At 42.4% G+C, this 143,615-nt stretch overlaps 6 protein-coding genes and 4 long non-coding RNA genes across 19 annotated transcripts; 5 read left to right on the plus strand and 5 right to left on the minus strand.

Moving 5' to 3' along the window:
- Positions 1-1,519: 1,519 nt before the first annotated feature.
- Positions 1,520-6,669, minus strand: LOC148405440 (uncharacterized). Of its 3 annotated transcripts, none has more exons than XR_015864096.1 (12): positions 6,561-6,669; positions 6,421-6,493; positions 6,023-6,287; positions 4,823-5,933; positions 4,611-4,706; positions 4,468-4,525; positions 4,269-4,390; positions 3,730-4,152; positions 3,430-3,617; positions 3,142-3,358; positions 2,978-3,076; positions 1,520-2,319 (listed from the first exon to the last, which is right to left on the minus strand). It is a non-coding gene; the product is annotated as an uncharacterized LOC148405440 (long non-coding RNA). The 3 variants fall into 3 exon arrangements; XR_015864097.1 differs by having other exon boundaries at positions 3,430-3,490; positions 3,564-3,617; positions 4,611-5,933; XR_015864095.1 differs by having other exon boundaries at positions 4,611-5,933.
- A 2,614-nt stretch (positions 6,670-9,283) lies between these two features.
- chst11 (carbohydrate (chondroitin 4) sulfotransferase 11) lies at positions 9,284-44,891 on the minus strand. 6 transcript variants are annotated; one of them, XM_088406954.1, is made up of 5 exons: positions 42,097-42,323; positions 19,381-19,466; positions 12,053-12,282; positions 11,792-11,929; positions 9,284-11,733 (listed from the first exon to the last, which is right to left on the minus strand). In XM_088406954.1, the coding sequence occupies exons 1-5, from the start codon at positions 42,171-42,173 to the stop codon at positions 11,305-11,307; spliced, it is 960 nt and encodes a 319-aa protein (XP_088263080.1). In that variant the 5' UTR covers positions 42,174-42,323; the 3' UTR covers positions 9,284-11,304. The 6 variants fall into 6 exon arrangements, with proteins under 6 accessions (XP_088263080.1, XP_088263079.1, XP_088263078.1 ...); XM_088406953.1 differs by lacking the exon at positions 42,097-42,323 and adding an exon at positions 44,765-44,891 and having other exon boundaries at positions 9,284-11,929; XM_088406952.1 differs by having other exon boundaries at positions 9,284-11,929; positions 42,112-42,342.
- LOC148405442 (uncharacterized) lies at positions 34,097-37,932 on the plus strand. Its single transcript, XR_015864288.1, has 4 exons — positions 34,097-34,299; positions 34,485-34,582; positions 35,601-35,802; positions 35,989-37,932. It is a non-coding gene; the product is annotated as an uncharacterized LOC148405442 (long non-coding RNA).
- A 747-nt stretch (positions 44,892-45,638) lies between the features above and the next one.
- LOC148405443 (nuclear transcription factor Y subunit beta-like) lies at positions 45,639-48,797 on the plus strand. Of its 2 annotated transcripts, none has more exons than XM_088406180.1 (7): positions 45,639-45,695; positions 46,637-46,727; positions 46,996-47,126; positions 47,203-47,400; positions 47,680-47,758; positions 47,831-47,910; positions 48,170-48,797. In XM_088406180.1, the coding sequence occupies exons 2-7, from the start codon at positions 46,637-46,639 to the stop codon at positions 48,200-48,202; spliced, it is 612 nt and encodes a 203-aa protein (XP_088262306.1). In that variant the 5' UTR covers positions 45,639-45,695; the 3' UTR covers positions 48,203-48,797. The 2 variants fall into 2 exon arrangements, with proteins under 2 accessions (XP_088262306.1, XP_088262305.1); XM_088406179.1 differs by lacking the exon at positions 45,639-45,695 and adding an exon at positions 45,704-45,969.
- Positions 48,192-50,646, minus strand: LOC148405444 (histidine ammonia-lyase-like). The gene is made up of 10 exons (XM_088407054.1): positions 50,573-50,646; positions 50,481-50,505; positions 50,337-50,411; positions 49,936-50,001; positions 49,702-49,867; positions 49,492-49,626; positions 49,326-49,434; positions 48,942-49,011; positions 48,777-48,871; positions 48,192-48,322 (listed from the first exon to the last, which is right to left on the minus strand). The coding sequence occupies exons 1-9, from the start codon at positions 50,644-50,646 to the stop codon at positions 48,815-48,817; spliced, it is 777 nt and encodes a 258-aa protein (XP_088263180.1). The 3' UTR covers positions 48,192-48,322; positions 48,777-48,814.
- A 115-nt stretch (positions 50,647-50,761) lies between these two features.
- Positions 50,762-58,266, minus strand: LOC148405445 (uncharacterized). The gene is made up of 4 exons (XR_015864149.1): positions 57,012-58,266; positions 56,881-56,939; positions 54,312-54,412; positions 50,762-50,886 (listed from the first exon to the last, which is right to left on the minus strand). It is a non-coding gene; the product is annotated as an uncharacterized LOC148405445 (long non-coding RNA).
- LOC148405446 (uncharacterized) lies at positions 55,198-63,847 on the plus strand. The gene is made up of 8 exons (XM_088406177.1): positions 55,198-55,592; positions 60,149-60,724; positions 60,801-60,991; positions 61,068-61,091; positions 61,225-61,357; positions 61,699-61,742; positions 61,834-61,953; positions 62,482-63,847. Exons 1-8 carry the CDS (start codon positions 55,550-55,552, stop codon positions 62,677-62,679), a joined length of 1,329 nt encoding a protein of 442 aa, XP_088262303.1. The 5' UTR covers positions 55,198-55,549; the 3' UTR covers positions 62,680-63,847.
- A 41-nt stretch (positions 63,848-63,888) lies between these two features.
- On the minus strand, positions 63,889-73,045 carry mkln1 (muskelin 1, intracellular mediator containing kelch motifs). Of its 2 annotated transcripts, none has more exons than XM_088406176.1 (18): positions 72,952-73,045; positions 72,161-72,230; positions 71,919-72,061; positions 71,612-71,700; positions 71,417-71,526; positions 70,846-71,038; positions 70,694-70,771; positions 70,358-70,423; positions 69,762-69,874; positions 69,463-69,675; positions 69,150-69,371; positions 68,946-69,075; positions 67,812-67,959; positions 67,237-67,351; positions 66,833-66,972; positions 66,379-66,481; positions 66,230-66,284; positions 63,889-66,023 (listed from the first exon to the last, which is right to left on the minus strand). In XM_088406176.1, the coding sequence occupies exons 1-18, from the start codon at positions 73,029-73,031 to the stop codon at positions 65,902-65,904; spliced, it is 2,190 nt and encodes a 729-aa protein (XP_088262302.1). In that variant the 5' UTR covers positions 73,032-73,045; the 3' UTR covers positions 63,889-65,901. The 2 variants fall into 2 exon arrangements, with proteins under 2 accessions (XP_088262302.1, XP_088262301.1); XM_088406175.1 differs by having other exon boundaries at positions 70,655-70,771.
- A 2,056-nt stretch (positions 73,046-75,101) lies between these two features.
- LOC148405448 (uncharacterized) lies at positions 75,102-101,034 on the plus strand. The gene is made up of 4 exons (XR_015864279.1): positions 75,102-75,371; positions 98,233-98,508; positions 98,586-98,652; positions 98,754-101,034. It is a non-coding gene; the product is annotated as an uncharacterized LOC148405448 (long non-coding RNA).
- Positions 101,035-108,928: 7,894 nt separating this feature from the next.
- net1 (neuroepithelial cell transforming 1) lies at positions 108,929-115,252 on the plus strand. Its single transcript, XM_088406802.1, has 9 exons — positions 108,929-109,216; positions 111,253-111,360; positions 111,447-111,611; positions 112,021-112,083; positions 112,281-112,454; positions 112,536-112,793; positions 112,869-113,039; positions 113,588-113,774; positions 113,865-115,252. Exons 1-9 carry the CDS (start codon positions 109,124-109,126, stop codon positions 114,281-114,283), a joined length of 1,638 nt encoding a protein of 545 aa, XP_088262928.1. The 5' UTR covers positions 108,929-109,123; the 3' UTR covers positions 114,284-115,252.
- The last annotated feature ends 28,363 nt before the right edge of the window (positions 115,253-143,615 follow it).

The following is a 143,615-nucleotide window of genomic DNA, read 5'->3' on the forward strand; positions in this document are numbered from 1 at the left end:
AATTCACATAACAACAGCAACATTTTGCACAACTTTTACGGAACTAAAAAAAGTTTTGCGTTTATTCGACATCGGTTTTAAAGAACAAGAGGATGGGACGGGGATGAGGCAGCCAGCTCCTCGCCGGTCGAGGGGACTCCGCCGCCGACTCGAACACCTGAGGCCCAGGGTTCGAGGGCCACCACGAAATGTACTAACTTTGATTGTGTGCACCTAACCCTAACCGTTGAATGTATATCTGTCATGCACTAATAACCCTTGTAAACACGCACTGATATCAACCTCTAAGCAATGTACTAATCCGAAGTATTCCCCCCTCCTAACACTATTTAAATCACTTTAACACAAACAATACGTTTTGAGTTAATTTTCTGCTGTTAGCCATGATGTAACGGCATATAAAGCTACAAATAATAATCGAATTATGGCAATGGTGAACTGATCATTCTTAAATGCATCATTTGTAAAGGACACTACAGCATTCAAGGTGAGCAAATTTGAGCGGGGGCGCAGCCGCGTTTAAAACGTCGATGACGGATGCATCAAGGAGAGCGGGCGGGGTTACCTGCTAAGGAAGGACTTCTTTGCTTTGGAAGCTGTGTAGCGCTCCTGCCAGCTGGCCGAGTGTTAAGTCCGTGCATGCGCGCACCTTACAGCAGGAGTTGGAATCCAGCCATTACAAAAGCTAACAGTGCACAAGACACTTTATCACACTTTACCATCAAGATTTAAAATTCCAGCTTCAGCGTTTTGCATGTCTACTCATCCGAAGCGTTTATTTAAGAACAAATCTAATGGGTTAGTTAAGTCATTTGCTTGGAGGAAAATTGCCGTGTATGATAAAGCCTTACATTTACTTAAAGGGACGCTGTATGAGATTTTTCATTATGGACAGCCGGAAGTGCTGCAAGTACCATTGTGGTAGCTTGAACAGACATGGCAGACTATCATTTCAAAACTGGACGAACGTTTATGTTTAAAACACACTTTTTGTCGTTATAAACACATTTTTAAATGTCCAATTATTTAATTTCATTCTTAATGAAAAACGCCTTAAATCTTGCAGCGTCTCTTTAATTGGGGGGGGGGCATTATAAGCGCCTAGTTGAATTATTTGCATGCACGCCCACGTATCTGTGTACATTGAATTCAATTATACGTTTAACATAAAATATTTCAAAGTTCTATCGTCATACAACCAAATGTCACGTTACGTAAAAAATGTTTTCAAGTGCGGCTCGAGATGAGTTCGTATCGGAAAGGTGCGGCTGTGCACGAACATAGACGTCAGACTCTGCGACAGAATTATGCATGCTAGACACTTGATATTCAAGCTGAAGATGAGCCAAAAGGATGACCTGAGAAAGAACCAGTTGGTGAAAACTTTCACAGTCTTATAGTTGCTTTCTGTATTTCACATTTTAAGATTAAAAAAAAAAGGCACTTGGTTATTTGGCTGGTTGTCACTCACCTGCCAAACTGACGCTGTCACCAAGTGGCACAATCCAAATGGCCCAAATTCAGACAACTAACGTTTTATTTCATCGGATAAATGTTGACATTTTAACAGACTGTATGTATGCTAACTTTGCTAATCATAGAACCCAAAGGCATAAAAACATATGCAGAAGGAAGACTTTTGCTTTTGTTTGTTGACCGCGGCGCGTTGGCGGACTGGTGCAGCTGATGATGAAGAGGCAGCCCGGGCTAACCGCGATGATGATGATGAAGAGGCAGCCAGGCTGACCGCGATGATGATGATGATGAAGAGGCGGGCCAGGCTGACTGCAACGCACAGCTGTCGTCTGCAGGCACAAGAAGCTCCACTCCCACTTTGGTCCCCCATTAACTGCCAAAAAAAACAAAAATAAAACCGAAGAAATATTAGTAATAGCACTCAGTCGATTTGCGTTAGTACGCAAGCGCGTGGTTCAATTCCCCTCAGTAGCCCTCAACCAATCCAGTGCCTCTGCAAGTCAAAACCAGACACAAAGGCCTTTTGTGCTGATCGCCGACCATCTCTTTCCCACACTTCAAACAACCAAATGCAGCTCCAAATCCCGACACCATCTAAAACAACTCGCTGGCCAGCCAAAAAAAACGGACGCGCGTCCAAGCCGCAACTACCAACACAACCGCCATCACCTATCCGACAACATGACAAGCAACAAGTTCCCCTCACTTCAAGGTACCGCACAAAGCTCACTACCGCCCTCTTGCGTTCGCCAACTGCAGGTGCCCCTCGGACGGATGATACTTAGCCGTGTGCCGCTTGATTCTTCAGTTGCAGAAATGCTCCTTCGTCGGCCTGCATGCGACCTGAAAAACAAATGTGCCTGTGTCGCTTATAAATTGCTTTGGTTTTATCACTCCATCAAAAAAACATTAAAATAGGGGTCTGAAAAGCTAAGTTTTGGCTGAGCTCATACTAAATAAACTGCGCGATTTATTCTTTGAAGCTATGTAAATTGTGTGATTTATTCCTTGAAACAATAAATGTACGGCGATGTGTAATCTTACATTTCAAAATAGGAAACATGAGGAGTCGCTAAGTGACTTTCTATATGTTGGCATCTCAGCGCATGTTTAGTTTTTATTTCATGCTACTAACACCTTTACCTGTAGATAAGTATTTCTTTGCATAAACGGCGCGTTCTCCTAGTAAGTTTTGAACAAAAGGTATTTACATTATCGTCTGCTAAAAAGCAATGAAACCCAATGCGTTTTTGTTGCTTATTCCCGTTATATTGTACTGCCAACCCAAAACCGAGGGAGGTAGCTAACAGTTTTGTAAACGGTTACTCAGCTAAAAGTTCTGATTTAAAACATAGTATAAAGCGTGTGAACATTTTGCACAGGTTTGGCTTCTGGATGATGGAATATGAAATATCTGCTGCATTTGTGGCTTGAAAATTGAATCGTACAGAAGCTGCTTCTTTGGTTTTAGCATGATACATTTGTATTTTTCTTTTTGTACCCCGCTCTGGTTGCATCACGTGCCAGGAAACAAGTGAAGAAAGGTTGATCTGGAAGCATCTTCAGTCAATGGGCCTGCGCGTCCGCTTCAGACTGCGCCCTGCGGGTGGGTGGGGGACAAGTCATTTGGAACCGCTTGCACGCATTTGCCGTGCATTGGATTACCTTTGGCCGTTCGGTCTTATTTCGGCGCAGCTCTTCTTGCGGCCTGCAAAACAAGCAAGCGCAAGGCACACTCACTTTTGGCAGCGAATGATTTGAAGGCGCGTTTGTACTTAGGACACAGTTAGGCCTCTTATCCTGTCCCAGCTCCGCATATTGTTGGAGGGCCCCCGTCTCGCTCGTACAGTCATCTCCTGGCTCCTCCCACTACTGTGACGCACTGGGGAAGAAGAAACAAAACCGATAAATGAACGGTGAAAGAACGTGGCGACGCGACTGACGGCTGAAGACCTTTGGTTTCTCAAGTGGACTCGGGGCCGACGGACAGAGACGTCAACGTCGAGTCCTTCACCTTGGGAAAGAGTGAGACAAAACAAACATCAAACAGCAGCCCGATTTGCAGACAGACCTCAGACGGATGATACTCAGTTTACGGGCCGCTTCAGTCTTCACTTATGGACCAGCTGCTTCCGTTGTCCCTTCCAAAGACAAAATGCAACAAAAAGAGATTTGAATTTAAACAGAAAGAGTGACGTTCAGAAATGAAAAGCGCAATAACTTCAATAACTTTCGTTTTAAAGCGCAACTTACTGGATTGCCGCATGTTTTGTGGCCTTCATCCAGCTTCTCTTTTCATCTGGCTCCTTTTAACCTAAAGAAGTACACACTCCCTGCTACGAAAATCAAGCGCATTTCTGTCAGCCACCGTAAGGTTGACAGCACCACTCCAAGAATTCTGCAGAAGAGACCTTAAGAGAGCAAAGACGGAGCGGCCGGCCCCCTTGCAGGACCGGCAGGCTATAGAGGACAGAATTTTGCAACGGGTTACGAGAAAACAAGACGAGTCTCCAGGAAGCGCTTCCTCCCTGGCACCTGCACAACCCTGTCAACGCAAAATCGTCCCGAAACAAAGCGCGTGGGCTCACGTGGCGCCGCAAGCGGGTGGATGAAGCCTCGCTTGATTGGAGCGCCGACTTTGGTGCCGACTCTCGCCCGTCCTCTCGTCTCTCTCCGCTGAAACGCACAAAACTTTGAGTCGACACCAAAAGCAACTCAAACGGAGCAGATAGCACAAACAGCCGCCGTTTAATTAACGCGCACCCAGTGAGTTAGTGACAGAGTAAACATACACTGATATACTTGTGAGGACATCCATTGACGAATGCATTTCCTAGCTACCAATTCTTATAGCATTGTGAAGGTTAGCTGAGGTGTCTTGTCCCAATTGGCTCCTTCCTACAACTCACTCCATCTAGACAAAACAATATATGAATACATATAAATATATATATAGCCATCCCATGCATATCATATGAGGTGTTTGATTACCTCAGCGGCATGCAGCACCATTGATGGTTGTGCGTATGACATGAAGGCTTCTGGGGAGCTAGGGCAAATGATACATTCAAATGAGCTTTCTTTATTTGGGAGAAGCAACAAAATTGCTTAGAAAAAGCACAAATGTCACATACAAGCTATTTAAATCATCACAGAGTCTGCAGCCTTCAATGGTCCACAGAAGTTGCCCACATTCAAAGTTCTTGCTGGTATGTGGAAGGCATTTATTTCTACAGGAAAAAAAGAACAAAAACAATTAGCATAAAATAAGTGAAATATCCTCGAAAATATTCAGATATAAATGATCAAGTATGCAAGATTGGACATGTTATTTTAGACAACTTACCTCAAATTGAAAAGTCCATTTTGCATTCCAAAAATGGCGGCGTAGCACAAATTGATCCTGCTGCGAAGAAATTATAGGCGACGTCCGACACGAGAAAATGATCACAACATTTTTGGCACTGCGGGTCTGTCATGTACCGAACGACATGGGTCAAAATAGTCTCTTGCCAAAAACGGAGCAGAGGTTTGATGCAAATGAGGCAATACAGGGGTTAGTCAAAATCATGAAGTTTGGTAATTGAATTATATGGTAATAGGATGGACAGTCATGGACATTCCTCCATTTTGACCATCTTTAAGACCAGATACGCACATGAAAAAACCCAGAATAAAACACTCAACCTAAAATAAAATGCATTGCAAAATTCAACAGAATCAAATATTTCATCAAAGAGCCCTCACAGTTCAATTCCCATTTGAAAGCCTTCAGGACTGTTTAGTCAGCAAAGATTTAAAAAAAAAAAAAAAAAAAAGAAAGAAAGAAAAAAAAATGGTGGCCACCATTTAAAAAACAAAAAAAACAAAAGGAAAAATAACATATGCATGATATTTTAGAAATTGTGAAGTGCTCAAACCTTCCAACGTGGCCGTGCAAAAATCCTGCAACAAGCAAAACGTCATCAATACACTTGCGAGAAAGAACAAGAAGGGCAAAGAGAAATGTGCACACTTAACTGAGTAAAGGTCGGTCGCCATCTTGCCGCACCTGTGGACTGCAAATGGACGAGCAATCCGGTACACCTGGCTAGGTGGACCGCGCTTTGAACCCTAACGCCACTCGATGACCGTGCAAAAACCTCATTTATTTGTGTGCAAAGAATGTAAAGTTCCCCCATAGTAAACAAGCAAAAACACTCAAGTACAATATTCAACAAAGTTGCATGTGAAAACCTTTCAAAAAAAAGGCACACAACACAATGTTCAACAGAACCGAATAAAATCCGTAACCATTCAATTCCCAAGCATAAAGCCATTTGAAAGCTAAACAAAGATCGAATACTGCATTTTCGACACGGTTGAATAAAAACGGATACAAACGTGATCCAAATTACGACAACGTGGAAGACTTGTGCCGTGTTGTGCTCAAACCTTCCAAGACGGCTGTGAAAATCCTGCAAACAAACAAACATTTCTTGCAGGAAACGACAAGACGGACGACTAGACGGAAAACAACGTTAACAAACATTTGCGTGCTGCTTACCATGCGACCGGCCGCCATTTTTTCCGCATGTGACCACAGCCGTCTACTTGCTTGTTTGATACTTCCTTGCACATTAGAGCGTGGAAAGTATTTAAGACGAATCTGCCCCAAAAGCAACATAAAGCAATACGGAAATCAATGCAACAACCGAAACATTCAAGTGCAACAAAAAAAAGGCATTTAAAAAAAAAAGGAATTAAATGCTTCCCTGATGTGTCCTATCAATCCGATTACACAAACCGTCCTTCAATGCTGTGTCGAAACCCTGCAACAAGCCACAACACAGAAAGTTATTAGAGGATAAAACATTTATGAAATTACAAAGATTTTCCAACCAACCGAGCGTGCGTGCGTGCTGGCTTGACTGAGAAAACAAACGTGAGCAACAATTAGCACACCTGTGGAAAGCCAATTCACGATTCCCAACGTGCACGCCAGTCTGCAATCATCTCCGATATCGCGAGATGAAACCTAAACAAGCACACAAGTGTTGGTGAATTGCACACATTGAGACACAAAAAGAGCACTTTGCATTTACCCTTGGAAGCAAATAAGATCGCTCGGCGTCCATTTGCCGCAAGCCAGCAATTCAAAAACAGCCCACTTCCTGGTTTGGGTACTTCTTTCGCGCCAAAGTCATCTTCCGCTTCAATTTTTTTCTTCTTTAAAAAGCGCTTCTATTACGCATATTTTTCCTTTAAAATGTTTAAAAATAGATGGAAAATCACACTATGAGTTTTTTTTATGCGAGTCTCACTTACGTCTACTAAATAAAGTTAGGTGCCTGCTGTGTAGCATTATCGCCACAAGAGGGCAGACCTGCACATTGAAACCAATTGATGGCCGTTTTCGTGCTTAAAAGAAGGAAACTCGTTATTATTATTTGGCATTGTATTGTTTTCTGTTATATTTAAAACAAAAAAAAGGGAAAAGATGGAAACTCATGTTGATGGCATTTCTTCATGAATTCATTTGGCTCGACCACTTTTATCATCAGTCCACATGTAAAGTTATTATGGTATAATATTATTACGGCGTTACTTGCTTGTTGTGTTACGTGCACGGGTGATTTCTATGCCCTTTTAATAAATAAGCAAGCAAATAAATAAATACAAATATAAACTTCGAACTGGTATAATGCAATCGCGGTCACAATTGAACCATTCGCATAGTCATAACCAAAACTACGTTGTTTGAGAGTTGCCTGCTTTGTATCATTATCGCCACAAGAGGGCAGACATTACATTGAAACCAATTGAACGACCGTTAAGGAGTCCGTTTTCGTACTCATATGACGCAAACTCATGTTGGGGGTATTTCCTCATCAACTCACGTGGCTCAACTGCTTTTATCATTAGTCCACATGTAAAAGTTGTTATTATGGTATGGTATTATTATGGCGGTGTATTTTATGTTTAGTAGGTCAAAAAAATACACGTATATTGTACTATGTTTAACTTTTATTTGGACTAGACTGGGACCAAATTGTAAAATTTACTCTCAAAATTTGTCTTCACGTGCAGGGAGAAGTAATGAAGGATTTTTGATGACAACCAAAAACAAATTTGATATCTTGCTTTGTCACAGCGTTATTTCTTACTAATCTTACATGCTTCCCGTTTTGAGTTTTCCGTTAGGTTCTGCCATTTTTTAAAATTAATTCACTTGCCGTTTCCTGATTACTCCCAATGTCCTAGATATTTCTTCCAATCGTGATTTAAACATTGAGAAATTCCGCGCGTAAAAGCGACATAGATTTTTTTCACTCAAAATAAGCTGAGGACGAAACTATACTGACCGAGGTGAAAGGGGTCCCTTCCAGGTCCAAACACAGGTACCGGCTACTTTTGACGCCGAGGATGGCCACGCGCTCCCTGGTGTCCGCCTTGAGCATGATGACGCCTGCAGCGCAAACAGCTAACATCAAGAAAAAAAACGCTGAGGAGAGAAATAAGACCGCGTGAGACCTACTGTATGGGTTCCTGCTGGCGCTCCTCCGCACGCTTCCGTCCAGCTTGATCTCCAGGTAGAAGTTACTATTAGTTAGTATTTTTAACCGGTATCGGAAGCCTTAGCCATTACTCGATATGCAAAATTGAGGCTCATTATAAGCTGTATGCAATGTACTAATCCAACTTTCCTCCCCTTCCAAGCTAACACAATAACATTTTGCACAACTTTTACTGAAATAAGTTTTGCGTTTACGGAAATAAAATAGGTTTTGCGTTTATTCGACATGATTTTAAAGTAGGAGGACGGGAATTTGGTGTAAATAAATGTACGTAATATATTGTCATTTAAAAAAAAGGCGAATCAAAACTAGGCTCGGCGTTTCTAACGTTTGGATTAAACGTACTGAGTGAAGGTGAAAGTGGTTTCGATTCCAATACTTTCACCCACGCAACTTCTACGAGGTCGCCTGGACTGCGACAACGTCACTGTCCACCTTCTGGTGGCGCCTGTCGCCGCCTTGTGGCCAAAAATGGTTAGTACCTTCGATCCCTGTTTGTTTGTTTGTTTGTTTGTTTGTGTGTAGTTTCCCTGCAGGAAACAACAACATAGTACCTCATGTTTTGGGCATGCCGTAACTAATTTGTACCCGCTGTGCCAAGAAGAATCCTGCAAAAAGATGAATAGCAACAAACGACAAACATCTGCCTGTGTACTCACTGTTCACGCGTCCAGCCTCCATCTTGCCTCACCTGCACTGCACAAAAGCACACCTGTCGACCCACAAGGCGTTTTCTTTTTCTTCCTCAATTTAGTGGCAGACTGCAAGCCAAGTTCATGTACACACCGCCCTCTGCTGTATAAGTGTGCAGTACTCGTCCCCATTTGTTACCCTTCAAAAATTAAAACACCCAGAATGTCAGACACGCTGTCACGGTTCGTCTACTTTTTTGTAGAAAGTAAATACTGAAAATGTACCCTATATGACTGAGTTTGAAGACGTCTACGATGTTAATGAAATACAATTTGATCTTTTTTTTTTTATCGAGGCCCAGCTCCGCTTCATTCTTTTTTTCCTGTAAAACTGAAAAACACAATTTAGAGCAGCCATATTTAGAGCAACGCTGTCGCCATCTTGTGGTGAGTATGAGAAATGCGGTAGGGAACCGCTTCATCCAATCCCCCATAACACATTCGTGACGTTGTTAAAAGTCAATCACACAATAAAAATGTATCGTAGGATTAAAAATCAAAGTAGTACTACTTTTAAAAGCAGGTAAAGATGGTGTGTTGTAAGGCAAAAGACACCCAATTTGTCCTTATTTTATTGAAAACAGCACTAACAAACCACAATATCGAAACAATATGTTTCACAACGATCCAACCACAATCCATTTGTTTCTCATGGTTTGTCCCCTGCTTTGAACGGCCAACAAGGAAAATGATCTCGATCGATCTCATTCAGGTGTCAAACAGGTTCCTGGGATGCTTTCACGGCCCCGAGCAAGGGAACCCCACTGAGATCCAAATACTGTACACTTGAGAACAATACCAACTTTTCACTTTGAACTCAAATCTATTTTCGGAATATGTGACTTGTTTCAGCGCTACGATACGAAAATCTGTGCATAAATAGCAAAATAAAAGCATAAATATTGTATAAAACCTCACCTTCAACTGCTCTCTTGAAAGAAAAACATTCTTCCGGTATTTTGGAGATTTCAGCAAACCTGCAAAAGCTGGATGTAATTCAGTCTAACAATAGACATCGTTGGGGGCAAAGGAAAAAAAGATTTGCTGGGTTTTTAACGTAGACGGGATAAAAGGAGGTGGGGGGTAAAAAAAAAGGAGGAGGGGAAGGGGGTCTATACAGTCAGACCTTAAAGCTACATGGAGCTGTTTGAAGGCTTTCTATTTACATTTTTTCTCATCATCATTGTTACGCCGGGCATTCGTTTCCTGCAAATACAATCATAAGACTTAGCCATACAGCAGCATGCCATGATCTACTCATAAATTAACATAAAAAAAGCAACTTGATCATTTTCTTGAATGCACATTTCATGTTTGAGAGGGGATGCTCAAATTGTCACAAATGTGAACAGTGTAGCAGCTTTCCTTTCCACAGCCACACTTGGAATAAATAATCTCATAAAACTGAAGTCAAAAGTATTACAAGAAGCAAAAAAAATAGAATACTATGTAAAAACATCTTTTTCAAAGAAAAGAAGGTTGGCCTGATACTGAAAAGTTAGACAAGATATGTCAATCACATGAAAAAATGGCACACCTTAATACTTGAGTAAAGTCTGACTTTACTTTAAAGTAAGGAGGTGGGCGATGATGAAAAGATAAATAAATCATGAGGAAAACTCGAACTATTTCATGGAAAGAAAATATTACACTAATATGTCTGCTGTTTTGCACCAATTATTTTCCCCCCAAAAATGTACCGCACTGACAAAAAAAACACGAGATGTCCTAAAATTATAATATTGCATCAGTTTACTTTTTACAAAACATATTTGTCCGAACAGAAAATGAAAGATAAATAAATAAATCACGGGGAAAAGTAGACATGAAAAGTTGTACTTTTATAAAAAAAAATACTGTTTGCATGTCCTGTTGCCGTGTAGCACTGCGGTGCGCCAATAAGTCAATTAGACTAACCTCCATTCAAAATGTCTAAAAAAAAATGGACGTCCAAAACCATTAAATGGACACCCCCCTCGATATCACAGAGCGTGACGTCCTTGACGTCGCTCGGCAGCGTTAATCACATTCACGTGAGTGGGAGACGCGATACGAGCGGGGGGCTTCTGGACGTCGCCTGAAGGAAAAAAACGGGAGCAACTAAAGACTTCGTGAGAGCTCAATCCAAGAAGAAGAAACTTAAATAGCGAATGATATCAAAGCGGTTTAAATATTTGCCGCCGTCTCGCAGCGACCCCTCCAACGACATTTAAACGGCAAGGCCGAAAGTCCGGCCCCCTTGAGCTCCAGTGTCTCGAAAACTCGTTCCTTTCCAAAGCGTTAGCTCGCTCACTGCCGTCGACGGCTGGAGACGTCACTTTTGACCCGACGCCCTGACAAAGATTTCGGGTGTCCCCCAGCACCCGGTCACTTCCGGGCGTCCTCGGAGGACGTCTTTCAAGAAACGGGGCCACTTTGAGATGCAGCTGAGAGTTTGAAACCCGCCAGGAGCATTTCCGGGCCCTTTCGTCCCGAAGACCCGCTTCAGCAGCGCCGCGTCCAAAGTTTGACATCCCGGCGCGCAAACGGGCGCCGCGCCCGACTCACCCGGGAGTCCGAGCGCCCCGGCCGGGCCGGGCCTAGTCCAGCCGGAGGTAGGCGGGCGTGGAGTAGTTGAACATGAGGAAGTCCAGCTTGTACAGCTGGTAGAGCTGGAGCTGCTGCGGCGTGCTGATGTTGCTGAAGAACTGCGCCGTCATGGCGTCGGTGGTGCGGGTGGACTTGGCGTAGCTGGGGAAGCGCAGGAAGCGGGCCACGCCGGCCAGCCGCAGGACGTGCTTGGCGTCCTCCTCCAGGGTCTCGTACTTGCCCACCAGGTCGTAGCGGATGTGGCAGGGGTGGCACAGCTGGTAGACCGTCTGCCAGTGCTCGTTGAGCGGGCCGTCGCGGCGGGTGGCCGGGTCGGCCAGGTACTCGGCGAACTCCTTGAAGGTGACGTCGGCGCCGTTGGCCAGGGCGTCCCGCGTGGCGTTCTTGCGGTAACGCCGCACGATGCGCGTGCCGAAGCGCTTGTGGAAGGACGAGTTGTACTTGAGGGTGAACTTGTTGCGGTAGGCCGACACCAACCTCTCGAAGGGCTCGCGGACAAACAGGAACTTCAGGTAGTTCTTCAGACGGTGGTTGATCTCGCCGATGCTGTATTGGTTCAGCGTCTTCAGGTTGGACGGGACGTGGGCTTCGTTGGACGGGATTTCCATCGGGTCGCTGTCAAAGACAAAGGTCCGGAGACGGGAGCGAACCGTGAACGCGACGCCACTTTTTTTTGAGGGTTTGGACGAGGAAGCCCGAGGCGGCCGCCAGCCGGAGCGGATGGCGTTCTGCACCCACCTGTATTTCCCTCGACCCGTCAGCACCATCATGACGCGCTTCCAGTTGGTACAGGCCACTTTGGGGACGTAGCAGTAGATGAGCTCGTGGTCCTCGTCCACCACCAGGTGCTTGAGGTCTCCGGGCGTGAGGACCCGCCGCTTGCGGCTGGAGGCGCCGTAGACCCGGCACGCGTCCGCCACCTGGTCCCTTCGGGTCTGGTGGAGGACGGCCGCCGCCGACATCTCGGGCTGGTCAAGGAAAGGAGATCGGCGCTTTGATTATTTGATCTCCGGGTAGAAATTCCCTCGGAGGGCGGGGAACCCTGGAAGAATTTAGATGAACCGCAAAGCTGTCTGAGTGTTTCCGACCAACAAGCGCTGCCTTTGAGCGCGCTTACCACGACCCGCAGCTGCTTCCACGACGACCTGAAATAACTGCAAGCCGGGGGACCGCCGTCCACGGCACATGAAAAGCGTGTGTGTTTGTATGACGGGCGCTGCCCCCCCCGACCCATTTCTTAAATTCCGATGACAGCATAAAAGGGAGCTTGACTCAGTGATTTTGTTCCACCCAGTATAGGGGAACTGGGATACAACATGTGTGCTCCCCCGTCCGTCCTCTCACCACCAGAATAGGCCCGTGAAACTAAAGAGTATTGAACAAAAACAGCAGTTTTTATCGTCTTCAGAGCGAGAGCAAACAAACAAAATAACAAACTTCTTCTAAATCCCTAACTAGCTAGCCAAACAAAAAGGAAAAGAATGACAAATGGCTCAACTATCTACCTAACGCCATCTTGTATGAGAATTGGCAACATGTTTTGGCACTCATCAGGTTCTTTTCCTCTGTTAATTCAATTAGCTAGCTGCGCTAATTTGCATGGTGTTTGCTAATTAATGAGTCAGGTGCAAAGCACAGATTGGGCCTAATTTATGCACACTATACAAGGAAATTTCCTGCCTTTAACCCCTAGGGAAAATTTGGATCCAACTTGGGCTTTTAGACGTTTATGAGGTGGGATATTAAAGGGAACACACACAAAAAAAATACACCAGGAGGCAAAAATATTGCATAGATTGTCAAAACATGTCTACTTTGAATATGCCGTCCCTTCAAAATGGGAGGTCGAGATCTACACCCTGCAGTTGTCATTAAAAATTGTAAATACTGTCCACTTTTGACATATTGAAAACCTGATGTTTTATCATGCATTCGCCCCAATTGTTGCATTTAACCTTCCAATTTGCAAACAGGGTGCAATAGAATTTCTTGTGCTGAGACACTAAGACCACCAGGGGGCGCTGGTGGACAACATATGACATTTGCAAGCCTTTCAATGACTGTTGAGTGGCTTAGCCTGGATTCCAATAATGCAAAGTTCTTGGTATGCATTGCGGAATTGTAGTTGACAAAATGTACACAACATATATTTTTAACGTGTACATTGTTCTGACCCTTTACATGTCAGCCCAAGATGGGGGAAAATAAGAAGCTCTGCCGCACGTTTCTTGGGCCCTGAAATCTCTCAAAATCTGACTTAAACGGTTACATTTTCCTTCCCTGTCACATCACATCAAACGAGCGTGTTAAAAGCTTTTTTGCCAGGTGTGCGGGCTGATCTGGTTTTTCTTCCTATTCACGCCAGTGCAGATGCATCAAAGGGTGCAGATGAAAATCTTCCTTTTCTTCTCTGTCTTCACACAGACACACGCAGCTATAATTCACAAAAAAGGAGCAGCGAGCGCAGGGCCCTCGGTCCTGGAAGGAGGGGAGACAGTGTAATTAACAAAGGGGTGGGGGTGGGGGTGGGGGGTTCTCCCCGTCAGCAGGAGAGCGCGCGAATTATCTCCGCGAGCGCGGCGGCCGTGAGAGCGTGACGGGTCGATGGAGTGGCAGAGAAAGCTTTGATGGAGGGCGCTGACCTTCGGCCATGTCAAGTTGTTCCCATGAGGGAGCGGGAAACAATTAGGAAGCGATTGGCTTGCCAGTTCGGCAACAGCTGGCAAAATGTCATAAAACAATACAGCCGTGGAGGAAGTTAACGGCATCCCATAATACCATTTCATCTCCTATTGCTCTCGGAGGGGCGTCGAACCTGCCGCGGGTTTCCCCCGGCGCAGTTTGATGGGATCAAACTCTTGTAGACTATTGATTTAGATGTTGTGGGGACTTTTGTTCTCTCTGGGCTAAATGAAAGGACTTTTCAAATGGGGAGGTGGGGGTGTTTAAAATGTTCTCTCACTATGTTCAACAATTGCATGCGTGTATCGTATTTTTGGACTAAAAGCCACAGCAGAGTATCAGACAAATATTGAACAGAAAATCTATTTTTGTCATGCATAGCCCACACTGGACTATAAACCACAACATGTAACATCAGATATTTGCGCAGAAAGAAGGTACATGGAAGGGTAACAATGTATTTTCAACACAACACTCGGATTTTTAGAATATTGCACCAACTCTACAGTAACACACCCGATGCATTTACGAGTGGAGCGTGCCCCCTGGTGGCAAGTAAAACAGCAGTTCAAACTCAAAATTAATACTTCTATAGCATCTTTGTCTGTATCCCTTTGTATGTGGGGATATTGCGCCCCTGGTGGCTATAAAAAAACTGCAGATATGCTGCACTGTATATTATACTATATATACTTTATTTATACACGGGGAGAAATATGAGTTTGTGTGTTTGTTTCAGTAAATTGAATGTGGGTCTGGAAAATACAGCCCATAACAAATAGGGGTTCGCTATTGATTTATTGTGTGCACATGGGCATGGCATAGGCCAAAATCCAAAGTGAATGATAAAGGAGTGAAGTGAGCATAGCTCCATATGTCCCATTTTTTAATTTCCTCGCTACAGCACATTTATTGCCCCCGAGCAGTGTTGTGAATGTGAAATAAGCGTGGAGCGGATGCGTGGTGATAACCTGAAAAAGCTCCTGCATCTGCAGATTATGAGCAAGATGGAAACGAAGGAAGGCTTTACCTGGAGCAACATGAGAAGATTTGGATGTGGCAGATCGCTTGATCAAATGTTTTAGCCCCCCCCCCCCCCATTACTGATTAACACACCCATTGCATTAATTATAAGCTGTCGTAAAAGGTGAGGCCGCTCATATATTTCCATTTTCCTCCTCACTAAACTGTGTCCCTCAATGAAGCGAGTGCATCTTTATTTTGGAGCGTATCCAATCTCATTTGCCTTGAGCTGCACACGCGCTCCCAGCACCCCGCCTGATGGGTGGGTGGGAGCGTCGCTGATGGATTCAGCCGACGTTTTAATTGTTTTCCCCAAAGACTTTTGTCTCTTGTGTCAAGTTGAGACTTAAATGGCCCAAAATAGCTTCGACGGCAGCTGTGCGTAGCGCTTGCTTATCGTGTTTTCTCGTCGATTTTTTTTTCTATTTTGCGCCGGGCTGATTTTACTATCAACTTCTTCTATCGTTCCTGGGGGGGCTTCGCTGCGGTTCGTAACATCAGGCGAGAGGAGAAAGCAATTCGTAAATGCTTCGGTACAGCAATTCATCCGCGCTGTTAGCGAAATGCAGAAGTTGGCCACCGGGTTAAAAAACAAAACTGGCGGATTGGGGTCATTTATCTTTGCTGTAAAACGTAAATAAGACATAAAGTGCTGTGGAGGTTCCGCCTGCACCGGTGCAGAACATGGCTGAGCACAAATTTGAACTTTGGCTTATGAATCAGATGGAGACAACTCCACAGTCCAAAAAGAGTTGCATCAAAAAATAATCCAATAATGGGTTAAAAAAGGACAACGCGACAAGTTGAGTAAAACAACAACAACAAAAAGCGAGGGCCCAACACATCTTTGAAGAATGAACAATAAAATAACCACATTTTGGGTCAATATCTTTATGACCCAAAAAGGGACAAATTTCTTTCAAGTTTTGGGTTATAAAAGCAACGTTTTTACTGTATGCTTGGATCCAGGCACATTTCTCCTTCCCATATGGGCCAAATGTCCTTAGCTAGCTCACATCTGGACCGGAACCCCCCCGAAGAACGCCTTTATTTACCTTCATTTTCTTTTTCCCCGCCGATGTCCCATTTCATATTCATGAGGCTCAAAGACAAACACGAGACGTCTCCCGAGCCGCTCGGCTTTGAGTGGCGTCGGGCCGGGAACGCACGCGCCTTCCGTAAATGAGCGCCGTGCGGAATTGTCAAACGCTGTCGCTCTCCAAATGGACTTGCTTCAAATTCAAAGCCGGCAACGTGCTGACTTGCCAAATCCTCACAATTCTATGTCTTTATTCTTAAAGATTATAATTTATATGTACAAATAATATGCACACACACACACACACACACACACATATATATATATATCCTTCAGTAAGCAAGCTAGCAGTAGCAGTCACTAAATGATTATTTCTTGTCTGTAATCATTAGTTATTAAATACATAATAATAAAGAAATATTCCTTAAAATAAGGTGAAAAAGCAAAAATACGCAAACCGGTAACATCGCAGTGAAAAGGGGGAAAAAAAGCGAGATGAAAGTCGCGTGCGAACATCTGCGGATGGTACGCGGTGTATAGACGAGAGTCTTAGAAAACGGAGGATGTAATTACAGCAGGAGTATCAAAGTTTGGCTTGAATTCGGAGCGGGGCTCGGTTACCTCTCGGGAGGGGAGGCCAAGCGGGAGGAATGAAAGACTTCCTTGCTTTTGTCGCATGCTAGCTTGAGGATTTTGGAAGGTTTTCCTTTCCTGCTATTCGGGACTTTTGGTTTCGGTCACATCAATGAAAATGAAATGTTGAGTCAGAATGTATTTTACCCTTTGAATAGCGGTCCCCAAGCTTTTTTTTTTTTTTTTTCACATGAAGCAATATTAGAGGCTGAATTGCTACCTTCTGCTGAAATGTCCCATTCTTCAATTACTTTTTTCTGTTAGGATTTATTCAGTCAATACTTGTAGGATAACATTATGATTTGATATCTCGTGCTTGAAGGGAGCTGAATTTTCTCAAGTAAAAGCATCTGACTCGTTCTTTTGGAAAAAGCGGCGGCCGCCTTAGCCTGGAGCCATCCATTCTCCGCCATGCTAAGCCGCACATCATTTTGTCCGAGCCACGTCGCCATCTCTGAATCAACATTTAATTGCGCCCGCTCGGCTCAGTAATAACAGCGTCCGCGTGTTTCCCTGAGCTGGATGACATTTTTTCTCCCCTGTTGCGAGAAAAGTGGGCTCACTGGGGAGAAATAACACCACGCTTAACATAATATCGGATAACCTTTGAAGCCAAGCGATTCCGAGCATCTAAAGCAATTCCGATTTGAATTATGATCAATGAAACGCGTTGGCCCGGGGATCATTTAGCCTTATTGTAATGTAAAATGGAAAAATGGCCTCCTAGCCTCAATATAATCATGTAATAACTTTACATTCAATTATCAGCGTCAGGGTGACTTTCTCAGCAAACTGGCTTAAAAGAATCGCTGCCGCCTTCTGCATTCATTATCACCGGACTGAGACTTAGTCAGATTTATGTAGTGTAGGGCTGCAAATAACGATTAAGTATATAATTGATTCATATGTCAATGGAATGCTGAAAACATGTTTTGAATTCCATCCCTTCACTCCAAAATCGAACTTACTAACATAGTGAAGCAAATGCACTAACGTTTTATACTGTATATATTATATTTTTGGTACATTATAGGATTTGCTGATATGATTGGTCTGTAACGTCAGAAAAAAAGACAAAAATGTTGAAGATTTTCCAAAATAAAAGCATAAGTTCATACCATACAACGACAGGTCTATCGCACGAAAGAAATCTAATACAAACTGCTAAACACAGATGAAAATTCTACAATTTTTGCCAATTTTAGATGCATAAAGTTTTACGAATATATAAAAAACTATCAATTTTATTCTTGATTCGTTGTCGATAAATTGTGGCACCTCTAATCGTAATGAACAAAATAGAAACAACTGTTCCATAAAAACAAACAAAAACAATTATTTCTTAACCTCAAATCAATAAAATCTAAAATAAAATAAGAAGCCTGGCCCTAGAAGCACAAAACTTCCCCCATCCTTGCAGTAGATGAAATATTTGTATACTCTCCTAATTGCACTACTTAATTCCCCTAATAAAGTCCGCCTCTACATCAAATCTTTATCTTTCCCTTAACCCTCTGCGCTCGGGGAAAAATGTTCTCCCTCTGGCATCCTCTAAGTCAAAGTGATGCTCACAAAGCCGTATGAGCGCGCGCGCGCGGACACAAACATCCCTCTCTCCTGACCTCAAGCGCCCGGCTCAAATTGACTCTGGCCGCAGCCAAATCCCCTTCCTGTGCACACACGGAAGCATATCAATGGGACTCCACATGGGCCAAGGCGTGTGGAAAAAACCCCGCGCTGAAAATAAAGCCGAGGCGGGCGCCCCTGGTCCCGTCTCCGTCCCCGCCCCGTCACAATACCGCACCGTTTTGATAAATGACCGGCGAAGGGGGGGGAGAAAACAGAACAATAGAAAATGTGAGCTATTCTGGAGAGCGCCGCGTGATGGTGACGCCACGAGGAAAACGGATCCGATCCATCATTGCGATAGCATCACCTTGGGCTCTCTGCCCGTCAGACGCTGCGGCGAACAAGTGAGCGCTCGCACAAAATGTCAGCCATAATAAACAATGTCAACGGAGTTCTTTCAAACCGTCGCAATCAAAAGGAATCGATCAACTCTACAGGCGTTTTTTTTAAAGAACAGCGAAGAGAGGGGAAAAAAATCAATGACGACTACACCGCTTAGGGCCGCAAATAACGCTAATTATCGTGATCGATTCACGTCAATCAACTGACAGATTAAAAACCAATTTCTCACTGGCATCCCTTTATTGAAAATAAAAAGGGCAAAACTGTTGTTCAGTGTTTTTCAAAATAAAAGCAGGTGTGCGCAGATGTATTTTTTTTGATTCAACGAAAAGATGATTACTCTGATAATATTTGCGTGCGTGTCTACAAACAAACTTGACTTGACATATTAATTATCTTACGTTCAAAGTGGGGGGAAGATGTTTGAACAGCTTTTGGATACTGTGGCAACATATTTTGTATAGTGTGCTCATTGCTTTTTTTGTTTTTTTTTCACTGGATTCACCGGTTATTTTCATGCTAGCCATTAGCCATATATGCTATTCAGAGAGGCATCTACCTGTGAAATCCATTCATGAATTTAACTAACGGAAAGCCGGGGGCCTTGTAGGGTCACCTGACAGATGGCCAAGGGTGGCGAGAACAAACGAGAGCGGACCAAGGTCAAGGGAGACAGACAAACGTCGGAAACATGAGGTGAGAGCGGAAGTGTTGCTACCTGGGAGGGGTTGTAGAGCTCCTGAAGGGCGTTGCGGGAGCCTTTCCCGCAGCAGCCTTCCGCCACAAAAGGGTTCCTGCGCATGACTGCAAAGCATATGGGAGACACCAAATCAGATTCCGGGACTTTGCAACGCCAGGGGACACAATAGTACACTCCTGGGGACAATCAAATCCGATTTTAGTCTATTCACTTGTCTAAACGTACTTTTCTGAATAACTATTGCTATTTTCGCCAGAAACTTGAAGTCCCGATTTGCATTTGGCGGACCACATCAAATGAGGTGGCGGGCCGGATCTGGGCCCCAGACCTTCAGTTTGACACCTGTGAAATAGATAGATAGACAGCTGGATGGATGAATGGATGGATGGATAGATAGATCTAACAGCCTGTTAATACTCTAGATAGATAGATAGATAGATAGATAGATAGATAGATAGATAGATAGATAGATAGATAGATAGATAGATAGATAGATAGATAGATAGATAGATAGATAGATAGATAACCCTCTCTGATGGAAAAACATCAATGGCTGATGCAGAAGGAAAAAATAATCCATTAATGAGCCTCCAAAGATTTTTTTTTAGACAGTGCTCATGTTCATGGATGAGCATATGTTGCTCCCATCAAGACACCTGCATAATAAATGATGCGCATTCACATTTCTGGACGCGTTTCCATCAGTAGATCGCCATCGGTTAAGCTGACTCGCTTCGCGTTTCTGTCGGAGACCTCAGCTTGGAACTTTTTCCTTTGGCTTGCGGGAGGATGAAGGAAACGTCACTCATGGGGAACCCGCAAGTTTGATTATAGGGTTGAACTAAATATCAGGGCCAACGTTTACGGCTCAATTTTCTTTCGATCGCAAGTGTGCCAATGGCGTGAAAATCCAACGCCGCGTTTCTCTGTAATTCCAGCCCGACCCAAACCGTGCGGCCTCGTCGTAAATAATGTGAACAAATAATGTCACGCTCTGAACCGTAACCTATTTGATATGTCGGCTGGCGTCGAAAAGCAATTAAAGCAAGTAGGACATGATTCAAATTCATACGCGCATCTGCTGCGTCACACACTCGAGGATTCTATATTTGCTCTCTCCACGCACCTGCTGGTGCGCTCGACTGTCAATTTACAAATTTGTGGACCGCAAACATGCAAATGTGTCTTGTGCCTCGGCGCCCACTCGCGATTGGCACGCGTCGCCTGCCAAAGTCCGCCTATTTTTCCTGTGGTGATTCAAGCTTAAAAAGCTTGTGAGTTTTCGAGATGAATTTCGGAGGTGAGGATGATTGTGACTCCGCGCGGAGCCGACCTCCATTTGTCCAAACCCCAGGGAACGGACTGAATTGCCTGAAGGTGTCACCTCCGAGCGCCGCGCGGCGCCGTCGCGACGTTTGCGCATGCAGAACACATGCAAACTTGTCCACGCCGGCATGCTAAATTACCAACGAGCCGGAGGTAGAAGCATGCATAATGAGTATTGGTGTCGCGAGATGACCGAAAATGCTAAAAGTCATTTTTTAAATGCATGTTTTTGGAGTGCCCTGAGAGAACCCGCACGGGCTCGGGGAGAACATGCAAACCACACAGCTATGGCGGAGCCAGCTGGATTGAACTCTGGTCCCTGAACTGTGACACGGACGTGCTAAGCATTTAAATAATTCAATTAATTAAATAACTCCCTAATTGGTTACCAAATTAATCAAGAAATAAAATTGTCTAATTCGTGAAAAATTCTACTTCCCCACAGGAAATACTCTCAGATTTCTGTGAAAACAGAATCATCCATATGATTAAAAACAATGATGTTAAAAAGAATTGTGAGTTGAAGCCCTGGACGAATTCCTGCAATGATGCGCCGTAATAATCCAATAAAAGTTGACATTCAAGCATCCAAGGTGTGCAATTACATGGCTATAGAGGCAAAATATCTATTTTCGTCAACTGAAAGTGTTATTTTCAACCAATATGCCAGTCAATGCCAATTCCTGGGTGGGCTTGCGTTCCTCCTGTAAATGCCCCATGGGAGGGGGGGGGGGGGGGCTCATCTTTGTAATCCCTTTGTTCTCAAAACAAGCGTAGCAAACCCTGCTTGCACACAAACATGAGTGTGCATAAACATGGCTGGCAAACAAACAATTCAAATATGTTGAGGCTCAGCAGGCGCCGCCAGGTACACGCACACTCAACCACGGATTGCACGCAAACAGAAGAAAATGTGGCGCTGCCTAATCTGCCCTTTATATTGCACTTGCTACTGATTTGGCATCTATTTAATAGTAACCAAAAAATAGGGTAACCATGGAAACCGGATCACTTGGCTCGCTGTGCTTAAACCTGCACCTGCTCATGAAATTTTCAAAAAAAAAAAAAAAAATGCCCATCACATGACTCTATCTACCACTTTTCCTGCCATCTTTCCCCTGAAGTTGCTCGAAAACATTTCCCCTTTCAATTTATTAGAGCTTTTCAAAAAGTTGGGTGGCGTCCAGCAACGTCCGTGTCCTCGTAAAAATGAATGCTGCGTCCCACAGAACTGCTCTTCTGCTGAGGGGCACGGCACCCGCCAAGGTCAGTGGTGGGCAGGCGTCACCATAAAACCTTAACTGCCCGTGTGTCTTGGCTTTAAGGAGAAAGGACAAAGAAATGGCAGCCCGTCATGAGCGCCGTCTATCAGTAACAACGACGGCAAAATGCCATAAATGAAGGAAATCTATGACGCAACATTCATCTAGGCATGGGGCCCAGAAAGAAGCAGAACTGTCCAAACAAGAGAAATAGAACATTTTGGTTTTGCTATTATTTGAATTCAAACTTTTTCTCCAAATTTTGTTACTATTTTCAGTCAATCTCAGTCAATCAATCTAAAAAACCTTGCTTGCTAAAAGTGTGCGGCTGCATCCTATCACAGTCAAATTTTAGAAGGGACGACAGGATGTCTACATCTTTTGACAATCCATCTACTATTTTAGCCTCCTAATGTTTTTTTTCGTATGCTTTTCCTTTGATATCACACATCAAAAAGCCCGAGTTGGCTCAAAATTCCCCGCTGGGGTTAAACTACCGGTATGTTCATTAACTAATGATGCTGAAACCTAAATGTATTGAATCAGGGCAATTAGCTCTTATGCTTGGGGGGGGGACCATGCTCAGTCAGGACCGGGCAATCACGCGCAACATCTGCCGCCATCTATCAGCGGAGGATTATGGGCCTCTGGAGGGAGATTAATTTGTGACTAATCTTACCTAGAGAGTGGGACAGGGCGGAGAGCCACTTCGCGCTGTGCCACACGCACATCAATGTGATGATTGAGACTAAACGCTGGCAGCCGCTGCCACTTTAAGCCCGTCGCCTAGAAATAGCAAAATATGTTGGCATAACATAACTCGCATTGAAGACAACCGGTGAATTTTAGCAGCACGGGTCTAATCCCCCTAATGATGATAAGGAGATGAGCAATTTGGGCCTCAGCGCTAATCACCTGTTCACAAGCCGCCGTGTAGTCCAACTGTTTTCGATCAGATCACTTCCATCGCAGATTCCATGGAATAATTGCCAATCAGTTAACGTATCCCACAGGTTAAGTCAGAGCTAGCGCCACTCTCAACAAGTAAGCGCAAGCAGGCGTGTTACTGCTGTCATAGAAGACAAAAGAAAATATTTACTAAAAAAGATGAACGCCACAGGCCGCTTGTGGCGCAGTGAATAGCATGTCCCCCTCCCAGTTCAAATCCACCTGTGTGGCCGGTAACCAGTTGAGGGTGTCCCCCGCCTAATGCCCGAAGGCCGCTGAGATAGGCGCCTGTGACCCTTGTAAGGATAACTTCGAAAATTGTTGATTACTTTGATGATTGATTCATTGTCAATGTATGTTGTATACTTCTTCTTAATAATATCAGACCATCTATATCAGGATTCAAATTTTAAAGGCTGAAAAAAAAAATAGAAGAGCAACTCAAGGGGCATTTTGGGGCATTCAAAATTATGTCCCATAACTGCTTTTCTTATTTCTCTATGGTGGGTTTAAAATGCCCCAAAAAAGTGCATTAAAGTTATTCCTGCAACTATGGAAAAAGACTCACTTGAAGGAAAAAAAAGTAAATTTCTTGAGGGGTTTTAAATTTGAGTATTTAAAAAAAAAAAAAAAAAAAAGGTAATTTCCTAGGGTGGATTTGTAGAAAACTGTCACGCAAGTATAAAAAGCTCCCCACTGGAAAACATGAACAATAAAAGCTGACTTTGATTTTGTTGTTTCGAAGCGTATTTCCCCCCCCCAAAAAAAGCCTGGCGGCGTTACCAGTACATCTTGTGGCACAAGTGGTTGACTGGACCAAACTGGATATTTCGGGCTTGTTAAACACGTCAGGCGTGCCAGCTGAGCTGCTCCGAAAAAGAGGCGTGCGGAGATCAAGTCGAGCGTGTGAGCGGGGAGGCCAGTTGGAGTCCATCAAACGGCCTCTGTCCATCGCCGCCTGGAGCTTTCTTTCATTTAACATTAGAGGGACTTCATTATTGTTATTGCACTTGTTCCGTGTGGCAATTTGAAATAGATGAACTGGGCAAAGGCATCTATGAATGGTTTTCCGAATGGAAATACTCATTGAGGATCTTGAACAGATGTCGGAGGTGACCCCGTCCTCCGAAAATGAGGGCCACCTGCCCTAAAACTAGTCTGGATAGAAAGCGTTGAAGTGAGTAAGCACATCCAGCATCTGTTCTTTTCATCTTGCACACTTGGAAAAAAAAAAAACCCTCTGTCTAGTCTCGAACGTGACATCACCGCCAAGTTTTCCCAGGACTCCGAAGACATAGCTGCCCACTCGCTGCCTGACTCGCTGAATCACAGCCAATAGTCAGCCTTACAGGACCGCAGATGCTTGGAAAACTTGGGACACGCGGTAGACGCATCGACCAGCGTACAATTGCCCTCTTTTTACACTTTCAGAGAAGGATACATTTACTAATGACCTCAGGATTATAAAATACACATAGCAATCATTATCCCAGTGTATAATTTGTATAATTAGTCGTAAAATTCCTACTTCGAACGCGGTTCTTGTATTTCGTGAATTTTACCACCAAAAGGCCCAACTAAATACAAATATGAACAGACTTGCAAAAAAATATTTGGAAAAGTTTGACGAGAAACTTTTTCATTGATTGAATTTCGAGAAGGAACAAGAATTTTGATGGATTACAGAAAGTGCGCCCTATGGGCGGCTTACGTTCCGCCACTCTGCTGGAGTACTTCCACTCACACAAATATGCCTTTGTGGCGAACGGGGGAGCGGTCGAAAGGCGGTCAAGCGTGAGTCGATTCAGTCAGAAGGTGCTCAAGCGTGGAAGAGTCACATGAGACAAGGCGGCTGGCTGCTGGGAGCGGAGCAGACGGCGCAAAAAAAAAAAAAACGAGACTGCGTGATGCAGACACTGCAGGGGGTCATGAGAGCCAAGGGTGAATCCAAACGAGGTAGTGCCCCCATTGAACTCACTCGAGCATTTTCAGTCATACATACACATTGCGTGTCTCGCTGAAGAATGAAGTGAAGAATGGAGAAGAAGAAGCGCTATCCGATCCCCGTGGCTTGACTGAGCCGACAAGTCAAGCTGTCGCGGGAGAAGGGTGTGCCGAGTGAAGTAACACTTAATTCAACTCAAAGGGAAAATCATTGGAGTTCTCCCCGGTCCTCCGCGCTGGTACTTGGGGGTCCTTATGCATAAAACATCTAACGCGAGATAAAAAAAAAAAAAAAAAAAAATGCTCTCGGTTGCAGAGAGATTGTGAGTAATTCATGAGTTCTAAGCCCAGAGATTCCTTTAAGGAAGGACGGGCTAAAAGGACTCGTTGCTGGCGTGCAAGTCAAAAGTACGTTCGCCAAATATACAAAATGGCTTCTGTTGAAAGCAACACAGCCCCAAAACATGTATCGTTCTTCAATTTTACCGATGAAAATCAGACTTCCTCTCTGTAAAGGCTTCGTTACGGTAATTATTGTAAGTAAGAATACAGCCGATATAAAAATGCACGCCTGTGCGTCAAAACGTATGTGGAACAAAAAAAAATCGAAGTTTTGAGTTAGCATTTAGAGGACGCACCTATACTATTGAACTTCATTTTGGGGAAAAAAGTGTGCATTTGTTTGGGGAATTACAGTGATCAAAGTTGTATGAGTCCATTAATCGACTTGATGGTTGCTGTATCTCTGAACATGACCATGAAAACAAGTCACAGAAAACTTTATCGGCCTACTTTCTCGGTTTTCTTCAGCCATGAAGTTTTATAGCTAATCCATAGCCTTTGTTGTGTGATTTATACCATTGCTGCCGGTGCTGGATTTAAAAAAAAGAAGAAAATGGGGAAAGCCGATAATCCTGAGAGAGAGTACTATAGATTTTTTTGTGTGTGTTGTTTACCTAAGGGGTCGATGCCCGTCCAATTTTTCTATCAACTCAGACTGGTCCCACCTGATAGTTAACCTGGTGAGTTTATATTTTCTGTGCGCTTTATATTTGGCCCCAACGGCGATAAAAGATCAAATTGTCGATTGTTGGTATGTCATAAGCATCAAGTTAAAAGCCTACAAGCTAAATATGGTAAAGAGGCGATCCAGCTCAGTGATACTATAACTGAAATGATGAAACACCAGTTCAAACAAAGCATAACGGTATAAAAGGAACAGAGGCTAATCCGAGTAAGAAATAGACGAACGGATGCAGACAATAACAATTCATTTATCAAGACGATTAAAGCACATCATCACCTTGAAGTAATCCCTTTAGCTCCTTCTAAACAAGGTCACCTTCGCTTGACCAAGTCATTCTTCACTCAAAGCATTAACCGATCGACATTAACGTTAGAGCCCGAGGGATGATTGAAACACTGCTCCCGCTGATAGATGCTCCGCAGAGCTTGGAAGCCATCAAATCCTTAAACCTGCAGTAAAAAGAGGTCAAGACCACCTTATTGTGAATTAATAACTACATCACAGTGTCCTTGCTTTGAGGCACAGCGTGCATCAAAGTAGTTTGAGGCTATGCCCAAGAAAAGACTCATGAGTCACGCCGTTGTTGGGAAGCTTATTCCAGGGTGAAACCACAATTTCTCACATTTTGCTTGAAAAATGGGATAAATGCTTCTCAAATGGATACATAAAAGTACTTCTGGGGGTAAGTGAGATATTACAACGGTTTCTGCGGGTATCAGAAAATAATTCTACCCCTGACTTGAGTGCTTACATTGGCTCTCCGATGATGTAAATAGTCTTGTGTCATTTTAGCGTCAACATAGTTTCACAATCATCTTTGTCCTAGACCCAGCACAAAAATGCAGCGTTTCTATTTGCAGAATGTCAACATGCACGGTCCTGTTTGTGGCAAAAACCTCCTGATTGTCCCTGTAATTGTCCTCTAAAATTACTCACGCTTGCATTTATAGAAATAGGAGCCACGGTTTCATTTTGCTGACAAACTCATCACCATCGTATGAATCTATTGTGCTAATCTGGGAGTGTTCTAAAAAGTCTGGGTGCGGGTGAGCGGAATCAAACATAAAGCATTTTATGACGTGCCTCTCTGTGAGCCTGACCTTTGAGCCCCAATTGGGGTTTTACTGTCACTAATTAGACACAGTGATTGGAGGATAATTAAAAAAGCATGCTGCTTAATACCCAGACGGGTGCAGACTCCCCCTCATAATCACCGCTACATTTTCCGACACAAAGCTTTGTAATAACCCGAATGCATTGCAATAACTTAATGAGGGAGCGTTGTCCTACCCCCACCGCCCACCCCCCCGATTCCCCATACATAACAACAAGGCTTTGGTAACGACACAGGCAGACTTTTCTCTCCAGAGATAATCGTAATTCACGACTTAATGAAGGACTTACATGCGGAATTTGGATTTTTTTTTCATTTTTAAAAAAGACATTTGTTTATCTATTATTATCAATGACTCTCATGAATAAAATCTACCAGGCGGGGGTTGTCTATTTCTTTTTTAAGTTTCAGGGCTACATTTGAAACCAGGGGTATCCAAACTTTTTCACCCAAGGACCACATACAGAGAAATGAAGGATGCAAGGGCCACCCTGGATTGAACACATCAAAATCAGTCAATCAATCAAATGCATAATTTTTTTAAATGCTGCAATGATTTTGCATTTTAAATTGCTGCCTGAAAAGCTTTTTATAAGTCAGTGCGTCTCAATTCTTTTTTGCAAAGCCCCTTACCAGGAAAGAGAAAAACCTTCGCGCCCTAATTTGAAGCAGTTGTGCAGTTTTTGTATCATGGGATGGAAATTAAACCAGCTTTGTTTTAACCCATTTATCAAATCATTGACAAAACAATCAACATTAATCTTAACCTTAATTAATCTGCAGAGTAGCGCACCTTTCAAAGGTCTGCTGAGATGGTCTACACAGAAAAATGGTTGGATGAATGTATTTTGTGAGCTTGCTGGAGACAGTCATTTTTATATTACAGAACCCTCATTAAACTGTAGCTAAACTGCACCACTCAGCAACTTATATGACCAACCATCGCCAAAATAGTTTATGCTCAAGAGCTGAGTAAACATTAACTCACAGCGCTTTTACGGCGCATCCTGCGGAGACGTGAATTGTCTCATCTAGACCTCCGACGGTGCACTGGGGCGGCCTCTGAACCCAGTGAAAACTATTCGCTATGAAGGAGAATAACGTATGTATAATAGGAGAGTCAGCATGTTTGAATTTGCGTTGCCAAGCATAACTGTCTAATAGAAAAGTTTGAAGATTTCTGCAAACAAGTTTTCCCCTTTATTGAAAATGCCGCGTCTGACGTTTGCGCTGTTGGCAAGTCGCGAGCACTTTAGGGATGATATCACACAGGAAGCACTTTGCATGACAAATTAAACATCCTAAAAAGGTGTCGCTCTCTGCACTCATCACCAACGCATCAGCACCATTTCAAGGCCAACAAGTGACTTGCATTCATATCCGAAGTAGAAGTACAACCGTATAGGAATAATGCCTTGACACAATAAGATTTAAAATCATTAGGGTTGACGGCGCTCAGTCAACGTCATGGCCTCATCCCCGCGCTGTTGACACAACGCCTTCATCTACGTCAGTGGGTGCGTGTGCCTACAGTGAGCCTTTCAAGACCAGTGGGGGAGTCACCCAGAGAGAGTGGAGTGGATTGGAGTGGAAAGCCAGAGTCAGCAGAAAAAGGCAGAGTGTAAAATATCTGATGACATTCTGACAAAGCAGGAGTGTGTTCGTATGTTTGTCAGAAGCATTATTTGAGACACTCTCTCACACTTGCCGTGTCACCTGAATATACCTTTTCACCTTGATTTTGTTCATATTTTGTTTGCGCGGCATCCGCGTTTCTATACCGCACAAAGTCACGATGGTATTGTAAGAGTGGAGCCATTTAAAGTGCAGCAGATGCGATGCAGTTGTGTTTGCGGGGTCCAAACGAAGACAAGTTGGGAGAAGGAAGCCCCCAATTGGTCTGCAGATCACAATTGTTGCACATGTTCCGAAGCAATCCATCTTATGTGACAGCAAGCAAACTGCATATGATCATAAAGTGCAAACACAGGCGGACTGCTGTTGACAGAAGCGTCCTTTCTATAGGATGCAGAATGAAAAAAACTTGACTAACCTGACAAGTTGACAAGTACATTTTTCTAAATTGCATGAGGTGTGTATTGTGTAGCCAATATCCCAGCCCCCGATGGGGCGCGGCCCCTGCATGTGATAAAAGGGCTTTGATGTTGGGAGGAGGAGTTCAGACAAACCTCCAGGGGCATGGCTGGCCTCGGGGACTAAATTTAGAGGTGGAGGGAAAAAAAAAAGCAAAATGGCTTGGCAATCTAGAAGCGAAAAACAGGGTGGTGAAAGGAGAAAAGATTGATTTAGGTAAACCACAAAGGCAGAGTCCACAGAGACCCGGCAGAGAATAAAATAAAAAAACGGTTAGGGTATATTTTACCTCCACAGTCAAGCTTTCAGATGTGTCTCTGAGGATCACTACAGCGAGGCTTTGAATTACTGCGCTACTGATTTAATCTTTCAATCTTTTACTTTAATGGATTACGTGCCAACGCGGCCAATTTTCACACTTCATCCAAAGTTGTTTCACTTTTTTTTTGTTGTTATCACGAAATGACATTTTGAACAGCCACGGTCCACGATACCGATCATACTGACAGAGTAGAGTTTTTATTTCACTTTGACATGTATTTCTTTGGAATGAGGGAGGAGAAAAACATTCATCGGCAAAGCTCCAATGGAGTTTCAAACTTTGATCCCCTGCGGGGGAAATTGCCTAACTACTATACAGCACCATCTAAATGACAACAAAACAAAACCTGGTCAACCTCGATTTGAGAAATTATCCTCAGGTGGGGGTTGGCCACTTTCACAGATCTGTACGTCAATGCGGTTGACGCGAAAAGGAACGCCATTGATTTTCCAGAAAAACATGCTCAGCGGCAGAAAGAAAAGGAGGGATTCAAAGATCCGCAAGCCCTTGGATGCGATCGAAGGGTCAAGCGGGCATCGGTCCGTTGCAAAGCACGAGGTAAATGGAAACGGCATCAGCTCTGCGACGGCGAGCGGCGGAATGAGCCGGCTGCTCAGGGGCAGCCGGGCCAAACACGCACTTAACTTTGTTCTACCCTCTTTGAAATTGACGCGGGTTATAAAACCGAAATTTTTGGATATTCTCTTTCAAGTCCTGGTTTGTGCTCTGCAGCATAATTAAAAGGCATTCTTTGAGGACAATAAAAAAAAAAAAAAACAAGTGTATAGTTTGTGGAAAGAGAAATAGAATCTTCAAATATCGCAAATGAAAGTTTCCAGCTTTAAATACTCCATTAAGCTTATCCAGAAAATAAAGAATCTAGGCGTGACAAATATTTGCTCTGTATTGCATCTGTTGCTCTAATAACGGTCTCATAATAATGTTAGCGGGAGCTTTGTGAGCTTGTAAGTGACTGTGTGATCACAGGCCGTTTTGTTTGAATCAAATGGAGAAATGTCGCATAAACAAACCCCAACTAATGCAAAATGCATGAGCTCCTCGGGCGGCAACAAAGTTCTTATTTTAGCGCTAAAAATCAGCAGATTACATCCCAAATAATCTCTGGATGCAAGCCACTTGCAAGATGAATAGCCAAAAGTCAAGTTAGCAAGTTGGGGGGGGTTCATTTTCAACTTTTCTATATTTTCTAACCAACACATGATGAGACCTATGCAACAAGCAGGGAAAAGAACGCAAGAGTGCTTTATATATAGTCTACGGTAATAACTCATGCATGAATGAGACTCTTCTGTATGGCTAATGTATAATGACACATACTCATAACGGGGGTTAAAACCGGAGCATATAGTTTGGGCTTGTAAAATTAGCACGTGCACTCATGGAAAGTAGTGGTGCATGCAGCTGGGATTGTGGTATGGGATGGGGTGTGTCACTTTCAAGAACAATTGTGCTTTTCGCGGTCATCAAGTTGTGGCAGCGTCCTATAACGTCTTTCTTCCGCAATTAATCGAATCGTGCTATTTTAAGATTTCCACAATTAAATATATGCATATCATTGATGCGATCTTCATAAATTTATGAAACACGGGTATATAAATATGCATGGTTTTGGAGTGTGGGAGGAAGCCGGAGTGCCCACAGAGAACCCACACGGGCTAGGGGAGAACATGCAAACTCCACTAAAGAAGGCCGGAGCCAGCGGAAATTGAACGTCTGTTCGTTAACGGTATGACACAGAAAGGCAATTGTTTTAATAAGTCGTTTATCGGGCAGCGTTCCCTCATATGCGCCCGAGTACCCGCCGTGTACTCCATTATTCCCAATGGAGGCCAGCAGTGGTTTGCGTTTCACATTTCAGGAAAGCAATTATAAAGCCAATAGAAGCAAGCCATTACCTTTTTTTAACTTTGCATTGCTTTTGCCCCTTTCATTATCCTTGGAATTACCTCGCCGCTTTGTAAAGCGATCAGCGCTTTGCTTTCTCAGCATGCGGCAGCTAAAGACGAACTCGACGGGTATGATGCAAGGACGGGATAATACCGTAGAAGGAAGACTGTGAAAATAGTCGCGTCGACCCTTGAGTCACCCCGCAAAGCAGAATATTTTGGCTTTTTTTTTTTGGGCGGCTAAGACAAAGCAGAATTTGGAGGAGATACTACTTTTTTACTCCCTATATCATACGTGGACGTATGGGCTTTCTACACAAATCAGACGGGTCCAACACAAGCGTGAACAAGATTTACATCACCGTTTTCTCCCTGTCTAGTCGTCTCTCATTGGGACACCTTTAATGCTGCCTGCTGCAGCTCAACGTTTATGCACTGTTAAATTATAGTGCATCTGTGTTTTTTCCAGCGCTGCAAGTCCTCCGAAAATAGACAGCGGTGGAAATTATAGGTCTTGAGTGCCCGCGAGTTAGTGTTTGCGCGCGAGCTTGTAGACGTGAAGAAACGCAGCACGGGGGCTTCTGGAGCTGCCTTTTGTCCTCCGGTCAGCTGACCAAGGCTACTTGGCAGGAGAACGTGAGGAAATCGATCCGAGACGGCAAACATGTGTCCGCGTCATCACAATTTAGACCTCAAATCAGAGGTGCGGACATGCTTGATTGTGGCGTAAACAGCAAGATTAAAAAAAAAAAGGATCGATGACAGCAAGGTGGAGAGAATAAAAATCTCCATCCATCTGCTTTTGACGGTGTTTGTCCTCATTAGGTTCATGGTTGAGCTGGAACCTATCCCGGCTCAGTCCGGGCAAGACGCCAAGTACTGTGCACTGGAGTGGTTGCCAGTCAAAGAGGAAGATACTCCCACAAATTTATTTAAGTAGACATGCATTCGTGACTCACATTCAGTTGAAGGTGGGGACCTGATAATGCTATGGAAAATTTCCAGGTAGATGTAAAAGGTCCCTAAACCTTTAAGATTCAATTATAGAATACGAACCAGTTGCAGTATTATGGCGCAACAGTAGTTGAACAACAATTGTTTCTTCTGTGTTGCGGCAAAGGGAATAGAAGCTGTACTGCTTTGCATAAAGCTGTCCGGCTCCGCTAGAGGACATACAACAATGACGGAAGACTAATCAGTGGGCCGAAATGAAACATGTGCAACAAGGCCCCCTGAGCCAATGTTCAGCAGGTAATCAGCGGTGCCAATTGAAGCCTTGTAAAGAAGTAAGTGGGTCATCAGCCGCTTCAAACTGATAGCACGGGGTTGTCACTCGCGCTGAGGCTACGCTCCATTTCTCCCACATTAGAAGTAACGCTCCTTTTGAGCATTCCGAATGTGTTTAATGCGGAAAAAATTGTGCAGGGAAGAGCTTTGCGCACCAGCGCCACGAACCGAATCTGACTGCACTGAGGGACAGTGGTAGTTTCATGACGTGAAATCAGTTTTGCACAATAGCTATGTTAAAGCACTGTGGGGAGACTTTTTGACTCCGGATTGAAGAATTATCAAGCTGTAGCAAACCTATCCCCGCAAGACACGCTGATTTCTGTGTGAACTATTGACGAGATGAGTCTTCACATACTTGGCCATTTTCAAAAAGACACAAGGGATCGTCTTGACCAAAATTCCATTGATTGCTGTCCAATTGATACACGCCGTCCTTCCTCACAAAATGTAATATGAACAGCGGCCAGAGGAGGCACCAAAAGAACAAAGATCAAGCCAAACAAAGCACAAATAAAAAATGAGGAAGTGAGGCGCAATTTCACACTGTAGTCGGAAGCTATTGATTATTTCGGGCTGCCACTTACTTTTTTGTAATCAATGAATTGGATTAATTCCATGCAATGCAAGTTTTCTGCTCTCATGGAGGAATAAAAGAGTCCTGCAATTTTGACCATTTGGATGACTTAAGGTCTCTAAACAATTCTCTAAACACTTATTGATTCGGAGACAGATGACTCCTTCCACCTCGGTCAATTTAATCGATGATGGCCTTTGATAGCTACGATGGCAAAATTTCTGCGGAATGCACTATAGGTCTCAAGATGACGCCCGCACTGAAACAGGAGTTTAAAACATCCACAAATGAAATTCTAAAAAAACAGTGAATCAATTCATTGATTTTCACTCAGGTCTGTTGTTACAAACGTGGACACACCCCAGCCGGGCAGGACGTCTGCTCCCTTTGTAGTCCTTACTCCCATCGCCATGGCAACCCCATCCAGCGGGCAAAATGAGCTGCAAACAGCCCAAGGGGGAGGAGGACCGCGTTGAAGCTTTGAGCATTCACGCCCTCCTCCCTCCTTTTTCCCCGACTTCCATAATTCTCTCTTTGCTTCCACCTTATAAATATTTCCCAAAGCAGGTGAGCATCCTGCAAGTGCGGTGTATAAAAATGTAAGCGCGCAAGGGGAAGACAGATGGGATGGAGAATGACGGATGAGCCCCTCTTGGGGCCTGCCTGACCGAGGCGCCGATGCTCAGAAATGAGCGATTACAGGAAAGATGTAATATCCGCTTCGAGACATATGTACATCAGAAAGGCGCTTCCCGCGCTATAGACATCACTTGGACAAACAGCCTGAAGTGCACGCAGCCTGAAAAAGCTCTATCTGCGCGGCACATGGTGGGAGGACCGCGATTGTTTCCGTCACATTCATCTGTCTATAGTCAAAAGAGGAAAGGCACTATAGAAAGCAAACAATGTCCTCGTCATAGCTCAAAGGCAAAATGCGTTCCTGGCACAGAGGAGGCGACAGGCGGCATTAATAGTTTCAAACAGATTAGACCGACAGTCGAAATCAGTCGGTCGGTTCAATTATTGAGGATGTGCTGCGGTATATTACATTTGCCACGTGTATAAAAACGGCAGAATGGCAGCGGGTCATCAGGGGAGAAGATAAATCAACCCTCTCCACCCTGTTCAGGTTTTTTTTCTTCGCTGCTATTCCGACATCCGTCGATTAATTAATCTATCCATCCATTTTCTAGAGCCTCGCCACCGAGCTGCTCCGATCAATTAATTTAAGAATTTAAAGCAAGCTTTGAATTGCTTCTTTGCAAAAGCTATCTGTCACATTTCCGTGTTCCTAATGATTTGTCCTGTCTGCAGGGGGAGTTTTTGGTTGTTACTTTGTCTTTGCGAGTGCTGGCTTTCCGCCATCGTTGTTTTGGCGTCATCTTTCTACTGGCTCTGTTTCCCTTCACACGGTTGGTACCGATTGTTTTACATAAATGTTTGCAACGTCAGTTGTTTTTCACGTGTTGCGTGCCCCTTTTGTAATAAATTACTTTTGGACTAATTTTGCTGGCATTCAGTCTGTCTGGGGTCCACTCATTCTGTACTTCCAGGTTACCGTCTTAACACAAAAGTGTGAAATTAAACAAAGTTGACATCAAAACGTGCCTGTAAACAAACTGTTTTGAATTTTACAAACGCAATGATAGAGCATGAGAATAGCGACGCAGTTTTTTAGGGGGGGCGGAAACATGTCAGAAACATAGAAATTTTGTACAGAGATGTGTCTGTGAGCTTTAAAAGCAAAGACAAGTAATTTTGTTCAATATAAATAGATCCACTTGATTAGGGCGTTATAGTAAAGCACTGTGTTAGTGTGTACCCACTGCTTGCTGAGTCAGTCATAAGAGTTTGCCTGCTCGTCTCTTGCCAACACGTCCGCTCTGACCCCTTTTGGAGGACGCCGAAGCGTCCGACTGCGGCGCCGACTCAGCAAGCGGGATGATGACGGCAGCCGCTCATTCGCCGGACAACCGCGCTGGAAACGCGGTCGGAAAAAGAAACCTCTGGACAGATGGACGTGACGGGAACGTTACGTGCATAGAAAAAGGAAGCGTTTGAGCTTGAGGACAGGAATTTCCAACACATGTAAATGGCGCAATAAAATGTGATTTGTCACATTATGAAAGACATAAAGTGGGAAATATCACATCGCCTCCGCTAGTATGTGAAATATGCGACCAGGTCAGACACAGACGTTGAATACCAAAGCCTGGTGGCATTTATCAGAGCTTAAAAAGTATCCAAGGGTCTATTAGTTCTTAGTGGGAAAAGTCCACATTTATAAAAGTTGAAGAGGAAAGTCTGCTAGTCTGTTCCGCCTCCCAGTAGCTAGCTACTGTCTTTTGAATGTTTCTCGGGCAGACGTTTAATGAGACGTGGCCTGGCGCTCGTCGTCTTAATTAAAGTCATGATTCACTTCTCTTCCAGCGCGCTGTCGACTACATCTGGCGGCTGAGGACTGGCGCTGTCAACACGCAGCGGCAGTGCGACCGCCGCGTCTCAGGTGATGGCCGTTCAATTCGGTCCTTTTTACGGAAAACGTTGATGGGAATCCGAACTGTATGACCTCGTCCCCGACATACTGAGCAGTCGTGCACACTTCAACACTATCCTGCTCACTCCTCCAGAGGTAAACACTAAGTGGCTAAAAATAGCCCTGCCCCCCCTGCCTGATTGTTATTAATGCCCTAATGTGGCTAATGGACAACACTCGCAACCCTTTACTTACTTTGCGGGGGCGAGGACCGAACAAGTGAATCGATACTTATCGACGGAAACTTTGTGATTACAATCTCATCTCCCACTCCTCCCGCAGCTGCCGCCGAGATTGCGCAACTGAAGTCCTTCGCTTGTTGCAACCCTGTGACTGTGTGCCAGTGCTTTGCATAGCCCCCTCCCAGGAAAGAGAGAACCTTTCGCTCCTCCACCACTCACCACTCACTTATAGATTATCTATAAAAGTTAGTATAGATACCTTATCTGCAATATAAATGTAATAATGCCCTGACAGGAACAGTAAAGCTTTTTCAAATTAAGAGCAAATTAACTGGAGCATAAAGTAACCTATTGCTAAATTTAATGCCCTGACAGGAGCAGAAAAGACTTCTTTTCAAACTAAGAGCAAATTAATTGGAACATGAAGCGATCTATTTTGTGTTGTTGTGCCTCCTTTGCAGAATGTAGTATGCCGTTAAGTATTGTACATTATCAGTGACGCAATTCTCCAGCAGAACTAACGCGTGACGTGAGGCGACCAATCTTCTGGACTAGCGAATAAAATCGATCAAAATGTCGCAATGAAATGCTTAAAGTCAGCCTCGTGATTAGATGGAGTTAAAAGGCGGACATATTTGATCGTTAAGCATTTGATGGGAACAATTGAAGCAGCAAATTGGAGAGCATTACTTGTCTCTGTAGGAGGGAAGAAATATTTCACCTTAATTTAACAACTGGGTCTTTTAGTATCAGTCTTAATGACAACGCATCTTGGGAGCTCATTAGTTGTCGCTTGTCACACTAGCCCGGTGTAAAAAATAGCTAATGAGCGCTGTTAGTTTTCTGCAGTGTTTGCAGGAGACGCGCCCGGGCTGTCTTTTACTTTGGCGTGTAGAAAAAGACACACAAACGCATCATTTATCGGACTTCAAGGCGAGACGGTCGCAAGCGGGTGTGAGCGGAGAAAGCAAGGTAAGCGCAAACGCCAACCACGAGGACTTAACGACCGCTTGCGAGAAAACCTAGGCCGAATAAAATCAAGCAGAAAAATTGCCCTGACGCATACAGAACGTTTAGAATGAAGCTTTTTAGATGAGGGGTGTCAAACATACGGCCCGCGGGCGGCGACTGGGTTTAATCTGGCCCGCCAGATGATTTTGTCAAGTATTTGTGAATTTTTTTCATCAATGAAAAACTTGTTTTATGATCGTGATGTTGAATATTTTAGTTATTTCAACATGCTATGGAGCAAACCAGCTATTGAATCTTTTAAAAATCATTTTCATTTTCTGCACTGTCAGTTTGAGAAAATGTCCTGTTTTGGGGTAATGGAATGCAAATGAAAACTTTGATTAAAAAATAATAATAACAAAAAATCACTGAAGGACTGATGAATAATTAATATACTCATTAGTAGCTACCCGACTGGACAGCAAATGAAGAACCGGCAAAAGCAATTGAGATGCAGTCCGGCTTCTTCGCTATTTTGGAAAATGTGCACGAAAGAAGCTAATCTGCAATTTTACGAGGAATTTGGGGGCAGACGCCGAGGAGCGGACTACACATTGCTGACTGGGCAAGTTGCCATCAATAATGTCACCGCTTGTGATGTACTGAGGACCACCCGCCATTCCGTCCCAAAAAACAACCATCTGCTATGTAATGCCTGAACTGCACAAGATGTCAAATTTGTCCTTTTAAAATGTAGTGCAAATATGGCGTGGTTGTCCCTATACTAACACCTTTGACCTTGTTTGAACTCCAACAGATAGTTACAATAATATTCAATGGTGTGTAATTTACACTTAAATGAACTTAATTTGATAACAGCAGACAAAACATGAAAAGTCCCATTTATAAAGGAGGAGCACATCACTAATGTGCTTGCTGGAGCCTTGATAATCTGCATGGATTAGTCATGAATGGAGATGCTGGGAAACTGACGGATTCATCACTCCTCTACCGCGCCGCGATCTTAGATGTGGGATTTAGCGGCACAGCCGGGTAGGAAAACAGAAAGAGGATCGCCCAAACAGAACTTCCAAGACGGGACAAGACGGTCAAAATGAAATTGTCACTGTACGCAAGTTTTTCGATTGATGCATAATAAAAGTAAGACAATAAAGGAATAAAAATTGTAGGTTTACAGGGGTACCATCAATTATTTTCAGTGTCCTTTCATGTTGTTTAGAGTCTGTTTGTCCGTCTTTTTTAGCCTTTTATGTCATTAAATTTTAGTTGCTTGCTGGACAGTTAATTGCGATGACTGTCATATGGTGTTTGACGATACCGACCCAGGCCGACCCTATCTGTCAAGTTACAGCTGACGATGCGGCAACAGGGCAACGAGGGTGAGGAATTTCGAGTTCCCCGGAGAGATTCCACGGGCGGACCCTTTCTTTCTTTCCCAAGGCACGCTCATTATTCGTCTTCGGCCATGCCGCTTTTGTCTCTAAAAGCTCTGAGGATTGTTAAACGCCAGCGCGCATGTGGCATGGCGGCGTAAACTAGAAGAGATCTGCAGCCTCAGCACGTGCACGCAAACTTCAAATGATCCCAGAGGCATTTCACCGGAGAAAACAAGCGGCGCTCACCAAGCCCTCAAAAAATAAGAAAGCCAGAGCTGTCAGACTTTTGTCACGGTCACTGTGGGCAACCTTGTGATTCAACTCAACTCTTGAGACAAGTTGCAGGTCCACGCTCCGATCAAAGCAGCCATTTGGAGACCCCACAGGACAATTGACGCGCTCCGTTCCGGGAGCATTATTCCACTCGGAGCCTATTAGCGTTATCAGCAAATGAAGATCTTGTCTTCGCTGCGGATATTTGCCGACAGGCCTCCTGCTACCTGAGACGCGTGACTCACGCCGCGAAGAATCTTTAATGAATGTTTTTTATTCCGAAAGAGATCAGATAAAATGTGAGGGTGGAATTGTGCTACTGTGGCATGGAAATGACAGTGGCCTCCCCGATCAGTTTGCCAAAGGGTTTATGAATGGAAGAAAGGTATCAACAGGTAAATGTATGTTCACATTTTAGGGCCATTTCTGACAATTCTTGTGAAAACATTTTAAAGGTTTTGTTTTTCTACTAAAAGCCACATGCCAACTTTTTAACAAAACTCAAAGACGACGGTTTGGTTTTAATCTGGTGGAAATTCGAACAAGAAAGCGCTGAAGAAGACTAAGGATTACATCCACTCTGGTACAAAATCCTCACCATTTATTGTACGTACCACAATAGATTTAAAAGCAAGAATCAGATCTTTTTTCCGTCTAATTACAACTAGTACGCTGCCGGCTCAGGTTTGTAAATTTACAAAGCTATCAATACGTTGGGCTTTGTAACAAAAGCCCTGCAACAAAATATAGACTTATATTAGAATAATTATGTGCATCCACGTCTTTAGAATTGCTGCTTCCAACAACAAATCATCTCGGGTTAAAAAGGTGTAGTTGGACTTATCTAGCGCTGGGGCAACCACATGATGACAACCTCATCAGTGTGTGATGAAAGTGCTGTACCTCTAAGAAAGGCCGCCACCGTGTCTAGTCCTTGTCACTTTCAACAAGAGGTCGCAACCCCGAATGATTCTTAGTAAAGAGGCCAGAGTTTACACTGGGAGGCCAGACGGCACTACCAGCGGCTCTCTTAAACATGCCTCAACCATGGCGACGCTGGCCCGGGAACGTTATCTGACAAACAACAATGGCGGCGTGTCTCTGTGTGGGAGTATTTCAAGTATCCCCTTGTGCTGCGGCGACATTGGAAAAGAATGTAAAGCAACCTTGCAAGGAAACTGACAACACAAACGTACGCAGTCCAGTTAGTCAACACGCTGGAAACAGGCGACAAACTTCAAGTGGGCATCGCGGAAATTACTTTGTCATCGCTGAAGTACAAACAATTGAGTCTTTTAAGGGCCTGCACGGGTAGTAAGTGCAAAATTAAAGAACTTATTTTGTTTAAAGGGGATAACAGGAAAGACTCGAGTCCCACGTTAGACATCATTTCCCCTGTTACTAGATATTTAAAAAAAACTATATACAGTCTCACATCAAGTAAGCGATGCTTACAAGACATCAGTTACTACATTAATCGATTAGAATTTTTCGAATCGAATTACTTAGAGACCTATTTAGAGAAATAAAATAAACACGTCTGCTTTTACTTTGGAAAACGATCAAATGTTCTTGCCGATTTTCTGAAAATATTACAGGTCACACTAGCAGCTGAACCATGTGAAATTTTGTCTTTACATTGTAGGGATTGAATCCCACAAATTTCATGCAATTTTCCAAAAGCCTTGGTTGTCATAGAAGCAAAAGGCATACAGTGAGTGTCTACACCGAAACCCACAACCAAACTACTAGAGGGTAACAAGTGTCCTGTAATCTTTTTCCTGTTTATTTTGATGGAAGAATGTTCTAGAGATTTTATTAAAGACACCTGGAGACGGTTTAAAAAAAAGCCATATGTTTTCATTAAATCCTAGATATCCTTCTTCCAACTGCTCCTCTTTGGTCAACGCATCCTGAAATGCACAAGCCTGTCATTAAGCTAAAACTCAACAACCTCAATGCACGTGGGAGTGCAGCATGATGCAACGCCCATGTAGAACCTGAGAGAAAGCGTGTATATATATATATATATATATATATATATATATATATATATATATATATATATATATATATATATATATATATATATATATATACACACGAATAAAATTTATCAACTGGACTGACAAACAAGCAATTTCTTGAGGGAAAGGCAGCGTGCATTAGCAAAATTCAATCGTATTGATATGGCGCCAAGGCACAACAAGCATTAGCTCAAAGCACTTTTGATATGGATCAGATCCAGCGCCACACTGCTCACATATTAAACACGAGCGGCAGAACACCACATGAGCCAGCGCTTCGGGAAGGGGGAAAAACTCCCTTCTATGGAAGAAAATCGCAGGCAGTGTGAGGCGGCCATTTGATTACATTTCTTTGAATGACTTCAGGGAAAGTAATTCTGTCAGACAACTTCATTCATTCTACAGTAGGGCAACTGCTTTCAACTGCTTTTGGATGACAGGATGACATGAAAGAACTGTTCTGCTTATAATTCTATACTTCTTGTTCTCATTGGTATAATTTTAAAAGACTAAGAAAACCAGACATGGGTTGAAATGCAAATTGAAGGAAGAGCTTCTACGATTAAAAAAAAAAAAAAACAGCCATGTTCTGTGGGCATAATTAAAAAGAAATCAAATAACTACGAAGCTACATGATAAAATGAAAATGCCATTGACGAGCTTCCAAAACTATCCTCAGTGCCTTTGTACCATAGTTATAACCGTCTAAGCGACAAATATTCAAACACAAACGATGCAGCTACAGAGACGTAATAATCGCGGGTATATATTCTTTATCCTCTGCAGGAAATGAGTAGCCGTGTGTGTTCCATTGTGAAAGCTAGGTACAGGATTTCTGTGTTGGACTGCCCCCTGGTGGCCAAGGTGCATATATGAGCTTGAATTCATGATGCTACTTCTTTAAATTCTGTCCGGAGAGAACCCACGCGGGCCCAGGGAGAACATGCAAACTCCACACAGGAAGGCCAGTTGGATTTGAACTTGGGTCCCTGAACTGTGAGCCGGACGTGCTAACCACTGCTCCGCCTAAAATACTGTTGTTTTTTTGTTTTGTTTTTTTTAGGGAGGGGGTGCTGGGTTGGAAGAATACAATTTACACTCAAGTCAATTGGGGAAAGATGAGCTGAGATGCGGTGTTTTCAATGACGAACATGGACAATTACACTCGCAAGTCAAGACACCGCTGTAATTCATAAGCTAAAGAGAAGCCGCTTTTGTTCCGCATGGATATGATTCACGGTGCGTTCACGGACATGGACAGCGCATGATTTCCAGCGTGGGTCCCCTGTCAAGCCGCGCACACCACCGGTGGGGGTCGGCATTTGAGTTTGCTCCCGTTTACGCATCCCTTCAAGGAATTGGGAGTTCTGGATTATTTTATTTATTTTTTCTCCACAATGCCATCGCTTCTACCGGCGAAGTCGCGCCGGCATATCTTAAAAAAAACGAATCAATATTGAGTCGGATCGATTGCAGCACAGCTCTCCAGGAGAGTGGTGCCTGCATCAAGTCGGATCGATGATGCGGCTAGTAGGAAGAAGCGACAAGAAGGGGTCCTACCTGGTTGGAACATACTTTGGAAATAAAAGATGACCAGAAGAAAGGATCCCAAACAAGTGGCCAGTACCATCCGGCATATCCTGCTCATCCTCATGAGTTCGCTTAAAGTCTGTTTCATGGCCAAGGAGTTCGAGAAGGGGGAGACGGGGTGAAGGTTCCGCTCACTCGAACCTTCCCGATGTGCCTCTGGCGGTACTGATGAGATGAGGAGTCAGGAGGAGCGTCCGCCGAGCCGCGCCGGTCATTGAGCTCAAGGCATCCTACACGGAACGTACCATTGCCGGGCGGCTTGCGGGGGGGAGGAGGAGCTGTTTGCTGGGCGTGAACCCCCGTCGATGAGGAAATGAGCGCGTCCAGATGTGCGCGTCTCTCTTTCCCGACTTGAGGTTTGGCCATTTAGGTTCAGATTTGCTCAAACGAGGTTTTTAGGTGTTGGACTGAGGTGTTTTTATCATTTCTACGCTTTCTTGCTTTACTAAATGGAACACAAAGTCTCTAATCGATTGCAATGGCAACATATTTCTGTATCAAAGCTAGTAAATAATAAAGTTGAGCTTTTGCAATCTATTTCGGCTAGTTTTGTTGCAGTAACCTCAATAATAAATCAACAAACTCTGGTCCTTTACTCCTGGTTTCAAAACCACTAAGGCATCCTTTTTTTAAAACTAAAGTCCATTTTTTACAAAACAGCCCGTGACAAAAATGAATTGGACGCCCCTGATCCAATCTATCAAAATAACAATGACTTGCTTTCCTTTGGGTGACGTTATGACCTTTTTGACTGCGAAAAAGGAATCGAGCCCAGCTTCGCAAAAATCTGCAAGTGGAGCTCACCCACCAGTTAGTAATTGCCTTCATTACACAAACTATAGCTGCAAATTCCCCATACTAGATAAAGACGTGACAAAATGAAGATCTCCCCTCGTCTCTATGAAAACGCCAGAACAAATTGCGGGGGCAAAATTATTATTTTAGGAAGGTGAAGAAAAAATGCGAGTGGACATGCTGAGACAGTTATTCCGATTCCGGCCATGTTTTACTCTAGGCCGTCTGGCATTGCTGCTCATTGTGGCAGGAAAAGCACCAGTGACAGAAATAGCGAGATGCAGACAATGGCAACCCACACATATTTTTCTTCTCTTTTTCGTCTACTATGTTGTTATAGGTCTAAATACCCTCCGCTTTAACTTTATTCCCGTGGCCACGCGTAACAACAGTGCCACCAAGCGGTGGCAAGTGATGAAGACTACATCTGCAAGTACTCAATGTGCACGTTAGAATCAGATTATCCTTCAGCAGCATTCTCAGGCAAAATAGAAGGGAGAGAAAACAAACAGGAAATGTGGTACAAAAGAATATGGGCACAAGCCAGTGTGATCATGGGAAATGCCACAAATGACATTGGCCCTATATTGAAAAAGGGCAACAAAAGTTTGAGATTGAGAGGAACCTCAGTCTCATTCTAGCAGAATTAAAATGAGGCCTTTATGTGTGCGGCCCACCAATGTTACAGACGTATGTACGAGCATTGCTGAAATGCCGACGGGAAAACATTCAGGATCGGTCCTTACAGAAGTATACTATATGCACTCAAGGTGGAGCGGAAATAGGACACAAGTGGAAAAGCAAACAGCGCCTAAGGAATGCTGACTGACGTAAAGAGCAGATGGGTATCTATTAAAAGGAAGAATTTTATGGATGGATATCATTTCTCTTTCAAAAGCACTGTTTGGTTCATTATAACTCCCATACTCCCAGGGGTTTGTTGTGTGTTAAGGGCCTGAGCCGAGTCTAGCTTTTAAATGTCAAGATGAGTGAGATTTTGAATTTGAATAGGACACGCTTGCAAACAGGTCTTCAGCACACGTTCAAAAAGTTGTAAAAGAGCAGTTACCAGGGATGGAGATATCCTCCCCGGTGAAGGTTTAAAAAACAACAACAACGGATACAAGCACTATTAGTCACAGCATGGCTGCTTGTCACATAAAGACATCCGTAGACAGTCAAGGTCACCACTGAACAGCACACGTGTTACGGCACCTATTAGCGGTTACCACGGCAACCGTGATGGATGAGGCCGACCTCAGCACTTTCCCCTACAGTACGTTCGCCTCGGGTCAATGAGGTGCGCAATGCGACCAAAATGTCCTGGCCTGCCTTCGAATAGTCCGAATTAAAGTTGGTTTTTATACATTTTGGCGTCACTCAATAAAAGATCCAGTAAGCTCTGTCATAACCTTCAGCGAATGCCTTATTAATTACATTTTCAAAGAGGTCCTAACCCTTCTAACGTCACGTGGGATGGGCAGCCACACAGGTACTTTTGAGTGAGGTTTTTTTTTTTTTTAAATAAATCTTGAATAATTCAGCACCCAGACTGAGAAACTCATTTGAATCCACCGCTCTGACATTGACCTCTACGTTCTCCACACTTCCTCAAGGACTGACAACCCTCGGGACCTTAGACTGAGTGCACTATGAATGCTGGTGCAATATTTGCTGACGATGACTCTGGATTTATGGCCCCATGACACATGATTATAAAACATTTAATTCTGTAATTATGTTTCCTGACAGAGCCCTAGTAGACACTTCATCTATTTGCAATTAAGTAAACACAACAGCGGGTCAGTTCCACAGCACAGTGAAATAATCAGAAGATCCTTACCTTGCCCATACTTGTTGAGAGAATCCTCGTGGTTATATGGCATTACTCAACCTGTCCTTCCACAGCAGGCCCCAAGTCAGATATTCAGGTTGCACAAAATTGCAAGATGGCGGAGGGGTCACGTAGCTGTCAAGCAAGATGGAAAAGTCAATTTGGACGGCAACGGAAAGGCCAAGGTTTTGTTGTGTCATGATGGATCTGTATGTTGAGATTTACGGCACAGGTGGGTGAATCGGTTATCTGCTCGGTTAGTTTCCATCTGTTCAGGGTCAGATGTGCAATACCGCTTAGACCGGTGGTTCCCAAACTGGGACCCTGGCTCCAAAAAGTTTGAGGAGCCCTGGCTTAGACAGGTTAGCCACCGTGATAATAACGTTTCATCTAATTGCAAGTAAATGAGATGTTTGAGCGTTTTAGTATGGTTCTCTCTTGTGGTATAAGAGTAGAGGTGCAAGGAAGATGAACTTCAGAAGAATGGCATCGTTATCAAGTGTTACAACTACCGTAGGTTCTATCACTGAGATGAGGAAGACAACCCACCCTGCCCGTTGCTGGTTAAATTGCGACCGTGGGAGGGTGAAGACCAGCGGTTGGTGCGTTCACAAACAGACGGAAATTGTGAAGTCAACATAAACGTCGGGGAAATATCAAACAGCAAAAAAACATATAACAAAAAATCTTCTTATGAAATTAATAATTGATTGCATATATCTATTTGGAAAAAGGATAACCATTCAAGAGTTGGGTGTTTGTTGACAATTTAAATGAAGAACAGGTCGGCGACGAGTCAGTGAACGCAGCGTGGTCCCCCTACTGGCCAGATTCGGTAGCGCAGCCGTGGCTCCGCGCTGGGACTGGTCCTTTCGCAGCCATTTTCTGTCCAACCAAACAGCCGTCTCAGGAAGGTAAACCAACCAGGGCTTCATTGCAGGTCTGTGTCTGGCTCCGGCCAATGATTGCTAACCGATTCCTCGTTAGCTCGAATGGAAATGTCCGTCGGAAGGCTCTTTTTTTTTTATTTGCAGTCCGCTCGCCAGGAAGTATCTCCACGGCGAAACTTTTTAATTGTCGGTTAAAACGATTTGGGCCGCCGCCACGTTCTCCTCCCGACAAAGAAAGCAGGGCCGACGCATTCGCTATCGTGGATGTAAAATGCCCATTTATGTAAACAAACACCGTGCGCGTTGCGGGTTTGCATACCGAAGGTAACGCAAGGCTAAATTGATTGCTTATTATGCAATGTTGCATCAGTGCAACCTGTTAATTTTAATCAGGCACATTTGCACGCTATTGTATTGTTGGTTATCGCAAGCTAGTGAGCTAGCTGCTAGTTAGCACACTTTAGCTACACACAGCTGTGGTTTTCGCGGGTCTTGTTTGCATCTACTCACTCTTTGCAAACCAAATGCAATATTTTAATTACCGATTGGCAGACAAATCCTAAACGGGACGGTATGTTTTGCTGGTTATCGTTTAAATCTGATTTGCACATTTTACTGATCTTTTGTTCATCAATAAGTGTCATTTGTGTATTCTCTAAAGGATCAATAAATAGAAGCGTTTAATCCATTCAAAAACGTGCACCTTCACTAATAATTAAAAAGATAATCAAGCTTTGAGCACGTGACAGAGAAAAACTGCAAGCGTCATCTTAATAAGTTGTTGTTGGCAGCCTTAACAACTCATAATGAAAAAAGACTTGCCTATTGTTCATTTTCTATGTCAGATGCCTATGTAGAATTATCACAATTCTACCGAATACTTTAATAATGCCTAAAGGCATTAATTCGTTTATTTTATCCTTCTGACTGCCAGGTTATTTTATACACCTCCCGTCTATCTGGATGAATAATGTGCATTTGTGTTTCTTAGATGGACGGAGACGGTGCAACGACCGACGCCTCACAGCTGGGCATGGCTGGCGAGTACATCCCATCCACGCATTACGTGCTGCAGCAAGATGGTAAAACACTCATCTTTTCACCTCAGTTATGTTACAAATTGCCAATACATTGTCATAAGTCACATATGGGACGGAGAAGATAAATTCTTCTTCTTAACCTGTCCCTTAGTGCCCATAACGTATTCAAGATATCAATCTAATTGTATTATCAATCTAAGCCATGATTTGTGTGAACTTTAACTGACAGGCTTGAAAATGACCACATTTTAATAGGTTAAAATGTCTTGGGCTATTTATCATATCAAAACAAAACATTTTTTTCTTGTAGATGATGCCGACGAAAGTTTAAATGACCACGATGAGGGTGGCGTGAAGGAGAACTACCGGGAGCAGGATATCTATCTCCCGATCGCCAACGTGGCTCGCATCATGAAAAATGCCGTCCCGCAAACTGGGAAGGTTTGTTCCCGGGCCGTAATCGCTTACGTCGCCGTACATCAGGAACCCGTCGCCGCAACTCGTCTCCCTTCCACAGATCGCAAAGGATGCCAAAGAGTGCGTGCAGGAGTGTGTGAGTGAATTCATCAGCTTCATCACGAGCGAAGCCAGTGAGCGCTGCCACCAGGAGAAACGCAAGACCATCAACGGCGAGGACATCCTATTCGCCATGTCCACACTGGGCTTCGACATGTACGTGGAACCACTCAAGCTCTACTTGCAGAAGTTCCGAGAGGTAAGAAAGAACGCCCGCGGGGCCGGTTCTGTACCCTAATTCCCCAAATGTAAGATGCACTTTTTACACTCAAAAATGAAGGGCAAAAGTATGGGTGACCCCAAAATTAAGGCTGTGTCTTATATTTGGGAAATTACGGTCATTTGATTATTAGGGCTGCAACCACCATAAGTTTGCTTTCTTACCGTTAATTCAAATAAGTGATTGAATGGCCTGTCAGCAGGGGGTGTTATATTAATAATTCAAATAAATGAAATATGCTATCTTCATATACCACAGGCAATGAAAGGGGAGAAGGGCATGCCTGGTGTGTCTGTGGGTGAAAGCTTAGGAGAGGAGCTCACAGATGACAGCTTCAGTAAGTTGCATTTTACGTTTTGTTTTGTTTTTTTATATAAATTGTGTTTAACGATTTCCCCACCTTTTGCAGCAAACCCTCTCCCGGCAGGAATTATAACAGCTGATGGTCAGCAGCAAAACGTCATGGTGTATACAACCTCATATCAACAGGCAAGCAAGCATTGTTGTTGTATAAAACAGTATGAAACATTCATTAGACACATGCATTTTTCCCAATGTTAAATTAGATCCCAACACCTTATTAATATCACTGACATGGTTTTAAAATCAAAATTACCAGTGAATATAAAAGTTTGTGAGGATTTCAATTGTTTGAAAGTGGCCGTGAATCTTTCCTAGCTGCCAAGTCGTTGACGGCAAAATATTAACTCTTCTATAATAAGTTCCCCTTTTGTACTGTGTCATGCAGATTCCCACCGTGCAGCAGATCCAGTTTTCATGACAAGTCCTCATCTCCTGCCTGAAAAAAACGACTCTGGCTCGCCAGTGGGAAATGGCCGCCGGGGAAGAACTGGGGGCTGACGTCTGCTGTGCACCCTCCATGTACAGAGAGAATCCCTACCTGTTGAGTAAAAAGTAGTTTTGAGTCCCACTTAATTTTTCTCACAATAACAAAAGTTTATCTGTGTAGTTGTGCGGTACCAGATGTTTGAAGCAAACCACATGATTTTTTTTTTTTTTTTTTTTTTCATTTAAAAGTGTGATCTTCACATGTAAGTAATCAGTGAATGAACTCCTTCGGTCCATGTGTGATAGCGTATTTGCATTTATGTTTTATAAACATACTTTTTTTTTTGCCTCTGAAAGTGGGGCCACAATGTAGTGAGCTGTTCAAAGCTAGTTTATAGCTGGGAATTTACCGCAAGGTGTAAAGTAACTTTAATACCGGATCTTTTTTTCTTGTAAGTAAAATCACTCAATTTACGTGCTTGTAATGCTTCTGCAGTTCAGTTGAATAAAAACAGATGTGACGTGTGTAAACCTGACTGTATTTTAATTTATAGTAGATAAAATACCTAATAAAGCTGAAGCTGTTATTTTCCCGTTTTGCCTCTTATGCTTTCATCGTGTTCTTGTATTTGTCCATGTATGGTTGAATCGCAGCCCAGATCTAGAAGCAGTCAGATGATGCGGACAAATTGATGTTTTGACCCCATTGAGTTTGTTTGGGGTACACGTACCTTTTGCTGTCTGAGGAGTGAATGAGCCACCTCTATATCAGGGGCCATAATGTGGTCTTTATCCCAAGCACTGGGGAGAAGACATCAATTGTTAGCCCAATAGCTATTTTTTTGTGTTTGTTTTCTGTGTGTAGATTTTCATATCCAGGTAGTTATAATAATCCACAAAGGCTGAGCCGAGTCGTTCAGATACAACTGAGGTCGATGAATTTAGCCCAGCAACAAGGAAATTGAATTGTCATGATGGGAAGTATTTGTTTTATAGCAAAGCAAATTAAGATTTGGGATTTGTTATATTGCTGGTATCTGTGCTAGGAGGTACTGTACTATGGTTTATGCTTAGGCGGGACAAATGCGGTGGTATAAAATTGAGAGGTATCATACCTGACTAGAGAGCGTACAAGCTGGTAGACTCTGTGCAGGGGTGCAGTGGTCTTGAGCGGACGCAGGAACTCCAGAGCCTGACAGGCAGCTAGCAGCTCGATGGCTAGCACTGAAAATTGACCCTTACTTTGATGCACGAACATACAATAATGATCAATTGTATGACCTTGCTCTACATGCTCCACGACCCGGAGAGCTTTCCGGGCAGCCCAGCCGCCCATGGACACGTGGTCCTCAGTGGCGGCACTTGTGGACAAGGAGTCAACGGAGGACGGGTGGCACAGAGCCTTGGACTCGGACACTGCAGCAGGAGGGCAACAATTTGACATGAAGCACAAAATTGGAGGAAATATGAAAGCTTAGGGATTCAGCTGACCTAAAGCAGCGGCGGTGCAGTGTGCAATCATGAAACCCGAGTTCAAGCCTCCATCTTTGACCAGGAAGGCTGGCAGCGCGCTGAGAGCCGGGTTCATCAACCTTTCGATCCTGCGCTCGCTTAAACTGGCCAGCTCGTGCACACCGATGGCCAGGTAGTCCAGCGCCTGGAAAAGAAAAAAGTCGAAGGAGTTGATGAGATTGATGGATATGATGTGTCTCGACATCACCATACCTTCGCAGGATACTCTCCGTGGAAATTCCCTCCGGAGATGACCTCCCCACTCTCTACAAACACCAGCTGAAGTCAAGTTGAGGTTTGAGTTAGTGGAATGAAAAACACTTCCCTCTTGTGGACATATTGTGAATTACAATCAGCTAGATGGAAAGGAAGGTACTGTATTCAGTTACCACGTTCAGTTAATCATGTATACTGTAGTACAGTACTTATAAAGCACATATTATGAAAAAAGATACGTGAAATGCGAAAAGTACATACATAAATAAAATAAAATCGTCAATCAATAATTTTAATTACGGTATTTCGTGTAATAATTTCCACAAAGAACAACGCGCGGGAACAGAAATTAAGGGAATAACAAGTCATTACCTTGGTGAAAAGTTGAGCCAACTCACTTTGATTTTGAACAAGCCTTGGCCTAAAGCAACCAGCCCCTCTGTCGTCAGACTGTTACCATCAAGAGAGATAACCTGGCGAGATCCACATTAAAACATGAATATGAAATTCCTTACGTTTGTATGAATAGAAAAGACGCACACCTGGCTCGGCTCCAGATAGGATTGCCTATTTGAAAACGAGTCAAAGAAGTAGAAAGAAAATATGAAGTATTTCCGATTCGTTGAAAGGATACGCAGTTGTGGCTTGCGGAGACCAGCCAAGCTTGTCATCGTCTGCCAATACTTCCAACAAGAGAAAAAAATACATTAATTAAAGGCAGCCGGAGCGATATTGTTTTGATACACATGTGAGACACCAACCTAAACGAACAAGTCATTGGGGTTCAGGACGGCCGCCGCACAGTCATCAAGGTCCAGAATCTCTCCACCTTGACACCTGCGCATGCCGAACTCAGAATCGCTTTGCAGATATTTGGCCCGACAATAGTGTTGCAGGGCCGCGGAGCCGAGGGAGCGGATGGAGGGCGAGGGGTCCCCAACGGGCACCCTAAACCAGTCACCCCGAACACAGATAGATACACACTGCATTAGACCACACCAAAGAAAGAATAGAAACAGTGAGTGACTAAACCTGTTTTATCTTTTTCATCCCGCCACACCTCCCTGACTCATTAACACCCCCCCCCCTTTTTTTTTTCAACGTTTCAACGGTCATGGGCATTCTACCAAAATTCAGTTTTTACATTGCCTGACACTTGTTTTCTTTTTCAATTAATTAGTCATCCATTTACATTTGTTGCATAATATTCAAGCAGTCTTTTGTTTAATTGGTATTTGGTCACATGCATGAGGATGTAAGTAACTTAAATGCCATATTTCCCTTTGGCTGCCCCTTCATGTTGCCTCCAGACAAGTGTAGAGTATTACTACAAGTGGTTTAAAGTGACTTAAATATTTGTCCTCTTGGTGGTCCTTCCCCATTGCCCCTGGGTCACAACCACACTTCCTTCTATAGAACCGCAGGAACCGCTTTTCGGCTTTTTACCCTGGAAGCCTCTATTTGCAGTTTCCTGAGCCGCACCCATTCAAGGAATAAATGTCTCGCTCCGGTGTCTCCCTACATCATCAACAGACGGACTACACAGCGGCAGAACGTCTCACTTAAACCAGCTGGGCATCCATCTTGTGTCCGAAGTTTCCTTTGCTGTTCTTTCTTTTCAAATGTTTAAGCGTGTCTGTCTGCTTGTAGCCCCTCCCCATCCTCTTGTTGTATTTGAGTCACTCTATTAATAACATCAAGCTATGTGCCCGAGGTCAAGTTCTTACCAAAATCACCAAAACAACCAGAAAACATCTGTAAATAACAGCGAATCTGTCGGATTGCATAATTGTGCATCGAAGGCGCATTTCAGGTCAGCCGCAGGGATGAATCATATTGTACATGAACAAAGTTGCAGTCAGGAGAAGCCAAGTCCAACTTATTTTTTAGGTTAATCCGTCAGCAAGTAAATACTGACTACTATTTAACGTGAGATTCAACGGCACAGGTCAATTTTGAACACAACCCCAAATTTAAAAGGAACAGTCCACCAATCCACTTTTTTTTTCTCGAAATACCGTAAATGAGTGGAATGAATAAGGACTATTTGGGCCTTTAAAAAGATGGGTCATCGCAAAGACAATAACTAAAAATGGTTTCCCCGTGATAGAATCATAATTATATTCTTTTAAACTCTTGATTGGTCTTTGCATTGATCTGAACAATATTTTAATGTAATCGAGTGATATTTTTTTCCCAATTTTCAGATAGTACTTTCCACAAATTATCTGTATTCTCCATTTCTGAATGAAACGCTTAACTGACTTCTCTGATTGTTTTGTTGACATTCCCTTTCATGCGTCTCCATCTTCTAACTGGATGCTCGGTTTAAATATTGACTTTGCTAATTATTTGGTGTACTACAAGAGACCATTTAAGGTACCTTTTATTCATGTCTTTAAATCAGGTCTAAATTTGAAGAAAAAAAAAGTAGTGAGTCTGTTTTGTTTCTTCTATTGAAAACAGTGAGGTATTCATCGGGAAAACTGAGCGTCTGCTGTGGATCTTGCCAACAGTTTACGGTGATAGCGCCTGCAGATAAGTCAGCTCTTTGTGGATCCTATCAGCCAAAGATAGAGCTATCACACTGTCACTGATTCCTCAGAGGATCCTCGCCTAACAGAGTTGGTTCTTCTCTATCTGCGCTATCCCTATTGACGCAAACCACCTCCTTCCTCACTTTGACCCTATCTGTTCCGAGCCATGGCAAGATGACCCCCAAAAAGGAGGGCTGACAGCAAAGCGCCCCTCAGAGGAAAGCAGAGGAAAGAGACATCTGCTTCAACCCACAACTCCCTGACAAACGTGCCCCCCCCCTCCCATAAACACACGTGCATACTCCTTAATGCTCCAGATGCCGCTCCACTTGGTACCAGGCCTCTGATAACAAGGTGTGGAGTGTTCTGCAACCTATCATTACTCGCCGCATCCTCCCACACTGAGCTCCGCGGCAAGTGCTACAGAAGTGTCTGCCGAAATATTTGTAATTCCCATTTAACATGATTCCAAGTCTTTTGAAAACAATCATAAAATGTCCTCCAATTCGGGATTGAGCCCTATGAAGCCTAGAGCCGTCAATGGTAGCAAACTTTAAGCAAACGTTAACTGCTCTTCCACTAGATGTCAGAATGCACAATTAACTCCCGAATCCACTTTTTGCAACAACCTTGAGCATTATGCCGACTGCCGAGTATTAACTCGATAATTGTTGGGAAATACTGACATAAGTAGCGAAGGTCAAGTGTTGTGTGTGCTTAGTCGAAGTGAATTGTTCCTTGAAGCTTCAAGAGGCACTCTGGATGTATGGACAAAAAGAATCCGTGCTAGACCGGATCAAGTGACCGAACCCAATTCTGGGAAAAGCTCACAACTTAGGGACAGGACTGCTGGAATTCCTGCACTCACTACAATCCTCATTTTTGCAGCAATTTTGCATCTTGTCGAGGAACCATCCAAGATAGAGTGGAAGCGCACGTCAGTTTTTGAGTGGCGGGATGACAAACGGAGGAAGCGAGCGAGGGAAGGATGTGTCACATCATCCCCCGTCTTGTATTAGTCGTGACTCATGAGTCATGGCCATTTTGCAAAACACCCAATAAACCTAAAATGTCAATCCAACCGTTTCAAAAGGGAGCCGTGGAACTGTCTTAAATCAATTAATGATACATTAATAGTCTTACAATGTGTTGTTTAACACATTTAAAACCATTTCCGGCCATAGGCGTCAAAGATGCATTTGAACTAGTCTGGCAGTGACTGAGTTAATCACCATGGATTTGTACGTGCGCCATGTTTATACACACGCAAACTAATGGCATCGGGCCCTGCCCTCTCATGTCCGGCGTTGGAATTCCTCACTTGTGAGCTCAGCCGCCCCATCCCGTCCAAATTTTCTGTCCTGTAGTCAAGCGAATTGAGGGAGGTAAGCATGCCGTACCAAGCCCCCCCCCTAGCTCCACCACACCCAGCTCTCATTAGCCTGCTGCAATGACACGGGAATGTTAAGAATGTGGCGCACACACTTTCGCCTAATCGTCCTCTGGTCCATCTTGAGGACCCCCCCCCCCCCCCCCCCCCCCAATTCCTCACTTAACCAATCACTCCATCTTGGACTCCTCCATATTGACGCCCCCCTTTCCTACCAACGTCTGGTGCTACTCATCGCCTCTATCTCAGTGTTGTGAAACGGTACCATTCGCCGGGCGGTAGCATCCTTATCCGACTCATAACTTAACACTTAGTGGTGGATTTATTGTGAACATAAAGACTTATCATTATGCCACGATTCAAACTCTCGGTTCATCTTTTGGGGATTACATTAATTAATGGGCAGGTTCTTCTTTTTAGGTTTGTGTGTGTATTTCTAAGCTTACCTTTCAAAATAATGCAATTCTAGCTTGAAACGAGGCGAGAACTGGACATCATTCAGAAGTTTTCCTGCCGGCTCAGGCCTGTTTCATGTACATGTTGACATCTGGGGAAAGAAGTGGCTTGGATAAGATCAGGGGTGTGGAGGTTTTCCCGGCCTTTTCCTGCCACTGCATCAGTTATTTAATAATGGTTGGGAGAGGAAAGAAAGGAAAAAAAGCTTCAAAGATTGAGATTTGAAGGATATGAGAAGAAGTCTGGCCATTGACATTTCGCTTTAAGGCTTGCATTTTAAACGGATGGATAGATGGCCATGATTGTCATTACTTCTGCAGTACAAGGCATGGGGGAGGAGAAAAACCAAAACTCAAAACTTTTGTATGTGGAAAACAATCAAGACCATGTGACCAAATATGCTGATATTTGGCCATTTTGTTTTGTAAGTTCATTTTTCATTCATTTGAGTTCAACGACGTTGGTTTTTACACATTTTTTTGTTTCGATTACAATACTTAACATTTACTCCAGTCATAAAAACACTGGCCTGCTATGCGTTTTTTTGGTGGTACTTGGAGCATAGATTTTGAGAGTTTATTTTAGGGCTCTCCGCAAATCTGTATGCTGATGTTACATTTTGTGGACACGCACTATGTGCTGTGTTTGAACCCTAATGTCAAATGATGACAAGTTGACACAATGCTGGCTTTCCCCGGATCAAACGTTGGGCGCTGATGTGAGTTCACCCCTCATCCTTGATGTCACGCACCATTTTGGGAGCGGAGGGCCTCATTGTCTCACCGTTTCCTTTGTTATTCAAAACGCCGCTCTGGGATTGGCCTGCGCTCTTGATAAGGGAGGCAGGCACGATTCGGGGATGGCAACGAGCGGGGTTTTAGTTCTAGAGCGAAGGCCGCATCGAGCACAATACTCGGCAGGAGCCAAAGGGAGCGGGAGGGAGCGAGCGAGCGAGCGAGCGCAGCCAAGGAGACCGCCGAAGAACTCGTCCCCCCAAATCCCCATCTCTGCAAAGAGGGCAGGGGACGCAAGCATGCACAAAAGCATTCTTGGCTTTCACTTTTGAGGAAGAACACACAAAAGGCCCGCGCGGCCAGATCATTTACTTCAAATTGGAGGAGAAAGGCGTGACGGGACGGCACGGCTCCACTTTTAGTACGCTCGAAAACTCACCCGACTGCATGAATGATAGCTACATCTGGACGAGGAAGAAGAACGCGCAAATAGGATGGGAGCCACGATGAGGATCACGTGTCTTCTGCTTTCGCTTTGTGAGTACATGATGAGTTTTCACCCTTAGTATTAGTATATTGACGGGGGGAAGGGGAAGCATAAAGTGTCGAAAAGCGCACACGGCAACAGGTGCACTCGCTCACGTGGATGCACATGGAGTACTCGCCACGAATGTTGGAATACTACAATTCCTTTCTACTTAAACACTTATTTTTTAGAATCAAAAATGGAATGTGGCAAAACATGATATCACATTCATTCTTGTTCAACTTAAGAAGCTAAATTTGAACAAATTGATTATGTTAAATTACAACATTAAACGTTAAGGGAGTGCTACATTTGCTCATTTGAAATTAGAATTTAAAATATTTTTGATAACGGTAAAATTAATGGACAGATAATAAATAATTTAAAAAAATTAACTAATCTTTTGGTTTTTATTAATATTTTATTTACATGTTTAATATAATAATCAAAACAAAAAAATGGACGGAGAAATGTCATTAAAAAGATTACACTAAACGACAAATTCATTCAAATTTGCAAAGGTTTTGTGGCAAGCCTGAGAAAAAAACCAGCAGCTAAAGTCTTAAATTTCCCTTAGCATGCTACACAAGCTAAAAAATTGAACACAATGAAGTGAATGTTTACGCTTAATTATATGTATTGCGGTTGTTCTTTTAGCTTATTTGTTCGTTGCACAGCTTTTTTTTCTCATTTGTCTGGCTATTTTCTGCTGTCGCGTCGGCGCTACACAATCAGTATGAAGGTCATTGTAATCATATCTGAAAGCACAATAGGACTAGGGGCTGAAACATCTGAAACAAAGTGAAGCCCCCCCGCCCCTCCCAGCACACAAGCTACACAGTCGAGAAGGAGCTTGCATAATGAAGTAGACCCATGACCTCCATCCCTGGCTGCAAGTAAAGAGATTTTCTTTAATTATGCACCTGCCTCAGCCACCGCACTACATGAATTCAAATAGGAGCTTTTATTTTGCGGTCCTGGGAAAAGCAACGTGTGACACCCCCCACCCCCCCGCCCAAATAGAAAAAAACTCTAAAGGCCCGAAAGCACAGTACAAAGTCCTAAAAATAGAAAGGAGTGTGCGAACGTGCATGGCTGTGTGTGTTTTTGTAACGCCTCATGAGCACGTGAAGGCTTCAATAAGTGCAGGACTACAAATATTTACGTGAAAAAAAAAGATAACACTTAAGTCTTAAAAGGCAAAACAATTTAAATTCTCATTATAATTTTATATCCTCTATTTCACCAACACACACACACACAAAACGTGGCTTATTTGAGCATAACATGACATTTTACCTGAATACATTTGAAGAAATACTCTGCATCCTCTTGAAAGCCAGCCTGGTTTGTGTCCACTGTTGAAGACCAAATGTCCACTTTTTCATTCACTGCCTATATAAATTGCATATATAAAATATATTACTCACCTCCAAAGCATGCAGGGCGGTGGGCAGGACAGGAAGAGGTAGCATCATTAGTTATCAGTCCTCACCAGGATTTCCTAAGTCCACTCGGACCGCCTGTCTTCTGCGTTTGGCTGGGGGCTGTGACCTGTCCATTTCCTACAAGATAAGAAGCTGTCCGGGTTCCAGGACACCAGGGTGCCAGGGGGAGACGCTGCCTGCATCGGCGCGTTGGTTTGGTGTCTTTGCTGGCCGGTGAGCATGGGAGAGAAATGAGAACAATAGGTGGAGGGGGGAAAATACTTTCTATCAACATCCTGGTTCCCAAGGAGGGTGTGGTGGCAGGAGATGGCCTTGAGCCACCTTTTCTCGCTTTTCATGTGCCCTGCATGGTGGATTTAAAAAAAAAAAAAGTTCAGTTAAATTCTCACACAACTTGATTACAAATCATAAACAGTCATTATGTTTGGGAATATACTATTTTCTCCTATTGGAGAAAGTGTTTTTGTCGCAGTATCTCACCTCCATACAGTTTTGTATTATTAGAATTGCAGAGGAAGTTATAAGACTTTATAGGCACACTGGGTCAAGCAACCAGATTTATTTCCTTTTTATTTTGAACTACATTTAAAGGGTTAGGGTGGAAAAATGTAAGATTGTACATTGCGCATGTTACATTTTCCAGGGAAGTTTAAAAGGTTACAGGAATGAAATAACCCAACATTCTCCTCTTGGAAGGTGTCAGACATTAATCAAGGCCCTGCGACTGGTACCGAGCCGGACCTCCTCCGCACCGCATGGTGTTTTGACATGTTTTCGTTGTTTCTTTTTAATCTGCCTCAAGTCAGCTCCTCCCTTTGGTTGTAACATTTATCAAAAGAGAGTTGAATCAGCCATGTACATGTACGTGGGATACTTTTAAAGGTTCATCAGATAAATATTTTTTGAAGTGACATCTGAGGCGATCTCGATTCACTTTTGAGCCATGACTATTATTGGGGGGGGGTGTAAGAGTGTGCTTTTATCATTAATGCACTCCACAGCTTGTGTAAATACACATATCAGTCTAGTTTCCAAGGACGGGGAATGTGTTGGTGGTGGATAATGTGCATGTAAGTGTGTGTGAGTGTGTGGCCGGTCAATTCCATTTGGCAGTTAAATTTACAGCTTCTCTTCATGCGCTGACCTCTGACCCGCCTCCCTTTCACTGGTCTCTTTCTTTATTCCCATCGACTACAATCACGCCGGCTCACCTCCCAACGGCGCGCGTTGAGAAGACCCCTCCCTTATCCGGCTTCCACCCGCCGCCCCTCCCTAATGATGCGGCGGGCTGAATTAGCTATCTTGGTGTAACGAGGCCCTGGGATGTGGAATTGGCGCACGTGGGGGCTCTTTGTGTGGCGTGTCAACAAAGTCATGGGGAAGATTTGTCCCACTGGCTTTTTGGGGGGGGCGCATTGTTTAAAGCAAGTTGTGATCAGTATTGGGCGGCAGTCCTTGGCAAGGTGGACAAAATTCTAGCTGGCTCACTCGTAAATGTAATGTCTTCCTGAGCAGCTAACCTAATTTTTCCTCAACACAATTTAGTAGTACTCATATGAAAACAATTCAAACTCAACACAATTTAGAGTCGTACTCACACAAACCAAACCAATACACTTGTAATATTTTATATATTTTACTGTACTTCGTTTTAGTGAAGGAGAGAGATCTATCAAGGATATCCTTCTCAGTATCACAGTAGTATCACAAGGGGATCCACGCCACTGGAACCAAACAGTAGGATCCCCAGTAGGCAGTGCAGAATGGCTGAGAGCATCCTTTGATCTCCCGTGACCTTTCATGCACCACAGGTTCACTATAAAAATGCCACGCAGGAAGAACGCTGCAAACTTTTGACTCGTTTTGGAGCAAATGGACCCGCTTTGTTATCAGGAGGCATGCAATTTTTTAAATTTTATTGTCTAAACTTCAGTTCAGCTGAGAAGTAACAAATCGAATTTGTTGGCGAAAGAAAAAGGGCACTTATGTTTGACTTAAATATTTCTTTTTTGTTCCCGCAAACATTTGCATCAGGGGTTCCTTGGAAAATTTGCTTTCTGAAAAAGCCCTTGGCTCCAAAAAGTTTTTTTTTACTTTTGAACATACTAGTTTTTCTACTGGCCTGACTATTTTTTTACAGCATGTACATGCAGACTCAAACCACACAAGGAGTTTGAGTGCTTTGAACTAGCACCTTTCTGGCCATATATTCCAGTGTAGGGGGTCAACCTTGAGCATAGGGCAAGTAGATGTGATGGCCCACAGGTGACCTACATCACAAGGAATGCGTGGGTGAGGGGAAAAAAACAACTTTGGCGGAGATAGTGGTGGGATCAGGGGGTGCCGTCGCCCGCAAAGAAACAGTTGCGGCGGTGACAGCTGAGGGTCAGGGGGAAAAGGAGGGTAAAAGGCAATTTCAGGAAGCCGAGTAGGAAAATGACATATATCTTGCTCAACAGGTTTCAAATTCAATCACTCATTTTTAGTTATGTGTTATTGAATGTGACCTAATAATAGATTCCAAGAATTGTAAGAAAATATAATTTTAAAAAATCCATATCTTTTGGAGATTCAGGGAACATCTGGCTAGGAACGATGCAAGGAAACTCTTACACTTATAAAAGCGAGTGTCGACACTGAAATTTTGTTCTGAATTAAACTATTTCAAATTGGGGCAAGGTGGTGACATCATTGTCTGTAAATGACATTCATCATGGCTAATTTTGCTGCGATATGTCATATGTCATCAGTGGGACATAATACAATAGATGGGCGGAGGTCACAATCCACAGACGCCATTGTGGTGTAGAAGTGGATTGTCCGCAAAAAGGCAGTGGACTGTATAGGTGTGGTGCTTCCAAGTTGATTGTGTACAACATCCTGGCCTGGTCGCTATAAATAGAACGACAGAGGATAGATGGTTGAAGGCGTTGCATGTTAATATTATTTCTGTTTTGATATTTGAACATGTATTTTTTGTGACGCACAAGGACCATTACCCCATGTTTTATATTTCATAATTTTATATTTCCAGTCTGTAATTTCATATGTGAAATAATTCTGGAGTGACCGAGAATTGAACCCAGACTGCAACTGATGTGTTTTTACTCTACTTTTAGGTCTTTTATGTCAAAAAGCGCGCCCGGACAACACGACTGCAGCATCCGGGGTCACAGTGGCGAAAAATGTTCCCACACAAGGGATGATTGTTCCGCTCACCAAAGTGCCGACTTTTGCCAGCACGTCTACAATACAGACTGTAGTAGAGCCCGTGACTAACAAAACACAAACTGTAGCGCCGACAAATAGCGGCGCAGTTAAGGTGACGCAGGCCCCCCCGGTTTTGCAAACGGTAAGCTTGACACCCGTCTTAACGGCGCCCACTGCCAAGGTCATGCCAGGCCAACCACAAGCGCATCAGCTGCAAACGGCCGAGCCGGCTCATGCCGGCGCCTCCGGCAAGCGACCAACTGTTAAGAGCGCCACCCTAGCCCCGAGCACCACGGCGGGCTCGTCCATTCTTACGGTCGTGACGGCGGGCAACACGCAAGCGCCTGCCCCAAGCAAAACCCTAGATGACAGCGTCACGGCAACACCGACGCCCAAAGTATTCATAGGCGGTACTACTGTGAATCATAAACCCGGCACGCACACCACAGTCATCCTCAGGACAACTCAACAGGACTTCGTAGCAGGTAAGGCCAGTTTAGACCGGTCCATTATCAAGACTTAGCGTCCATTTTAATCCGGTGCGATTCTTGAATGCCACAGCAAAAACCACTGCGATGAGTCCCCAACAGACAGGGACCACCAAAGCAGCTGTGAGGGAACAGACCAGCACAATGCTGCCCATCCTGGACTCAACTACTCCCTCCGCTGTTGTAACCACAAGGACGAGCATTGGCACTACATCCTTGAAAACAATCACCACGACAACAGTAGCTTATCCCAAAAAGTTTTCGGTAAGCTAATATCGTCATACTAAATGTGACTTTCCTCACACTAAACATGATTTTTTTTTTTTTTTTAATTGTCTAGTACTCGCTGAACAATGGACAAGAGGTAAAGACTTTCCTTTGATCTGATTCTGTTCTTATGATCTGGTCTTTATATATTGAGCTATAACAGATTGCTAAAAGAATTCAAAATCCCCTGGCGCATCACTTCAATTTATCAGCTACTTGGGTCTGTTTAGAAAGAGGAGGAGAAAGATCTGGTGGAGGTGTGCAGGCGCCTCATGGGCAACCTGAAGGATGGAAACTGCACGTTGACGTGGCGCCACTATAAAGGCAAATTACTCTTTGACTGTGTGGAGATCAACGGCAAAGGTACTGCTGCCACCATCTAGTCACGAATATTATTATAATTGAATGGAAAATAAAAATCTGGTATTTTTTTTACTTTTACAAAAACGTCTCATGGGCCATATTAAACCAGTTTTGGGGCTAGAGCCCACCATGTGCCGTATGTTTGAACTCCTGCACACTGAAAACATGCTATGAGCGATCAACTCATGGTCAGTGATTTCAATAGACGTTAATGGTCCAATTTCATTGGCACCTTGACATTTGCATAAGTCAAAAATGAATTCTAGCACTTCATTGAGAAACAGTCAACAAATTTGTATATTAATAAGTATATAATACATAATATTATGTATGTCTTACAGTGAAAACAGCCCTGGCAACTCAGTACTATGAAGAAATAACAAAGGTGGGTTGGGTACAGAGCATGCATATTTTTGTCTGAACTTGCCTCTAACGTTTTTCCACTGGATATTTTTTCTATCGTTGTCCACATGAAGAAACCGACTGATAACAAAACCCTGATTGCCATTTTGGCTTCGTGCGGTGCTCTGCTGATTATGATCATCATCCTGGCTGTGTGCGCGTCCCATCACCGCAAGCCTTACAGCGAGAACCAGGTAAGTGAGGCGTCTGCTTTGAGACGTATGTATACTACAAAAACAAATGTTTTGGTATGAACGCAGGTCAAATTTTAACATTTCTGCAGGCATCAACAAATCTACTTTAATGCTTTTTAATGCCATAAAATCTTTTCAAACTAAGATCAAAATAATTGGAACGTGAAGTAGAACACAGCATTACTTTGCAAAACAATATAAGCATATAGTTTGTTCATTATACTGATGCACATTGTTATTAGTAACGCAATTTTGCAGATGATGAGCCAGACATAAAACAGATGATTTTAAACGATTTATCTTCTGAAGCTGCAGAATAAAATATGCCTGGCATTTCCCCTACAAATACTGTTCAAATGTTTAATTAATCAGACACACAGCACTCTGTTGTCAGTCTTATGTGTGCTATCCCCCAAAAATCTTACCATTGGTATTGTTGCGGGTACCTGGCTGACCAAAAGTTGAGACCCACTGCAATAAACGACTGAACTTGCGATTATTGGTAAAATGTCCTTTGAAACTTACCAGCAACACCTGACTGAAGAGCTGCACACAGTGGAGAACGGTTACCATGACAACCCCACGCTGGAGGTGATGGAGGTGCAGCCGGAACTTCAAGAGAAGAAGGTGGCTCTAAACGGCGAGTTCAACAACGATGGCTGGATCGTGCCCATGGACAACCTACTCAAAGAAGACATTCCCGACGAGGAGGACACGCACCTGTAAGGAGTGCAACCCTAACCCTGGCACGGATTAAATATGCCCCCCCCCCCCCCTTTTTTTTTGAGGGATTGTGGAGTTGGTATCCATACTACCTGTAAATAAATCGCTATTATATAAATACCGTTTGTACACAAACCAGCTTTTTATATCCCAGATAAACAGCTTAAAGACATTGTAAACAACTAGTAAAGCCATGAATGCAGTGGCGTAGCTATAACTATAAAAACATATAGTTATATAACGCCTCTACTTGTGAGATGATTGAGCATAAAAGTGGAGCAACACATCTAAACAGAAAACGTAATACTCACAAGATCTTTATCTTCTGCGAGGAAAGACTAATACAAGTACAGTACAGGTATTAGTGCTGCTCACTTGAGGTGTGACGTCGGTATTATACTGCCCCTATGTGGCCAAAGCAAGCACACCAGAAAGAGTGGCACAATTATAATTATGTGGAACCTAAATACGGGGCAATAAGGGTTTTTATTATTTACATTTTATTTGTCATTATTATGTAACACTCGTGTATTACTACAGGGCAAACTGAAAGCTCTTAATTGCCGAATATTGTAAATATAGTCAGTAGAAATGTTATTGCTGATGTTCGAGTTTTTTTTTTTTTTTTTTTTACCTGAGCATATATATTCAAATGTATTCAATTGCTTCCCTTCCAGTTTTAACTAATACTTTCTTTTTCAAACTACAACAGTTCCCCAATATTAAACGAATGGGAGACCATTCACAACTGACGTTATACACAATTATTGAGAATGTAAACCTAGCACAAACTCATTTTTCTCAAAACTGTTTAGTCATTTTACTATCCTTAAATACAAATGGCTTGTCAGCCATGTTTGGAGTTTCCTTTTCGGACGAAATGTTGGCACCACCTTGTGGCATGTTACAGGATGTCAAAGACTACTCAACGAAGTGTAAAATCCAAAATTGCATTGCAAATGTGCAGGGAATTGCTGTATCCGTTCACAAATCACCCCCAAACTGCTTCATCTTTTTTTGTATTTGTATGTTTGATGTTTCACCAAAGTATTTGTACCTTTTGTATTTATGGTCAGTTTAGTTTGCTGATATAAGTGAACAGGAGTCTGACACACTGGAAGTTGTAAATTGCCGTCACACCTTTTTGCAAATAAACTTTATCCCCCACATACATGAGTGGAATTTTATCATCTGGAAAAAGAAAATACAAAATTCAGAGTATAAGAAAACCTGAACAAAATACAATCTTTATTTATTATTTACATTACATACAATGCAATACTACAAGGCTTTCTACACATTCCACAAAGAAGTGCTGACAGATAGGACAGTACCACACTCGGAACTCCATGGTTCCACCCAGGGCTGGAGATAGATGACGGTGATGTGGGACAGTGAGGTGGAAATTAAACGCTAATATTTGGCATTGCTTTTAAACAAAAAGGTGCAGTTGAGGTTGTTTTTTTCTCTCAATATTTTAGTTTTCGCTTTCCAGACACACAGTGACACATACACTCACACACCCTCTTTTAACACAAAGTATGACCAGTGTTAAGGTAAATGAAGCACATGGTGAAATCACCAGCTCCCATTGCTTGCAAGCATGCCATTTTGTATGCACAATTTTTAGTCTTTTATTGATTGTTTTGTTTTCAAGAGGGAACATATGTTAAGTTGACGAAAACAATTATAACTTCACAAGAACTTGAGTATTTGACGTTTCATTTTGCAAAATTAAGTCATATTAGAAAAGTTAGACTTCAAAAAGTAGAAAAAAAGGTCTTTGTATTCCAAGAAAAGGTATCATTTCCAAGAGAAAATTGAGTTATGATTTATCAATAACCATGACGACTTAGAGTCAAACTATTTGTCTTGTAACAATAAGTCCTAAAATATTTCTTGCAATTTTTTTAAGCCCAAATATTCCTTTTTACATTTAACACCTCCCTTTCAAGAGGCTGAAGACACATGGGATCAATTCCAAACCACAAAACGCATCTTCTGAACTCAAGTGCAACTAAACAGCACCAAACCATTCTATTTAAGTGTTTCTAGCGCGCGTGTGTGTGTGTGTGTGTGTGTGTGTGTGTGCTGGGGAGGGAAGGGGGGACTTAAGCATGTGTTTTCCTATTATTATAAAGCTTTAATATGCACTACCTTATTCGTTTAGCTTTTTTCCCTCTAAATTTCCACAACGCTGGTATTTTAGGCTGAAATGACAGCCAAAAGTATGTCACGATAATGACAATATACTTTTTCCAAATTGTAGATGTTCTTACAAAAGTGCAAAAAGTGTAAATGAACGATTACAATGGCCAAATATTATTTTCTACCTAAAGATAAATCCACAAAATGGGCCATTTTCGCCCTAACCGAATAATTCGCTCCAAAAAATGTTTTGACCTTACCATAAATTCAACCAGTGTTTTTTTTTTTCGTGCTGTGACATTACAAAAAAATTGTGCATTTGAATGACATACCTCATTCTTAACAGATCGGTTCAAGTCTTCGGTGGGGACAAAAACAAAAACGGGATGCTATGTGGCTAACAGCTAACACATTGATGAACTCAGGAACACACGACACAGCAGTAATATGGTTCTAATTGTATCGCTATCAATGAATTAATCATAAATGCCAGGCCTATGCAGGAATATCTAAGGTGACGTATTTATAAGATGATATAAATCTGTTGTTTTTATGGGGCTATTTATGGTTTAATTTTAAGTTGAAACTTTTTTTCATCCGCATACTATAACACTGCTACTAAAAAGCTGTAGATATAAACTCGTCCTTTTGCTTGGAGGAACCTTTTTTTTGCATATTCTGCCATGATGGGCAGTATATAAAATAATGAGGCTAACTATTTTAGTTTCTTACGAAATGCCCTTTCGATGCCTCTTGTACTCTGGATGCAAACGACTCAAGGCAAAAAAGGGGAGAAAAAAACGGCAGTTGGTCATTGCACGCATGCGCGCGGGCACACACACACACACACACACAAATTCACTCTAGCATAACACAGTGTGGGTTAGACAAGTCTCAGTTTCAGGGTGGCAGCAGCAGATAGCGATGTAAAATGGAAGGAGGGACTGGATGTCAGACATGGAAAGTACCTGCTGTTTGTCGCTCGATCTTCTCACTCCTGTGCCTTTGCATTTCTTTTTTGTTCAGCGGGCGAGGTCGTGGATTGTTGCAAGGTAGGGGAGGGGAAAGAGGGGAGGACTAAAGGGTGATGAGGTCCACCAGGTTGCCTTTCGGCGGCGTCATGTTGTCGGGGAAGAAGTTGACAAGTGTGTCGAAGAGCTGCGTGCGCTGGGCGTACGTCTGGTCAACGTCTGAGAAACCTGGTGGCCATTTAATATTTATCTAAAGTTTGATATTCTAAAAACCAGTGGGTAAAATCAATCTGGTGTTAAAACAGCATGTTTAACACACATAAATATAAATTGTACCAGTAATTATTAGCCCAGATGCAATTCTGACAACCCGCGGACTATCTCTAACTTTGAAAGTGGAACAAAGGATGTAGTGAAAAAAATTGGAATATTACCCAGAGGGATGAAGTCATTGCTGGATTTGAACAGAGCTGAAGGCAGGAGTTGAAACTATAGCACAACAAGAAGTGACATGATTTATGATCACACAGAAGACCAGTGAAAAGAGAATTTGAAATATACGTGCAATAAATAAATAAAATACCTCTTTGGTCTCTTCTGGGTCTGTGTGGTCCACAGTGAGCGACAGGTCATGCTGCAGGTATTTGAGCGCACTCAGTGGCTCTGATTGCGCTTTCTCTTCAAATCTGTCCAGGCAAAATTCAAATTGTAGTGATTCAGTTTTAATAACAACCACTAGATGGCAGCTGAATAGCTCTAAATGAAGAAGGACATTTGTATCTGCAGTGGATGAATAATTCTGATTTAATAAATTGCTTACTTTTTCTTACTTGCAATACTGAATACAATGTCAATTGTTTTACTAACTATGTACTTTTTATATTTTCAATCAACTAAACCATGGGAGTGCAATCTGATTTCTTAATTATGGGATAGGAAGATCTAAATTACTGCAACATCAAATTGTTCAGTGAGGAAGATTAAAGAATGGACCTAGCTATGCAGTATGGTGACATGACAGGCGGGCAGCCACAGACCTGTACTTCCTGATGAGATATCTGCAGTGGCGCAGCAGGTACTCCTTGGAGGGCCGACACAATTTCAAGGACCAGAAATCATCCAGACGCATTTTGGGAGAGCAAGACTTGCCTGGGTTGCCGCCAAACAGGTAATGCACCTGGGAAGATGCGCCAATGAAAAATCAGATTATAAAAGAGGACTTTTTCTTGTAAAGTTGCTTATTTGTAAAGCCTGGGTCTGAAGGGTCTATCGACTCATCAAATACTTTAATTAAGTGTCAATCCCTTATCTTCCTTTTCGTGAAAAAAATGTGAGCAAGCCACTGCTCCTGAACATAGTGCATCATGTAAATAAATTTGCTTAGCAGATTCACCGTTTGCCCCAAACACTGAACAGCGCCGCATAAAATAAAGCATCAAACCTTGTGCATCTCGTCGTAGACCAGCTGGTGAGCGAAGCGTGGACACGGCTCCTCTTCCTGTAAGACCTTGCTGGGGTTTTCCTTCACCGTCTGGTCGTTCTTATACACACAGGACCTTGGATAACAGCCAAACAGATGAGGAAGCATATTAGCATAAATTAACTAGTTTGCTTTGAAACAAGTGTGCCATTGCAAATTTGCCATTTGTTTGTTTTAATCAGAGCTATTCATTAAAATCCAAAGGGGGGGGTGTGTGGGTGAGATGGGAATTCAAGATAAATCTTTCAGGGGTGGTTAAGAGTACAACACATAACCTTTATGGAGATCAAAAAAATGACGACACGCATGCCAAAAGACTAATGAGCCGACATCAGTATCAAAAGTCTAACTGGTCTGTTTGAATGGACTCTGGGAGAACAAGAACAGCTAAAATCAATGCTGGAACATTGAGGACGGCCTGTACTTCTCCAGCCACTGAGTCAAAAATGAGAAGTGCAGATCCAGGACGGGCACACAGGTGCGCCCAAGCGGCGCTACTCTTTGCAAACTCGGTGCAAGTCACCGCGGTCCCTTACCAGTTGTTGCGAGCGATATCGTATATCCAGAAAGAGTTGCGGACGTTCTCCTCACGTTTGTCTTTGTCCTTGCTGAGGCCTGACAGGACATGGATCTCGTTGAGTTCAGGGTCGATGGTAGCTCTCTGGGTAAAGCCTGTCATTGGTACTACAAAGTGGGAGGCAATGAGGTGACAACCATTATTCATCTTGATAATCAAAACTTAAGCCATTTGAAATATAACTACAAGAGGAAATTTACCAAAGCAGCAAAATTGGAAGCTTTGAAAAAAAGAAACCAACATAACAGATAGTCTCCATGGCAACAAGGCGAGACAAACTGGAGTGCGGAGCACGCAAATTCAGCCTGACACTCATTTCCTTCCCACCAACTCAATTGCGGTAAAATCCTTCAGCTCAGCTCTTTTTTTATGCAGGTTAACAAATCATGCTTCACCACTTTATTATACCAAAATAAATGCTTCATTATGATAGTTCCTTTAAGCCTTTTCTCGGGCTCACTTGACTTTTGCAAAGTGGTTAAAAAGCAGCACAGGCATTGATTATCTAGCTTGTCGCAGGTCAAACTAACTAATTAGAAAAGCTAATTACTGTCTGTTGTAAAATATACTTAACTGGCAAAGAGGCTTGTTTTTTTTTTTCGACAGACATGAGCACTAATGGTGGTACGAGACTACTGCCTGGGCTGTACGTTGACTCGATTGAGAGTGAGACAGATTTTTCAAGACACAAAAAAGCAACCGTATGTGCTGATCACTTTCTTCCATTGGTCCTTTTCAGTTGTTTTCACGCATTTGCACTCTTGCTGGCAATTTGTCATGTCTTATGGGTCCAGATTGTGCTGTGTACTTATTCTACGAAGGGGTGAGTAATGAATAAATAAGAACAACTAATTAGAATGTCAGGTTGGCTTTTTTTGGTCCATGTTGACATGCAGTGCTGTGAACAAAGAAGAGCTAATTCACAAAAGCAGTCAGTGTTGCCACGTTAGCAACTTTTCCACCCTCACTTTGACTTGCAAAACAAACAAAAAAAAGACTTGCAACTTTAATTCTTGCTTAGAAAAAAGGGAAATGATAATATTTAACTCTTTAGGCTGCATTGCTCAACCCTAATTCAACGACCAAATCGTACCCATGCCCGAGTCTTTCTTGGTGCCGTCAGATATGATCTCTACGTGGTCTCCATCCACGTCGTAGCTGAAGAAATCATTGAGGTAGGTCTTAGATCGCTGACCCCCAAACACATAGAGACAGCGGTTTCTCTGATAGAGGAGGGGAGAGTAATTCAATCACGATACCAATTCAATCGGCATGGTTTCTCATTTTGTGGACTCACGGTATGGAAGAGCATGCAGTGTCCGATACGTGACTGGATGTCCTCCGGTCCGGCGTTGCAGGAGTCCTCTCGCAAGAGGCTCCACGTGGCCGCTTGGCAGTGGTAGGCGTAAAGGCCGCTGAACTGCGGCTCAGATGTGCGGCTGTCCTCCACGCTGCCGTTGCACGTCAGTATCCTGCCACCGAACGTGTAGATCATGTGCTTTTCCGAGTCCATGCACATCTGATTGGATGACAAGTATTTTGTACAGTTATACCGTATAGTTGAATCATTCGTTCGTATTATTTATTGACAACGGGCAGATTTTGGTTACCTGATGGTCGAACACCAGCTTGGGCCCGCCGTCGGCGGCCGTGTCCTCACTGAGGAGCGCCCACGTGTTGACGTCGATGTCGTACCGGTAGAAGTCGCTCTTGAGAGACTTACTGTTCCTGACACTGGAGTCCAGGTAGCGGCCCAGTGTGTAGATCTGGCGCCGCTGGGAGTCAATGCACATCTTATGGCAAGAGCGAGCACTTGGGCCGCACTGAGGAGGAAAAAAAGGAAAACAGGCGCATTTGTTTGTGCTGTTTACACATGTCAAATTTAAGTCACGTGTTGTAGCTGGATTACCTCTTTTTCTGTGTCCCTAGAGATGCAGACCCACTGGTTCTCCTGAACGCTGTAGGCCCAGAAGTCAGCAAGGTCCTGCGTGCCATCCCAGCCTCCGAACAAATACACCGTTTCTGCAGGACACAAATGAGGCTTTAAAAATGTCAAGAGTTTAATTTTCTTGTTGGCCTAACAGCACATTTGAGGTGTTACAGGAGCAATGCCGCTATTTGAGGAAAAACAGTAGTGGAATAATCGTTAACAGCATTAAAAGGAATGTTCTCCGAGCAGTCCGGATTTTTTTTTTTTTTTTAAGAAAATGTAACTCTTGTGTAAACATCCTTAAGTACAACAACACAAAAGGTCAGTGTGTTCCGTTCCGAAACAAAGTCCTCCTCTTGGCTAGGCAGACAATAACGTGTCAGTCACTCGCGTGTAGGCAGGCACGCACACTTCCAGCAGGGAAGTACACATCAACTGCCACCCGATACGGAATCATCTGATTAAACACAAATAAAGCGCCGCAAGACTTGTGTGGAGGAGGAAGTGAGTCAGAGTGCTTCGCCTGCTTAAAAGAGCCAAGTCATAACACTGCTTGTGTATGCGTGTGCGCTCACCGGTCTGAACGTCAATGACCATTTGATGTCCTCCCCTCATCCCCGGCCTGTTGTCATCACCGTCGCCTGTAGAAAGCAGAGGAAGGCGGGTACAAAGCCAGCATGTGAATATGGGATGCGAGGGAGGGGGCGTGGGTGACGAGAAGATGGCATCGAATGGGTTGAAGGTTGAAGGTTCAGTGACACACACACACACACACACACACACAAAAAGGAAGGCAACATTGTTTTAGCGACAAAGCTTTGACATGATCCGGAAATGTTTGGATAAATCCCGCTTTTAATAGATGGCCTCACTGTTCATGTCGTCGCTGTTGATTTCTTGGGCGCTTGTACCTTTGTTGCATTTGGGGATGATCTGACTCCACCTGGGCTTGTACTCCTGCTGGCTGATATACTGGTTAAACAACCCATCTATGGAGAAAAACAAGCGGCATCAGCGCACACTGCAACCGGACAGAAAAGGACTCCCGGGAACGCTGGCAGACCTCGAACGGCTTTATCGATGAGGTCCTCGCAGGCATCAAAATCGCCTTGTAGCACCAGCCTGTCGTGAAGGTGGGTGAGCATGGGGTGTTCGAGTGCTATGCGCGTCTTCTTCTGCAGTGACTCGAAGGCTTCTGTGTAGTTGTGCTGGCGAAAGTGTTTGAGGCAAAGGCGGATGGCTTCCTGTTCTCTGTACTGTAAATACAAAAAAAAAAAAAAAAACACCACTCACTGTCCACTTTCACTTTGTTGAAAGAAACTGCTGCACATCTAATTATCAAGAGGTGACTTTGCATCAACTGTGCTAATAACTGAAGACTTAAAAAAGAAACTAAAGAAAAAAACTAGTGAATTACTTAAATGCGGTAACTGGACAAGACCAGAAGAGGATGCTTGAGAAAAAAATAAATGTACAAATATTCTGTGCAATGGACTTCCTTTAAAACTGAGATGTTGGGATATCCTTATACAACATTGTTGATTCAGTTAGGCTGCACTAAACAGTTTTTAAATGACTGTGTAATGTGGTGTCAGACACAGAAAGAAACATGTTATTTGTGCTCAATGTCTTACCTTGCTGTACCAGTTAAGGCAGGGCTGAACTACATCCGGATCCTCAATACCATGCAGCTCAATGTACCAGATACTGAAGTTAAAACTCGGACCCCATGACATTAGAGGCACTGAGGGACAGATGGTGGAAAAATTGGTAGGAATAAGCCTGAGAAAATGAAGATTCAATTTGGATCAAAGAGAAACACTCCTCACCTATTTTAACGAATCTGCAGGGAAACATTTGCTCGTCGATCTTGTGCTTTAAGGTGAACGTTTCCTTGTTGTAGTCGTTCTTAAGGCCACTGATAAAAGGAAAAAAGAGGTGCTTGTTCATTAATAGTACTCTCAAACATACAGGGACAATCAGTTAAAGGAGACGTTGGGTTTTTTTTGTTCTTCATTTGAGAAACGAGGGTTTTGAGTTAAAAGCATTGTCGGCACGGCATAGTCACGGCACAGATTAAAACTCATAAATAAAAAACACTTGATTTAAACACAAACAAATTGTGATCAAGCTCACCTAGACAAAAGCTCGGTCATGTTTTCTTCGCTCATGCCACCAAACAGCTTAAACTTCTTCAGGTTGCAGACGTGCGTTTTTTCATATTTCCCAAAGGTGATGCTCTGAACTATCGCTGGCCTCTCCAGTTTCAAGACTAAATACTGCACAAAGCAGGGACAACATTCTGATTTCAGCTGGTTGCATTTTAATAGAAAATTTTCAGTAGGTAAATGAGACACTCCAACATATACTGTATTTACCTGTGGAGGATAGTTGCTCTCAGATGACCATCTTGACGACTGATCATTAGGTTTGTCCACCAAAATGTTTCTTGAAAACAAAAAAGTTAAATACTAAAGAGCATTCATGAGAGGGCAATCCCAAAAGAATTGTTAAGTAAAGGAGTATATTAATTCAGGACGCCCAAATGACAATTATTCTTCATCAGTAATAAGTGCAATGTGTGATGAAACTACCACTGTATTTGAACCCCTTTTAAAATATTATTTGAGCAGTGATAATGTTCAGCCTGTGCATTTAGGAAGCAATAAGATGACACGTTTCCCACATGCATGGTTTGCCATTGACTATCCATATCCGTATAAGGTGTTAAAGCCCATATAAACGTAGTGCATACTTTTATTGGGTTCAAATGTTTCATGTCATCATGCATATTGGTATTTATGCATGCATTTTCCTCAGTTACTTGTATCGCGACGGACATTAATTGACGATGCAGTAAACAGAAGACGATACATTGACAGCAATGCTATAAATAATGCAAATAACAAACGAGGGGAAATATTTGGTGGCACAGTGTGACGGATTGAATATCTCATTCTCCTAGGACGAACTAAAGATAACGTAAACTATCGTTTGCACCGAGTGAGTGCCACAAATCTTTTTACAAATGTCGCTAGCATCGTTAGCCAATGCTAACTAGCTTGGATTTAAAACGATGAGCTAGGCCAGTAAACTAACTAACTTGGGGCTCACGGGGCATTAAGGCCTAAATGTTAATAGTGGACATACGAATAAGGAAATTACTCACTCGGGTAAATACGTGGAGGAGTACGAGCTCCATTTAAAAACGCTGAACGTGAGAACCCTGCTCTCTGGAACGACAGCCATCTTGTTGCAAAAAAAAAAAAAAAAAACACACTCACACACAAGCGGGGTGGGGGGGGGGGGGGTGATAAGGAAGATGCGTCTCTAAAAGCCACACGGCACCCTTTTTGAGTTCAAATGATATGCATTTCCAATCATTTCTGGTTTTAATACATTTAATCTCCTCGGCATCACTTATAATAACCTCATGAATAATAACAAATCCATATTTTTACTTCACAACAAAATTGTTTTATTACACACGGAGAAAATCCAACTTATCAACACTTCAAATAAATAAATAAGCTGCTATTATTAGTATATATACATATATATGTATATACATATGAGAAATTCTAACACGTAGTAGGGCTTTAATACAAAAAAACGCATGCCCTATATTCACAGAACTAGCAGGCTTGCCCTTACAAATATGGCGGCGACAAACACGCGTCATACGTATTTCTGCGTGAAGAAAAACACAAAACAACAACCCACGTACCTGTAATTTTTTTTTGTCAATTTGATAATACTCTCAAATTATTATAATTAAACGTGGACCTGTTCATATCTTGATCTGTCCATCCATCAATCTATCTAGAAAAATGACAAGAAAAGCCGACTAGATCGTCTAAACTGTAGGTAATCAAAAGCACTTTAAATGGTAGCAGGAGTGTGCTGACTCTCATTTAACATGTCATGGTTAATTCTGGACATTTCATTTATTGTACTGTATCTGGATTTAATTTTCATGAGATTACAAAATCATGGAAGATATATGCAGTGTGTCGAATTGTAATATTCATAGTAAATATTCTGTGAGTGCAATGTATTGCTTTGTGTTGTCACGTTGACTTCACTATTTTAATTTTCATTCAAACCGAGTTTTGGAGTGCAAGTTTCAGGGTGATCTCAGCCTTTCATGAAATTGAGTCGGTGGACACAAACACTGCAGATGCATCATCTTATGACTAATATCTCTATTCCCGTTAAATGGCTCCTCTCTACATCATCTTATTCTACTCCAAAGCACGACTCATCTCCCACATTGCTCGAGTCCCCCCACCCCTGCAGAAGCCATTCTCACAGGCGTGCCCAGACCACCTCGAGTACATTAAATAAACATCCCATTATCGTGTCAATTTTTCATCACTTGAATCTGATCTCACCTTGTAATTCTATCGTGCATTTATCAGTCAATGGTTTTATTCTACTGTGTGTTAGTTAATGGTTTGGAAAACAGGAAACGTGTCATATTCATTAATATAGTTCTAGCACTTTGCAGTAAAGCTAGGCTAGTTGTGAAGTAAAATGATGTGTTGTTGAATGGGGAATATCGTTTATTCGATATCATTTACTCTAACTAGTGTATGAATTACTGAATATTATATAATGGGACTTATGGTAACTAGCCAGAACAGCATTAGAGTATAGGATTCATATTGCTGGCGAGTAATTACATACAAATCCAAAATGCAGTGTGACAAGATTGCATGTGGCAGCTTTTTTTAAAAAACATCTGGGTAAATTAATCTTTTAGGATAGATGCAGTAACAGCATTGTTACTTTTTTTTTTTTTTTTTGCCCAGCAGGGGAAGTTAACATGGCAGCCTAAGGAGATAGTTATGATTTATGATTCTTGTTACACTCAGGATGAGTGTTTTTCAGCAAGATATTTGTACAGATGCCCTGTTCGAATTAAGGGAAATACATGACAAGACAATGAGGCATGAGTGCAACGTCGTCATAGCCATAAGCCACATTGTCGTTGATTATCAGAAAAGAAAAAAAAACATAACAAATGGGTGGAAGTGAAATTAATGATTGAATGTGCATGTTAATTTTAGAATTTCTTCATCTTCCGGGTAGTAATCGTCCCATCATACAGCGTCATATCTTTGCAATGGCTACCAGTGACATCATCACACGATCGTCATCCTCTCCGGTAAAAGCACAGCCCGGCCCGGGTGCTTTGAGAGTTTCTTATTTACGTATTTATTTATTTTTTAAGAGCCCGTTTGGCGAGAAGCCATCACGTGGGAGGCTCCTTTAAGTTGCCATTGACGGAGGCCCGAGCGTGTCACATGGACATGATATCATGACCGGGCAGGAACACAGCGCGAGCGAGGGAGCGAGAGGCCACTACTTCTTCTGCTCCCAGGATGAGAGGAGGGAAAAAAAAAAAAAAAAAAAAACAAGCGCGCGGAGTCATTTCAAGCCTGGGGGGGATGAGGATCCGGAACGCCGGACTCGGACTTGTCGGTTATACAATACACCTGCCTGCAGCTGTGACGCGCTTTGGGGGAGGAAAAAAATAAACATTCACGGAGGAAACATCGTGGTCCCGGAGCAGCGCCTTTTTAAGTGAGTGAAGTTATTTCTCCTGGCTGATGTGCGCCAGGCGGCTATGGGCTTCTGCTGCAGGTGCGATTGCGCATACTTTGCAGTGCGGGCTTTTTACTTTGCTTCGGCTGTGCAAAACGTTACGAACTAGTTCTCCAACACGGGGAGATTACGTGTTCATTCTCTGGTTCGCTACCAGTGTCCGCATTCCAGGTGCTGTTGCGCACATCGAAATGGAAGTAAACAAGTGGAAATAAGGGGGGGGGGGGGGGTGTAGAAGGTGAAAAACGCGTGTTTTGATCAAGTGCGACTGCCGCGTGCACGACGGGGGAAGATCCTGAAAACACCCGCGAGGCTGGACTGCCAAGAACAAGTTGTCGCCCGAGGGGGGGGTTGACTTTTAAATAAAAGCAAGAATTAACTTACCGGTTGCCGGTGAGAATGAAACAAAAGTAATGAGTGACACGAACTACAACTTGCGGTTCTCTAACGATAGAAGTTGCTCCGCAAAATAGATAGATAGCTAGATAGACAGATAGATAAATCAAGTAACTGTCCAATCTGTCTTTCAATCTACAATGTCAGATCTATCTATCTATCTATCTATCTATCTATCTATCTATCTATCTATCTATCTATCTATCTATCTATCTATCTATCTATCTATCTATCTATCTATCTAATTAAATGCCAAAAAAGCCTACTAGAGCATCTAAAAACTGTAGGTAATCAAAGGCAGTTTAAATCTCAGGGTTAATTCTGGACACAAGCACATCCCCAGTTCTAAGAGGGTGCGTACACTTGTGCAACATCATCTGGGTTGTTTATCTCTTCTCTAAAATAGTTAAAATTTTTGTAAGGTCATTAATAAAGATCACAATGGTGGTAAAATATTTGAAAAGATTGATCTGAATTTACTTTTATTTACTTTGCAAAAACTGGTAATAAAGTCTACAGTACTGTAAATGGGATGTCCTTTTCATATAAAGCAAAAAATGGTAACTTTTTTAAATCAAAAGTCAAAGAACATAGTTCTTAAACAATTTGATAATTAAAGGTTAGGTGGGACATGGTAAACAAAAAATATCCATCTTAAAATGTTTAAAAGCACAAATGCACATCATTTGCTTTTGCGGTGATTGTTACTGTCATGTGCAATATGCGGGGCTGCACAGGGAAAGAATTTTCTATTAGCATTTTCAAATAAAATCAAATATTAATGTTTGTATTGTTAAATTGTAATTTTATGCCGTGAATGCTTAAACAACACAGTACTATGCTGCTTTTGAAGAACAATCAATTCTGCAGTATGACTGAAAGATTTGAGGTCCGGTAGCAGCCACAGCGTTCATCCCACATGTCAACAAACCCATAAATGCAATTATTCAAAAATGCTCAAATGAGGCAATAGTCAAGCTCGCTAATCTATGCTTACGACGCTTCCATCTTCGCAGAAACCCATTTTTTGTTTTTTTGTTTGTAATCAACTTTAAAAAATACTTTGAATGGAGCAATTGTGTTGCATGATCCCCTCTGTAAACAAAGTAACAAAATGTGCCCAAACAAGTTGGAGCGGTGGGGGCCGTGAGCCTTCCTCGCATTGAAATGTGCAATAACCCTGCCGTGTTTGCATTCATAACAATCAGTCATCCTCATGGAACAAATATGAAAACGTAAAATGCATGAATAAATAAATGCAGATGATATGGGCCCTGTATTGCATTACAGTGAGCAAATGTTGAGTTGGTGCGTGACTACAGAACACTCATAATGCAGAAATAAGGCCTGCGCATGTTCCTGTTTGTCTATTTTTTGCATGCGCTTTACAAAAGACAGACCTTCCCATGTGCGTCACGGTCAGGTGTTTACACTCGCCTCGTTTCAACACATAGATCGGTTTCTCTCATTTATAAATGAGCCCTTCGATCCTCTCAAAATCACAACACTGAGGCCTTCCTCCCCCAGCCCGCATGTTATTTGTAACCCAGTTTACTCCTGCTGATAAATTGAACTAAATGATTTTTTTTTTTTACCATATAATTGTGTGTCTCGATGTGAGAGTAGCTGTGAAAGCTGCATTTCCGCTGGGTTTATGTGGTCATAATTAGCACCTCCCATGTGACTGCGAGAGAGTGTGCGTATGCGAATACAATACGAGCCGGGGTGTACTTGTGTTTACATGACAGCCGAGCAGCAGGGGAAGTGACGCAGGAGGTAGTCTTAAAGCGAAGGCTGCGATCAGAGTTGCAGACATGCTGCAGAGAAGAGTGAGCGAGAGAGGGGACAGGAAGGGCCAGGCCCAACGCCGCAAAATAAAACAATATCACTGACCACTTGTTTTGTTGTGACAGTTAAGTGCGCAAACATGCCGTCCGAAACAGCGACCGCGCCAGTTTGGCCCCAAGTGCACATTTGATTATGAAATGTGTTTACCCACCCGCTCACTATAAAAGTAGTGACACAAGGTTGTGTTTGTTCAGAGCTTGGCCTGTTCCAGTTTGGAGCCAACTTTCCCCGGTTTGCTATTCACAGTGACCTCATCATCTCTCTGGCTCACTTCCCTGCCGAATTGGAGACCTCTCAAACTTTTTTGGCTGTGAAACTTCTATAAACAAATTCAGCAACTGACACTTCATTGATACTGTAAAATCCTATGGATAGTTAGAAAAAAGATCGAACTCTCTAATTATGTTGGAGTTCTTGAGAAACTACCTTTTTCACATTTTTAAGATTTTTACCACTATCTAAGTCAGGGGTCCCCAACCTTTTCATCTGAGGGTCACATTACTAAGATGGGGGGTCGGGTCAGTTTGTAACAAAAAGTGTGCCGATTGCAGAGAGAGTGAATGTGAACGATTATTGTTTTCCAGAATACCACACATAACCAAATAGTAATACCCCTTTCTGGAATCTTAACTGGGAAAAAAATGAAAATAAATAACAATATTATTGCCGCACTTAACCAAATATGATTCAAATTTTCTGGCGGGTCAGAAAGACAACAAAAATCATAACACATCTCCAGTATTGTTCTGGGGGCCGGGCGAATGCGAAAGGGGGGCCAGTACCAACGCCACGTACACTTACAAGGTTAAAGAGATTTAAAATCAAAGTAAAATACAAATAGGTTTCTAAAATTACTTAAAGCATGGACCGTAAAAAATCAATCAATCAATAAAATAATTAAACACCTTAATCCAAGGGTTGGGAAAAAGCACAGATGTGTTCAATATAATTTAAAAGCAATTTCACTATGTTAGTATGTTTTAAATGTTTATTGATTTATATTATCCACTCGAAAGAAAAACGGATACCATCTTATTGGGGGAAGGTATTATACACAGATCGAGCGAAAGAACCGGTTCTGAAGGGTAATTTTTATTTTGTGCGTGGAATTCATGGAATTTACGGTAAATACGTTGATTCTCACAGGTAATGATGCAGACATGCCAAATAAAACATAATTGCGTAAAATACGATCAATTGTTTACATGAAAGTTGGAACCGACCGATCAGATTTTTTGCCAGCGTTGTCAGCATGACCTGTGATTGACATTGTGTAAGCACGCCTTACATGACAGTGAGCCCATTGTGTGTAATATTTGTCCTTGCCTTCAACAGAATAATGAATTAAGTGTCTAAAGAGGAAGTGGGGTAATGATTACAGCCCATGTGAGGCATGCATGCGAACCGCCCTGTACACCGGAGGTATTTTCGTTAATGTTACATAAAGAATATGAACATTATACAGTATATCACTTTATATTCAGAATGTTGACCTGCTCTCTAAAGGCAGATTCAATTCTTGCGCAGCCCGCATGATAGAGGGTGACTCGGCAGACCAGGTCCAAGCTGCAAAATAAATAACGGGGCAGTAGAAAACCAAGATGATACGCAAATCTTTTGTTATCTACTAGCTAATTTAAAAATAACATAACCCAGAGGTTCTCCACTCACAATATAACAAGCTAGGTGGGCTAAGATCCGGAGTCACTTTCAAGCAGAAAACACTAGCATGCAGTGGCACTATCTTGCACTCGTTACTGACGTGGATGCGGTACCTCTGCTATCATATCAAAGCTAAAAGGTAAGCAGAGCTGCAGTGAATCTTGTTGAAAGCACACGAGCACAACTCAACAGAAATCTAAGCAATGCCCTAGCTTTAATCGAAGCTTAATTGGGGGAAGGGGGGGGGGGGGGGAGCGGTGGCTGCCTGAAGTCAGCTAGGATAAGCACCAGCAAGCCTGCCACCCTAGTGAGGATAAGCGGCTCTAGAAAATGAATGGATGGATGTGAAGAGGGGAGCGGGGATGTTGAAGGTTGCGATTGCGATGCGCCGCAGTTGGTAAGGGGATAATATTAGCGCAGGGACAGATTGCTTCATCGCTGCTAAGTAGGCCAAAGGCACAGGGGAGTGTCACATGAACCGAGCGCGCTATGTTAGCTATTCTCCAGTGTCTGGTTCAGTTGGAGATGAGAAGAGAGAGAGGGAGAGAGAATGGGAAATTAAGAAAGGGAGAGAAGGCCTTGCATGCGTCATGTTTCCCATGCCGTCTGGTGTCTGTACATGACACTCATAACCACTTGTCAACAAGGGGAAGTGTTCCTTTTCCTTGGCCCGGAGACTGCAGTGACCTTTTTCCTTAAGTGCGTTAACTGGTGCATAAGGTCAGAGCGAGGAGGGGGGCTTCCCTCACTCAGTCTTCCCAGAGGGTACAGAAAGTTCAAACTCAATATTGGGAAGGGAGTAGCGTTTAGCTTAAATGTTATGAAGGTACACTGACCAATGGTAGCATGAAAACACTATGATTGACCGTCCATTAATTGCTTGGACAATGCTGGAAAAGCCAGACAATCACAACAGAAGGTCTTTGCCATTCGAGAAGGCGGGCAAAGAAACTACACTGGGACTGAGGAAATTATGATTTGGGGGGTATTTTTCACAGTTTCATCCCTCACACCACTTCGTTCTCGTGAAACCCCAGCACTCTTTACCGTCCAAGTCCGAGAACCAAATCCAATCTATTCTTGAGGCTACAATAAGGATGGTGACACAGAGGTAGAAAAGAGTGAAAAAAGAAGACAACAGTAGTCTATCATACATACATATGCTACCAGATTGTCTCTGTTTGCTTTTGGATTTACGTTTGAGTGTTTGTACATCCGTTTCGGTGTCCTTCCTGCATGGGAGAGTTTCTTTGGTCTGTCATCTGTGTTTGTCCAGCAGATGGAAAAGGGAGAGGAGGAGGGTTGGGTGACTCTATAGCGTCGGTTTCCCCAGTGACCAGAACCAAATAAACCAGCCAGACCGGTTCCCCTCCGTAGAAAAAAAATGGGAGATGATTTCTCACTGTGGCCGATCGTGGCCTTGTTACAGTAACTGGGCCTTCAATGCGGACAAAATTCACACCCTAATACCACCATATGCTGTAAGAAGACAAACCATCAATATTATCCAAAACCACAATGTGATGGCACACAACTGTCAAGTGTATCAACTGAGATGGATTAGAATTGAATATTTACAATACATCGAAAAATACTTTCTGGCCACCAAAAGAAAAATCCACATTGCCCCCCCCAACACACACACAAAATATTTGTAAATGCCAAGAGATGCCTTAAGATGGTGGCAAAGTACTACTTATGTAAATGAAACTCCTCAAGTAATTATACTTCCTTGACTTCCTAGACTGCTTCAAAGACAATACTAATAGCCAGGTATAAAAGCCATCTTCATTTATTTCTACAAATATCACATACTCAAAAGTATTTCTTTCAACATAGGCTTTGCTTGCCTTGACCATTCACCACTGCGGTCTGATTCCCTGAAAATGTTTTTGCACAGCTCGTTTACGGTTGTTTATCCCCTCAGGCAACCACATCCGTTTTTTATTGGGCCACACCACAGCTAACCACAGCTCCTTTGGTATATGGCAGGTTACAGACATCAGAGCAAAGGGCCTGGATTTTTTTCAGAATCGGACATTGAATGCTGGCCGTTTATAGCTCTTTCCGCAACTTCCCTCTGACGGAAGAGCAGAGCAGGGTACGGCTTTCTCAAAAAAAAAAGGCTACTTTCTGAGATTTGGGGCAACGAAAAGTCGTCTGTGTGTGTAGCATGCATTCATTCATTTCTGGTTACTACTTTCACGGGGCTTTTCTAAGTATTACTTTTCTTTGTGGCTTTTTTTTCAAAGCGACAAGCATCATGTCACATCCTCTCTTATGGAAGTAATAAAAGTCACAAATAAATAGTTGTGCTAAGTGGTAGCGCATCATGTAGTGATCATTGCATCCAGATGATAATGAGAAAAATGATCCGTACTATTCTATTATATTAGTAAAACAAAAGTAAATTTGGTATAAAGGGTACACTAAAAGGATTGCATTATGGTATTTTTTAATACAAACAATAGAAAATTAACAGATATGCTTGTTTGAAGTTTGAAAATGAAAAAACCTACAACCCTGGTGATTTTTTCATGTGTGCAAGACACCACAAAATATCCAATCCAATCCAACTTTGTTAAGCACTTTAAAACAACCACGGCTGACCAAAGTGTTGTGCAGAAAACTAAGAGGTCATGTCGAGACTTCTTTCGAAAAAAAAAAGAAAAAAAAAAGAAGTCATACAGAGACGTCTTTTCGGTTTAACGTACACAACAGCATCCCGTCAAAGCTCCCAGAAGGGGAAGGAAAAACTCAAAAACCCTAATTTGGGGAAAACCAGAAACCTTCAGAAGGGACCACAGGTGGGGAGGAGCCCCCTCCCAGGCCCACAGGTTGAAGTGGATGCTGCATGTACCAAATACAGACAAATACAGGTACACAATATAGATTACAGACAACATTGTGCTATATAGTGCAATATCTTGACAGCAGGCAAAGCCCCCATTGGGCAGGAACCTTCCCACAGTCCTGCCAAGTGGACCGCAGAAGGTCGATCTCTTAACCCGCGATGGTCATTCAGCGCAGGGCCAAATGGGGGCGGACAAGTCCTCCTTCACTATCTAGCTAGCCCCCTCTTCGAGCCGGGAGAAGGGGGCAAGAAAAAGAAGAAGAAGGCAGTAGACAGGCCCATTAACTAAATGCTTGCGAGTATAAATGTGTTTTTGTCGGGATTTAACGATTTTTACTGACAAAATAACATCCCAAAATTTAATGCGTGAATAAATATGAATTACTTATTTATATGTATACTTATATATTGTAAATAAGAGTAATACAATAAATAAATGTAAGTCAGATTAAGATTATTTCATATTAATTCCATAGGCAGTCACTCATTTAACTATATTACAATACACATACTGTACAGTCATATTATATTGATTATACTGATTTAATATTAATGTTAATGAATTATATATTTTTCAAACCTTTAAGTGATATTACATCACAGGTGCAATAGTATTTGTTCTATTCTGTATAACGAGAGATGCATAGCATATAAGTATAAAACAGTGATGTATGTGTGTGTACGTGTGTCTCTGTCTGAGTGTGAGAATATGGTGGGCAAGGTGACCAGACGTCCTTTTTCTTTTTTTAAATACAATTCTTTTCCTCTGGCCTCAGTCCCTCCACCTCCCACCGCCTCACTTCTTCCCTGTTCCCACGGCAACTCATGGCTGTTGGTTACATAATGCTTGCCCTGTCAGCCTTTGTGTATGTATGTGTGCGTGCGTCTGTGTGGTGTGTCCTTTAAGTCGGCCCCCGGGCTTTGGGAAATCAAAACATGCGACTTTCAAGGTTTCATTAGCCTGCAGGCTAATGCGTTACTGATAGCATGAACCCAGACTGCACAACTACATGCATGGGCGTGGGTGCGATTCATTGAGTAATTGCAGTTTCATTCACACAAGATGGAAACGGAATGGTTGGGAGTATATATTGTACCTCTCAGCAATGGAGTTGATTTACAATATGTACGACAGATTGTGAACAGTTCTGGTTAGCCACAAGCATGCGTGTATATATATATATTATATATATATATATATATATATATATATATATATATATATATATATATATATATATATATATATATATATATTATCAACTAATCCGACGAGTAAAGCTCATTTTTTTCTTTATCTTTGATGTTCATCTAAAAGTACCAATTTAGCAAACTAGTCGAGACTAGTTGCACGAATTGACGACTGTGTATTACTACCAGAACTTGTGACATAGAATTCAACGCCGTGCACCGAGAGATACCTCTCGAAATGTAGGTCCAAAGTTTAATCATTCAGCCATGAAAGGCGCAGCAATCTGTATTAAGCCATTTGCCTCATCCTAATAAGTTCACGAATAAGTTTGATTGTGTGTTAGTGGGCCAAAAGTTGCACTAGCAGTAGTTATACAAGTATGCTGTCCTGTCCTCAAAGACTAACTCGTACACAATTCTTAAATTGGGTCTCAGGGCTATCGAATCAGTTCTCCAAAAGCTTCCCATTTGCACATTCATGTGCCCTGACATTTAACATTGCTGTTGTTGGAGCTATGAATGGGGATTAGTGTTTGATTAAATAGTAAAGTGGGTGTGAGGCAAATCAAGTACACACATGCACCCCCCTTCCACATACACACACACACACACACACACACACACACACACACACACACACACACACACACCGTCATGGGCTCAGATCCCCTCTAATGGCATTAGGCAGGGCACAGCAGGAGAGGACCAAGCTGCTGTTCAGTTCAATTATAGTCCGTGTCAAGGAACGAGTGATGCCACCCAGTGAGCTACTCGCCATTCATCTCAATCTGTACTTACGATATGTACAGATCCTTGTGTAAACAAAAAATAAAGGTTGAAGGTTTCTCATTTTCCCCAGATGTGGTTTTTGAGTATGATTTCTTTGTCACCTCTGAAGCTCTTTAAGACTGTGCTGATTCAGGGCTATACAAATAAACTTACCAAATAAAATATGAGAAACAATGAATCCTCAATAATAGTTAATGCTAACCGAAAATTGCAGTTTGTATTTTTCAGCACCAAAGTTAGTGTTGTTTTTTTAAAAATTCTGATAACGCACTTGTCACAATCTACATTGAGCTTTTATGTACAAAACATTTGCGTTAATTTCAAAAGAAAATATTAGTCAAAGTATCATTTTTATTATAAATAGTGTGCCGAAGGATTTGTACTTTACTGATGACCCACGACTAATAATGGGTGAATTGCCTTCATGCAATTTTTGCGCATACATAGGAAAGGCGGTGTTGTATTTGCATAAATGGAAGCAAAAGCTAGTGTGTGTGCGTGTGTGGAGCACCTGCAATGACTGAGCGCCTTTCTTTAGAAGCCCTCCAGACTGCAGAGGAGGAGCCGCAATTTGCCGTATCGAAAGCTTGGAAGGGCGTTTTTTTTTTCTTTTTAACAGCCAGCATCACTGACCAAGTGTCGGCACGTTTTGACATGCGCTTATGTAAATCCTCGGAAGCCATCACCCCCTATTAACATTATAACACTATATTTAGTCCCACCAATAAAACCTGCAATTACAGTAGGTCTATGAAAAAATCCTTCTTTTAAAAAGCATGCTGGATGCTGCCTGATTTTTGTTTTAAGGAATTCTTGGCTAATTCACATGGAGATAAATGCCAACAAAAGGGGAATAAAAATCAACTAATGTGTATACAATTACAATTCTTCATATGCAAACATAGTATGTCAGATAACATTTTAGACTTGTCAAAAATGGTTCAAATAATGACAAACTCGAGCGAATAACAGTAGTTCGGAAAATGGATAGGTGGACTGAAAAATAACTGCTGTGTCGACTTGTCATCTGTGCCTGTCTGAAAATGTCGGCATGTTTGAAACAGATGTCGCCGTTGCTGATGAATGCGGGTCAAATGATTTCAAATTGATGATGCTCAAGAGGCGTGTGACTAACAACGATGTGCGTCATGGGGCTCATTTCACTTCACCGAATTTGTTAGCTGTACTGTAGTATGAAATGAGTCAGCCAGAACACTGATGCAAATAACATTCTCGGATTCTCCATTTTCTCCGTGCATTTCACTATTGTTTGGCGCACTACTTGAACTCAATGTTGGTGTCTAGCTCCTTTCAGGGAGTCGTGTTTCTCATTCATCACTGGATGACCCAGACCAAGGAATGATGTCAAGAGCAATGTGCAAATTGGTGATCCAATGCCATCCAATGGCGTATACATTACCGCTGCTTGTTTCCTTTGATGTGGCGCTACTAATTTAAATGGGGTATGCCGATTAATTGCTTTTCAGGAATATCAGTTGAGCAACCGTCAACTGAAGATGACAGTTCCGATAAAATACATCAACACTGCTGCCAGTGCAACTAAATGATCCAAAACAATGCAGCAAAACCTCACATTTCAGCACTGATTACAGAGGCACGGAGGAAGGAAGACAGATTACATAAGAGACCGTGAAAATCAAGAAGTATGTATCTGGCATGCAAATGCTGCTCGAGTAATTCTGCATGAGTGGCTGCCAACTGTGTTGCCAGACAAGATGAGGCAGAGACTCGCTATGGGTGGATGTCCTGTCTATAGCAAAGGCAAAATGTTTATACTGTGGTTGTGGTTAACACAAACCCAGCTTAGTTAAGAGTTCTTACTCTGACAGAAAACATAATTCATGGCATTAAAGTTTCTCTACCAAAGTAACAATTAGAATAATCATTCTAAAAAATGTAAACAACACATATTACAATAAAAACTGGATTGAATCTGAATTTAAATCTTCTGAATATACAAAGCTAATTTGATGAAAATGGAGTAATTTAAAATGTCAAGCGGTCAGTTTTTTGCTTTGAATCTCGAGCTAACGCTTAAACGAGCGCCATAAATCAAGAATTAATGTAACTAACTAACTAACTTCATCCTGACTGCTTCGCCTACAGGAGTTGTGAAAGTTTTCATTTATGTCTTCCTCATTGTACTGATAATGAATAAAAAGCTATATACTAAGTAAAGATCAAGGCTTGCATTCACTTTGGTGCATCAGCTGCTCCGTTCAGACAAGTGTGCAGTCATGCAAACGCACAGCTGGGCCTTCAAAACATGATACTTCCTACTGTGAATTGCTCGGACTACCTCCTGGTTGTGTGCCGTTGATTTACAGCCATTCCGAATGACATTTGGGCTGCTGCAATTGGCTGCATGAGCTCTCTAAGGAGCGTGCAGCTTTCACTCTGAAGTACATTTCGCAATAAATCAGAATTTTATCACAGGTTTGTTCGAACTTAAACTGAAAAACTTCACGGCTTAAGCCCAGTTATGATTTTTACTGCTTTTACAATCCGGTAAATGCCTTAAATACCCCCATATAAAAAAGAGCATTGTGAAAATGACAGATTTGAAGTATGACATATATACAGTATATATATATATATATATATATATATATATATATATATATATATATATATATATATATATATATATATATATATATATGTAAATTAGAGGTAGTTTTTCATCGAATAAATGCACACCTTGAATGAGATAATGATTATTTATAATTATTTGTTTATGAATTATTTATTAATGATTGGTTTGCAAGCACTTCAGGGTGTAGCCCTTGTAGATAAACAATCAAAATAAAGAATGGCTGGGTTGATAGTTTTATAATTGTAGTTTTATTATATTTGCGTAAATGGGTCTAAGTAGCAGGTTTTTTAATTACTCACTACACCAATATATAATAAGGTCAAGTATTTTAGCATGCAATGATTTAATTTGAATAAAACTATGTTTTTTTTTAAAAATATTGCTGCTTTACCTAAGACGCACATTTTGAACGAGAAGTTAAAAAAAAAACTAAGTGTGTGTTTCAATGCCTGTCTATTTTCCGTAGTGTTTCTTGTAATCTCAACATGGATCAGGCACGTGTGTTATGTGTCTAGAAGCATGCGTGAGCATTTTTCTTCACCAGTACAAAAAGCCTCAGGGAAGGAATATATTATGTACTGTAACGTGACACCCACTCAGGTCAACTGCACACTTTACAACACTTACGAGACGTAATGCAACTTCTGAACTCTGGCACTCATTCAAAAAAGTCCTCTTATCTCCACACATTGACTGCTTACCTTTTTTTTTTTTTTTTTAACAGCGAGCCTCCATTTTCAATAACAGTGGGATTAGATAACGTTGCTTGAACTGAGGAATGTTATATTTGTAATTTGTAGTTCCTGAGCGGATGATTAAGGTGATTAACTATAGCAAGTTCAGTGGCATTCTATGACCTATGACTGATCAAGATGGTCATTTTCATTGGTATGTGTTTATTATTATTGCAAATAAATAACTCAAGATCATCATAGCTTAATACATCTTTCCAATTATTCATGATAAGTACCACCTTGCTCATTACAAAAACAAACGGAATGACTCAAAGTAAACACAGAGACTGAGTTCCTATCTACTTGACAGCACATCTCATCGGTTGAACGATACCTATGTGATTGAGCGTCAAGATGTTACATAGCGCACCTCCAACAAGGTAGTGCTATTTTTTTTTAAGCAACTCCGTGCATGCACTGACGGCTGACGTAAATGAATGGCACGTACATCGTGTTCTTGAGTGGCGTCAAGACGGCAACGTCGAGCGCTGCCAGAGAATGTTCTTCCTGGCATGGGCCTGGCCTTTCGAGTGACTCCATACACACACACACACACACTAAAATACTGCATGATACACACCAATAATCCACTTGGTGGCCAATTGTTCATTCTATTTTTCTCTTCTGGGGGAACAATTCACACTTAAAAAGAAAGTAAATTGTAATATGTCGAGTGGCTTACATAACTGCAAGTCTACAGTCAAGTAAAAATCATTAGCTGCATCATTCCAGAATTGGAAGACATTTTATGTCCTACCCATAAAATTTTAAATAATTTACATACACAATACTAAAGCTTGCAGTTTGTGAGTAAATTTACCTGTTCTGAAAACAAATCTAAAAAAAAAAAAAAAAACGAAGAGAAAAGAATTCAACATAATTTTCAACAAATACATAATCTGGAGTACACCCTAAAATGATATTTTATCATTTGACCGCAGATATGTCTGAACCTGAACATTTTTGTTTTCCAAAATGCCCAAAATCCCCTTTCTGGGAGCTCGACTGATCTTGACTGGCTAATCTGCTATCTGGTTGATCTGTCTGGAGCACATATGGAACTCGCCACATGCTTATTTATGCCAAACAGCATTTATATAAGCGATGTAACCACCCCCGGCGAGACGATAACCAAGGGCGGCCAGCAAAGAGCTGCTGTCCATCTCTCAGGGACTTCTTATGTAATAGTGCACTCTCTCTCTTTCTTTCTCTCTCTCTCTCTCTCTCTCTCTCTCTCTCTCTCTCTCTCTCTCTCTCTCTCTCTCTCTCTCTCTCTTATAGAAGCTTTGCTTGGAGGTTAGTGTACGGGTCTCAAATTAGCAGGCTGGACTGCAATGACGTAGTCACGGAATGAAGGTCTGAATGTGTGTTTGTCTACTTTAAATAATGAATGAATCCTGCAAAAATTTTGCCGACTTAAAACGTGAATTCCAAATTCAAGCATCAAGAAGGAAGCATTGCGTAATGACGGTGATTTTGTGTGTGTGAGTGTTGTCTGCAGTTAAGGCTTCATTGCACGTCCACCTTCCGAACCAAATTGTTTACTTGGCTGTGGAACGAGAAAAATGTGTGTATGTGGGCGGGTAGCATGATTCTACCTGTTGTAAAAAGTGTGTTTGTGTGTGTATTATGGCCACACCTTCTCACAATGAACTTTGCCTTTTTTACTTGGATTTTTACGGTGCTAAATTGAAGAGAAGCTTTGTCTGCCTTGCTTTTGTTCTAAGTCAGTCAACATTATCTATAAAAATTGTATCAGTAAACCTAAAAATGTATCCTTTTCAACATAAACGAAAGAAAAAAAAACAATATAAATGAACTTTCATGTTCGACAACTGTTAACAACTGAAATGTCTAATACTGAGGAAAATAAATGAATAATGTAAATTGATCTGGAACATTAACGCAGAAGCACCAATATCTTAAACATTTCAACCTGAAGAAAAAGGTAAAATAATGAGTGCTGATTTTTTAATTACATTAATCATTAATATGATTTGGAATATTAAAAAAAAGTTGTTGACAGTAATTTCAATCATTTCTAACTCTAGCACAGACTTTGACAAGCGCGCCACTGCACCGCCTTGTGTTGTGGATGTGCAATTACACTTCACATGGCAAAAGCGATGCCCGCATCCCCACTGCATCTCATCGCCTCACGTCATGAACTGTGGGACATGACATTGATGTGCATTTAATTGAAGTATTTGTAATGTATGATGATGACTATAGCTGTGCGTGTGAACGTGGGTGCAAATTTATTATTAGCAATTCACTTCCTGTATTTCACCCACATCTGTCACCCAGTGAGGGTTATGCCTGTGTAATGCCTTTAATGGCATTACATAAGATGATGAGTCAGTGTGTTAACCTCGCACACACAAAACATGCAACACAATACAGTGTGTGCATCAGTCAAGCCCTGTTTAAGTGAGAATCATTGATATAAATGGACCACAACTATTTTTTTTAAAGGGGTCATAACATGAAAAGTCAACTTTTACGGCTTATAACTATCTTACAATGTTGATTTCTCACCGTAAACACTCCCAAAGTATAATTTTTCCTCACGGATGCATTTCAAAGCATGTTCTAATGGGGTACTGCACTGAAGCTGTGCAACTTTGAATTCCGACATGCCGGTACATAAAAAATACCAAAAAATTAACCAACAAAATTCATTCAATTCATTCCTTCTTTCTGCTCTGGCTTCTGTCATGTGGGTATTAGCGGCATGTGAGTTATATGGCGCCGTCATGCTCGAGTCATGCGTTTAATGTTGTCGACGTACAACAAAGCATTTCTCAGTTTCAGTCGCATGCACTTGAAGGCAACTTTGCCAAAGAGTTTAAGAGCTTTTGCTTTTTAGTTCAAAAAGGCAAAAATACCAACAAACAGGACAGAGTGCCTAGTTGATTTAGATTGTTACAATAATGTCTTGTTTTGAGTAGGATGACAAGAATGCAAAAGCTCAGCTTGCAATACCTCAGACAGCATTGCGCTTTTCATAAGGATGCACAAAGTGAGCTGATATCAGTGTTCGTATCTCAAGGCCATTACCTTAATCTTAACTTGACCTTGGACCTCCTTATGGGAGTGGTCAAGGAGAGTAAATATTTGTTGTGACACTCGTCTGCGAGTGTAGGACGCAAGCTAACCCTCTGCATCGAATGGGGAGGGCTACTCAGGCGGACCGGCTCTTTGCCTCTGGTGTCACCATGGAGACAGGGGAGGGGGGGCTCTTTTTATAGAGTTCCTCTCATTCTGCTGCTATTTACCATTCAGTACATTGAAGGCTAAGTGTGTGTAGTTTTGCTTCATTTGACTGCAGGTCATGTGGTAGTCATTTAGATTAGATCAAAGCAATTATAAAAAGGTTGCAGGTTCAACTCCACGTGTCTAAACCACATCCTATTAGTGGTTTAGCACCTTTTTGCATAATCATGCTTCTGGCCTTGCTGGGATCCTGGCCAGCTGCCTTAGGAAGTAGAGCAATTGGCATCTCACACATGCGCATGCGCACATTCATTGGAAGCACAGATGTGGTTGTGTGTTTGTGTGTGTGCAACTTCATTTAATGAGCAATTCTAGAATTTGAGAATAATTTAGTCAATGTACATTTTTTTGCTTTGGGAGGCAGAACCTCATTATTGATACAGGTATATTTGAAAAAAAAATGTAATTATCCTTTTACAATGACATAAAGAAGGTTTCATTTTATTTGAATATCCCCTTCAATTTCGTGTTACTCCAAAGAAAGACCAGGTTTGCATTTTGGTTTGAGTAACACACTCCATTTTGTCTGGCGAAAATAAGCAATGATCAGAGACATTTGCTTCATGATGTTATTTCTGCTGAGTCATGAGTTGCTCACATTGTTTATCTCTGGAAGACTCCAAATTTTGAGTAACAGGTTGCGTGTAGGGTAGAAGACAACAAGCTTAATCACTAACAATTTGCAAATAGAGCCACTCATTAATAGGAAGTCTCGTATACCTACAGTACATACTACCCACATGTGACAGAAGGCGTCTATTGTCAGCTTGCCCGTGGGTGTGTGCTTCCTCCTCTTTACTCACATTTTTTGGGCTTCTTACAAGTCAGACACACCCACTTTGTTTTGTAAGACAGGACACACACAAACACACACGCACACAAACACACACTCAGAGTGAAAGTGCGTAACTCATTGTCAGGATATGAGTTCTAGAACTTAAAACCACATTTAGATGATGGCTAGAGTTTGGATTCGGACGGAAATGATACTGAAGGAGAAGACATCTTAACGCACCTTATTAGATCGATGGTGAGTAAAGCAGAGTTTGGCATTAAGGTTTACACGAGTGAGGGTCATCTTGGGATACGGCACTATTTAATTATACATGTTTAAAATTTATACCTGAGTTTTCCCTCAACAGACTCCTATCGGAAAGGTAACAGGAGCTACCAGGCTTTTAGCCAATCTTCCTGCCGTAAACTGTTCCATGTCGCAGTTACTGAGGGAAGGATCCATAGATGACACACAAGGTTGTGTGCGGGACGTGGGAATGTTGTAGACTGAGATGAGTAAGATTTTAAAGGTCGTTCGATGACTCCATGTGGACAGCGATCTACCCTTTACTTTAAAAGTTTACTTTGTTTTGGGCCCAAGATAGCACTTGTTTAGAAGGCATTTTAGAACTTGATGATAGGGAAAATGTTTTTCCTCCTGAAGGTAGGCCGTTCGAGAAGTATATTTGTATAAGTTGATCATACCCACACAGGGACTTTTGTTATGAGTGTTGGGTATAAGATGATTAGATTGGACCAAACCACTGCTATTGTCCTTTTTAGAAGCTAACAAGACGGGAATTTCCACAAGTATTCCATTCAGCTCATGAAGGATATCCGATAAACACCCATCAAATCCATTCTAAAACTTGATACCTGACCTTTTAAGGGGTACTGACGCAAGCCTGCCTTGACATCATTTGTTGCTTGGAAATAATTTTACTTTATATGCATAATAATAATGACAAGTGTTGGAGTGGGATGAAATTAGCTAACAATGTAATATTTTGACTATTTCGTGGCATGGCATCTACACCATTATTTGTGCCCAGACTTTAATTTTCTTTACAAGCCTTGCAAAAGAGCATGGCACTGCTACTTCTTTTCTTTATTCTTATCTGTGCTTTTATACAAAAACACCAAAGCAGCCCAAAGGGGTTTTTGTCAAATCAGTTATTCTACATAGGACGGATTAGAGATTCCAAGAAGTCCTCTTGACCATCACTTACTAGTCATTTGGGGAATTCAAAAAGGAACTTGGGGATTGCCGCCTGTTTGTGTGTGTGCTGTTTTCTGAGTCACTTCAGTGGTCTTCAGAAATATGTCACACTAAAAACAAGTAGCGTAATACAAAGTGGTCTCAGGGGTGTTTTCAACATTTGTGTGTGGTTATGGGCGGAGAAATGACTTAATAGCTCATTTTTACTGTCAATGGCTCATGATTAGCACCCACACATGCGCACAAATATGCACACGCACAAATGTTCATTAAATGACGTGAGTCTATCACCTATTTAATAAACCCACCTTGTAACACAAATTTAACGAAAAGCTGCATGAGTAAAATATTTAATTGCCTTATTTAAAATAAATACCAGGGTCCTGGTATGGCGTCTTGGATGGAGGTCATTACTTGAGGAAAAAAGTATGTGTTTTGAGTGTTATTATTACATATAGCATATTATGAATAATTCTATTTAAAAAAAAACATATCATACCGTAGAAATCTGGGATCAACAGTTTTCAATCAGCTTAGACCTTCTCATATGAGCCTTTTGTTTCTGCTCGCTATTGTTTCCTCTCTGAGCTTAAGGGTTGGCGACTAACTAAATGAGATGCTATCGCAAATGGTCACTGGAGACACATGCGGAAAAGCAGGGCAGTGTGTCGACACTTGCACTCTCAAAATGTGATCACATTTCTACAGGTATGTTTGATATCAGTTTTGAACAAGGTCTTTGTGTGAGTCTGTGATTTTGTGTCATGAGGGGATCACATTTTTTGGAGACCAAATCATGCAAAAATAGAAGTTCCCCATAATTCTTATCGTGTGTTTAGAGACATTTGACGTATTTGGGCATGTGTTGTCTCATTGCCACCAAGGGTCATGACCAAGGGGCTAAGTAGGAAGCGTCTATTTCAGGGGAGGCATTTACTGATTATCCTATCGAGTAAGCACATAAAAATGAGCAAAAACGAGCATTGTTAAACATAATGAAATGGATGTTGAGAGACTCATCAATCATGAAGACATTCACCTCCCTGGGATGGCTAAATACTGTATGTCCACCAAGAGGTTTAATTAAGAGGTGATGTCATGTTCATGTTTTTTATTTTATTATATAAATGATAAAACAGGTCCTTATCTTACAGGAACAATTCACTTGAAAGCATTACATTGTTCACCTCCTTTGGGAAACAGATATTAATTGATCCAGTAAATACAGAAGGTGTGTTACTACGGAATGGAGCGCAGCCAACGTATTGGTTCAGGGACGTTTATTTTATGATGGCCGAGAGAAGTCATGGAGCGGTCAAACTGCTTCTCATTGTTCTGGAGTCAGTCGGGAAGTAGTGTGAATCATTTTGTAAATCACTTTACTTGAATGACTAAATGCATATGTTCATAAGCATGTATAAACGTATATGATTTTTACAGAAATACACGTAAGAAGTTGAAATATTGCAAATGGGCAGACATTTTTCGCATCTCTTTCTTGACAGTCATGACACGGATTAATATAGAAAATGACATGGTCGTCAAGCGTAGGAGTTGGAGCCTGACACGAGCATCTTTCTGCCTTGACCTGTCACTTCCTGGGAAGACATTGTAGCAGGAAGCCAATGGAAGCGTGTGCCTCCACAAAGAGGCCTTTCTTTCTAAATGGTTTGAATATGTATGTGTGTGTGTGTGTGTGTGTGTGTGTGTGTGTGTGTGTGTGTGTGTGTGGATTGTGTGTGGTCCTGATGTTTTGTATAAATAGCCTCTTGACCCTTTATACTGTTGACAGAATTTTTATTATAACTAAATTATGAGGGAAACATTTTAAAAACACTGGGAGCCATTGCTCAGTCATCTTATTTTTCAGATGTCTGTTTTTTGTATTGCACTGCTATTTATTTTAGCTTTACTTTTATTTTCCTACGCACCAAAGAACATGTATTATTTGTTTCAATAACTAGGCAATCAGAATGTGAGTTTAATTACCAATTTTAATCGTAACATTTTATTAACCCTGGACTGGATATACATTCACCACGTTACAAGAATGGCCATTTGAAGAATTCTAATGACACCTACTGGGGAATCTTTGCATTGTAACTGTAAGTGTTTTACGAGGCAATGCTAAAAATTATTTTGATGCATAATCACTGTATGCAAAAGAAAACAATTGGTAAGTGATTCTATTTGAACAGAATCACATTTCAATCATTATTAAGATAACATAAAAATGTTGTTTAAATTATATCATAAACGAGTTTACTCATTTTGAAATGGCATGCATTTTAAGTGAGCAAGGTTTCGAACGTTATTAGTGCCAGTAGTTATTTGATTTTGCCATTCGATTAGCATTTTTGACAAATTATAAAGAACATATGCCTGTTTGTATTGGTGTATTTTATGTCTCCTTGTGTTGCTTCACACTGTTGAACTATCCTTTGCTTTAAGGGTTCTGATATTGTGACACCATTAATATTTATTAGCCAATCTATGGTGATTTGCATTGTTTGCTAGCATTGAACTAAACGAGCTTGATTAAGGCAAAATTATGGTTGTTTGTTTAACACACATGTACTGTGCAGTCGTTCTCTTCAAATTATGTTGAGTTCAACAGTATACATCAACTACGAGTAGCATTAATTGTTGACTATCTGCAATCCTACATAGTAAAACACGGCAAGATTGATGCAGTAAGAACCACAAAACGTCTGCCTCCAGAAGCTGGTTTCACATGGTGGTTTAGATGTATGTTCGCTCTATCTAGCACCATTTGAAATCAGTGTTCTTGGGGACAACAGCACAACTCCCCACCCATGTGGTATCGTCCGGGGTCGAGGGTTAAATGCCGGACAGCCTTCCCATGTTCCTCTGTTTCCACTATCAGATAACTGATTTCTCATGGTGCATAGAGCTCACAGCAGAGTCCTTCTAGCACCATTTGAAATCGGTTATAATTCTGTGGATCAATGCATCGGCTCATGGAACTCAAGTTGGGAGGCAAAAACATTAAATGTTGTCTGTAATAGTGACATTTTTTGAAATAAAATACAATGCAATCAAATGTAAGTCTTTTGTCTTCATGATTACTATTGTTATTGTCAACACTTAATATTATAGCAGATGTTCATTATTATCTCAATGTACTGCGATATTGTTACTACCACGTTGAAGAGTGCGGGGTACAGAAGGTTTAAAGAAGGAAATTTTCACAGTGACTCCCAAATTCAACACATGATGGATTCATATAGCCATATAATGCCGAACCTTCTCCCAAAATATTCATTTCTAGTATCTAAATACTTATTTGCAAATGATGACCCCTAGAGCCTAAACTATCTGCAATAAATAGCTTTGAATCTAAGGTTAACCAAAGAGCTCATGAATGGTGTCTGGTCAAAAGAAACTATTAGTTGATGCAAATATACCCTCAATTTGATTGAAATGAAATCCTTTTTGTCCAGAACCAAAGTGCCACAAGATGTCAGCAGAGTCTTAATTAAGCTTCAGTCAAGCGACTAAGGAAATTGCACTTTTCAAGTTTCACCATTACTTCTGTAGCTATTGATGCCATTTAGTCAGGTGTAACATGAGTTAAACGTAATTTTTCAAATTAAATTCAAATATAAAGTGACCTACAGTAAAACTACAAATATTTTTCCCACACGAGTGTACAACTAGAAAAAAAAATAGCTACTTCTTAATGAAGACATCAATGCGGCTCATCCGTTTCAGGACCACAGATAGCTGGAATCGATTTTAGATTACATAAGAAAAAAAATACAAATTTCTTCATGAAGGGGCAGCGCGTCTGCACAATTTGCTGCATCAAAATAGGACAGCAACCAATAAATTTGTTCTTTTTCCCTTAAAATTATTTTCACAAACTGATTTTGCTTCTTTGTGCGAATCTAGTTATTAACCATGATCACATGTCCGTGGTGCATTTTCAAATGAACAGACAAATGCTATTGCAGCAATCAGTCTGCACCTCTGGGAGCATTTACATTGGACTCTTCTGAAACTTTTCCATGCTGTCTGCCAGTGCCCAGACCCTGCTCTGTGCCCATCTAGCTTTGCATACAAACATGGAAAAACCTCACCCAAATGATCTGACCCCCATGTTAAAAGCATTATGGGAAAAATATGTCTTAATTTGCCAAGTGATATCAACAATTCATTCCCCGAGAGTATAATCAGAAACTCACCTTTTTCTTTTTTGTATGGTTTAATCTTTTTGTGTATGCTTTATTGAAAATTAAATGTTTCTCATCAACCAATGATAGCCAATTAGGCTTCCTCCATTGTTCCAAAAGGCACATCAGGGCATGTGGGCGGTGGTGAGGAAATGGCTTTTATCTTACCAAGCTTTAACAAACAAAGGTAGGGCAACCTAGGGCGCTGATCCACTGACTCATACTTGCTCTCGACACAAACACTGTGATGTGCTACAAAAACCACCTTTGTTCCCTGGATGCAGGCAGGGACAAACACTGACACAATCTCATCGACTGGCTCCTTTCCGAATAGCTCACCTCAAAGAAAACATCACATTTTAACAACACGCTATTCACAAATTCCCAAGAATCGTTCATTAAAGGCACAGATGTCAAACTCAAGGCTGGGGGGCTAGTTCTGTTCCGTCCTATCATTTCATGTGGCCTGCAGTCTTCTTCAAGTTTCTGGCTAAAATGCCAAACTTGAATCAACATATTGATAAATATAAATAAATATAAATCCGTTGGCTGATTAATTGGTTGGGCCATACTCATGAATCAAGGTGCTTCTGTTTACAGTTAAAACGTAAATTAATATATTTCACTATGAGGTCCTTAAAATGTAACGACCAACAAAAAGTTCAAAAGAGAATACCTCAACAATCACTTGCAAAATAATAACAGGAATGATTGCATCTGCACTCACAAGCTAATGTATTTTCCCTAAAGGGACTACAAAGTATGCAAGTATTTGATGTATGTCCTTATAGGGAACTTTAAACTGTCCGGTGCTTACTTCCCAAACTTCTGTCCTTACATACCTTTGTCTTGTTAACAGAGTCTTTTCGGAATGGGTGTTGAGATTGAACAGTGAGCTATTAGGTTGACTTGTTGCCCACTTCCTGTTTCTATTCCCAGCATGTTGTTTTTACACTCGTCTGAGAGATTGTCCGACACCTTGGATTCCGGCTGGGTGGTGTAACAGCGGTGGGAGACACTGCGACCAAAACTGGATTCTAACACATGCCCATTCCAGTCATTTTTCATCAGCATTTCATAGCACTTGTCACCAGGCGACATCTTTGGAAGCTTTGCGCATTCCGCGGCTGCTTTGGCCTTACTTTGATTCTGCACATAGACCTGCTTGTCGCTCCTGTTATGAAAATGTTTCCCTACCTACAATACTTTGGTGATTCATTGTCATGTTCTGCTGGGTTTTCGTTGTGGGTTTATTATGGGGGGTTATGTTTTCTGCTTATATAGGCCGTGCTTCAGCTCCCCTTGTGTCATCCAGCGTTAGTGTTGATTTGGTCCACCTGTCTGCGCTACCTGCCCCCTCGTGTGTCCACCAATCCGGAATTATGACATTGGAAACCGTGAACTCCTAGCTGTGAAGATGGGCCTTGAAGAATGGCGACACTGGCTAGAGGGAAGCCACATCTCATTCCTCGTCTGGACTGACCACAAAAACTTGGAATACATTCAATCTGCTGAAAGACTGAACTCCCGCCAAGCCCGTTGGGCTCTGTTCTTCACAAGGTTTAACATTTCGCTCTCCTACCATTCTGGGTCCAGAAATATATTCCAGAAATAAACCGGATGCTCTCTCCTGGCAGTTTCATGAGGAGGAGTCTTCCAAATGCACCTGCCAAGCCTGCCCAGTTTGCAACCAACACCAGTCCAGTAAGCAGCCTCCTGCCGGTCTCTTGCATCCTCTTCCTGTTCCACATCGAGCCTGGTTCCATTGCACTCAATTTCATTACTGGTCTGCTCCCATCTGACAGCAACACAGTCCTTCTGTCCATCCTCGACCGGTTCGGCAAGATGGCCCACTTCGTTCCTCTCCCGAAACTACCCTCAGCCAAGGAAACCGCCAAACACTTCCTCTATCACGTTGTACATCTGCATGGCCTGCCCCTCAATGTGGTGTCTGACAGGGGTCCACAATTCACATCATCGTTTTGGATGGAGTTTTGCTGGCTTATCGGGTCTATGGCCAGCTTATCCTCAGGGTTCCAAACCAATGGGCAAAAGGAAAGGATAAACTGGTCTCAGGCTCACTCGGCTCTCCTGCGTGCAAGAGAGCGTTACACCGGGACTGCGAACAGGCCTTGAGCTGCCTCCAGACACTAAACTTGAGTGATCTTTCTATATCCTCATTTATTCAAATGTTTTGTGGCTCCCTCTGGTCTGAGACAATTGTTGTTAGAAGCCCTGGCCAAATGCCACCTAAAGAAAAAGCCCTGATTTTGAACCAGAGGGAACATAATGACCTCTAAATCACCACTGTTTCTTTCATATTACAATATGCCCATGCGGTTTAGAGTCGGAACAAAACGAGACAAGCTGATTAGTAGAAGCAAGGAAAAAAAAACTGATTACACAGCATGATGATCAGCATTCCAAGAAGTTTACAACCGCCTACAACCCAATCCATCACTCATATAATGGCGGGGAAGAAATAGAAGAACTGTTACAGAAAGAGGCCCGCTGGCTCTTTATCTCATGCCAGCCTGCTGCCTTTGATTCGCAAACATGGTACGATTAGCTCATCAAAACCAAAAACACATGGGTCTCATAAGCTTGCCATTTAATCTTGTTTGTCAGTTTGTCAGTCATTTATGAATTCACCATATTGATAAAGGAACGCTAGAAGGGTCATTGCATCACTCAATGTTGCCCTTATCTAAAACTCCAGCCACCTTAAGACACAAAGTTTGTCCAGGACTTTGAGTAATGTTCAGCCCGATCATTTGGCTTTGAAACAGCTAAGCTCCAGCTCCCATATAGATGGGGGCGAATTGGCCCCAGGCGAACCTTGGAAAAAGGTAAGGCGAGCATTCTCTGAAGGTTTGCTGCATTCTGTCAGGACTACATCAGGCACTTGGCCTCGAGCGTCTCGCTGCCCTAAGAGTGTGCGTCAGGAGTGCTGCCTATTGCCAAGGTGCGCTAGGTCGAAACAAATGAGGCTAATAAACAGCTACATCAAAAGACAGATGTAAAACAGGTGTGTTATATTACTTTTAATCACATGCTCATCAGAATTATCACGTCAGGTAGCATAAAACTTTACATCTGCAAAGGCTAAGCTATATTTTTTATCCGCAGTTGGTTTGTTACAAAACAGGGATTGGAGATACCACAAAATAAAAATGGTAGAGCTCAGTCTGTGCAATTTTCAGGGGGGGGTCGGAGTCGCACTGTTGTTTGATATCTTGCAAAAAAGTGTATTGTTATCCACAGCATTCGTGCTAACTTGTCACTATCTTGATATGTACTGTGTGTGTATTGTCCTGTCATATGATTGCCTTTGCAATCGATTATTTTATGATAGATAAGCCATTCTGCTCTCCGTGAACAAGCTATGCTCAGTTGGGCAGATTGCAAACAGCTATCTAATAGGTTATAAATCAGTTATAACTGACAGTAAAACATTAGACAAAAGAAAATAAAACCATGTATACAAGTACCAAAATGTTCAACCAACCACATAGTTCAATCGTCCATAAATCAGTAATCTTATTGCTAACATAAGATACAGATACAGATTAGTGTTCACCTCTAGTTTGAGTATTTAGACCAAATTAATTTGATTTTCGATTTTCAATATGTGACTAGCAATGTATGCAAACCTTCAGAGTGCATCCTTGTTGCAACTTTCAAATGTCTGGTGAGAACCGTTGCAGCTGCTTTATTTCACAACAGATACATCACACTTTGATGTTATTTTACTGCTCTGGTCATTGGATTGATGCCTCGTAATAGTGGATAGCACATGTTAACAAAAGGACATTTCACTGGGTGTTTTTTACAAGCACTCATTGATCTTATGCAGGATTTTGATGGGGGGGGGGTGGTATAAATAAATGTATGTCGTAATGCTGCAGTCTGTCATCGTAGCTGATTAGTGTGGGTTCAAGCAAGTCCCTGTAGAGTTTTCAGCTGTTAATCATATTCGGATAAAATAACACAAAATCTATTCAGACTACTTTGAACATAGTTGTAATTTAGATTGTTGAAGTGGCTTAGTTTGGCTCTGTTTTTGAATTAAACTGGAAAATATAAGATGACATGTTTCTATGCTTCAAATGTTCCCACATTAATGGTTCGAGGACTAGGGATGGGCATTTCAGTACTGGATTGTCTATAAAGAAAATGAACTAACTCGATAGGTGGGGGGAGGAACAGGGATGGGCAACCTTCCATGTTCTGATCTCACAACTGTCGTCACTTGGGTAAAGAAAGCCTGGGAGAATATCCCAAGTCAGATGATAAGCAAATCATACCTGACAAATTAATATACAACTGTATCAAAAAAACTACAAACTAAACTCCAAATCATTTTATTGTTGCAACATTAGTTTGAGCAGTTGCATCTACGCGCACATGTACATTGCCTCGCAGTCTTGCCTTGTTTCCGCCTCACCCCCTCCCCTCATAACAGCAGCAGTAGCACTGTATGTTACTCAATATACAAAGTAGAAATGTCTCTAAAAGTACCATAATTTTGTCATTTTAATAACACACACCATGTGTTTTAATTGGACAGCCATAATCTATGTAACCACTAAAGTCAGGGGTAGACTTATATTTGCGTAAAATTGACCCAAATCGAAGTAAAAAAAAAAAAGGGGGGGGGGGGGGGGGGGACTTATACGTGAGGTCGACTTGTACTCGGAGAAATATGGTAGTTCAAAGGAAGTATTTTCTTGGTCCAAGCCACAATTCATTTTATTGTGAGATTCTAATGTTGTTGTCAAGCAGCTAAACATTTGGATACCAGCAAGAAGCTATTTTTAAGTACATGCTTACTTGTGTTTGTGTTGAAACTTGTTTGTATACTCATAACAGCCATCGATCACGGCTCCATCTTCGTCCTGTCAATACACATCATCGACCTTTTTGTGCTGCATACAAATGTCGGCCGCCTCCCAGGTGACTAACACAGGTCGTTTGTCATAAATATCCATGCTACTCCTGTGTTTGTTGAGTAAGAGTATCTGGCGTTTGAACAAGTTGCTGCACGAAGTGTGTTATTTCCACGTGTGAGCTGCTGATGGAGGGACAGGGCAAATCCTGTGTTGCTAACCACTTTCGCAGAAATACTGCACGGTTGGCAAATCAGAGATGTAACAAGAAGAACTGACGTAATTCTGCTGGGACTTTTCCACAGAGCCTAGCAAAGTCCACTAATCAGTTCAATTACCTCACAAGCTGCAAAATTCTGGGTAAAAGTAATTTTTCCAGCCAAATGGGTTATTATTGCATATGTATAACCTCAACTTCCAGGTACTGTTTAAATAAACACTAAGATTTACACAGTGACCTGACCTCCCTTTCAGTTTTTCGCGAACAATTTTGTCCTTAAGCGATAATAAATGTCACACTAACGTGAGGAACACAATGCATGCCAGTTATTTGCAATTTTTAGGATGAGAACTACAAACTCCTGGATATGGTGATTTTAAAGTAGGTGTATCTTTGACTGGTGGAGAGGACATTAAAGCATAAGAAAACCCGGCGGTTACAGGGTCCTTCATTTTTCTTTTTCACGCATATCCACACAACACTCCCTTGTGTTTACACAAATGATTATGTTCCACTTTTAGACAGACAGCAACCGAAAGTAAATGCAACTGTTGACAAATGGCCAATGTACTGTAATTCCCATACAATTCAATAATAAATCACCTGTTGATATGTACCACTACCATTAGTCAAGCTTTTCTTGAAACCGTTTAATACTGTTTGGATAATCTACAGTGGATTTCATTCTTCTCCTATAAATATAAACATATAAACATCATGACATCCTCTGTGTCTAGTCAGGGGCAGTCTGAACGGTCTTGATGAATGGACTGCAATGACAAGTTTTTTTGACAAGTGTTTTTCTTCTATTTTATTTTACAACCCCCTCATCTCAAGTTGTCCAACTACTGTTCTCACCTACTAACTGACTCCCCCACTGACAATCCACATGCAGGTGTTAAAGCATCATGCTGACTAATTAACTGTTTCCTGTTAGCCCAAGGACCTCCAGCACTGACCATTGTCGCTTTACGACAGAGCTATGGGGCCACTAAGCAGAGTGGGCCTGTGGCAAGCATGTGGAGCAGCTGTAAATATCTCCAGAGAGGCCGTCCGCTCTTAATTTTTTTTTTTTTTAAAACACTAAACAACCCACATGTTGACTTTTCTCATATGCATATAAACAACTACATACTTCACAACAAGTTTGCCCAGACTTAATAGTGATTACATGTTTTTAGAGCTATAAGAAAGTCGACAACTCGGAATCTAAGTTGTGTATTGAGAGTAAACCACAGATGAGGTGTGTATTGAGAGCAGACATGTTTACCATCACAAAAAAACAACATGTATATGTATAATGTTCGTAAACAATGAGGGTCAGGGGGGTTCTGGGTGGCAGAGAAGAAAGTGGCCACTGCAGGACTTGTTGTCGTGTTTATCGTCACATTCTTTATTAATTTTATTAGGATATTATGCTATCGGCGACATGTTGAATTAGTGGTAAATATGCACCATAGTCAAGTCTGGTTTTGAATCTCCAATGTACAAAGGATTGCAGAAGGCCGTCACTATTACAAACCAGACAAACGAATATCTTCAAAGCATTTTTGATTATTCCACATCATAAAAACAACGTTCTTAAAACCGTTTCACAGTTGCAATACATCTATTTTTTAGGGGTTTTGCTATTGGTAGCAGCTTTGCTAATGGGACCCTGAGATACTCATCTACTGTAGATATCTATCCTATTATTACATTTATTATAGTATTATCGTTCTATTGCTGTGTTTGACTAGGCAGCTTCAAGTCAACATTTTTCTCCCATTTTTAGACATTTCACAAAAATAGATGGAGGACATCTATTGATAAAAGTAGCCTTGTCCAAGCCCTCTCCCACCCTGTCCAGACTATTTAAAGTATCTATTCCATTTATATTTAAACATTGTGGACAAGACCAGAGACTGATCTAAGGATAGCATCTACTTGACTTTTGATGGAAAGTGCTTGGTACTATTTGTTACAAACTTCAGAGTCACATAGAAATGGATCAAAACATTAGTAGTTAATTTTCATTGTGAGCAGACATGTCAAATAAAATTAACTGCAAAGTATCACAATGTATTGTCAGATTTATGCATTGCATAACATTGGTCTAATTTAAAAATAATAACTGATCATAAACACAACCACATGTGAGTAAACATTACAGTGAATGCCCCAAAACATTTCTATTACTATTTTTAAGTTGTTCTTATTTTGGTTCAAGCCAAAACAAGCTGTTTGGTTCCAGGATACAAAAGGTGGGAGAGCCTAAGTTAAAAATAGATTCAAGCGTCAGGGTTGGTCACAGGACTAGCAACAAGACCTGGCATGAATGCTGCTTTTTTAAGGGATACATTGTTTGAAAACGGCAAAGGAGCATTTATTATCTATATAATTTATTTGTTTTAAATCTAAAATTAACATGACATTTGTATGAGGCTAAAAAAAAAAATTCAATTCTCATAAAAAAAAAAACTTTATTCTTGTAAAATACTTAACTTGTATAACGGTCATAATATTGGAACTTTTACTATTTTATATTCTGATTTAATTGTTGGCAAATTCACGTCAAGTCAAGTCAAATTTATTTATATAGTCCTTAATCACAAAAGAGTCTCAAAGAACTTCACAAATCCACAATGACATCCGCTGAACCAAGCTCCCAAGGGGAAGGGCAAAAAAATATCTAAAAATACTAATTCTCAATGCAAACTGATAACATAAAGAGTCAATTATGAAGATAAAACTTTGCAGGAAAACTCACTTGGAGAAAAAGGTTCTCCTCAAAACCAGAATTTTAACTATTCAGTCTGTTCCATGAAATATTTCTGACCTTGCTTAAAGTTTATTCTCATCGAATTACAACGAACGTTTTGTAACATTACAAATTTTGTCTTACATTTAAACGTAGTCCTAATCCTCATTTGAATTATTTGTTCAGGCTGTCTTCCCTCCCTCACAAAAGACAGATGAGCAACTGGACTGACGCAATTAGTTGTGATTTGGCTAAAAGAGTATTGTGGTGTAGAGATTCCCAGCGACCCCTCCTCCAATCAAAACAGCTCTGTTTTGCTTTGACTTTATTTTCCTTTGGAGTGGAGGTGCTTCCAATGTGCTTTAATCATCATGTACTCTGTCACTACTTTTGGTAGCAAGTGCTTATTATTTTCCAAGGCCTATCAGCATGTCTGTGTGTCCTGCCACCCATAAAACACACACACACACACACACACACACACAAAAAACATAGGAAGTAGTATTTAAAATGATTTTGCATGTTATCAGGCTCTATTGGTGTTATAGTATGTCTCCAATCATTCTGTGTTTGCTAGCAACCAGGTCTGCTTTGGGGTGTGGACACTGACAAATCAAAACATTGCATAACAGACTAAGTGCTGTCGGACGACTGAAATTGTTTTTAGTGTTTTGCAGAGGCGGGCCATTTTATGATGACACGACGTTCTTTGCCTCTGGTCTAAAAAACGGAGATATTTATAGTTTGCTGTGGAATAGATGTCGATTAAAAAAGTACTGCATTATACGTCATCAATGGCCCCTCAAGGTGAAAGCACCTCATTAAAGTCACACCTAGAAGAAAAGTGTGGGGTTGACCTTGGAAAAGTGGAATACAGTCAAAAGCATTACGTTTTGGGGCATAGGGATGGGCATTTTATGTAAGTTATTCAAGGTCTATTTGTGAAACTGCTATATTTATGCTAGTGTTGTAGTGACTTGAATGCTGCCCTGTCAACAGCAAATCAAAACCACAGTTAGCTTAAAGTTTTGATTCCTGAGTCATATTCAATTCATAATCATATTCAGAGAAAATAGCTTTGATAACTTACATTCCATATAAAAAAATGGCTTCGATGATGGGGATAAGGAATCCAGAAAAATTAAATGCAAGTTTTCTGACAGATATTTTGATTTTGATTTGGTTTGTACGTTTTTCCCCCAACTCAAATCAAGCTTCAGTGAATTAGCTTTTGGATTACATACATGTTTTCTTCCATATTTTTGCTCAAGACTTAAATGCTTCAAAAGAGACTGAAGGTTTAGCGAATGAATGAGCTGAAAGTTATATCATGGGTTTATTTGAACCTTTTGCTTTTGGCGAAAACTGAGCATAAGTGTGAAAATCATAATGGCAGCACTAGTCAATAACTAACATAGAGTTGTAAATTGTCGCAGAAAATGTAATTGTTTTCAATGCAGGTCAGCTGTTGACATTCACTTTTCTGCCAACCAGAAGTATGCTGGAGCCTAATCTACACAAACCTGACCAGGTCTCCTGTGTGTTATCTTTCCAAGTAAATAAATCAAAATATAGTCAGCAGAGGGCAGCAGTCCCTCCACAGTTTCAAATTTACTGTGTTTCTTTGCCGAGACTGCTTGTTAAAGGTTTTCCCTCAAAGGCAGCAATCAACTGTTCCTGACGTGCAAGTTAAATTGAGCTAAGCCCCCACAGGCGTTTGTGTCTGTCTCTGGCACGGCATAGGTTAGGCAGCGGTGAAACTTCACTCCACACCACACGTGGCATTATTCATCAATCCAACCCACTACCCCAACCCCACCCCTCTCCTTTCAACAACGCCCACCGGCACGCAACAGACTATGAGTTTTGGAGTGTAAATCATACTGAATCTCCAACTGCAGCTCACTAAAATTGGAAAGATAGGAGGGTGATGGTTGTGGGGGGAACACAGTGGAGTACAGCTGATTCAGCCACAGGTCTCCCCACACTAAGTGACTCACAGCCAAAATGCGACTTGGCGTCATCTGCAGTACAGACTACACACAGACAGACTTTCTCTTGCTACTCATTCTGCATACTTGCTGCTCTATTAACTTATAAATTGGGTGTTATATGAACAAAAAAGTCTGTATAAAGATGGATTGTTGTGGTATGCCTGGACATGGCAGGTTGAAGTCATGGCCATTTATTTAGATCAGACCCCAATGAATCTACTATAATTTAGTTATTGAATTAAGTTACTGAAATGCATTATGTGCTTTCACCCTGAAAATGGCAGTTGACCCGTCTACTGTGCATCCCACATAAAACAGCATACTACAATATGACAAGTAACTACTGGCTCTGCCAATAACAGCACAAAGTTAAAACGTAGGGAATTACTCCAAGTACAGTGATCGATCACATTCGGAGCCACTTGGGCTTGAGTTTCAATAAGTAAGTGGGTAGCTATCCTTTATAGTCATTACCTGCAATACAAGGCAACAAAATTTCAACTTAACGAGCTTGAACCGTCTAAGATACATTCAACACACTTTACTGATTGGAAGACAAGATGGCAAGGTCTGACAGTATTTGCCACGGGACAGCGCCCCGCAATAGCATGAAACTTGTTAAATGCCCCAAAATTAAGGCTATGGCTAGTCCAGAAAAAAACAATCCCCGCACGTGCAACAACAGAAAAGGACATAACGACAAATCTCGATAAACAAGAGGATGGTGTGACTAATGATATTAAGTCCTCAAATAATATGCCAATCATTTAAGAGTGTTATTGTACTTACACATTACTTTTTTACACTCGTGTGACGACTAATTGTTAAAAACAACACTTTGCCATTGTTTCGCAATTTGCAACCAATTACCTTCATGCATTTGTGTAACAGTTAAGAATGTACAAGTGCAACTTGAGTTAATAAATTGTTGTCGATGGCCATACTATTATCACCTTAGTGATTATTCTCAATGGGGAAACATGTTATTTCAAATGTCTGGAACCATCATGCTGTTGGTGTGTTTCCCTATCACCACGTCAACAGTCTCTACAGAAGGTGTCAACCACTATGCAGCACATTCAGCATCTGTGTTTTATCACCTCCACACGCTAACAGCAGCGCAACGTCTGCGTTGGACTTCACACCTTGGTGTTGACCCAGGAGGACATAGTCCATGACGTGACACGCTCATCCATTTGCCTTTGGAAAGCGCTTTTACACATTGCTGTTTTGGTGGCGCCCCCATTAAAGACAGCGAATAACGCCCAAAACATTCCGCGTATTCAGGTGTTATAGTCAGTCAGTGTCGAGATTCCTCAAAATGTGCACTTGAGCGTAACAAGATTCCGGGTTGGATCTTCCTTTGACTTAACTGAAACTGACAACAAAATAGACTAATCAAATGGGTGGTAGTCACACCCAACCAACCCCCTCTTACAGATCTTCAATATACAGGTTTCAGGTTCAGATCAAACATCTGGCTGCATGTGTTTCAGTGCCCCCATTCTACTGATATTCAAATTGACCCCCTCCTCCCCCCAGTTGACCTGATGAGACTGATACAAGGACTACTACAAAACTAAATTTGATTGATTCCCAAACACAGAATGAAGACCACTAATGAATGCATTTATTTCAAGCAAACTCAATAGAAAATAGCATTAACAGTCATAGATACCATTTATAGTTGACTTTTGCAACATTTTGATAAACATGCTTGCAAGTGTTTGTGTACATATTTTTGATCAGGATTGTATAAGATTGCCAAAATAATCCAAACAGTTTTTACTTGTGGCAAACCCTTTTTCTTGTTGCAAAGAAATATTGAACTTTAACAACTTTAAAATTTACTACTGCTTGCAACCTTTTTAAAGAAATCTGGAAAAAAAAATCCACCATTTGCTGCGTGCTTAAATACTCGCAATAATGGCGGCTCACTGAGATACAAGTTTTAGTTGTAAACTTTACTTGGGATCTCACCTTTTCTTGCTACTGTTTAAGTTCTGAGTGTATGGAACAACATAGCATGCTGGTGTGTCTTCTCAATTCCCAGCAAACTTTGAGCCCGCCTCATTTGCCAACACAAGGGCGGCACTCTCCCAGTCAGCTATAAAGCCCTCCCACCCTCTGTCTGGAGCAGACCAGTTTAGAGAATGTGTGATCTGCTGCTTCACTAAAAGCTCTGTCCCACTAGGGGAGAAGAGCTCATGTAAATCAGAGCTATTTTATTTATTATTTCCAACATATTTATTTGATCTCTGTGGATTATCTGGAGCCTGATTCAAAGAAAGGATTAAAAAAAAAAACGGATATCGCGTTTTTATTGAAAGCTATGGTGGCTTACGATGACCTGGGAAGCTTGGTGCCTATCAAACGGACTCTGCAAGTGATAGACTGCCAGAACCAAGCCCAGAAGGAGTTAGAGGTGAGATAGTTATTGCTTTTATATTGTGTTTTCTCTCATTTGGCTGAGGACTGTTCCTAATAACTATTATACAGCATCTGATACTACACTTTCTGCTACCACACACTGTTCTGTGTATTAGCTGACTTTTCCTAAATATTCATCTCGGGCGGGCTAAGTTGGATATGAAGTAATTGTTGCAATCAACAAAATCAGTATTCATAAACAATGAAATAGCATGGCTATCTCTTTATGGTCTGGTTCTAATTTTAGAAAAAGGATTGACCATTTGAAGATTCAGTTGATCAATATATTACTAGTTACGACTACAAAATGAATGTTGAGCCTTTAGCTCTCTTTATCGCAAAATGCGGTTTCAATGGCAGTAAAAGGGTTGAGGTTCTATGAAGTCTGGAGACGATTCTCCACAAGTGAGTTCCCAGACTTTCACAAGTGACTTATTGATGACCTCAGCACTGTCATTTGAGGTCTGGTTTTGGTTCTCAACACTTTGCTGTAAAAAGCAAAAGCGCACATCTGGATTTTTTGGCACAACACACATTTAAGTAAAGATCAAAGTAACCTAAACGCCTCCTAGCATGGAGTTTGTAATATTGGGTTTGGATGGAGACACTATTCATTTTCTCAACTGAAAATAAATATTGCCTTCCGCAACTGGGTCTGTTTCGCACAACAGCCAAGATCATTCGCTTTTTGTCAAAGACTAACCCTTGTCAAAGACTAATCCCTTAAAGGACAAGAAAGGAGGGGGGGGGGGCATCCTTCACCTTTCGTGCTTATTACTTACTGATTCATAATGTATGAACAGATAACAGGTCACAAACGTGTCACTCCCGTAGACTACTCCAGTCTACTCCAGAATTTGCCATGTGGCAACCATGTGCTGGCCCTTCCGCGAGCGGGCTTAATAAAGCTGCGGTTCGGCATCTTGATACCCCTTTTAACCACAGTCAAAACAGCTCAAAGTGCACAGCAGAGCAAGTGGATCAGTTTCACAGCTGTTCCTCAGTGGTTTCCCAGATTTTGCTGAGCCAAGGCTAAAATCCATTGTGGCCTGAGTTAGAAGAAAACACAAGCAACTCAACTAGTATCGTAAAATGTACGATGTTGCAAACAATGAATGTTGTGATTCTGATCCTGTAATGATTTTGAAGAACTTCCGTGGTCTGAAAGCATTACTTCAGCTTCTTGATTACTGGTCTTTGTTGTTGTTGGCATGCAGCCAAGGAGCTGCTTTCCAACTCTTGAGAGTGGGGGGGTTGGTTACCTGGCCCAGGTGTAGAACTACTCTCACGCGAGCCCCATTTAAAAACCTGTGTCAACACGCAGAAGTACTGCAAACACAACTGCACACCCCATCCCCCATTATGCGACGCCACTCTGTGTAAACACATGAGTTGGGGGACAGATTCACCGAAGGTTTACGACGACGACCCCTTTCTCAGATTTGCTGCCGTGGTCTGTTTCACGTTAAAGCCTCCCTACCTTACACACTGGTATGTCTGTCTGGAAAAGGAAGTTAAAGAGCAGTGAGCCACAAGGAAGCATTTATCTCCCACAGTGCACTTTCAAGAGGGGTTGTTGTCAGGCAGATAGTCGCCGAGCGTGCTCCGGGGGGAAATGACGGTGAACAGCTGAGAGCGGAGTCTCGTGCATTCTTGGCATTCCTCCAGACCCCCTTTCCAACCAGATCAGCACTCAAAGGGGGTCTTTGTGCAGGGTGGGCCGGTCGGCTGCCTCTCACATGATGGTGCCAACAGATGGTGAAGCCGCTCTGGCCTTCATATTGTCCAACCAGACATGCTCAATAATTCTGTCTACCCTGCGAGCGCTGCCAATCCGCCGGTTCCTCTTATTTCCTGGCTTCAAAGCCTGGAAATGGAGTCAATAAAAATTAGTTATGTCCCAACTCGACGGGTTTGATCACAAGGAAATCACGAGGGACTCGCAGCTGAAGTCTCACGGTTGGCATTAACAATCGATTAATTCTGTTGCCTTCTCGGCTAACTTGTCTCTTCTCATTTTGTCGAATCAAGGAACCCAGCAACAAGCGTGTCCGTCCTCTCGGCAGGGTGACGTCGTTAGCCAACCTCATCTCTCCGGTGAAGAATGGGGCCGTCCGGCGCTTCGGCCAAACCATCCAGGTGGGTGCCTGGTGACTCTCCCTTCTGCACATCAAACGCTACAGCGGCTTGACTTGTCTGACTTGTGGGGCCTTTCCCATCTGCAGGCCTCCTTCCGGAGCGATGGCAAGTCGCCGGCTGTGCCCCAGAAGCCTTGCAGCAAGGCAGCGGCCCCCACACCGCCGAAAAGGAGAAACAGCACACTGTGGTCAGAGACGCTTGACATTCACCAGAAGGAAACCTTAACCACCAAAGAAATTAAGCGGCAGGAGGTGAGTATCCCATCAAACTAGAAGAATGAAGCCTGTGTAGTTCACAGATCTAGACAGCACTGTATGTCCAGACTACTTTCACATATCCCTGTAGTATTTGTGTCAGATTGTCTAAATGGGAATAAAAGTCCACACAGGGTCTGTTCCTCCGTCTGTGTAAGTTCACATGGAGCTGACAAGCCAACAAGGCAAGCTACCTCCCCACAGTCTGACATCGTTTCCAGCTGTCAGACACTATAAACCTTGTCCAATTTTAAAAAGCCGCGGCACCCAGATAGAGTGAGACTTAGGTTGCTTGGAACACGGCACGAGTCTGGCCTTTAATCAAAGGGGTATCGGGTTGTCCCAATTTAAAAAGCACCCTGTACATTTCTCTGCCTTCCCCTAACCCCTTCATTATCTTTTTCAGGCCATATTTGAGCTGTCTCGCGGAGAACAGGACCTGATTGAGGACCTCCAACTTGCACGCAAGGTTTGTATTCAGAAAGCAAACAGATTAAATCAATGCCTGGCAGGCCCTCCGCAGAATTAAGCCAGGAACTATAAAAAGCCAGGAATTTATCCTACAATCTATCTTTTCTGTGTCTACCCGTGCTTTTAAGAGCTATTTTTAACATCCTGCAGTCCTGGTTCAAAGGTGATTTATTGAATAATTTCCTCTCTCAACAGGCATACCATGACCCAATGCTGAAGCTCTCCATAATGTCTGAAGAGGAGCTCTCGCACATTTTTGGCAACCTTGATGCCTACATACCTCTGCACGAGGAATTGCTGGCCCAGCTCTCCAAAGCGACAGGCTCCAACGGAACCGTGGGCCAGATTGGTCAAATCGTCGTTAATTGGGTAAGCTTCATGTTAAAGGAACTACTGTATCTGCATTAAAAAAAATAAGCGAGAAATACTTAAAGAGTCTTCTTTTCAAAGCTACCCAGGCTGGACGCTTACAAAGAGTATTGTAGCAATCAGCTGGCAGCCAAGGCCCTGCTGGACCAAAAGAAGCAGGACCGACGGGTGCAGGACTTCCTGCAGCGCTGCCTGGAGTCACCCTTTAGTCGGAAGCTGGACCTCTGGAGCTTCCTTGACATCCCCCGCTCACGTCTGGTCAAGTACCCGCTGTTGCTCAGAGAAATCCTGAGGCACACTCCGCCTGAGCATCCGGATGCCACAAGCTTGGAACAAGCAGTAAGCTCTCCAAAATGGTCTTTGAATGCCCCTTGTTCTTAGAAGCCATGAGACTAAATCACATTTTGGCTTCAGATCACCATAATCCAAGGAGTGCTGTCTGACATCAACATGAAAAAGGGCGAGTCTGAGTGCTTGTACTACATCGAAAAGCTGGAATATCTGGATGACAAGCAGAAAGATCCCCGCCTCGAACAGTGCAAAAGCCTGCTGTGTCACGGCGAGCTTCGAAACAAGAGCGGCACGGTGAGCAAAGTACTCAACTTGACCTATCTTATCTACACCTAAACCAGAGCTCCACTCAATCAGGGACACAGAGCATTCTGTCTACTCACTTAGAGTGAGTACAACTGGGACAGAGTTCTTTCAGCTGATCAGCAAGGCATTGTTAGCATTGGGACACAGCATTATAATGACATCTATTCACATCTGACAGCAGTAATTTCAGATCATGACAGAAAAGTCCCCAAAATCTGGTATGACGAGTTCTTAAATTCCAGTGCAACTCACACAAATGCAATTGTTTTTACACTACTGCTCCACCTGTCAGATTTGCTCCCCGAAGCAAGCAGACTTAATGATTGAGACACTTTAACTTTACAGATAAAGTCATCTTTAAGTCATCTTCATTTCCAAATAGTGCTGCAAACAACAAATGACAAATAATCTCTCGCTTTGTGTCATACTCTCCATGGGCGGCTAATTAAGGATTAAATCAAATGACAGTAACTGTTTATGGACATCAAGCCCTTGCAGAAGTCTCAAGGCTCAATTTTTCATTTTCTACTTGGCAGAAGCTGCACGTGTTCCTGTTCACTGAGCTGCTTGTCCTGACCCGCTCAGTCATCCGAAACGAGCGGCAATGCTTCCAAGTGTACCGTCAGCCCATTCCCGTGCAGGACCTGGTGTTGGATGACCTGCAAGATGGCGACGTCAGGATGGGCGGTTCGTTCAGGGGTGCCTTTAGCAATGCCGATAAAGGTGAAGCGCGTTTCCAGAAACATCCTGGAATCCGATTTTAGAATCTTGATCAGTTGTCAACTTGATTTTTTTTTCTTACTTTGATTCCAGCCAAGAATATTTTCCGTGTGCGTGCCCAAGATCCCAGTCAGGCGCAGTCGCATACACTCCAGGTCAACGACGTCTTCCACAAGCAGCAGTGGCTCAACTGCCTGCGCAGCGCTATCGCCGTCCATCGGCCCCACGGCGAACCCTCTTCGCCGCCGCCGCCGACAACTGATGTTCGATCCAAACGTCGGCCGTCCTCTGTCTCCGCCATCGTCCACATGGAGGAAACCGACGAGAACTGCCCACAGAGGACCACCCAGTCCGCCCCCAGCTCACCGTGTGGCACCGCCACCACATCCCCCTCAGACTCCCCTTCCTCCTCCATATCGTCATCACCCGTTCCCCCGCCTGTGTCTCACAAGACCAAAAAGGACAAGAAGTCCCTTTATTCATTAGGGAAGAGAAAAGAGACCATGGTGTAGAGTGGAAGGAGAAAAGAAACTATTATTTGTACATACTGTAAACATGGGAAAACATGGGACTTGTATTTATGCGTGTCAGTGTGTACATGTACCCTTCCAACAGTGTTCTGTGTTACTGTCCACTTTGGCAGCTGTTTACCTCACCCCTCCTTTTTATGGCCAACCAAAGACTAGGGTTTTCCAAACACCATATGTCACATACAGACATCAAATTATACTTCTGCCATAATATGGTCCCATTCTGGGTCCAAAACCAAAGTTTGGGAAACCCAGCCAAAGACAAAAAGAAAGGGAAGAATGTTTACCATTAATTTGATATTTACACTTATTTTCCTGCATAAGAAGAGGGGGGTGTAGTTTTACATTTTTATATTCTTGTGTTTGTTTGTTTTTTTTTGCTTTATTAAAAGGAGCACTGTTTTAGTTTAAAGGCGTCGCATGTATTCTTGATAAGACAGGAAGATAAATCAAGAGCTACGAAATAAGTTATGAGTATACAATGTCTTATTATTATTACTTTTGTTTTTTTTACATTCCTTGATCCCAAAAAGTGCCACAGTGGGGTTGTCCCACCCCCGTCCATCGGCATAAGGCATTTTTAAATCTGAAATAATAAGTCGAGGATGTTCTGAAACCGATTTTTGAACTGAGCCACATTGGATTTTGAAGGAGACTTTTTGAAGCAGTGTAGCATCTTTCATGGAGTCAAAGTTGCGGACACTATCAGAATAATGGAATTACAAAGCATGTTGAAAAGATGCATGAAGAAGAGGATGTTGCTGAAGAGAACAGACTGGAAACGGAAAAAAGATTCATTTTGAATTTGATGATGATCATAGGTGGAATGAGTATGTAAAAAGAAAGTTTCTGTAAGTGCATGATGAGATTGGAAAAAGGAGGTAAAAGGTGTACGTTGCCATTAACTTAACATAAGTATAAGAATAAAGATGTATAAGATTTGCATCTGAACCTTCGTGTCATGTCATCATTAACAGGACTCAACACAAAAACTAAATTGTCAATGACATACGTGACAGTAGTAAATGGCACAAGAATTATAATATTGAGGAGTGATCAGAACGGATTTACTTAATTTCTGACTTTACAACATAGTATTCGAGTACACGATCACACAAAAGGCATTCCAAAACATTTACACAAAATCCTGTACTCTGTGCTAGTGGGAGGGACATCATATGTAAACAAGCATGAACTGTCTCGTGAGACAACTTCCTTTAATGTATGCGTACAAATAGACTAGCTAAAAAAAAAGAAAGGCATTCCGGAACTGAAGATGAACTATATTCGGATTATTCGCCAATGTTAGGATCACATCAGGATTTACAATAAGGTTGGTATCATCGAGATCAGTGCTTGGATTCCAAAGACTACAAACCAACAGTTTTGAGTCCAAAATGTTCATGACATAAGCAATAATGTCAAAAGTATATGTGGATGTCACCAACTGCAGGATATACAGTAGTGTGCATTATTCCAACAAATGTTTGTGGCTTAAATTTCCATTTCTTACCAAACCAGGTCTTTGGATTAAGCCAATTGGTTCACTTCATTACCATGAGACATTGCAGACAACTGACCAGTCATGCAAATTCAACTGTCTTTGAAAATATTTGACTAATTGAGATTGTTAAATCTTGACAAAGATTTCTACCGCCCTGATGCCAGTTCGATGGAAGTTACTTCATGTTTCCATCTCCATTTTAGGACACTGCTTTTACTTGGGGGCAGGAAAAACAAACAAGTGGATGAACACAACTAGGAACCAAAGCAGTGATTTAAGTCTGTGATGGTCAAAGTTGGTGCGAGCCAAATGCCTGCTTCTAAGAAAACCTGAGGATTCTCTAAATGGGCACTCATGCTGATTTAACTCTGGCTTACACATTGCAATTTAAATGTCGCCATTTTTGGACTAATAAGGGTTAATAAGGTTATTATTATTAACTTATTTTCCACATTCTTATATAGCACTAAAGGTCAAATTTGATCCCAACCCAATTTTAAACTACAGATGCTTTCAAAATGTAATCCTAGCATATTTCGCAATGAATAAACAGATGCCCCCGCGGAACCCCAGAACATCCACCCGGCAACGCCCCCGCCAAATCCGGGCGCCTCACACACTGCCCAGGACCGGACCGAGCACCCAAGATGCAAGACCGGCGAACGCTCAGTGGGGCCCCCGCCACGCCCCTCTGGGTGCCCGTGGGGGAAACTGGGTGGCGGGCACCAGGACCACGCCCCTCACCCAGCAGGCACGCCGCAATAAACCCCCGACGCCCTGAACCCGCCGGCCTCGTCCCCGCTGACCTGGACAGCGCCGCACAGTTCTGTGACGACATGCGAAGAGCAAAGACGTACAACAGCACAGCAACGCGCGACCTCCCCGTCCCGCCACATAGGCCTAATGTGGCAAGACGAAGAAACCACACGCCGCTGCGCCACTGCACGTCCCCACTCCTCACATGCCATCCCAAAACTGCAAAGACAGAGTACAGACGTACACCAGCACAGCACCGTGCGGCCTCCCCGTCCCGCCACATGGGCCCAATGTGGCAAGACGAAGAAACCACACGCCGCTGCGCCAGTGCACATCCCCACTCCCCGCAAACCACCACAAAACTGCAAAGACAGAGCACAGACGCACACCAGCACAGCAACGCACGGCTCCCCGGCCACGCCACATTGGGCCCATGTGGCAGGACGAAGAAACAACACATTGCCGTGCCAGTGCACATCTGCACTCTTTGACTTCACAGTTTTGTGACGGCATGCGAAGAGCAAAGACGCACACCAACGCGCGGCCTCCCCGTCCCGCCACGTGAACCCGTGCAGCAGGCCGGCCGAGGGACGCCATAACCACGCGGGAGCACCCGCGGCGACCCCCCGCAGGTGGAACAGCGCCCCAACAAGCCGAAACCACGCGGCCGGATTGCTCTGCCAGAACCCAGGCAACTTTATAATAATTTATATCTTGGCAGAATACAGGGATGGATGAGTGCCGGTTAACTTGCTTGCTTCTTCAAACAGGCTAATATCAGCAAAAGAATTAGGTTTGCCAGAGGGTAACTAAAATATTTAATTAAAAACAATAGCAAACCGGAGATACTCTGAGAATATGACTTTCAAATGTACTTAAAGTGAATGTGACTCATCTCGTCTCACAACTTTTTCTATTGACTTAGCATTCCCTGGCAAACAGGATGTATCGCAAACTCAACAAACAAACCCAATAGCATTGCAAAATCACAGAGCAGAAAGTGAAACGTAAAAATTTTATCTCCTAAATATGCAGGAGAAAAAAAAAAAACACACTTCATGTAAACTCAACTGGATGGTTTATTTATTTGTTTGTAGGGTTTTTATAGCAGTTGCTCTGAGGTTCGATCTGTTTTTTTAGCCTTGCATCACAAATACTCTGGCAGGCTATAAGTTACTTGACATAAACCTTGACCCCTTGTCTGTCTGATCCCTGAACTGTACATCCTAAATCACAGCTGCTCATAAAATCCCGTTTGAAGGAATGCTTTTGTAGCACCCACATGAAGGTGGCTGCCATATGTCACTTGTTTAAGTTCACAGGTGAAGAAGGGAGAGCCTTTACTAGAAATTGGAGAGCTGGAGTCTTGAGCAGCTCAACGGATGACGATGATGATACATCATTATAAGGTTTTTTAGTGCACCATTCAGGAAATATTCCTTTTGACAGTCAATGGAGAGAGGAGATACTTAACAATAAGTGCCACTCGAGTAAATCAGCAGAACTAACGTGCTGTTGAGGACATGGTGAGATGTCCTTGTTGTGAGAACGGTCTGCCTCAAAATACTCAATTGTGCGTCAACAAACTGTTCTTTGACCACACACCTTGGCCGTGACAATGACACACCTTACATTATCGCCTCAAGATCGAATTACAAACATGATGTAAGATGGGGAAACCCCAGCGTGGATTAATCATTCAGCTGTTTTCTAAGACAGCGCTCATTTAAATGGTTAATTAAAGAGTATTGATAAGGAAAATGTGGAGAATAGAATCACAATACAAACTGCAACCAAAGACTCGTGTGTTGCAATTTATTATGTCTAGAGATGCAGATTCCAACGTCACTGGAGCTGCAGCCTGTGGTAATGAACCAAACTGAGTTAAAAAAGTTACTTTAAGAATTTAAACTTCTGCATGGTTGAGAAGCTGTGTGCATGGCAGCAAAGCCCCAACTGATTTCATCAGTCTGGCCTCACCCACATAAAACGCTCTTCCTCTTGGAGCTTGCGTGTCAACCCTTCACCAACCAGCTGGGCCTCAACCATCACCCGAGGGAACGTGCCATGTTATTCAAGCCATTACTCAGCCCCGGTGCCGGATTACTCACACCTCCGTCCCGTTTTCACACAAGACAGCAAAAGTAGAAGCCCGGCAACAAACACACCTCTCCTAGTCCCACTGTGATAAACACAAGCAAAGCTGTGCTCGGATTGATGACAATCACTGAACAAATGACTGAAAACAGTTGTAAACATTCTTGAATAAAAGTCCAACACAAGCCTGCAACAGATAATGTCACCGTCAAACTGACAGCATTAAGCGCTTTTATTTTTTCAAAGCTTGTGAAAAGTAGATGAGGTCATCTATCGTCTTGTCTACCACAACTGGATCGGAGCCTATTCAGGCTGTTAAAGAACCCCTTTGATGCTCTATTTCCAAGCAAACACGACTTCACTGTACTGGGTGAGGACATTTCTTTATGCAATGACAGTCAGACATTAATCAGACTAATTATATGTTGCGCTGGATTCATTAAGATCACGCAAACGTGTCTGTCAGTGTGATACGTTATGCATACGTGATATGCATGAGATTTATGTTTACATTATGGGATTATGAACCCTTTTACTTTTTATTAATGTGATGTAAACATCACCTTGTACGGAAAGGCTTTTAAATCTCGACAGCTGCAGCAGAAAGGATAACAATGATAATTCAAATCGGCCTTTTCTAAATGATTTCGTGTGACTCTCCCGTGCGTGTTAACAGGAGAAGAGATAAAACCTTACAACAATGAACTCACTAAATTCTCCCTAGGCTCACTGTACTGCACACACCTGGATCAAGTTGCATTTCAAGGGCCTTACAAACTGAGAACCTTGTCAGAAGTTAAAGCCTTCTTTTGTACACCTGCATGTTTCTGTGCCGTGGGTTTGACAACCTGCTCTTTGTGTCATTTGTAGGGAAGTGATGAGGGAAGCAGCAGAAGGGAGATAAAAGATGGAAATTAGCGTCTAAATGAATTGAAGTGTTCAGCGGTGCTCCAGAAGAAAGCACCCAAAATGGAACAGTTGGATTTAGATGGCCACCACTCCATTGGACATCCTACAAATTTCAGGATGCATTCAAATACAATTGGATTTCTATTTGAAAAAATATATGTATTTTTTTTTAAAATGCATCTCCTATTTTGTTATATTTTAAGTGGAAGAGATGCCCAATCAAAAGTATATCGCCAAAGACTGTTTCTTCAGCAAACAAGCATGTGTCTCAATTTTTTGTGTAGCTTTTGGTCTGAAAAAAATGTTCAACCAAAAGCATATAACTAATTTCCAATGTATCTGTGATTCAATGTTTTTTTTTCATCATTAAGAAATGTCAAGTGAAAAGCACAGATACTGTCTTTATTTTACTTTACTTTTGAAACAATAAACCTAATATTATTAACCATATTTTGCATCAGAATGATAAATGTTCAATGAAAAGCACAAACTCCATCTAAAATTGTTAACAAATTAATGTTAGAATGAATATTTTGTTAAGGCAACCATGTGAAGTCTCTGGAAACTACCCCACATTTCACGTGGCTAAAACATTGAGGTTTATCACATTGGTTTCGGTAAACAAATCAACAGAATATCCATATGACTGACAAGATGATGTGGAGTCCACGGGTACATCATTCCAAAGTCTACCAGATAAATCAAGTTGTAAACTAAAATGACAACAGCTAAAGTAACAGCTAAAGTAGAAAAGCTGCATTTTACCTCTCTTTCCCTCATACAAATTGTATGTAGCTTATTAATAACTAGTAAAAAGTCTACACCCTCTTGTCCAAATGCATTTTTTTCTGAAGAGCTTTTATAGCTGTATACAGTATAAGCACTTGCAAGTGACTTGCAAGTGGAGTGTTTTTCCAACGAAACCATGTCCAATGCAGCATGGAGACACATGTTCAGGACACCTGCACAGGGTACTGATATGTCAACAAAACCATGGCGGTCTGATATTTTCATGCTTTTGATTTTTCTCAGAATGCTGTGGTAAGCTTTCTCAGAAAACAGAAAGTCATCAGCTGCAACAATAGAAAACATATATACAATGTACTTACAAAGCTATAAGAGGCTGTACTTTCACCACGTAAGGTCACAAAAATGTAACCCTGAGACTCTGAAGCACAGATTATGTCATTGTGGTGCAATTAAAAAGTGGAGCAATTTAATAACTATATTGTTCCACAGAAGGACAAAGGGTGGTGTGAAACAGAGACGTGAAGTCATAACAAAAAGCGTAAAGGGCAAACATGATGGGTTGGAAGGCCGCAGCCTCGACATCCCAAGATAAGATAAACACTTTTCTCATTGCGCAGAACAACATGCTGCAATAATTCTGTTTCATCAATGTCTTTCTGAAATGTAGAGTTTTTCAAATTTTTAAAGCAACTTTTAAAACATAGTGTTCTAGTCTAGTGGAAAAAATTGTTCCAAAAAAATCATCATGGCTATTGAGTTTTAACGAAGTGGCTCATTTTCAGCTCATTTTGATAACCAAATTTTCCAAAGAAGCCATTGGTGCCATGGCCTATTTCGGTCAAATAAGATTCAACTTCATGAACTTTCCAGAAATGCTCAATAATAATGGTTAAGATGTAAGTGATGGGATGAATTTCAAACCGATACTCAAATATGTGTTCTCTACAGAGACTGCGTGCACCTTGTAATGTCAAACACATTAACGGCTTTGAGACTTGCCGCAAAATCTGATACGCGCACGAGACCAAGAAGACGATGACGCGTGTGGAAGTTACGGACTACGTGTGAAATGTGCTCATTCCTCGTCTCTCACCCTGCGTCACGTTCACCGCTTTACGACCACAGCATTTTGCGGGATTAGCTTGTAATGGCCACCCTGTGGGGAATGATTATATGGTTCTTAAGCTTTTACGTATAAAATGCCTTTACTGGGATAAACACAAGGTGAGGTGGACATTAAGCGTCGACAAATTTTAGTATTTTCCTTTTTCTTTCAATTTTTTTGTGACCCTATTTCTAAAGAAAGCCCCAAAAAACGAAGTGCAAGTGCAAAACGTCACAGTAGCTTTGGTCACCGTCAAACAATCAACTACGAAATAGTAAAAACACTTGCAAAGATCTGTTGTAGGTACACAACTCAAGCTTAAATGCTCACACAAAGGCAAACATCACACAAATACTACCGTACTTCCAATAAATTCACTTTATAAAATCCCTTTATTTCTTTCACATTTTTTGTTATTACTCTCGATTATCTTTTATAAACTACACTTCTCTGTAAAAGTACCACTGCATATGTATGACTAGAAAGTGTTTTTTTCTGCAGCTATTTACTGCAATTATGACTTTACTACTGTGTTCGCATAAGTTAGTGATAGCCTACCTTGAGCACATTTTATTTTGAATACGCAATGCTGTACCCTATTTAGTCCCCTAAAACTGCAGAGCTCAGCTACACAGAACGCAATAAAAGTGAGAATGTACTTGGAAATACCCAACAAACGGGTTTATGTACCTAAACGGGTGATTAGTGAGTACAACAATGTGTGTATTGTAATGCCCAGACTGTCCTTTGCACGTGAGGTGATATATTGCGCTCTAATAACAATAAGCCATGGTAGCAAAAATACATCATGAGGATCGAGTGGGGGATTGGAAAACAAATGTCAAAGCGAGCACAGACCCTTATCGCGACATCGCTACCGTGTGTAGGAATGTTTACTCACCCGCTCAAAAAACAGTGGCGGGATGCGAGCAGTGTTCATTCCACAGTTGGGAGAATTTTATTAACTACTAGGAGTTGACACAAGGGGGGAAAAAAAACGTGTCAAAAATTCCAACGTTTTAATCACTTTTTCTGTTTGCTGAACATATGCGAAACTTATCGTTCTCTCCTCTTTGTGAAGACAAAACAAGGTAAGCGCAGGAAGCAATGATCAAAGCACTTCTTTTATAACTGGCCGGCAGGACCAGGAAGCTGGGCAGCAGATCGGGTTTTATCAGTCAACTCATCAAATAAAGTTAACTAGTCCAATTCCAAAATTTTAGTTTAAACTGTGCCATTTTTCTATTAAGGGAACATTGTGTAACAGTGAATTACTTATATTAAACTTTACAAGAGTGTATTGTGGGACGACAGTCTGGCTGCTGAATCAGTGGAGCTATACGAAGTATTGGCCTTCGACAGGCCTGTTGTTGCGTGATGGACTCTGCTGCCTGTTTCAGTGTTGGTTTCATGAGGTCATCCGTAGCCTCATTATTGTAAACAAAAGGTACATTTTTCAAGAATGTTGCTGTCCATCCCGGAACGAGCCTGTGGTATTTTGGTAACGTCATTGAGGTGGTAAAGCAATATTTTTTCTCCGAAAACAGGCGATGCTTCTGGTTATACATGAGGACCATGACGTCTAACATGAGATTGCACATGCGTGTTAAAGATGTCATCAGTGGCTTCTCCAATGGGAGTACCCACATCCCTATTCACTCAATGAAGGCTCACCGATGGTCCACTGCCAAGTCAAATATTGATTTGACTTCAGGTCTAGAGAAAACACGAGTGTTCAGTCGCGCCTCGCTCAGTGTCATTAGTAGAGTTCTTCAGCTAAAGCAGTAGCTGCAGTTTGGTGATTAGAACGTCTAATTCTTTTTGCCTACAATGACTTCACCCCACTAGAGTTGCCACGGTTGCCTCCTTCTACCTGTTTATGTGAAATAAAACCAGTGGAAATACACACTGATTGAGCAACTCATTAACTTCATAATACTGTCGTAAAATACCATCCTATTTCAATTCCGATTAACGCTATCATACACTTTATAGTTGACTGCTACCAGTTCAAACTAATAGTAGTAGTTGCAATGTAGTTTCCTTGTTAGTCACAGTATGTACACCTGACCTGGACATCATAAAACGCAACAGTAGACTATACCCACAATATGAAGTGACAAATCAGTGACACATAGAATGTCAAATTACAAAACCCACCAACACAGGTGACTCATTTTATGATCGAAACTGCACTATGTTTCTAATATTGATAGTTCGGCCAGCCCTATGTAAATAACCCCATTATCTGTTAGAATCCATGCATTATTTGAAAAATGATAGAAAATGTCAAAATATATCTATTTTCTTTCAGCAGTGCCTACTATCGGAACAAAACAATCAAAATCCAAAACCCAAATGAAATTTTTATTGCAGGGTTTATTTTGGAAAGCTTCTTCCTATCAACCTTATTCCATCAAAGCAAAAGCAAAATCTGCAGGATGAAGAACTGCGCCTGCAGGTTAACTGGGTCCTTCCTGCTATGATATTAAATCTCTTTCAAATGTAACACAATGCATGGTTGATAAATCACAACTGTGACTGCCATGAAATCCTCATGTAATTACATGATATGACGCACCCATGGTATGTCCAGTGAGTCTATATCAGTCAGCATCTAAGTTTATTTTTATAGTAAAATACCACCAATGCTCATTTTAGCATCACAAAACTAAGTACAATATTTATGACATTACTTCTTTAAAAGTGCATTTCAGATGGTATGTGTGATCATGCAATAGACTAACAATAAAACTAAATAGGTTTATGATGTGATGTTGTTCATCTGTCATTGTCCATCGAATGATTTTTCCCCAGCTGGCTCTCATTAAACCTTCGTTTGGATATGTTTTCTGCCACACAACAAAAAAAAAAGTCACAGCGACTTGTTCCTGCTGGAGGTAGCCGGCCTTCACCATCGCTGGTGCCACAACAGACTGTCACTTGTGCTCATCTGTCAGACTAAAACAGACACATGATTTAATTTATTGTCTTGCATGAAATGCCACTCCAACTTACTGGAAACACAACCTGCGGCAAACGTTTCAGGTTACAGAGAGAACTAGGTGATGTCATCCCAAGTTGCGTCAGCTTGCGCCTATCAATAACAGAATGCTTGAGGGGGTGATGGTGGAAAGACAAGTATTACTTTGGTAGGGTAGGTTGTTGCATTATGGGACAGAAAAGATATAAGCCCAGTAGATGGCACTTGCAAAAACACAAACAGTTTGATACTTCTGAACTAATTAGACTTGTACCAAACGACGGCATTTGACAAATTTGACAACCTTGACAGAGAAAAAACTAGAGAGTTATATCACCACTTTGAATGCATATTGCAGATTTTTCATAGCCATACTGTAGATCCAGCTTTACCAGAGAAAGGCCAATGAGAACTGAATGTTCTGGGGAATCATAGCCGCTGCCAACCAAGAATTTCAGGTCTGGATGCCGTCAATAGAGCCAGTCAGGCAAGTCCCTGACAAAGACAAACTACCTTTTTCCAGTTCATCTGCCGCAGTTTAACTCAAAGACTAATCAATCCTCTTTACCCGCTTCAAAACTATTTATTATTTTCATCTTTATAAAAGAAAACAAAATTGGACTTGCCCATCGGTGTAGGGTCACGTAGAATTACTAAACTTGCTTCGAAGAATAATCTTGCCTGATAAATGATACTTGGGGCCTCATTGTTTGGGATCATTTTATGTCGAAAAGCGAAAATCACAACCAAGACAAACGTAGATTTAGTTGATTGGCTACACTTTGATGTAGGATTAGTTAGTGTTCCCTGCTGAGTTGGGGTCCGGAGGGTCCCGAAGGGGAGGGAGCAACAGCTGCTTTGCTCATCATGCGCTTTAATGGAGCGCATCACTCCCCAGCAAAAACACCTTTTGGTGTTCGCAATGGGTGTTGCGGACGCAAGTTCGTGTTTTCACAGTAACGTGACTAGGGTGACATTCCTTGTCGATTCAATGTAGCTCTGTTGAACAAAGCTGGAACAACCATTATCCTTCGTTGGGGTATTTATATTGTTCGCGTCAAGTTATCTAAACAATATATACAAAGAAGTCAATCAAATAAAAATAAGATAATCAAAGCTGTGTTATTTTTCAGTTCCGGTTGCATAGTTGACCTACTGTGGATGACGCACTCTGAAACACACCTGGTGAAGTTTTTGTGTTTAGTTTAACGCAATTATGCCATGATGATTAAACGTCATGTCTTCTTCCTTTCGCTTGCACAAGCTCTTGTACTTTTATTATAAATTAAAAATCACAAAGACAGTCTGTATGAAGCCAGAAAAGGTCATGTTTTCCTGATTGGGGCGAGTAAATTGCAGTTGCTACAGTAAGCTACACAACCTGATGTGATGAGTCACAGTTACGTTGTGAAATCAGGCATTCAGTGACAAGAATATAAAGTGGTAGTGTATCAATTTACTGATGGCAGAGTTGTGTGCCTTTGACATGTTTCTCATGGGAAAATAGCCAAGACACACACATATTACAGTGATGTCATTCACCTGCAGTGTATTAGGGCGACAAAGGCTCTTTTGTGGCAGGGCAAACACATTTGCACACGCCTTCCTGTGTGGCTCACGTGAGCAGAGTGAATTGACTGCACATGTGGCTTTCCAGTGGGGTGGACGGGGGTGCGCACGGGCCATTTATCTCCGCTTTGCCGTGTCGTTCGTCGAGATGTGAGGGGATTTAGAGCTGCTGTGTTGTCACTTAGTCACTTCTCACTTGTGAAGGCCAGGTTAACGAGGCAAATCGGGGCAGGTCGCGTGGCGGTCAACGTTTTTTTCCAGTTGAGGCATCCCAAGCATTATTTTTTCAAAACATGTTTAAATCCAATTTTGAAGCAGTTTACCATAGAGAATGATGCAGCATATTTGCGAACATTCTGATAAGCGGATGTGATCATGAATGGATGGATTTTGGAGAGGAGGTGGAGAAAATGGTTTCGGCTTTTGAGAGATGAAACTGACATGCAGATTCTTATCTCACTGAGCCAAAGGCTAACAAGTTTTACAGCATGCTGCAATGACAGAGAGGAGCTTCTCAGTCACATCCTTCTTTGTTTACACTTCAAATTTTGTGTTGCCGTTTGTGCTCAGTATACAATCTCTGTGTAAGATTGTGCACACGGTAGCTTAACCCTGCTGAAGTTAGTCTAGTCTAAGAATCCAGTTTTCACAGCATCCAGTTCTGGATAGAGGCTTTTGGCAAAGAAAATTGCATTTGAAGCTGTATTCCTCACTAATCCCGAGAAGACCTGCGCTGCTCTCCACAGAATGAACCAAAAAAATCAGGGGGCAGTAAGGCAGTTTGTTCATTAAACCTCTGTTTATACAGAGAACATGAATGTTGTCAATGTGAGGTGCGAAAATACACAGTGAAACATCAGAAGCTAAGTAAACAGCCTGTCTTTGCTCGAAAGGCTATGGGTGGTTTCATCTTACCAAAAAGAGCATTGGGGGGCACTTGTATTGTAAACTGAAGAGGACATAATATTTTCCAAGAAATTAGAGGCACGTGAGCACGTGTCACTGCAATTGGTGTTAGAATTTATGAGGTTTACACAAAAAAGAAATGATGCTTTGTTTTGAAGCGCTCACGTTGTACCACCGTGGCATGTAAGCTCCCCCCCACCCCTCATCAGGCAACTTGATGATGAGATCAGCATTGCGGTCCTACATTGTTTTATTGAGAACGCAAAGCACGCTGTACTTTCAACATAGTCCTAGCCAGGCTGAAATCAGGCTGCAAACACAGTGCCAAGAGACGACAAAACACCATGAGCTCGGTAAAAGTACACGAAAGCAAGACAATTAATGCTGTTCAAGAGATATTAATACTTTTTCTCATTTGAAACGTTCCACAAAATTTGGTATCCCAAGCCGTCAAAGATCAACAAATATGTTATTATTCTAGTTTACTTCCAGAAACAAATTGTTCGCATTCTTTGTTAAAAAAAATATATAAATATAATTGTCTTCAGTCAGCCAAGAAAACACCTGAACCTAAACATGCACCTGCCAAAAGGTAATGCCAAATTGCACACCATTTCTTATTTAAAGGGCAAGTGTTCATTGAACCCTGTTTCAGTAAAAAAAAGAGGGCCAACATATGACCCCTGCTTTTATCTCCTGGCCCATTCTTTCCATCTGAGTCCAGCATTAACAATACTTCTGCTAGCAGTGGTGTTGACACACCAGAAGCCCGCCTTTGATTTTCTGTCAAAGTGGGTCAAAAGACAAACACACAGGGCTAGAATGTTGAGGAAGGGATGAGGGTGGTTAGTGTTCACGGAGGGGGTGATGGAAAAAGAGACCAAAGAGCCCCCCTGACTACACCCTCTTGCAAAGCCACCCACGCAGAAAAGCCCACCTTGATTTTATTTGATGTTATAAACAATGCTCGAGAAGGAAGAGCTCTTTAGAAAGGTTCTATTTCAACAATGTGGGGATGTGTAATCTGTAAATGGTGCTTAAATAGGAGCTGGTGCTAAAATTCTTTGGCATCAGCCAAAACATCCTTCATTTAAGTTGTGATGTTATGACAGCACCTCATGGTTTTTCAGGTCGTGGGTTTGAATTCGGCTGAGGCTATCCTGTGTGGGACTCGTCTTAATGGACATTTGTGTATTTATGTTAAGTAATTTATGCACAAATTAACAATGACAGAGTCTGACGTTAAACAATCACAACATACAATTTCCCGTTTTTTGACAAAAGTGCAAGCTGCTTTTTGTCTCCAAAATGCTGAGACTGCGGACATGCAAGTGTCCAAAATTTGGAAGTTGCAGTGAGCTTGAGGAAAAATGCTCTTTCAGCACGTTCACTAAGACCCTCGCTAAAAGTCTTTCACTCTGGCTTCCGTACCTATACGCAGACTTTGTATAACCTGTGAACCCAACCTGGAACCTGGTGAACCAGAAAGACTGTCACTGTGGTTTTTGGGAAATATGGTCATTCACCGCAGGAGTCAATCAGCACTTCGTCCAGAGTCGACAAGCCCTCCCTTTCCTTCATGTGCTTCCTGAAGAGAAGCTAAGGGGTGAGTTAAGTGTGCACAGCAGCAGTCTGGGGCCCCTTGACCCAGTTCTCACCACAAAACCCCATGACTGCAAAAATAATGAACACTGCGACTTTCTTCTGCCTTTACTTCAAACAGTCCTGTTATTCTCACATGTGCACTCAATTTATGTCGTTTGGAATTATACGGAAATATAATCCGGACCCAAAAAATGTATAGGTTGATTGTAGGAAACTAACTTATGACCTTATGAGATAAAACAATAAGGGCATCTGGAGAGGCTAACTATCATCAAACAAATGCATTAATATTAATGGAATCACAATAATGGTGACGCTCACCAAGTAGCTCTAATGTGGCTTTAACACTAACATCGGTGCTGAAGGGACTGTTAGCAGAGCTGTGTGCACGGCTAGTGCAAACTCAGACATGTTCTAACACAGCTTTAGACATATTTTGGCTTTCTTTTGATTTTAATTAAATGAATGTGCTCACTGGCTCCTAAAGCAGTGTTCACTAGACCCAAATGTCACATATGGAATTTAAAGCTCATCATTTCTTCCTACATAATTGCGTTATAATTAAGTCACACACAAATTTCTGTTTTTACCGAGTTCAATGGAGAGCATCAAGTCACTTTAAAGTTTACACTTTTCCAGTTTTTCCAGTTCCTTAACACTCCTTTGGCTCATCCGATCTTTCTCTCCTTTGCTGCAGCCAGTCATGTGTTTGGCAACCACGATCTGGTCAACCTCAGCTCTGTAATTTAGATTTTTGCACATTTTGGGAGTGTATTTTTCTCTCAGTCACGTGCCCACTTGTACAGCAGCGGTTTTCAAGTTGTTGATCGTGGCTGCAGCAGGTCAAAGTGACCGCTGTGTTATCGGCCAATTAAATCTTTTTTGACCACACAAAGTCCTTAATTTCTTTATTATTAACTCATTTGTTAAATTGTTAGAATTCGAAGAATCAGCAATCTTGCAGCGCCATTTTTTTAATGTCATGATAACAAATTGTCTTATTATATTTTAAGCTATTTTCAACTAACCAACTGACTGATAGTGTGTGTTGGTGAAAACAATATTAAATTGTCCATATTTGGCTAGAGATGTTTTTTACACAGGCTGAAACAACAGATTGCAGTGGCATTGAATTGGCATGTGATTATATGGAACTTTAAGACTACAGTGTGACGGTTTTGAAATGCCACCTTATAAAGTCTGAATATTGAAGGAGAGAATGAGACTAATGATTATTTTTTTTAATGTTCTATTCTACATAAACCAATTTTGACAACTTTGGTATTTAGTTTGTTGGAAACTTCCAAGGTGCACGCCAAATGTGAGCAAGACTGTTCATGGAATTTTTTTAGGCGCCACTGCAGTAAAATGGCAGGTTTAGAATTTAATTTCAAGACAATTTGCCAGGATAGGTTTGCAAATCTAGCTGAAGTTCTCTTAGTGAGGCCTGCTTTACTGATAGCGAAATGTCGGCATCATTCCTGTTCTTCCACAAAAATAGTTTGTCATTTTTTTGGGGGGGGGCTATCATGGTGGTATCCAGGACCTGGCGAGATGGGATCCAAGATTACTCCTCCGTACCATACCCCTCCCAGTCCACCAGATACCGTGAGTGGTACCACCTCGACCAGAAATTGCTGTTCCGTATCCGGCATCTGAAGGATCGGGGCTGACGTGGAACATCCCTTGAGGATCTTGAAGGCCTTGTCGGCAGCGGGGGTCCAGTGTAAAGGAACTTTCGGGCTTGTGAGGTACGTCAGTGGGACTAACGAGTTCTCCAGTAGACATTGCAACACTGTCCTTACATGTTGAATGCGCTCATCCAAGGGTCTGGAGAAAATCAGGACATCATCGAGGTAGACTAAGACGAAGTTGTCCAACATGTCCCACAGGACGTCATTAACAAGCCCTTGGAAGACCGCCGGGGCGGACCAGTTTCCAGAAACCAGCTGCTTGCCAACATCTTCCAATCGCGTGCTGGGGACAGCTGGCTTTTATCTGATGGTGTAGTGATGCTTCTGGCGGCTATGGCCCCTTCATGGAAAAAGGCAGTTCCCCAGGAGGTCTTCAATGTTGACAGTGGTAAGGTGTTGACGTTAGTTCGCTTTCCCTCCAGAGTGGAAGCAAGACTCATCAACACTTGGTTGTGGCGCCAAGTGTACCGTTCTTGGGTGAGAATAGTTTTGCACCCTGTGAGTATGTGTCTTCGGGAGGCTGGCTTGGTGCACAGGACACTTGCAGGATCTTTGCCAAACCACTGATGGAGATTAGTTGGTGTTGGAAGAACGTCGTAGGTAGCTTTGATGGTGAAGTTCAAGCTCCTCGCATCCATAGTCAATACATACCTACAGTTCACTTACCTTCTTTTGACACTCCCTCATCACGTCCACAGACCTTGTTTGCCAAGGACGATGGCCTTGTACAGGTGCAGTGGCACTTCTCCAGGCTCGTCGGCTGGCTGTTAGTCCAAGTCCTCCTCATACCTGCTGAACAATTCCCACAACGTCAGCATGTCTGAGAGCTGCTGTTGCCTCCTCCACTGCTCTTGCTGGTCTCCACTTTCACCCAGTAGCCAATGTTGGTGCGTTTTCCCTAACCATCAGGTCTTCCATTCATCCCCTTCTCTGATCCGAACCAGATGGTAGGCATTACTTAGGTCCGGCTTGGTGAGGACTGAGGGCAAAAATGGTCTGCAAGCAGGCAGGCAATCAGGGACAAGCAGAGTCCAGGCATAGGCAGGCAAGAGTAGTTGCTGGAAGGCTGGGCATGAGGACACAAGACAATCTGGCGAGTACTGGGAGGGACTGGGTTTTAAAGAGCACTGGGAATCTGGTCAGTTGGGTCAGTTGGTTGGTTGCATTTGTAAGGGAGAGCGAATGAGGTGGCTGGACCGGCAGACTGTGACAGTTTTCTAAGTTAGTACACCTCGATAATTTAAAATGGACTATGTTGAGGTGTAACTCAGAATGAGACATTGTTTTCAATAAAAAGCTTTGACACGTATGCTTCTGTAATATTTGTTCTTTAGATGCAAAGCTACTGTTACTGTGCTGAACATCCAGTCACTACTTCTTTACATAACGAAAGCTGACAATGGAAAAAAAAAAGTTTGCTCTTCAATGAATAATTTTATACAAAGACCACTATGACCAGTAAGTTGTGTTTTTTTCTTTATGTGAAATGTAAAGTCTGAGAGCCAGTGTGCTGATGCTTAAAAGTTGTGTTTTTCTTTCTCTTCAACGCTGCTTGGATAAACATACTGCAGTCTGCACTAATAAGGCTGACACATCACTATTTAATTGGCCTTTCATTCCTAATGTGCAACCAGACACTGAATGGTGTCCTTTCATTGCTTCGAATCACATTTCACTGGCTTGGACTAATTTCCTCTTACTTAATTGTGTTACTTCAGCATTGAAATGACATTTTGCCTTGAAAATGAATGTGAGATTGTTAAGCATTGTCCAACACCTATACATGCATAATAACAATATGTCTTTAATCGCTTTTGAAATGCATACAACAGATGCTTTTGAAAACCTTGGCATTCTAATATTAGAATTACATCAGCCATTTCGCTTCCTGCTCCTCTGAGGGCAGCAAAATAGGCCTGCAGATCTGGCAAAGACACACTCTCACACATACATACAGCTTGTTTTTAGCTTGTATATGTGGCGATTATGTGTCACACCGCAATGACCACTAAGAGTGTTCTGATTTCTTTGCCAGCAGTATCTTTTTCCGTGCATCACGTCCAAGTTCGATATAATACACGTACAAAACGACAAACCCCGGAATACACAAGTTTTACAGTCCGGCCACAGAATGTAATGTATGATGTGGTCATTTTCAACAGGCTTGTGGGAAAGTTTACATGTATGTTACATTCATGAGAAAAGTGGCTCACTTAGCGTTTTGGTTTTCCACTGGGTTTTATGGGTTTATGCAGGATTCACCCCAGACTAGAAAGACGTTGTTTTGTAAAGTTTATTTTGTGCACACGAGGTCTAAATACAATTGTCTTTTAGTTTAGCTGCATGGATTTATTTTAACTCCCCAAAGCGTCCATAATTAAAGTCACAGTCCCAAACGCTAAAGATGACATCATTATGACATCATGGTGAGAGTGCTGGGAGTTTATTTCAGCAGAAAAGTCCTTCAGATGGCTATGTATCTTTATATGTTAAGTGGTGCAACTTGTGTCAACACACGTCTAAACACCTCTGTCTGATGCTTTTGTTGGTCTCCATTTGCGGCATCAAGTTGCTTTAAGTGTTGGAGTTATTTCAGTTCGGCCAGTGACTCATTTACCTTTGTGAAGGCGATTCAGTCAGGGCATCTTTGAAACGGTTTCAGCATAACAATATGTAGGTTATTCTTGTATCACAATGACTGACGTGCACACACTGGGTGACATCACGGTCAATCAATAGTGTGTGTATTTAAAGATTGACCTAGGCTGTTTAGTGGACTGCAGAGTGAAGTTATGATGTTATAGTCAAACCATGCAAGAAGACAAGGGACTAAAACAAAAAATGCAATTCCAACTGTCATAATAGAATAAGCAATAACAAGTGGGGACATAACCGATTTATGATGTAATCATATAGACCAGCCAATGTCTGAATAGATTTGCTACAATCAATTGACCATAAAAGAAACAATACGGTATTTGAAAGGCAAATGCAAGCTTAAGTGCAATTTACCAGAATAATTTTTCAACCTTAAATCACACAGATAGCATCAATCTCTCTCTATGACCTTTCTCTATTTGTTTCACAACATGACGGAAAACATTGCTGTAATGTCTCTTCAGCACAACAGTAGACAACAGTAGACGCTTATGATACTGGTGTTGACAATTCAAATTCAACAGGTAGAACAAGTTCACGTTACTTCTCGTCTTTTGAGACAATAGTCCAAACCTTCACACAATGATCAATGTCAAGATAACATTTATTGCCCGATAACTGGGAATTTCATCTAGGGCTCTTTATCAATGTGTCAGCTATAGAAACGCCACATACACAAACAAAAACAAGTTCCGTGGTAACTGGGCGCACCTTACTATAGCCTCCTTCACATGATTTCAAGTTTAGTTAAGGATTACAAATATCAATGTAATGAAAGCTCACTGAAAAAAACTACTATGAGCTTTGTTCAGTGAGCAAGCATAGCTCCTTTGCACACATTTGCAAGTACTACAATCAGTGATTTTCAAAAAAACGTCTCCCTTTACTGGTCTTATTTAGCATAGGTTCGATTGCATTTAGTCAATAACAAATGCCTGTTTGTATTTCACAATTGTCTTAATGTTGCTGATTAAGGTGATACTAGAAGCCTCTAGTATATGTATATTTTTGTTTCGAGGAGAACCTGGTGTAAAAAGTTTGAGGACCACTGCATAGGATGATGTTGTGGTCTGGTTTTACTGTGCAAAAACAAACTCAAATGCAGCACACAAGTCACAAATGGTCCAAATCCTTTCACCCTGAAAAAAATGCTCAAAACCAGCAGAAAACTTTGAGTGAAATGGGGCACCAAAAATAAGTTGGAAACTGCTGTAGAAAGATTGAAAAACAAATGTCTTCTAACCATGAACTTCTATTCAGCTTTCATCAAAATTAAGGGTGACGATTTTTTTTTTTGTCATTTAACCAATTCACCTGCAAGGCAGATCACTAGTCCACTATGGCTCAAAAAAAAAAAAACCAAAGCAAACTTTTTCCAGAAGATTGCATTTAAACACCACATTTTACAAGCAATAAGACAATGTATTTTGCCTCCAAAGTAGTTCACTCGTTTGCTGCTAGGCGAACCCTCTTTTGTCTCTCAATGTTTTAACTAGCTTCACCTGGAAATTGGCTGGCGCGTCAGACATAACAAATGGAACTAAGCTTCTTGCCAAAGCTCATGTTGAATCGCTCAAAACAGCAGTTACGATGCGAGACAAGCCCGTGCTCTCCAACAGTGACGTCCAACTTCACATCACGGCACTCATTACTGATTGCCTCTGGACATTTACTCTCCTTTCATGCGAACAAGCTTGCAAAATAAAAGCGCCAGAGTAACAACTTGACCTTGACCCTCACCTATAAATCACAAAGCGCGCCCATATAGCATTTGGGGTGCTAAATCATGGATCAAAGGGCCTAGAAGAACACTGAATCAGCCTGTGTTGTCATTGTTTCCGTACAGACAGCGCAAAGCACATAAAAGTAGCAGGTGAGGCCTCTCCAAAAAAAAGCTAATGGATGCCGGGAAATCCGGCAGCTGTTTTCCCTCAGGAACGTATGGACCGGTTGAAAAATGGACAATTTCAACTATGGAAACAGTCAATCAGAAAAGGGGCAACGTTTCCCAGCAGGGACTTTATGGAAACTGATGTGTGGAAGAGCTACTTTGGTATATACCATGCAAAGAGGGGGTTTGATTAAGGTTATGAATATAGCTGTGCACAAAAGTTGAGAGGAAAAAAAGTGCCAGTCTTTAATCAATTTGCACTCCCAATCTTTAAGTAATTACTGGTTGATTTATGAAGCTCATTACCCAGGCTGTGGCCAGAGGTTGGGTTGTCCGGGAAGAAGGCTTTTGCATCCTTAGCGGGCGACATTTCGCAAAGCAGCATGCAATTATCTTGAAAAGGACTAAATAAAAACACTTTGATTGCAGTGTTGGCTCCACACGGCTCCTGCTGCTTCCTTCTTGCCAATTAAGTTTCAAAATGTTACGACTAAAAGAACAAAATGAATGTTGTATTGGGAGCAATAATGCAATAATGCATACCGTGTGTCAGTTATAGGTTACACACAGAACATCTGATTATTTTACAGAGAAACGTTCCGGTTAATAAGCATAATGAAAAATGAAACACTAAAAATAAAGCTGTATCAATGGTATATACAATTTTTTGTGTAATGTTTTCTAGTGATGCCATTTTAACAGTGCTTTAAGTATGAAATAAACATTTTGAGTGATTTTTGTTGTTGTCGTTTATAACCATTAGACCTCAACAATCCTAAAAACTATCAAACCTCTCAAAACTCTCAGAAACACATACGCACAGAGAAGCCATAGACCTTAATAGTGGACAGCAGACATTTGGTGTGTGTGAATGACTGCCACAGAGTTATGTAACCCAAGTAACAAAATATGAATGTGGTTGACAGGAAAGCAAAGTCCGGCGTTACCCAATCTGCCGGCCTTTTAAAGCCATTAGAAAGCAATAGGAGACAATACGGAGGCCTCATTGTTACATAAGGTCAAATGTGGAAAAAGCGTTTTGTGTAGAATGGGAACATTTAATGTGTCATTTACATGTATGTCACTCACTTAAAGCGAGGGGGGGGCTGCCTGACCTAAAATGTTTTATGACAATATTCCATCTCAGCTTTGTTTTTCTCCGTCTGATTTCATAAGCAGATTCCGTTTTCTGAAATGGCTCGGATCGGCGTGCTTGGAAAGTACAGGAAGTGTTTTTCAGGTTGTGCCTCGCTGACATGCTGCCTGTTACTTTTTTCAGTATTTCACCTTTGACTTCTTGTGGAAGCCCGAGGAAGGGGGTACCTGCCTGCTCACCATCCAAAAACACAGAGAAACACACACACACACACACACTCCGAAACTATTGCTCACACGTCTTTAGCGTGCAAATCTTGAAAGTGATCCGCTTGAGGAACCCCGAAGAATTTTTATAGTCTTGTAAAATTTTCAGAGGCTTTTTCTTTAGAACATTCAATAAAACATTTTAAACTCTGAATGTTGCCATCTGGCCAAACACTCTCACTTTGTAGCACTATTCCAATATTTCACTCCTTATGATACAGTATACAGTAACATCTCTACACACCACTGTCTTATTGCTAGGTAACGTGGCAGTGTTCAGAAATAAACAATCACAAAGCGTACGTTGAGCTTTATTTCATGTTTAATCAGAGGCTCTTTAAATGATGCAGAGCTACAGGCACCATAACGGTCAGGCGCCTGGCGGTGACGTCTCGGTCGTCGGACATGTGGGCCCGGTTGCGGGGGCTCACCCACCACATCCTCACCATCGTCATGGTCTACATGGGAAGGAGGTGATGGAATGAGCACGCCCGGAGCAGGGCCAGACGCAGGCACAGAAGTGGTGTTGATGCAGTCATCACCAACCGGTGAGAACAACCCCCGCAAACCCAAGTCATTGTCATTCGGGTCACCATTCACAGTGGGTGCAGGAACTTCAATAGGCACCCATCCTCGGGCTTGGTCCAGGACCCAGGCGTTATCTAGAGGCTACGACAACGGTAAGGTTTCAGCTGATCATGGTGGACGACTTTCACCTTGGATCTAGGATTTTTCTGGATGTGGTACACAAGGTCATCCAAGTGTCCAAGGATAAAGAATGGCCCCTCATATGACGGCAGAAACTTCTTCACTCGGTTCCGGACATGACGAGTACCTTTCACCAGATACCACACCGGGTCACCAACGTTGTACTGCGTGTGACAACAGTTTTTGTCATACTGTCTTTTTGCACGCATAACTTCCTCGCCCAAGGATTCTCTAGCAACCTGGTGGGCCAGCTCCAGTCGCTCACGCATCTGTGTGATGTACTCGGGACCTACCGCTGATCATCTGGATCAGGGGGCAGTCCTGCAACCAAGTCTACTGGTTCACTCATTTCTCTGCCAAACATCATGAAGTTTGGCATAAACCCAGTGGCACTGTGTTTGGTTGCTCTGTAGGCCATGATTGCGTAAGGCACCATGAGGTCCCAGTCCCAATGGCAACGTTCTGCAGTGGAAGCCAGGATCTTTTGAAGGGTTGCGTTAAAACGCTCAACTTGCCCATCCGACTGGGGTCGGAACGGTGTGGTGTGTGTCTTGTCAATTCCGAACAAGCTGCACATATTTTGGAACACCTCAGATTCAAAGTTGCGTCCTTGATCGCTGTGTAATGCATGAGGTATTCCGTAGCGGCAAACCCACTGTGATGACACAATCCCGGCAACAGTCACGGCTCGTTCGTCAGGGATGGGGAATGCCTCCGTCCATTTTGTGAAGTAATCCTGGATCACAAGCACATACCTGTTTCCGCGCTCAGTCTCGTTGAGTGGCCCCATGATGTCCAAGGCCACGCGCTCCATGGGGGCTCCTACCTGGACAGTTCCCATGGGAGCTTGGGGTCGCTTGTGAGGACGGGCCATGGATGCACAGCGGGTGCAAGTGCGGCACCAGAAAGCAACGTCCTCCCTCATGTGGTACCAGTAGTACCGGGTTTGAAGTCTCGCCACAGTCCGCTCTACCCCAAAATGTCCACCCACAGCTCCATCGTGCATCTGTCTCATCACCTCAGGTTGTAGTTGGCGTGGCAGCATGATTTGTGGATAGAATTGGGTGTCGTCCAAACAATAGAAACGGCGAACCAGTACCTCCTCTTTGAAGTAGAGTCGTTTCCACTGGGACCAGTAAGTCTTCACGGTGGGGCTGCATGGCGAAATGGTGGTCTATGGAGGGCGCTCGTTGCTGGCCCTCATCCAGGCACATATTGGTGCGATATCAGGATCTGCCTCTTGAGCTTGTCTCAGTTCATTCATGGTCCAGCCATCAAACGAAGAAGCATTATCAGGAGTATGAGTCACATAAATCTTTGTTGTCGAACTTTCTCTGGGTGGATTGTCCAGGTTCGCCTTCCTACTTGGCGGCGGTTTGGCTAGACTCACCCCCACCGGACCTGGCACACGGGCGGGTGTTCCTTCCACCCCCACTGGACTCAGCATTGTGAGGATGGATGGGCAGGACTGGCGGCAGTACCTCCTGGACAAACAATCAGCATTAGTATGAGCACGACCAGGACGATGGATTTTCTCAAAATCATACTCCGCGAGCTTCTCGAGCCATCAAGCTAACTGTCCTTCTGGCTCTTTCATTCTGGTGAGCCAGCGTAGGCTGCTGTGATCTGTGCGAACTTTAAAATGTCGTCCAAGTAGGTACTGACGAAAATGGGACGTGAAATCCACGATGGCCAGTAACTCTCGTCTTGTGGTGCAATAGTTCTGTTCAGTCCTGGTCAACTTGCGGCTGCCATAAGCCAGGACTCGCTCCACGCCCTGTTGCATCTGAGACAATACAGCACCGATGCTTGAGCTTGTCGAAGGCAGCTTGGTGCTCGGCCTGCCATAGGAAACGGGCATTCTTCTTGGTCAAGTTGTGGAGTGGTTCTGCTATTGAAGCGAAGTCTTTTACGAATCGGCGATAGTATGAGGCCAGGCCGATGAATCGCCGGACCTCTTGAACAGACGTGGTGTAGGCCAAGACTGGACCTTCTGAACTTTCCCCGGGTCAGTGGCAACGCCCTCCTCCGATACAAAGTGGCCTAGATAGGACACTTGGCGTCTGAAAAGACAGCATTTAGCTGGTTTCAGCTTCAAATTGGCTTGTTGAAGCCTGTCAAACACCTTGTCCGACCGTTCTAGCATCTCCGCCACATCCGTGGCCAGCACAATGATGTCGTCCAAATAGACCAGACAGGTCTCCCACTGCAGGCCAGCTAAAACACGGTCCATAAGCCGTTGGAATGTCGTCGGGGCATTGCAAAGACCAAATGGCATGACGTTCCATTCAAAGAGGCCTGTTCTGGTACAAAAAGCAGCGGCTTTTCGTGCTCTCGGGGTCAGTTCCACTTGCCAGTAGCCGGATGCAAGATCGAGGGTGCTGAATCACTTGGCAGCTGAGGGTGTGTCCAGCGTGTCCTGGAATCGGGGCAATGGATATGCGTCGGTTATGGTGCGGTCGTTAAGGGCCCTGTAGTCGACGCAGAGACGATATGTTCCATCCTTTTCACGCACCATAACAATTGGAGAAGCCCAGCTGCTCTGACTGCGCTGGGCAACACCTCTCCGCAGACTGTCGCAGATCTGTTGGTCAGCATTCTGTTGTTTCCCTCTCGCCATTCTCCGTGGCGGCTGTTTGACGGGAGCACCAGGACGGGTCAGGATATCGTGCTGCACCAGGCTGGTTCGACCAAGGTCCGTTGGCCTTGTGGAAAACACATGTCCGTAATTGCACAGCAGACCCTTGAGGCGAAGCCGTTCCCCCTCAGTGAGGTCGGTGGAGCTTTGGGTATAAAGTTCCTGTAGGTGTAGAGGGACAGTCAGTGGATTGGCAAAGGTGTCATCGGCTGCAGGTCCACTGGTGGCTTGCACAGCCTCAACGGGCTGGAGGATCCTGGCAATGGATCCCCCTTTAATAGTCACAGCTTTGTTGCCAGGGTTGAAGAGCCGAATTGGTACTACTCTAGATGGCTTGGTGGTGACCAGGACTCGGGCAACAAGTACTTTGTGTTTCTCAACAAACCCTTTTGTGGGGCTTAGCATCATGCTCCCAGAAATTGCTGCACTGAAACTCACGCCGCCCCTCACAATGTACTCTTCCCCGGGTTCCACCACGACGGTTCTGGCCAATCTCACTGCCAATGACTTCGAGCTGGCCTCGTTTTGGTAGTATGGCACCTCTTCTCCGAATAGAATGATACGTTGCCGGCCAAAATCAAGGCGGGCTTCAGCCTGGGAAAGAAAAGAATGCCCGAGCAGCACTTCATTGCCGGCTATATCCGCCACCATTAGGTCAACAGTTTTCTGACGGTTACAAATGTCCATTGGCACGTGCGCCTCCCCAAGGACAGGCACGTCTCTTGGTCCCACGCCGCTCAAGGTCTCAATAGTTGACGGTTGCAGGGGGGGCCTTACGTCGGGGTGTATGGAGTTGTAGTAGTGCAGAGGTAGCACGCTTCTCCTGGCCCCACTGTCCAACACAGCGCGGACCTCTAATTCATAGAGACGCACAGCTATGCACATTTCTTTATCTTGCGCCTTCAGATGGATTGTAGATGATTCAATGCAGTCACCAGGGCTACGACTTGACGTTGGCGCTTGGGTGGACTTCCGAGGGGAAGGACATTGCTTTTGAATATGGCCCCAGCCTTGGCAATTATGACAGCGAACCCGGCGATTTTTGTTTTTAAGTTGAATCGGTTTTAGTGACGTGCGTGAAACCAGAGTGTGTGGTGAGGAGCTGATTGAAGGTGGCACTTCTACATTAGATTCCTCTTTCTCACGGACTATGGCGGCCCAGGGACGACATCCGGCAGCGTAGCGCGGGGCTGACTGCATGGCGTTAACAAAAGAGAAACGAAAGGTTGACTAGTTCTTGAGCGGTACACAGGAGCGTGTTGGCAAGTTACTGTATCGACATGTTCATATTCCACTGGCTTGCCAGGTACAGGTGTGCTGTGTACAAAACTACCTTGATGAGCAGAGGTGAATGGATTTGAATTGGGGACTTTCAGGAGTGAAGAGGGAGCTGAATAACCGTGCGCACGGTTGTCCGGGCCGTTAAAGCGACTTTTACGAACGTCTTCTGCAAAAGGATTCGACCAGTGGAACGGTGGTGGCGCAAGCAACTCCTCCTCCTTAGCGCGTGGGACAGTACAATTTGCACCACACGTGAACCGGTTGTAGTGCTCACATTTTGCCACAGTCTCAGTCTTAGATCGTTCAATCCACTCGGAACTTCCAGAAACTTCGTTCGTCCACATGCGCGGGCCATCAGCTTCGACTCCGTTCATCTCACGGGGGTAACGAGCAGCCGCCATCGGACGTTAGCTTAGCTTCGGCTATCTAGCCCGGTTGCCTCATTCACCGCTCTCACCACTCCTTTTTTGTGACGTGCTAGAGGTCCCTTCGTGGTCGCCAGTGTTATCCGTTCCCGTTCGTCTGGTGGCCGTAGATACCAGATACGGGGGAAACCTCATTTCCAGGGCCGGAGTTGCCCGTCCGGGTAAATAGCCCTCGCAGGACGGCTCGAGCGGTACAGACAGCAACGGGGAGGCAGCGCCGGTCTCAACCGTCACTTTTATTTTAGTAAATACAACAGAGAGCTGCACAGCACTTACACAGATGTTTTTATACGTTAACACGTTTTTTTTTCAGACCCAGAACTCTTCATGCGCATGCGTCGTCTTTTCTTCACATTCTCCTTCTCTCTCGCGTGATCAACCACTCTCTCTCTCCGCAACACTAATCAACTAGTTCACTACTGTTAGCTGCTGCATATACATTTTTGTTTTCTGCTATGCCGTGTGATTTTTATCATGTGAAATACAAGCCGTGACACAAAAGTGGGGAAACACTGGTCTAGACTGAGCTTTCTACTTTTTATGGATCCCTTTAAACTCAAACAGCCCCGCAGCTCAGTCTGTCATTCATATTACACTTTTAAATGAAACACACACATTTGCCATCTCGTGTTACATATGCCAGCTTTCCAAGCTCCCAGCTCCTCGTCACAAACATCCAACATGTTCCTATTTTCAACCCATCCAAAATGGAAAATTGCAGCACATTCACTGTGCGATTCCATATTTTGGAGTATCTTTCAGCGCCATCTCGATTACCTTTGCAGACGGACCAGGCCTACAATGCACGGAATCCAGACATTACCCAATATCCTGAGTAAGAGCTTGGGGAAGGGGCTTGCTTCTCACAGACACACGCTAATTGCAAACATTGTATTACCGCCCCCCCCCCACCCCCCCCCCACGTCTGCGGTATACGTTACTGGGGACCTTCATCACGCCCCACAACAAAACGGCCTCATTTTAGTGCTAATATTTCACGTTATTGGTCATCTAACTTTGGTGTGCAGCCTACTGTACAACTGAATTTTTTTGAATGGGAGCCAGTGAAAGCCTTTTTCAATTCTAATCCACAGACTGGTCTCTATTCACACAAACCCGATGACGAATTAACGTTTCCACACACTGCTGCATTTGTGTGAGAATGAAACGAAGACTATAAACAGGCCCTTGGCCATCAGCTGATGGACCCCTACTCTTTCACCTCACACTGCCAACCCGGTGCCCTTTACGTCTATCCCTCACAGAAACACATATGTGGCACTGGAGTTGTACGAAAAGTGGGTTAGCGGTGGGCTGTGGTGGTATGGATGATTTCCAGGATTCCCATCCCAGAGTCTTCTTATCCATCACTAATTTTCCACTTTTCAGAAGCGTGGAAAGAGTGAATAAGCATTTTCCTGTGGGAAACGCGTCTATCAATTAAATATCAGCAGCTGTGCTGGGAACACAAATCAGGGAAGAGTGCACCAGAGGAGATAGAGAACCAAAATGCTGTGCCAACAGTGAGTTGGCGGAGATACATTTAGCTTTCAACGGCAAGGGCCTCTAGAGTTCAGGGTTATAAGGTGAATATTCCAGAGGACCAGTGCTGTAAAAGGTATTGGTATTTATGGGTACAAGCTGATAGCGTGAGGACTACATTCAAATTAAGACCACGCAAGTCAGCAACACCCCACTTTAAAAAGAACTGCTGCAGCTAAAAGTATCCCAGAAGAAAGTGATCAGATAAACAATACTTATTTTGATGAGCACATCGCCCAAATATTCTCGTGTTCTCCAGGGATTATACTTTAGTTCTCTTCTATTACTTAACTTCTTGTTGATAAATCAAATAATCACTTCAAGTATTTAAATCTTTAAAAAATAATAATAAGCAACTACAATTATAAATATATATTTTTTTTTCCCCTACTTTATTATTTTCTTGATTTTGTGGAATGTAAGTCCGATCGGGGAAGTGAACAGAATAAGAATGTCATTGTGTACGTAGAGTTACTATGCATATAACAATAAAACTCTTGAACTTGAACCGAATTTCCAAATACTGATATGTTTCAGTTTTCTTAGTTCTAGCTTTAATTATGTACAGCTTTACAGTATTAGTTTGGGGTACTTTGTTTTGTTTTGTTTTGTTTTGTTTTGAATTAAATCGTAACCGCAACAAAGCAAGTGCCTTATGTGGACATATATATGTACGGTAACCACAGAACCACCATAAGTAGAATATTTCACCTACCTCAAAAAACTTACCTGGGTTTGTTGGTAGCTCAGTGCCCTCCAGGCAAACACAGCTTTCCGATCAGCAATGTGTGTGTAACCATGTCATGTAAATTTTATGTGTACAGTAGCAAATGTGATTTTAAATGTAGCAAAGTTGGTACTTACTTCTGTGACCAAAATATTGATTATACAGCCCTTTTGTTGTACTAAGTAGGTGTACGCAATGATAAAA

Source organism: Hippichthys cyanospilos, chromosome 22 (genome assembly GCF_059441005.1).
Source record: "Hippichthys cyanospilos isolate Australia breed blue-spotted pipefish chromosome 22, RoL_Hcya_1.0, whole genome shotgun sequence".
In the NCBI taxonomy this organism is placed as follows: Eukaryota; Metazoa; Chordata; class Actinopteri; order Syngnathiformes; family Syngnathidae; genus Hippichthys; species Hippichthys cyanospilos.

Coding starts and splice junctions, on each gene's coding strand:
- LOC148405444 (XM_088407054.1), bottom strand. CDS start 50,646: ATGTATTTTTTTCTCTTGTTGGAAGTATTGGCAGACGATGACAAGCTT. Junction 50,506..50,572: donor TCTCCGCAAGCCACAACTGC/GTATCCTTTCAA, acceptor GTTTTCAAATAG/GCAATCCTATCTGGAGCCGA. Junction 48,872..48,941: donor CACTCCTCAGACAGCAAAAG/GTACGTGTACCC, acceptor GACTGCTTCTAG/ATCTGGGCTGCGATTCAACC.
- net1 (XM_088406802.1), top strand. CDS start 109,124: ATGGTGGCTTACGATGACCTGGGAAGCTTGGTGCCTATCAAACGGACT. Junction 113,040..113,587: donor TTCGAAACAAGAGCGGCACG/GTGAGCAAAGTA, acceptor TCTACTTGGCAG/AAGCTGCACGTGTTCCTGTT. Junction 113,775..113,864: donor CTTTAGCAATGCCGATAAAG/GTGAAGCGCGTT, acceptor CTTTGATTCCAG/CCAAGAATATTTTCCGTGTG.
- chst11 (XM_088406951.1), bottom strand. CDS start 42,214: ATGAAACAGACTTTAAGCGAACTCATGAGGATGAGCAGGATATGCCGG. Junction 19,467..42,096: donor CCAAAGTATGTTCCAACCAG/GTAGGACCCCTT, acceptor TATGCTTTGCAG/TCATGCGCAGGAACCCTTTT. Junction 12,283..19,380: donor AGCTCTACAACCCCTCCCAG/GTAGCAACACTT, acceptor TTCCTTGACCAG/CCCGAGATGTCGGCGGCGGC.
- LOC148405446 (XM_088406177.1), top strand. CDS start 55,550: ATGGGAGCCACGATGAGGATCACGTGTCTTCTGCTTTCGCTTT. Junction 61,092..61,224: donor CGCTGAACAATGGACAAGAG/GTAAAGACTTTC, acceptor GGGTCTGTTTAG/AAAGAGGAGGAGAAAGATCT. Junction 61,743..61,833: donor ACTATGAAGAAATAACAAAG/GTGGGTTGGGTA, acceptor GTCCACATGAAG/AAACCGACTGATAACAAAAC.
- LOC148405443 (XM_088406180.1), top strand. CDS start 46,637: ATGGACGGAGACGGTGCAACGACCGACGCCTCACAGCTGGGCATGGCT. Junction 47,127..47,202: donor CCGTCCCGCAAACTGGGAAG/GTTTGTTCCCGG, acceptor TCCCTTCCACAG/ATCGCAAAGGATGCCAAAGA. Junction 47,401..47,679: donor ACTTGCAGAAGTTCCGAGAG/GTAAGAAAGAAC, acceptor CATATACCACAG/GCAATGAAAGGGGAGAAGGG.
- mkln1 (XM_088406175.1), bottom strand. CDS start 73,031: ATGGCTGTCGTTCCAGAGAGCAGGGTTCTCACGTTCAGCGTTTTTAAA. Junction 72,231..72,951: donor TCCTCCACGTATTTACCCGA/GTGAGTAATTTC, acceptor TTTGTTTTCAAG/AAACATTTTGGTGGACAAAC. Junction 66,024..66,229: donor CAATGACTTCATCCCTCTGG/GTAATATTCCAA, acceptor AATGGCCACCAG/GTTTCTCAGACGTTGACCAG.